This window comes from Coptis chinensis, chromosome 9 (assembly GCF_015680905.1).
Source record: "Coptis chinensis isolate HL-2020 chromosome 9, ASM1568090v1, whole genome shotgun sequence".
NCBI classification, from domain to species: domain Eukaryota; kingdom Viridiplantae; phylum Streptophyta; class Magnoliopsida; order Ranunculales; family Ranunculaceae; genus Coptis; species Coptis chinensis.
In genome coordinates this window covers 6,636,470-6,780,648 of record NC_141464.1, presented here as the reverse complement: position 1 = coordinate 6,780,648, position 144,179 = coordinate 6,636,470, and the positions used below count along the sequence as shown (strand labels likewise).

Here is a 144,179-nt window from a genome sequence, read left to right as displayed (position 1 = left end):
CAACCCTTGCTCCTTTATCTCGCTAAAGTGACACATTTCTACACATAAATGACTACAATGCCTGAAATACATAAAAGCATGTAATCAACATTAACTCCTATTTATTACTCGCATAATTGGTCTAAAAGTATTATTGTTAAGGGGTTAAAACTACAGTTTTAGGCTCTTATCAGCGGCTACTCAGATCGAGCTGAAGGAAAAGGTCAACCTAGGAACTGAGGATGACCCCAAGTTCCTTTATGTAGGAGCTAACCTTGATCCTACTCTCAAGGCACAACTTGTAAGTTTTTTATCATTAAATAAAGATGGTTTTTCTTGGTCGTACATCAATGTGCCTGGAATTCCCAATATTGCATGCCATAAATTAAATGTTAACCCAAATGCTAAACCAGTTCCCTAACGACCTCGAAAGTTATCCCTTAGGTTCCAAAAAGCAATCAATGAAGAAGTAAAAAATCTCAAAAAAGTTGGCTTCATTAGGAAGGTCGAGTACCCTGAATGGATTGCTAACATTGTAGCAGTCCCAAAAAAGAATGGCACAGTTCGTTTTTGCGTAAACTTTACCAACCTAAATCTAGAAACTCCTAAGGATATCTTTCCCTTACCAAGAATCGATCGACTCGTGGACCAGACCTGTGGTCACGAGCTCTTGTCATTCATGGATGCCTACAATGGCTACAACCAAATTCCATTAGCAGAAGAAGACCAAGAGAAAACCTCATTTGTAACAGAGCAAGGAATTTACTGCTACAACATCCTCCCATTCGGCCTCAAGAATGCTGGAGCGACTTACCAGCGACTCATCACTGATATGTTCCAAGACATGTTAGGTGACACCATGGAAGTCTACATAGATGACATGGTCGTCAAAAGTAAGAAAGCTGGAGATCACTTAGATCATCTCACACAAGCGTTCTCCAGACTTCGGCAAACTCAGATGAAACTTAACCCTGAGAAATGCCTCTTTAGAGTGTCCTCTGGGAAATTTCTGGGTTATCAAGCTTCACAACGTGGAATAGAAGCAAACCCAGACCAGATTCGAGCATTCTTAGACATGCCCAACCCAAAAACAAAGAAGCAGATATAGAAGTTGTCAGGAATGGTAGCAGCTCTAAACCGATTCATATCGAAAGCATCAGACAAATGCTGACCTTTCCTACAAATTCTCAAGAAGGGTGAACAATTCTCATGGAACGAGCAATGCCACCAAGCATTCTCTACTCTCAAGGACTATTTGACAACACCACTTGTGCTAGCAAAACCGATTGATGGTGAAATGATGGGGATGTACTTGGCTGTTTCTGACTTCGCTATCAGTTCAGTTCTCTTCAAAGAGGAATAGAACGTAAAGAAACCGATCTACTTCACAAGCAAGACATTGTTGCCAGCCGAGAAGAACTACTCCCATATTGAAAAGGCAGTACTGGCACTACTTTATTTAGCGAGAAAGTTCAGGCCTTAGTTCCAAGCACACCCAATCAAAGTGCTTACCAGCCTACCACTAAAGAAGATATTTCTCAAAGCTAACAAGACGACTCGCATGGCAGTATAGGCAGAAGAGCTCGGTGAACACCACACTGAGTTCACCCCCAAAACCTCTCAGAAGGGTCAGGTCGTTGCTGATTTCCTAGCAGATTTCCCAGTTGACGACCTGAAATGGGAACCTAAAGTAGACACCCCGACCTCAAAGCAATATTATGCATTGGTATGGTCACTCTTCGTAGATGGCGCCAGTAATCCAGGTGGCAGCGGAGTTGGGGTAGTCCTAGTGTCACCCGATGGCTCTATGGTGGAAAAGTCAGTTCACATCGATTTTGTGACCTCCAATAATGAAGCGGAGTATGAAGCCCTGATCATGGGACTTCGCATGGCATTAGAGCTCAATGCCCAGGAGCTCAAGGTCTTTAGCGATTCACAATCGGTCGTTCGCCAGGTCACCCATGAGTATACTACCAATGAAGGTAACCTTTCTAAATACCTTCAAGTTGTAAATCAATTGTTGCCTTCTTTCAAAAAAGTCAACATACACCATTTCCTACTGGAAGAGAATCGCCATGCTGACAGCTTGGCATACCTTGCGACCCAAACAACAAACTTTGACCCTATGAAACTACTTATCGAAGTAGTTGATCGACCTGCTTACCAAAATGAGCACATCCTAGAAGTTACCGACCTATGCCCACTCTCTGACACTCAGATGAGTCAAACATGGATGCAACCTATCATATATTATATCCATTTTCGAGAAAAGCACCAACAAATTGAACCAAGGCCGCATGATTCAATATCAATCAGGTTGCTATTGCCTTGTAAACGACAAACTTTTTAGAAAATCTGCCGGAGGACCCCATCTGAGGTGTATAAGCCCAGAACAGGGTCAGATGATTTTAGCAGAAATTCACGAGGGAGAATGTGGCAATCACGCAGGAGGTCGCTCTTTGGCTCACAAAGTGATCTCACAAGGCTACTTCTGGCCAAGAATGCAGATCGATGCAAAAAAGTATGTACTCAAATGCATCAAGTGCCAAACATTTGGCCACAATATCATCCAGCCAGCTCGAGAACTCATCAACATTGCCAGCCCTTGGCCATTTCACATGTGGGGCTTGGATATCATGGGTCCATTCATTCCACAGAAAAGCACAGACTTTCGATTCTTCCTAGCTGCAATAGACTACTTCACCTAATGGGTATAAGCGATTCCCTTGGCTCATGTCAAAGAATCTAATGTCAGAAGCTTCATTTGGAACAACATCATTACTAGATTTGGCCTCCCCCACACATTGGTGATGGATAATGGCTCCCAATTCATGGGAAAGACAGTCAAAGAATTCTTGGCCAAGTGGAAGATCGTTCATACATTCTCTACTCCCCAGTATGCTCAAAGCAATGATCAAGCAGAAGCCAGTAACAAAACAATTCAAGAGAACCTGAAAAAGAAGATCGAAAAGAACAAAAGCCAGTGACCAATGCAACTATAAAACATTCTATGGACTCATAGAACGACAGCTCATTCTAGCACAAACGAGTCACCATTCTCACTATGTTACGGTATTGAGGCCATCATCCCTACTAAACTGACTATTACAACAGCCCGATCTGAGATTGTCGAATCTGGTCAGAACGATTCCATTCTTGCACGAGAGGTCGACTTACTTGAATAACAACTTGACCTAGCAGCCATTCAAGTAGCATCCTACCACCAAACTCTGAGGAAGACATACAACAAGCGAGTTAACCCTCGAAGTTTTCAACATGGCGACCTAGTCTTGAAAAAGACTAAGGATGACTTGAAATTGGCACCAACATGGGAAGGCCCTTATATAGTGGAACGAGTCGTTGGTAATGGAGCATATTGGATTGAAACCTAAGATGGACAGACACTTCCACGTCCTTGGAATACTTTCTTGTTAAAGAAATTTTATCAATAAACGAGTCCATTTTCATGAGTTCTTACTCTTAGTAGTGTACATATAGCTTTTATTTTGCATCTCTCAATGTTATCAAGTATACGCACAGCTTGCTCTCAAAGAGCACAACGCTCACTCGAACTAAAACACTCTACAGGGCTTAAACATTCTCCACATCAAAACGCTCACTCGAGCTAAGGGCTACATAGCTCACAAGCTACTTAGCCTTAACACTGCTCATTAGTTGGAGACCTATATTTCTAGGGTCAACTAAGTGCATAACACTCTCTAAGAGCAAAACATTCAAACGAACTTAAACGCTCTCCAAAACTCAAACGTTCTGAATGACTAAACGCTCACTCGAGCTCAGGGCTACATAGCTCACACACCTCTCACTAGTTCAAAACCTACATTACTAGAATTAACTTAGTGAAGATTGCTCTCTAAGAGCAACACTCTTACTTAAGCTACAATGCTCACTCGAGCTCAAGAGCTTCATAGCTCCAACACTTCTCACTAGTTGATAACATTGAACTCTGGGATCAACTTAGTGCAGAACATTCTCTGGAACAATCAAAATCCTTTCCTGAGCAGTACGCTCAAATGAGCTCAAACGCTTCATAGCATCCTATGTCTTCCTAGACAACAGGATATAAATTTCTAGGTCAAATTCCTACGAAAATATATGCAACAAGCATTTAGATGAAAGTAAACATCATGCGTTCCATAACGTGCAGAACAAACGAACTGCCTGAACACACTCAGGAAACTAGTTCTTCAAAATAACCGAATGGCCACTTATGTGGACACCAGTTCGCTACGTTGTCAATAACACGAACTACCCAGGTTTCCCCAGGGTATCAACTTTTAATGTATCTGAGCCATGCCGTAACTATTTCAAAAGCCAATTGCCCAGGCAAGCACAGGAAACCAGTTCTATTATTTTACAACCACTTAGAATTCTGAAATTATAGAAACATTAAAAAAAAAACCTCACCAAGGAAGAAGAAATGCATAAGCAATGGTCAAGCACCAAGAGTAATAAGCTTATCATCAGCAGGCACGATAGCTCAATCAGCAGGAACAGTACTGGTAGACGGAGCGTTACTAGCATCTCTAGGTACGACAACCACACTTGTACCTAGAGCCCCACGTTAACGCTCTTCTTTCAATTGAAAGTACGTCTCCTCCAGCAACGCATAATCTTGGCATACTCGGTCATATGCCCGCTGAGCCTGTTGTGCAACCAACTTGCATTGCTTGGCATACTCAGTTACTGCTCCCAGTCTTTCTTGCAAGTCAACCATCGAACTGACCAGCAACGACCTCTCAGATACAGCGTCCTGATGCAGTTTCCTAAAATTCTCTAGTTCCTTCTTCTCAGCCTCTCGAGTGAGCTGCAAGCTCAACAGGACCTTCTTTATCTTGCCCACATAATTTGCCATAACTTGGGCCGTGTGCTTAAACTTATGATACCTAACAAGAAACTAGAAATAGAAACATCAATGTTACTCTCGCCAATAAGACAGAAAGGGACCAGAAAATATTAAAATCTTACCAAACAGCAAGCCATATCCATGGTCTCCAAAGTCTTGTCCAAATCTCGGCCGTCCAGCTTTTCCTTGTCACCTTCCAAGACAATCCCTTCCAGGATAATCCCTTCCAAGAGACAATTAGCTATGGGTGCTGACCCGAAGCTGCAGTCAGATCATTTCACTACACGCTTCTTCCCCATCTTCCTAGTATGGACAAAGTCGCTTCCCAGGTTGCCACCCCACCTCCTTAGAGCTTTCTCCTGCAACAACTTTTCCCTTACCTGCCACAGCACGGTCATGAGCGCCCAGGTTGACCCCACCCCTAGAACTCGGGCACCTGAACACCACACCTCCAGGCTGGGCTTTGCGCGAACGAAAAAGTAGAGCGACCCACGCTTTAGATCGCCAGGGTCCCTCATGTCGGTTTATCGGCGCCTTCGTTTACCCATATCGCACGAATGGTGTGGTAAGAATTCAATCTCCTCCAAGACGAGTGGAGAGGTCTCCCTCACCCCTCCCATTGGAGGGACCAAATATTCAAATCATCACCATCTGCCCTAGACATTCTACACTCCAGGGACAACCCAACAATCAGCAAGGAACAAAAACAACAAGCATACAAAACCTACATATCAAAAAAGAAAAAAAGGAGAAAGGAAAAGAAGTTGGAAAATAACCTGAAGCGCTCCAGAACTTTGGCAAGAACTTGGGAAAATAGCTTGAGGGAAATAATGAACCACTACCCCTAAACCTCTCACGAAAAGTTTTTAGAGTAAATCGTTTCACTTCCCAAGATATACCATTAATACATCGAAACCCTAACCAACGTGCCACATAACCCGCCACCTTTTCAAATTCCACAACACAAGGCGGTTACTATTCCTGCTCACAAATGTTTCGCCTCCTCACATGTGCCAAACACAAGCTAAAGTCCTCTCTCAGTAGAACGCTCTTTATGAGCAAGACGCTCATGCGAGCTCACTGGCTACATAGCCTCAACACTTCTCACTAGTGGAAATCTACAACGCTAAGACCAACTCAGGGTAGAATGCTCTCTATGAATAGGACACTCACTCGAGCCCACAGGCTACATAGCCTTACCACTTCTCACTAGTCGAAATCTACAACGCTAGACGCGACTCAGTGAAGAACGCTCTCTAAGAGTAGGACGCTCAGTCAAGCTCACAGGCTATATAGCCTGGACACTTCTTACCAGTTGGAGCATACAACGCTAGACAAGTCCAACAACATCAGGCAAGGCAAGCCCAGGAAACCAGCTCTATTGTATCATAACAACCATGACCAATAAGACAAACAACAAACAAGGGAACATTCTCTCACAGTTGACAAGATTCAAGAAACAGTCGGCAAATCCTTAAAGGCTAAGACAAACTCAAGGGAACATTCCTCCACATCAGCTCCATTCAGAAATCCTTAAATTTGAGGTAACATCAGCCATAACAACAGGACCTTCAAATATAGGAAGAACGGTACTAGCATCTCTAGGTGCATCTGACAATGTTGCACCTAGAGCCCCATGTTCTGGTTCTTCCTGTAAGGCAAGGTACTTCTGCTCCAGCTCATTGTACTCCTTGTCCAGCTCGGTCGCCTCTCTGAACAGAGTCTCATAGTATAGGCATCCTTTGCCGCTTTGGCCACAGCTGTTGCCTTCTCCACGTACCCAGTGTACAGCTCGTCATTTGCCTGCTCCAGCGCCCTTGCTATGATCATTTTCTCTAAAGTGACCTGATCGTGTTGCTTCTTTAGTTTGTCATAACTAGTTTGAAGAGAAACTTGAATAGAACGCACGTTCTCTAGTTCTTCCTTCATCTTCTACTGATCGCCCTTTTCAGCATTAGCGATCACGGCCAGCTTTTTCAACTTTTGATACCCGGCCGGATAGTACATTCAAAATAGTAGTACGTCTACAATCAATAAATCATCCTACTCTTACACATCAAAAAGCGAAGTTATACAAGTACGTACCAAGCAATATCCAAGGTCCATGGCCCTCACGTTCGCAGCAAGGTCGCCCATAGCTTCCAAGTTCCGCCGATCTCCATCAAGAATGATGCTATCCAGCAAGCAACTCGCGATTGGAGCAAAATGGAAGCTACAGTCATACCTCATCATGTACTGGGTTTCTCCAGTATCAGAATTAATATAGGTGACATCCGTCTCAAGCGCGCCACCTTTCCCTTTACCAAAACCAGTCTTGACACTACCCTTGCTAGAAGACTTTTCTCGTTGTAGCAGGAGGAACAACAGTCATAACAGCAGTACCCATCTCCTTCTCGAGTGGATTTAGGTTATCATCCCCCAAATCGACCCTATGGAACGACCTCACCCGAGAGCTCGAACCACCCTCGGAGCGCCCTACTTTTTTCCCTACATAACTGTGACCAGACTCCACCCTCATTATGCCCTCCAGATAAGCTGCCTTAGCCACCCTATCGTCGTCAGCAACAACTTTTCTTTTTAACAAACTTCCAGGTTCACAAACTATAACTCTTAGTTCATCTACATCCACCAGAGCGGACGCTCGCCTCTTGGTTTGGTCTCGGGGAGTAGGATCAGAACTAGAATGGTGACCCTTCTCTCCACTAAGCTTGGGCACCCCACCATCACCCCCTGATAACCCATAAAAACTAAACTAGATTACTCTAACCTAGTTCTTACGGTATCAATTATTTATTTTCTACTCTCACATATAGATTTATACAATATATAAAGTACAGAATCGTTCCACTCTTAATCTATCTAGACTTAAACGAATTCAATTAATCAAACATAAGGAACCAATGGTGAGAACAATGAGAGTAGTGTTGTGATTTATTTAAACTAAACCTAATTATAAATTAAACTAATTTAATTAAGTAATTAAAAGGTGAATTTATTGAATTGGAAGAACATAGAGGGGGGAAATTCCACCATGCAATTCGATTGGTTATTAATTAGTCATTGAATCGAATATTGATCCCTAGTGAATACCAAGTCCTCTCGAATCAAGGTTCCACTAGCATGAGAGTTTAGTTCCACCACAAATCTTTTTGATGGTGGCTCTAAACTCTAGTTCATCATTATGAGGTTTATCTCTAAACACTCATAATAATAAACTTGAAATTCTATTATAAATAACAGCTATTCTAACAAGCAATCATCCTCACATGGCTTCTTTAACCTCCTATAATGGAGTTTTTAGCCTAGTTTCATTGGATGAATAATATCAAAACAATAAGATGAAGACATTAAATTAAAGAGACAAGAATTGAATATTAAACTAAGGGTTTTTATTGAAGGATTTAATGGAGGCTACAAACTAAATTATTCTAACCTAAACTAAACTACAAAAGGAGAGAGAAAGAGAACCCTAAATTATTCTAAACTAAAGAAGGAGTAGCTAATCTTTGTTTTAGCCTTAACCCTCTTTATATAGGAGAGGGTTAGGTTACAATTTTGTTCATGGGCTTTTAGGCTAGGTTATGGACCCATAAATCAAGTCCATAATCCAATTGGGTAAATCTAAGATTTCCAATTCTAGTTGTGTTACTGTAGCACGCAATTTCACCAATGTATACTACTCTGATCAAGTCAAGGCCTGGACCATTAAAAAGAGCTTTCTGAGCCGGTCATTTTGATATAAAATGGGCCTAATTCCGAGGCCTGAGTTCAAAGATATGGCCTTTTGAAGTTCTGTTGACTTTTCTTCAACTTTCTAATCCGGTTTGACTTTCACTTAACAACTTTGACTTGGGCTTTTTAAGGGCTTTTTCTCCATGAAACTTGGGCTTTCTTCATAGAACTTTCATAGCAATCACTTTAGCTCCTTTTAGCACCAACTTAGTAACGAATTGATATTTATTCAACTCTGAAGCCTTAAATACACAACAGCACGATAACAGTACTAACTCTTACTTATTAATCACATAATTGGTCTAAAGCAATATTGTTAAAGGGGTTAAAACTATAGTTTTGGGCTCTTATCAAACCACCTCAAACAACATTTTACTTGTCCTCAAGCAAATATGAGAAATTAGAATAAGTGACCAAAAATGGAGTTCTAACTAATCTTGTTTCGCCGAGTGCGATTGCATTGACCATATGCAACAAGACCTTAAACCACTAGGAATTCCATAGTGGACAAGTTATAGCCTCGTGAGAGTTTTCTAGTGAAGGTACTCATAAACTTCATCTATACTACAACGACTAAGAAATAAAATTATTGTTTCCTTATTTATGTCTCAATGATCTATACATCTCACTAGTATTTAAACAAGAATGATCATTCTAAAACTTAAACTAATACATGCATAATAATCAAATCATCTTAAGATAAACAACTATACAATGAACTATGATATGAAATGCAATGGTAGGTCAATTTCTGAAAACTTTTGGATAAGCGTGCCTAAGTAGGTTCTCACAAGGAATATGTCAAAACATATAACACTGATTTTTCCACTCAAGTTTGTTAACTCCAAGCAATGCAGTGGGCACACGTTTCCACACAATCTCAATGACAATCCAAGGAAACCGAGATCAATCAAACACATCTACCACTTACTATCACACCAACCTATTCCTAATTGAGTTAGAGGTCTTTATTAGGTGATACAGGGCGCAGGTATTGGTTAAAGAAGGAAGGAAATGGATATTCAAAAAAGACAAGTCTGAGAAAATAGGGTCTTCATATTATGCAACTAGAGAAAACCTTGTTATTTTGCTTCTACACTTTGTTTCCATCCTTAGCCTTTTTATTTTGGCTTTTTGACTCTTTTTATTCTATTTTTGGAGTTTTTATTTTATTTCTATTTTTCTTTTTCTTTTCTTTTCTTTTCTTTTTCTTTTCTTTGAATGTAAACATCTTTTCTTTTTTTCTTTTTCCTCAAGCAACTAACTAATTTTTGTTTACACAGGTTTTTCTCTTTTTTTTCTTCATTCATCCTATTTCTCATACTTATCCAGATAGGTAGGCTAATTTTATTTTTTATTTTGTTTTATTGGGTAAAGGATTTGTGGTTTGTGAACATGCTAATAAAAGGCTCAGTGGGGCGACTAGCGGATAATAAATTTCATATAGGTGTGAATTTCTGGCTATATCGATCCAAAGAGGGCCTAAATTCTCACTTAGGATATGGTGTGGTGATTAAGCAAGTGGATGTGTTATTTCTCTACTCAGAATTGACTTCTCCCTAGTGTCATCACTCAGATATTTCACTCTTATGAGACTTTTAGGCTAGATGCTCACAGGATATTTATTAAGTACTCTAACCTAGGTCTCAGAAAAATATTGCCAAGTACAATCAAAGATGCTCATGCAAGATGTTCGTGAAAAGATGTAATGACTATTACCTACGTATTAATCTATGTTTCAAAAATTAAATCCTAATTCAAGTACTCACGGAGATTTCTAGACTAATATCATCATGGAGAAGGAACAATACCATTATCACTAAATGCCTAGTATAAACAATATTTATGATTTTTAATTTTTTATATAAAGAAAAGTGCATAATTTACATCCTAAAAGTGCCTATTTTTGCAAATGTTTCTATCCCACCCCAAACAATCAATGCTTTTGTCCTCAAAGTGTAAAGAGATAAGGAAAGAATTTACCATAGAAACGTGGCAAAAAATTGGCAAGACTGTAAATAGAAATATTGTAAAGAAGATATGATAACATGAAGCACAATTAAGCCATGTTACATACTAACTAACACAAACTCTACTGGAGTAAACATGACAGGTAAAGGGTGGCAAAAAGATTTGAAATGAAATACTAAAATACGCCACCCCCAAACAAAATTTGAAACTCTTTTGAAGTTTGAAACATTTTGTGGCCTATACTCCATTAAGGTGGTATTTTTAAAAAATTATATGGGTCTTTTTAAAGTCAGATTCCCTAGACTTAATGTAGGGTCGTTTTAAGTCAGATTCCCCTAGACTGTGCACACCCCCAAACAAACAAGAACTGGGGTGACATAAAATGGATGATGCGTGGTCAACTATAAACTAATAGTTGAAAGAGTTGGGTGTCTAGCTATAAAAACATGATACTAAATGCACCCCCAAACAGAATGAAGTTGTATAACTAGAAGCAATTATATAGAAGAATGAAAGAAAACTTATGCAACCCATCAAAGAACATATGCAAACCATCATGTTATAGCTGTTTTAAAGAGTTTGAATGACCCAAAAAATAAATTAGTGATATTTTAAGTGAGAAAAGAATGAAGTATGGATTTTGATGTCTTTCATGAGGCTTAGATGAGGGAAAATAAGACAACCTAGGTTTATCACTACACTCGGTCAAAGCTTGGCTCTCAACTATAGGAATGGTGTACTCATGGGATTATGTTCTAGGAAAACACTCTTCACCGTGAGGTTGAAAAAATTATCGAGGGTCTCTGAGGCAATAGGCTCAAGTGCAAATTCGAGGTTCTTCTTAAATGGTGGGTGAATGGATGGCTTAGTTATGCTAGATGGTTGGATTGTATGAGGTGGTAACTCAGGTGGATGGTGGTCAGTTGATGGTTCATCAGTTGGTGGATCCTCACATGCTTTTAAGAAATCATAGAATTCTTCATCTAGCTTAGCTGAATCTATAAAGTTGTGGTTCATGGCTTTATCTGTAAGAATTTTATCTTTTTTCCATTGTTATTTCCTCACCGCCAAACTAAATTTAGATTCACATTGCTCTAAAGATGTTACTTCCTTTAATTCCTGCACATTACCTTGTTCATGCCTTATATTAGAATTGTTGATTTCTATTTCCTCACTCTTGTCCTCTAAAACAATATAAGTTTCCTCAATGACATCATGGTCATCCGAAACAAGTCCTACAGAGTCGTCTTCAAGAATTTCCTCTTCCAGGTTGTGTGTGTAGTTAATATAATGGTTAATGGGAGGGTCATGGGAAAGTAATGGTTCATGAAATTCATGGCAGGTCTTAACTAGGTTGAATGGTTTGGTTATGGGAATAGGTTGTTCTACTTGTGTGTCGATCTCTGGCAAGGTTGAAAGTTTTGTGTTAGGTGAGGGGATCATGGAAATCATTTTGGCTAGATTCTGAAGCATAGTTTGGGTTTCTGCATTTTGTTCTCTAAACGTTTTTCCATTGTTGGCTATTTGTTGGGAAATTTGGTCTGGGAAGGGTGGCAAGCTAGATGGGTGGGTGATTTCTGGCATGGTGGAAAGGTCTGGCGTAGGTGATGTTAGCATCAATCTTGTCCGTTCTAGGTTCTTAAGTATTATTTTGTTTTGGGCCATTATTTTATCAAATGTTGTTAGTGGAGGGGAAGCTTGGTGGTGTGGTTCTGGTTGGTACGGTGTTTAATAGGCATAGTTATTGGCGTTTGAGTAACTCTGGTTGATTTTGTACTGTGCTGGGTTAGGTTGACTCCATGTATAGTTTGGATGACTAGAAAACTCTTGATTGTATTGGTTACTATGAAAATTTGAAAATTGAGGCTCATAATTATTATTATATTCTATAGTAGGTCCAAACTCTTAGTATGATGGGCAACGAGAAGCCCAATGGTAAGGACTACCGCAGCATGAACATGGTGAATGGTTTACATAATAATCATATGATTGTTCGTCTACATATTGATATGCCATATTGGTTTTAAAAATATATTCTAGGACAATTAATATGCAAACAAAACTCTAACTATAAATTTCTAGATATGCATGTGCGTTGACGTTTACGAAAAAAAAGCCTGATTATACTAGAATTAAACTCCTCTAAGGAAAGAAACGAGGAGGAAAAAAAGGAGTACTGAATGCCTCATTGCTACGCATTTGAATAGCGCCTTGTATACACGAAGTTCGTGTAATTAACAAGTTAGAAAGATTGAATAACTTGAAGCAATGGAAATTTGGACTAACCTGTAAAAATTGGGTGGGTAAGTAAGAGGGTGCTGGTGGTCGCTTTTTAGAAATGGCCTTGGTAGGGCAAGTTGTACTCAAGAGGAACTTGAGTTATAGTGTTTTGGGCGTGGGGAGCACTCAAACTTTGCCTTGTATGGCTGGTCGACTCCCTTCCTAGCTCGAAGTTCTGTTGTTTTAAAGACGAAGTTAGCTCAAACTTTGCCTTGTTAGGGCATGGGTCGCACTCTCCAAAAATTTGAAATTTTTACAGTAGGTTGCTAAGACGTCCAGTAAGTAGCCTTGTAAAATTTCAAAACAATGGGAGCTATGAAAGTTCTTCTACTACCCTGCAAAGTTTGCAAAACAGTTTTCGGACACAATACAAACAACTGAATGGTTAACCAACCAAAACAGAGCAAAAAATCGCCAAAATGTACTAGAGACTCCTGACAGATCATGGGTATTCCTGTAAAAGTTTAGAGCAATCGGAGTTCTACAAACTCTCCTTATCAGCTATTGTTCCAGAAATTAAGTGTTTGCAAAACTGCAGAAACACACTGGAAACACTCCACTAGTTAGGAGGTCAAAAAAAAATAAAAAACTCGTCAAATGTTTAATGAAAACTCCTGACTTAGGATAGATACTCCTATAAAAAGTTTAGAATTTTTGGAACTTCCTAAGTAACCTTACTCGTCTGTTTTTTAAGAACTTACGGTTTGAAAACTGAAATGCAGCAATGTAAAAATCGTATTTGTTCACAAGGTAAAACAATTAGGAAGATTCTGAAAATATACCAGAAAATCAATAGCACCTTAAATATTATACCTGAAAATTTTCAGAATTTTCGGAAATTTAAAAATACCTTTACCGCAGTATTATTCGCTGTGATTTCGCAGACACAAGGGAGGGTGGGCGCGTTCTGTGCTTAAAACAGCGAACAGTAACGAAAATATGAGAAAAAATAAAGAAAAATGAAAAGGGTGGGTGGGTAGAGAATGGGGGATTGCCCGTTGAATTCAAGAAATTGAATTCTTGTCTTGAACGAGACTAAGATGGCTGCCATTTGATAACCCATAAAAACTAAACTAGATTACTCTAACCTAGTTCTTACAGTATCAATTATTTATTTCCTACTCTCACATATAGATTTATACAATATATAAAGTACGGAATTATTCCACTCTTAATCTATCTAGACTTAAACGAATTTAATTAATCAAACACAAGGAACCAATGGTGACAACAATGAGAGTAGTGTTGTAATTTATTTAAACTAAAACTAATTATAAATTAAACTAATTTAATTAAGAAATTAAAAGGTGAATTTAATGAATTGGAAGAACATAGAAGGGGGAAATTCCACCATGCAATTCGATTGGCTATTAGTTAGTCATCGAATCGAATATTGATCCTTAGTGAATACCAAGTCCTCTCGAATCAAGATTCCACTAGCATGAGATTTTAGCTCCACCACAAATCTCTTTGATGGTGGCTCTAAACTCTAGTTCATTATTATGAGGTTTATCTCTAAACCTCATAATAATAAACTTGAAATTCTATTCTAAATAACAACTATTCTAACAAGCAATCATCCTCACATGACTTTTTTAACCTCTTCTAATGGAGTTTTTAGCCTAGTTTCATTGGATGAACAATATCAAAACAATAAGATGAAGACATTAAATTAAAGAGACAAGAATTGAATATTAAACTAAGGGTTTTTATTGAAGGATTTAATGGAGTCTACAAACTAAATTATTCTAATCTAAATTTAACTACAAAATGAGAGAGAAAGAGAACCCTAAATTATTCTAAACTAAAGAAGGAGTAGCTAATCTTTGTTTTAGCCTTAACCCTCTTTATATAGGAGAGGGTTAGGTTATTATTTTGTGCATGGGCTTTTAGGCTAGGTTATGGACCTATAAATCAAGTCCATAACCCAATTGGGTAAATCCAAGACTTCCAATTCTGGTCATATTACTGTAGCACGTGATTTCACTAACTTATACTACTCTGATCGAGTCAAGGCCTAGACAATTAGAAAGATCTTTCTAAGCTGGTCATTTTGATATAAAATGGGCCTAGTTCCGAGGCCTGAGTCCAAAGATATGGCCTTTGAAGTTTTGTTGATTTTTCTTCAGCTTTCTAATCCGGTTTGACTTTCACTTAACAACTTTGACTTGGGCTTTTTAAGGGCTTTTTCTCCATGAAACTTGGGCTTTCTTTATAGAACTTTCATAGCAATCACTTTAGCTCCTTTTAGTGCCTACTTAGTAACGAATTGACATTTATTCAACTTCGAAGCCTGAAATACACAAAAGCACGATAACAGTACTAACTCTTACTTATTAATCACATAATTGGTCTAAAGCAATATTGTTAAAGGGGTTAAAACTACAGTTTTGGGCTCTTATCACCCCGAGAGGTCCCAAAGACCTCCCACAGGCCTCGGCGCCCCCACTCCAACTCTTATTCCTAGCCTCCCCGGTCGAGCGCCACTATCTTCCCTTTCCAAGACCTAACTTGCTAGAAGACTCACTATTGACTTAACCACGAGCCCTTTTCTTTTGACTCTTCCGCTTGAGCCTTATCGCACGACCTCCCCTTTCCACAAAGAAAGTAGCTACCTCAGGCAGTTTCTCTTGCTTCTTAGCTTGGCTAAGCTTAGCGAACCTCTCAATCACTCCCCATTCAGTACGACTAGCAATAGCAACCTCTACAAAACAACCAGTTCCAAGGCCAGTTCAAAACAAACAAATATTGCCCAATATACAACAAAGGACACAAAAACATACCAGAAAAATTGCAAACCCTATTATGAACTGCAAACCCACTAGCGCAGTAATTCCCAATTAACAACAACAGCCTTCTCTCCCAAGGCTCGTTAGTCACACCGTCTAGAACGCTCGAGTTCCCCGTTAGCGTCTGCAAACTAAAATTATTAGCACGAGATCGCTTCACAGTGAAGTGCTCAATAATATCAGCAACCTCAACATGGTACCCCCAATCTCTCATTCAACAGGTCGAATACTCTCAAAAAACGTCAAGTGTTGCCAACGAATTGGCAAGGCGCTTTCTTACAAAAGTTCAAAAAATTACAGATAAGGGGCGAGAATAGTATCCTCATGCCAGCTCGCAATTTTCCCTCACAAACTACCACCCCATATCCTCGTGGTCAACGCCATCCCCTATTTCATGTATCTCTAGGTCGCTAACATCTATACCACAAGCATCCCTCAAATCTCCAAAACTTTCTAAAGCACGCTTATCTACATTTCTAGGAAACAACCCACTAAAAGAAGAACCCTCACAACGTCCAGAGCTACTCTCCAAAGCAACTACAGATTTAGATCTTACATAGTCTTCTTCACTATCAAACCCTACCGACCCTACTATAACCTCCTCCGATTGTGTATCATCGGAGTCAGACATGGTGTGAAGACAAAAAAGGAAAGAACCTAAGAAGCAAAGTCTAACTATCAAACGAGAAAAAGAAAAATGGAGGAGATTGAACTAACCTGAGCACTCAACGGTCTCAAAAATCTGAAGGAAATGAGGCAAAACAATAACTCTCCAGTTCCTCAAAATGTCTTATACACGCTGCCTGTTCAGTTCCCAATGCAAGCCATCATTGCACTGAACCCTACACCGACACTATAGGAACCGTTATTTCAGAATGACTATTTTTACAAACCACGAACACAACGCGCAGCGGAATTAATGGGTGTCCACGATTTGTGATTGGAAAACATACCTTTGAATCCGATTTAGATAACTCTGAGAATCTAAGCTTTATCAAATCCGAAATCAACCATTTGATCTTCTGTTGTATTCCTTTAGAACAGATTGGACGTTGTGTGGGCAACGATCTACCAATCCCCTTCTTTCTTTCAAGATTAGAAACGAATTCAGATCTACTTTTCTTGCCTCTTTTTCAGAACAAATGAATAGTGAATTTCGGCCAGAGAGAAATAGTATTCTATTTATAGGCTACAACAGGGACCATGAGGAGAAATTAGGGTTGGGCTTCCTGACGGGCTTAGGCTTCCCATGTTCGCCCCGAACACACGGCCCAAGTCCGTCAACAAATGGCTTATTTAACTAAAGGTCATTGTTGCACTACCGCCCTAATCCAAAATTACGTGTCAGCATTTATGGGCTCCATATTATATGCTCGTTGATGTCCCCGTGTTTAAGATATTGAATGTCCGTTGATTAAGTCAAGTTACTGACAACTACATTAATCAACTTCTTATGTCCTTGAGTAGTACCACTCAACCTCATTGTCATGTCAGAATAAATCCACCTGCAGGGTTTACATGACAATCTTTTTGAGCTCCTCAAGGGGACATTATCAACCCGACTTCTTGCGGGACACAGATTCCTTCTATAATCAACAACACAGCTTACATACAATGTCATTACCCAATCCATCGAGTTTGTTGATTCACCAATGAATCTCACTCATTGATGATTTAAAGTAATGTATAATGCACGTAAATGCCCGTTATTATATCCGGATTAGGAGGACAAGCATCCATAATAACAGAGGCGTTTGTTATCTTATTTAGTCAGTATAAGGAGAAACAACCTCACTTGCTCCTATTCAATACACACAAAGTGTACTAGTGTAATCCTATAGTCAAGATAGACTAATACCAGATTATATTACAACTGTACCAATGGTTTGTCCAAATCCATCTAGGTTGTGAACGATTACTTATACTTTATAAAGTACTGATGATATGATCTTATGTGTGTCCACACCATATCATCTACAACATAAAGTATTAGACACATGCATATAACTAATAACATATATAATATGCATAACATTTGCCCATATGATTCTCATTCAAAATATAAAGAATTAGAGTTAATACAAAAGTAATGCTTTTAGTATATAACCCTATCCTCGTGGGGTGTACGCATTACTTAAAGCGTCAACGTCATCCCCTATTTCATGTATCTCTAGGTCACTAACATCTATACCATAAGCATCCCTCAAATCTCCAAAACTTTCCAAAGCACGCTTATCTACATTTCTAGAAAGCAACCCACTAAAAGAAGAACCCTCACAACGTCTAGAGCTACTCTCCAAAACAACTACAAATTTATATCTTACATAGTCTTCTTCACTATCAAACCCTACCGACCCTACTATAACCTCCTCCAATTGTGTATCATCAGAGTCAGACATGGTGTGAAGACAAAAAAGGAAAGAACCTAACAAGCAAAGTCTAACTATCAAATGAGAAAAAGAAAAACGGAGGAGATTGAACTAACCTGAGCACTCGATCAACGATCTCAAAAATCTAAAGGAAATGAGGCAAAACAATAACTCTCCAGTTCCCCAAAACGTCTTATACACGCTGCCCGTTCAGTTCCCAATGCAGGCCATCATTGCACTGAACCCTACACCGACACGTCTCCTTATGTCTTGTCTTTTCGACTTCCACAAAACAAGGCGGTTATCATTCCACACATATGCTACACACGTGCAAACGTTCTCTCTCAATAGATTGTTAAAATGTACTAAACAACCTACTGAGATGGGGTTGTGTGAGGGAGTAATATTCACATCCAATGAATACAACACACGTGTCCAACACATACAGAACTAACAACAGCTAGACCTTATACCCTCATCCTCAGAGCTCGCTTCATAGTGACTCGACTCAGGCAAGCAACCTATTCAACTTGCGCCGAGAGTGATGTCACCACCAACCGATCTCTAGCACTCGACCTGCGAGCTCGTGTCAAAATGACTCGAGTCAAGTAGACGATCTCACCAAGAAGCAACCTCCATAGCGCTCGCTCCTCTCGCTCTACAACTGCTTATAACGTAAGTCTTTATTACAATCATCAAGACCGAAGCTTCAGGCATGCAGCTCATTGACCAGTCATAACTTGCCATCATGGCTCATAAATGACCTGAAGATCTAGATCTGACTTGAAGCAGGAGAGCATGAGGTGCGGGCATCTTACCTATATAAAGAGGATGAGGAACTACGTCTGACCTAATTCAAGTTCCCCCCCCAGAGAGAGAACTTGATTCGTAGGCAGTTCCTCCATACGAACTCGGTCAAACCTAATCAACCAATCCATCTCCCCTAAATTGCCTACTCTAGTAAGGTTAGACGAAACATAACCGTTACAATTAGCATGTTAAAGATGTAGGATTAAAGTAATCCCAACAATTGGTATTAGAGCGGGTCATGCTATAATCTATTTTTGATTTGCTTTTAATAGAATAATCAAATCTGATTTTTTTTATTATACAAATATATATTATATAAGGTAATTTTATATCTGTATGTTCTAATTAATAAAGGTGTTTTTTTTAAAGAATTGATACATACTATAAAAGAAAAGAGGGTGACATATATCACATACTGAATAGTGCATGCAATATTAGTAATATATGATTGTTTCCGCTGGGTATTATAATTTTCATGCGATTTAGTTACGTGATAAAACTTTATTTTTATTATTGTTGAAGTTGTACTGTAGTTGGAATCTAGAGGATCAAAAGTCTGATTTCGATTGAAGTGCCAATTTACTTGTTGATGTAAAGCATATCATATGCACTAAAGGACAAAACTACTATTCACTAAGAGACAGATACCATTGTTTCATATAGTTAGTTTTGGGCCGTCAGTAATAGTAAACTATATGCCTAGTCTTGTTTTGTCCTATTATAACACATGAAAACTTTTCACTAAATACATGGATGATGCATAAAGACTTGACATGTGGCATGCAATGTTTCTTTTCTAGCACATGCATACACAATTAAAACCTTTTATTAGTCAAGGAATAAAGCAATAGTAAGTAATTACGTTTGTGTTTGTGAGGGAGAATTGACATGTAATAGTACTGACAAAGACCTCGTTTAAACTTTAAGCAAAAAGTTTCCATGCAATGGTTCACATGCATACAAAGTGTACTAATTCTTAGTAAAGGAAAAAACATAAGGACAGAAACAATGATTATTAGTTAGTAGACTATTTGGTCAACACACTTTTATCTACTAACACATGCAGGAGATGCTTGTAAGGCTTCTAAAGATTTGTACAGTAAACATAACTAACATTTTTTTTTTGTTATTGAGATAACTAAATATGCTTTTATCAATATATTAACGGTAAAGTAACAGTTGAAATTCATGTGCTATGGTATACTACTATTATCAATTTTAAGGTACACATATTGCATGCTAATTAATATGATATTTCAGCTAGATGCATACATGACCCATACCAGAGGATTTCAACATGTATATGATACTGGCGGTTAGCTAATCCACTATTGATATATTTACACTTATTTATTGTAAGCATGAGATACATGGTCCATTAAATAGGTAGTATATCATTGCTAATTAGTGACATATACATAATGTTACATTCATATTAGGAGTTGTTGATATATGTTGATCATTAATTGTTAATACCCTCGGTTTATATAAAGCAAGTGGTAAAGGAATTTAATTTACAAATTGAATCACTTACTACACCGTTATCAATTCAATATGAATTATATTTTTAGATGTGATTTATATGATCCCTACGGATAAATTAATTGCATGCTAAAATATTTTTGTCTATTGTCTATTCTTAAGAAGAAAAATTCATATATGGCTAGTGAGAGTGTTTTCCCTTACGGATTCATTATCTCGCGGTTACATTAGTGAATTATGATGATGGTACACTTGGCTGAAATATAGTTGACAGCCCTACGGTTTGTGCAAATATGTTTTAGTATCAAAAAGAATAATAATGGAAATCATATTACATGTATGTAAAATTGATGGGTCTAGTAGAACTCGCCTGATTAAGTTGAATAATGTTGATGCCCTACGGATAAGAGATTATTAATAAGTATTAGGTTTCTATTGCTTATATTTGTCTTATTGATACAATATGGAGGGTGTTGTATTTTTATTATATAAGCGGGTAATTGGTTTATTAAATTCCCAAAACCAATATTAAATGCATTATAATAATTTTTATGTATATGTAAATGTTCCAGATATGTCTCAATCCCTTAGCATCTGTCTTGACTGCTGAAAGTTGGGCTAAAACAAAGGGTAATTGTTACCATTGTGAAAAGTCTGGTCATTGGAAGCAGAACTATAGGGAGTATCTATTTTTTTGAAATAAATAGATAAAGAATGTATGCAATCATTTATTCTTGAAACCAATTTGTTGGTTTTTCCTTCTGACACCTAGTGTGTGGACTCAGGGGCCACTAACCACGTTTGTAATATGTTACACGGGTTTCAGGAAAAAAAGAAGAAGATTGAATGAAGGAGAGGTGTACTTAACACTAGGTACAGAGGAAAAGGTTATCGCAGTATCGGTAGTAGTTTATTATTTAGCATTAGGTGAGAAAGTGTTGGTTTTAGAAGACTGTTACTATGTTCCAGAGACAAGGAGAAATTTTGTTTCTATTTCTGCATTTAATAAGTCAGGATATTCCATTTTGTTTGATTCAAAAGTTGTAATCATACTAAATGGAAAGTTTATTGACTCTGGTACTTTAGTAAATGGTCTCTATATACTTTCTCTTATGCTAAAAATAAATGATACTGTTATTGGTAATTCATAAAAGGTCTTGCCTCAAAAAAGGAAGTCAACTTCTTTTAATCCAATGTACTTATGACATTTAAGACTTGGTCATATCAATCTAAACAGGATTGATAGGTTGGTGAAAGATGGAGTTTTAAGTTCACTCTCTTTAGAACCTTTCCCACCTTGCGAGTCTTGCTTAGAAAGAAAGATGACTAAGAAATCCTTTAAAGCTAAAGGGTCAAGAGCCATAGAGTTATTGGAGTTAGTACATACCGATGTATGTGGACCCATTAATGTGAGAGCAAGAGGTAACTTTGAATATTTTCTCACTTTTACTGATGACTATTCAAGGTATGGTTATGTGTATTTGATGCACAAAAAATCTAAATCTTTTGAAAAGTTCAAATAATTCAAAGCAGAAGTTGAAAAGCAAACTGGTAAACCAATTAAAACACTTCGATCGGATCGAGGTGGCCGGTGAATACCTCTCAGATGAGTTCAAAGAGTACTTAATGCAAAATGGGATTTTGTCTCAATTAAGTGCACCACGAACTCCACAACATAATGGGGTTGTTTAAAGAAGGAATGGAACCTTATTGGATATGGTTCGGTCCATGATAAGTTATTCCACTCTACCTATATCTTTTTGGGGATACGCCTTAAAACAACGATATATATTTTGAACTTGGTTCCTTTTAAATCAGTTCCTATAACTCTTAGGGAGTTATGGTCAGGGCGACAACCTAGTTTACACCACATACATGTATGGGGTTGTCCTGCGTATGTACTAAAAGGAAAAATTGACGAGTTAGAATCAAGAACTGAAGTATGTCTGTTTATTAGGTATCCAAAAGAAACTCGAGGTGGTTTATTTTATAATCCAAGAGAACAAACAGTGTTTGTGAGTACAAATGTTAAGTATCTCAAGGAAGATTATATTGTGAAACGAAAACCTCGTAGTGCAATGGTCATTGAAGAAATGACGGCATATATTCCTAGTCATGTTCAATCTGAATTAACTCCTAGTTTATAAGAAAACCTTCTAAATGAAGTTTCAAGCATTAATTACCTGAACCTAATCCAGTATTTCGTTGTAGTGGGAGGACAATTAGACCTCCAGGAAAGTTAACTCTATTAAGGGAAACTTTCTCTGTTACATCAGATGACAAGGATGTAGATCCCATAAACTACGAAGAAGCAATTTCTGACATTGATTTGAGAAAATGGCTTGAATCAATGGAATAAGAAAGGAAGTCTTTTTAATTCCAACAGTGTATGAGAACTTGTTGATCCACTGCCAAATATTAAGCCTATTAAGAATAAATGGTTATTCAAAAGGAAAAGAGGAGCTGATAGAAAGGTAGAGACTTTTAAAGCCAGCCTAGTGGAGAAAATGTTTACTTAAAAAGAGGGTATCGATTATGAGAAAACTTTTTTCGCCAAGAGCTATGACAAGTCCATTAGAGTCTTTCTAGTGATTGCTGCACATTATGATTATATGATTTGGCAAATGGATGAAAAGACCGTGTTTTAAAACCTGGAGGCTTTACAGTTCCTTGATAAGTGCTCAAAAAGTGCAATTTAACCCTCGATTATGCCTCTTATTTAGCCATCTTAGTGGACTAATAGTGTTTGTAAGTTATGTTTTATGATTCCACAGGTGAAAAAGAGAGTTTTGTGGAATATTAGAGAAAAAGGGGTAAAACAGAGCAATTCGAAGTATTAAGGATCACATGGGAAGCCCGTGGACAATCATGGAGAAGGCCAAGGAATTGAAGCTATTAAAGATGTGACTTGGACCTATTTTAAAGCCTATTTGGAAGCCCAAGGCCAAAGGATTCGTTGCTTGGACCAAAGCCCGCAAAAGAGGATAGAAGGATAGAGCAAAAGAGGGAAAATAGACTTCTGCGTCTGAGACGCATGGATCGCGTGTCCAGACGCATTGCTCGCGTCTGAGACGCATGGATCGTGCATCCAGTCGCATGAAACGACACTCTAGCTACTTCCTTCTCAGTTTTGGAGACGAAGTTGGACTCTGAAATAAGTTGATTTGTATTAGAAAACAAATGGCGGTTTGGAATGCTTCTAGAGCTCATTGTAACCCCTATAAATAGAGGACCTAAGTGCCTCATGTAATTTGCCAATTCGCTTATACTCTTGTCTCTAGAACTTGAGGCAGAGAGAGATTAATAATAAAATATTTGGTTTTAACAAGCTGAGTCTTAATAAGATAATCTTTCTAGTCTTATGTTCTTCAACTCTTTTTCTTCTCGTTCTTCGTGTTCTTTCTTCTTTATGGAAGGCTAATCTTCTCCTTCAAGGGAGGAGATGAAGCTGGTGCTTAGGGTTCGTTGATTCTTTTGGTTCATGGTATTCTCCAATCAGGTTAGTTCTTTATGTTTTTAGTTATTAGTTCCATTGCCCAGACCAGGGGATGAAAGTATAGATTAAGGTTTTTATTTATTACAATCGAATATCATGCTAGTTTAGGGGTTTTATTGCAATTGAATATTTGCTAGTGACATGCTTTTATTTATTGCAATTGAATATAATGCTAGAATAGGGTTTTATTTATTGTAATTGAATATTATACTATTATTCTCTACTTTTCTTCTAGTTGTGTATTGTTTTAGAGTAAGGGAAGTATTCCTTGTGTTTGCCTTAGATAGTGATTCATTGAATAGCTACCCAAGCCACATAAAAGGAAAGAAGATACTAGTAACATGAACATAGGAACAACCTTAATTAGAGTAATTCGTTAACGATGTTTCATCCAAGAGGGCATCGGCACTCGCTCGATTGCCTAATTGTAGTCTACTTGTGAGAACTACCATGAAGTAGAAGGTCATAGATCAAAAGTATTGGTGGATTCTAATCTCTTGAATTCCCTCTCTTATAAATTCTCAATAGTTTAGTTAGTTTAGTTTAGTTTAGTATTAGAATCTACAATATCTATAATCATAGTTTTTAATCCCTCAAACCGCCTTTCCAATCCTGTCCTTTATATAAACATACACTTAAAAGTGGAACGATACCCTACTCATCCTTTACTCATTGAGGGATAATTAGGTTTTGATACGCTTCTATTTTGTTCAAACGACCATCATATATCTACATCATCCATATACCATCTCATACACAAAAAGAAGCTTGTAAAATGGCGCCGCTGTCGGTTTAAGTTGTTTATGTTTAACGTTTTCTTTTAAGATTAGAATTTTGGATCTTGAGGTAATTTTAGCCTCATCATCCATCCTTTTTAGAAATAGAGAAGCTTAAAGGACATCTCGAAGACAAGATCTACCATCCAGGTTAGTCGAATCTTCATTGTTTTTATTTCATTCTTAGTATAGTTGCATTATAGTTTAGTTTTATTGCTTTCTAGTATAATTACATTTAGGACTTTTTCAACAATTGAAGTTGTAAGCCAACACAGCGAAACATCAAACTCTAGTGTATCTTGCCTTAATCTTGATAAATAGACTATCGTCTGTGGGCCGTGGTACTTAAGCAATCCAAGTGATTCACCATAACCCTAGAAGAGACAGCTTTAGACAACGGGCGAGATACTAGCTGCAAAGCCCAACCCAGTTGAAGGAAAGTAGTTTTGCATATTAGTAATTTAAAATAGTTGCATATTAGTTTAATTGCATTTAAGCATAGTGATAACCATAAAAAGATAGTCTTACTCACAAATAAAGCGATGAAACTCTAAACGCAAGTAAAACTATAAACTGAACTGTTACTAGATTTATCAAAGATATTTGTTTTCTACTCTCGAATCTATTGACGTAGAGTTGGAATAGAAGATTCGTTTCACTCCTAGTCCTTTAACATTCATGTTTTCTACAATTGACGAGTCTATCCAAAGTCTAATGAGAGTAATGGTGGAATTTATACTACGATGTGAATTCAAATAACAAGATACAAATAACGGAATGACAGAATGCTAAGAGTTGAATCTAGATAAAGAATTAGGGAAATTTGATTCCACCTTGATTACCAACTTAATAAACTAGCATAGATTTTTTGTAAACCAATTATTACGTTCTTACGGTAAGAATTGGTTGTTCTAATCCCTAATTATACATGACATTTCTACCAATTCATAACTAGCATGTGAGGTCGTCCACCCATTCTCATGGCGAATCAACGACCTTCTAGAGTGGAATAGATTCTTACAACGATTTGATAATACACAATCAAGTTTTCATCAAGGCTTCATCAAACCCCTCTAATGGAGGTTTAGCCTTGATTCATCAAACTATCATTTCCCATTGAATTAAAACTAGACATAATATAAAGATTTGAACTTTACTAATTTTAACTAACAATACTTCAAATCTAATTAATAACTATGAATTGAATAACAACAAGAATTGAAATTAGATCTACAAATTTAAATGACAAAAATTGAAATGATCAAGAACTACTATTTATTTATCTAATCAATGAAGAACAATCATTCCAATAACTAATCTAAAACAATGTATGAAACTAATTAATCAACTAATTGAAATTCCAAAAACTAGATCTACAAACTATTTTAATGGCTACTTTCAATTCTAAGCTATCTAACTATATCTTTCTTAAGAGCTAACTCTTGTTTTATGTAAAGAAGGAGACAAGATCCACAATTTCGTGCATGGGCTGAGGTCTCATGTTTTGGGCCGGAAAATCGAGCCCAAAGCCCAATTTCTTCAGTCCACAGAGCCTGTTACAGCTGGCTTTAACTTCAGTAGACATTTCATCCATTTCTGCTCTGCTTATTGGGTCAAGGCTTAGACCATTGGAAAACTCTTTCCGAGCCGGTCGTTTTGACGTAAGGTAGGCCCAAATCCGAGGTCTGAGTCCAAAGATATGGTCTTCGGAAGTTCTGCTGACTTGTGCATTGTTTCTGCCCGTGTTGACTTTTCAGCTTTTGACTGGGCTTCATAAAAGCTTTGTCTCCTTGAATCTTGGCCTTTATCACAGAACTCCTTAGCAACCAACCCTTTGCTCCTTTATATCGCCAAAGTGGCATATTTCTACACATAATTGAGTTATTTGCTCGAAATACATAAAAGCACGTAATTAGCATTAACTCTTATTTATTACTCGTATAATTGGTCTAAAAGTAGTATTATTAAGGGGTTAAAACTACAGTTTTAGGCTCTTATCAAACCACCCCCAAACAACATTTTGATTGTCCTCAAGCAAATATGAGAAATTAGCATAAGTGACCAAAAATGGAGTTCTAACTAATCTCGTTTCGCCGAGTGCGATTGCATTGACCATATGCAACAAGGCCTTAAACCACTAGGAATTCCCTAGTGGATGAGTTATAGCTTCGTGAGAGTTTTCCAGTGAAGGTACTCACAAACTTCATCTATACTACAACGACTCAGAAATAAAAATATTGTTTCCTTATCTATGTCTCAATTATCTATACATCTTACTTAGCAAATGTATACAGAATAATCAAGTCAAAACCTAAGCTAATATATGCATAATAATCTATCATCTACGAATAAACATATTTACAATGAGTAATACTATGAGATGAACTAGCAGGTCCTTTTTTGAAAACTCGTAATAGCGTCCTTAAGTAGGTCCTCACATAAATGTCAAGACAAAAACCACTCTGATTTTTCCGCTCAAGTTTTGCTACTCCAGTGTGCAGTGGGCACACTTTACCTTACAGACTCAATGACACACAAGGAAGCCGGAGTCGATCAAACACATCTGCCACTTACTATCATACTATCCTATTCCTAATTGACCTAGAGGTCTTTATTAGGTGTTGCGGGGATTAGGAGATGGTTTAAGAAGGAAGGAAATGGATATTCAAAGAGAACAAGTCTGAGATAATAGAGTCTTCATATTATGTAACTAGAGAAAACCTTATTCTTTACTTTTGCTTCTACACTTTGTTTCCATCCTTAGCCATATTTTTTTTCTTTTTCTTTGGATTTTGACTCCTTGATTCTATTTTTGGAGGTCTAACTCTTTATTTCCTTTTATTTCCTTTTATTTTATTTTATTTTATTTTTTATTTTATTTGGATGGAAACTTACTTTTCTCTTCTGAAGCGACTAACGAATTCTTGATTTCAAAGGTTCTTCTCTTTTCTATTCTTTATCTCTATTCTCAAACTTATTCAAAGAATTGGGTAGGTTAATGTTTTTTATTTTGATTTGTTTTATAACAGGGTAAAGGATTTGTGGTTTATGAAAGGCTAAAAAAAGGCTCAGAGGGGCGACTAGCGGAAAATAATTCATAGGTTTGAATTTTTGGCTATATCGATCCAAAGAGGGCCTAAATTCTCGCTTAGGATATGGTATAGTAATCAAGCAAGTGGACGTGCGATTTCTCTATCCGGGTTTTACTTCTCCCTTGTGTCATTTCTCAAATGTTCACTCATATAAGACTTTAGGCTATATTCTCACAGGATTTGTAGAATAAGTACTCTAGCCTAGATTTCAGAAACTTACTACAAACAATCATAGATACTCATGTAACATATTTATAGATAGACGCAAGGATTATTACCTACATATTAGCATAAGTTTCTAAAAACTATTCTAATGCAAAAGCTACGTGAGACTTCTAGATTATTGAGAGCATAGAGAAAGAAAACAATACCAATATTCCTAAGTGTATAGCATACTTTTTATTTATATTTTTTTTAAAATTTTTGAATTTTTTTAGCTAGAAAACAAATGCATATTATACATATCTATATCCTAACAGATGCCTTAATTGCACGTGTTTCTATCTCCCCCCCGCCCCCAAACAAGAAGCATGCTTTGTCCTCAAAGTAATTTAAATAAAGAGGGTAGGAAAATACCATTTGAAACGCGTGAAATTCCAGAACATCTACAAAATAAGGTTATAACATACTAATATAGAAAAGAAAACTAACGCAACTCTATAGGAGTTCCACCCGTAATGGGGTTAATGAGAAACAAATTTGCTTGGGACATAAGCAGACACTAACTGACATAAAAACTTACCTGCACTCCCGTTTACACATTGTCCTCCTCATTTTCCTCTTTCAAAGAGATGAGGTTCCTCGCGAAGATCGCCATGCCATGATAACTTGCCAAGCCCGCCGCGGTGTCGTCAACTTGTGCTAACCTCGTCTAGTGTTACTATATGTCCGATGGGGTGTAAGGACCAACCAAATGAGGTTGCACCTGCCATCCCGCCAAGTCATTACTTTTCGAAATGAGCGAACCACCCAATTGGTGGGTCTCATGACTTCAACCCTTTTCCAATCTGTGAACCGGGTACATAATGCGGTAGACAACCGAAAGCATGATACGGCAAACCAAAATAGGCATAAGAAGATACTTATGTCGCATGCTTTGGGCTCTCTTAAGACTAGCCACTAATACTCGGGGAATGTCATATCGGTGACGTTCCTCAGCTAAAGCAAGGAAAACGTCACCAACGGTACTATTTGCAGAAGTAAACTGCCACTCCCCTAGAATATTCATCAGGATGAATAACATGGTGGTGCCTACATTTAGGGACAGGCTACCGAGGGCTATGTTGTAACGCCCTTGGTCCATTATACGAAATACCCCTCCCCCGTAATACTCATGGAAATATGTATAGTTATAGAGGTATGAATTATCGGTCATATATCCCCACGTGTGAATAGGATCAGGTATTGGTATTCCCGAAACTAATGCTACCACATACTTATTGAATTCTAGGGGTGTGTCATCAACCGTGACGGAGAATTCTTGTTCTCCATCCTGGTTACAATAGAACTTAACATTATTGTAGAAAAATTCAGTAAGCTTAGGTGAATACGAATCGTCTTCACTTACCAGAAGATGCCTCCATCCGAACTGCATGATCCTCTCGCGGAACCAATGTCCATAAGACTCGCTCCCCAACAAGTGTTTGAAAGACTGCTCCGGTATTACTATAGGAGAAGTCATCACAAAACTACTCTCTAGAACAACTGCAACTATCCTGGAACAACCTTCGGAAAACTGGAAATTTTTGGTGCCCACACGGGTCAAGGCGCAGGTACGCTCAAGGTATGCCTGGGATGGGCGCGGGTGCGCTCTGTTGAATTTTGAATTCCAGGCACTTGGGTGCAAGGTGCGCTCACTTTTAGCATGGGATGGGCGCGGGGTGCGCTCAAGAGGAAAACTGGAATTCCAGTGTTTTTGGCGCGGGTCGCACTCAGGTTTGGGTTGGAGAGGGCGCAGGTCGCGCTCAGGGTAGAATTTCTGTCAGAAGGTGCCTAAAGCGTTAGGTCCTTCCCTCGCGAAAAGCGCCCGAGGTGCTGATGGTGCTAAAATGGATAAAAAGATGGGAATCGTGGGAGTGAAAGGTGAGAGATGAAAGTGAGGTGTAGTGTGGGTTGTGAGTGTAGAATGAATGAAGTTTTTATAGGTTTTAAGTTGCTAAAACGGATCGGGAAGTTACCAAACAGTTTTAAGGAAATTGCCGGAAACAAAACATTTCCAAAATCGAAAACGGAAACAACCCATATTCTTTATTCCAAAACAAACCTAATATCTTTTAGGTTGAATTTAGGTTAGATAGATTTCATCCTATCACAATATCTATTCATAGTGATGCCCGTATCGGCAATATTCTCACCCTTTACTCCAACACAACTACTAAAATGGAGGATCCTATAACAAATCATGCTAGAATAAATAATACTACCCCCAAACAATTCGGGAAGGTGGAATTAACGATAAATAATGCACAATTTGAAAAGAACCAAAGTATATTAAAATTGAAATTCAAATACAATTAACTACCGAATTTAAATTTAACTACTGAATTTAAACAACTTAATATCCGAACTAAGAAAAACAATAAAAACAACTAAATAACATCGAAACCACATATTTTTTGAAAACCTAGCCACGTGATGAAGATGGATCCTGATATGGAGATTGGGCCTAGGATGAAGAAGGGCCTGAGCCATCCGTTCTTTGGCGACGACGCTCATACCTCTCAGACTCATCTGAAACAGAACCCTCCAAGGGTGGCATGCGTCGTAGAGTCTTTACTCGGAACAAACGCTGTGCTTCCATCTTAGCCTTTATTACTGTATACTGGGCCTGGTGACGCTGGTGGATAGTCTCCATGTTAGACAAGATATCTTCCTGACCCTTTTCGAGCAATTCTAAACTCGTTTGAAGGTTCGTTTGTTTATTTCGAACTATAATTTGCCTATCTCGTATATCTTCACAAATAGCGTAAATGCAACGTACACTAGTGTGCAACAATGACATGCATTCTGAATCAGACGTACACCTCTCCAAGGCATCTTCATCTAAACATGTCATGTCCTCCATTTCCTCATCCAAATCCACCACCCTATCCTTCGGCAATATCCAAGTCTTTTGGATACACTCCTTATAACTGGTTTCATTTGCATGCAATTTCAACATCCTACGCTCAGTTTTTGGTTTATTCCCCCAAGACAACATTATCTTCGTAATTAAAACAGGAAATGGTGCGATACACTTCCCAACTCCTCTAATCATATTTAGCAAAAACTTGAGGATACATAATTCATACCTCTTCTCTTGCAATATCTAGAGAACGTGCAGACATGTGAACCCGATGTCGCTCACTTTCTCCTTTCCAATGACGTTCTTACCAATCCACTGAGCTACAGGCAGTTGGTTGGTTCGCAGAGATGACTGTCGAGCACACTGAGAAGTCGTATTATATTGACCCTCCAGGAGGGTGTCGTTCATCAATGCAGGAACTCTAGTATACTGGGATTCCTGCACGGTGGCTTCTAGGTGGCGTCCAGGCGTAATGCCTAAAATTTCAGCCAACTTCTCTCTCGATAATTCTCTCCTAGTCCCAGCCACTTTCATGAAATTTTTTTGACCATCCAACTCTCTCTTATTAAAGAACTGTTCGACCAAATCGAAGTGGTAGAAATCATCTGTCGAGTACCACAACCGATTCCAACCCCTGCTAATCATCTCATCACCATAAAACGGCGTGAAGCGGTCGGTCATAAACGCTTGTTCCGGCAACAACCTTCGTCTTTGAGCCATTGATATCTTAGAACGATTTGGGGTTTAAAAGGACTGTGGGAATGGAGTGTGAGACTCCCTTACTAACAAAATAGTAGTGGCACCGTAAAGTCTTGGCAGTTTGAGTTTCTTTGGGTTTTGGGTGATTTCTAGTGGTGGAAATTTTTGGGATTGGTGGAAGAGTGTTTTGGAGAAGATTTGAAATTGGAATTGTATTGTGGGCGTGGGTGTATTGAGGTTTATTTTTTATTTTTATTTTTGGTTAGGTTTTTGAATTTGGAAATGGCAGAATTGGAAAGAAATCGTGATTCTGTTTGATTTGGAGGAAGGAGACGCACGCGTATGCGTTGGGCCCAAGCCCAAAATGATTTTTCGATTTTTGTTGATTTTTAGTGCAACTTCAAACTAAAATTCCCGCTTCGTTACCGGTCCGATTTATGCGAATGAGATATGGAAATGATCAGGAGATAATTTCGAATCTAATGATCTATAAAATACTCTATTCTGACCATGCATGACATATAGGAAGATGGAAAACACCTCGAAGTAAGTGCATGATGTAAGTTATGCGAACGAATGAAATCTAACTTAATAGAAAATGTCAACCCAAATCCAAATAAGATTAAACGGTCTAAACAACATAAATAGAAAGTTTGACCATCAATGAAAGAAACCCGAACACCTCATCCCCAAACAAATTTTAGACAACAGAGTTTAGAAAATTTGTTTTAACAATGGGTCTTTTAAAGTCAGATTCCCGAGACCTTTAACAATTAATTGGATATATTAATATATATACCATGCAATTTTCCATATATTAACAACCTAAAAAGTTGTGGGTCTTTCCATAAATAATTACCATGGAATGCACCCCCAAACAGAATCAAGCACCAAGATTCTTTACGACGCAACTTATTGAAATGAAAGCGAATGTAACCGCGCATGTACCTTATTTTTCGCCTTTAAACGAGAGGGTTTCCAACTGAATGATCGTGAGAAAATGGATGTTTGTGGAAGATATGGTGGATATGGAGGAATTTTAGATGTAAGGAATGGAAGAAATGAGAATGTAGGTTTGGCACAAAACTCATTCATGGTGTAGGTCGGAACTGTCTCAATTCTAAAAATGAAGGTGTCAAGTACCTTTTCCTTGGGAATTATTTCTGTATTAAGAGGATTTATAAAATCATTAAGTACAGAAGATACAAAAGGGTCAAGCGCAAACTCTAGGTTCCTTTGAAAGGGTGGAAGGTGGGGAATATTAGTGAGGGAAGATGAATAAGTGTCAGCTAGAGCTCTCAGGTCTAGATCATTAAAAGCCTTGAGATATGCCAGACATTCCTCAATAGGTAGGTCAAAAGAATCACTGGGATAGAGGGTGAAAAATTCATCTTCCGTCATAGCGTCAAGGGATAAAGGGATGTTGGCAGGGTGGGACTCGCGAGGTGGCAGGGAAGAGTTGCAAAAGAGTTGAAGGAAATCTTCCTCAATTTCCTCTACTTCCAAGGAGTATTTGTTGAAGTTGGAACTTCCAAAGGAAAGGAATTTGTGCATTTGGTCATTCGGAAACGTGATTTTGAAATAATCATCAGCTAAGCTCTCGATCAAGCTAACCTCTCCATCAATATTTGTATAAGGCAACTGTTTGATCGTCTTAAAAACGTTAACCGCAACGGAAAGATGGCCTAAAGATAAGGACATCGAACCATCGCGGCAGTTTATAAGTGCGTTGGCAGTTGCCAAGAAAGGGCGTCCTAAAATGATTGGAACAGAATCGTTAGCGACTTCTATATTGAGGATAACAAAATCCGCAGGATAGTAGAAATCCTGGACCTTAACCAGCACGTCATTGTTGTAGGTTGCATTTCATGTAGACCTATTTGTTTATATAAATAATAAGGGAGTAAATTAACACTCGCCCCGAGGTCTAATAAGGCAGTGGCCGTGTGAGTATCCCCTAAGGTGCATTGTACAGTAGGACGACCAGGGTCCTTGTACTTAACTATTCCATTGTGTTCTGTTAAAGTTGGAAACTATTCCGTTAAAAAGGCATCTTTAGGAATCTTTGTCTTACGCCTAGTAGTGCACAACTCTTTAAGAAACTTAGCATGGTGAGGTAACTTTTAATCGCTTCAAGGAAAGGTAAGTTTATCGTTAGATTTTTAAAAACTTCCCTAATCTCGTCAAAATTTGTATCCTTGTTTAACATAGCTAATTTATGAGGAAACGATGGTTTCTCTCTATATTTAGCGTATGAGTCAACTGGATGTCTAACCTTTGCTTTCTGTTTCTTAGGTTGTGGTTTAATTGGTGCCTCTACAGGGGTAGGATTTTCAGTCTCTGTTTCGGTATCTAGTATAATATCTAGTGTAGGGACTACTGGTGGGGTAACTATAGACATAGTTACTTTGTTATCCACTACTCTACCTGAACGAAGAGTGGTGATGGAATTTATCTCCCCTACGTTTGCATTTTCGTTACTCGTATTACCGTTTACCTCAAAGGTTGTGTTTGGTGTTTTCAGATTAGGTATCGCTTGTCCTGGAAACACACCTTTGGGTTGCACTTTCTCTTGAGCTAACTGTTGTAAGGAAAGTTGGATGGCTTGTAAAATCTGTTGTTGAGATTGCATAAAGGTATCAAAACGATCCGGTTATGGAGTAGTATTTGCTACTGGTTGTGTAACAGGAACTATGTCACGTTGATTATTAATGGGTGGATTTTGGTAGTTATTATTTATCGGAATGATACCTCTATTAGCATTATAATTATTATTGTTATAATTATTATAATTACCCTGGCCTTGTCCTTGCCTTGGTGGACCTTGGTTGTAATTGTTTCTTTGCCTAACATTTGGGTTAAACAACCTTGGAGGTTGTTGATTATTCTGCCAATCGAAGTTGGGGTTTTGTCGCCAAGCTGCATTAGGTTCTCTATTAATGGAACAAACGTTATCTTGTTGTGATTGTTGTTGCTCATAAGCAAAAGGACAATAGGAGTCAGGATGCTCTGGACTCAAACAGAAGTTACATGGATTGGAGTTGACATTCATGACGGGGATAGGCGTTTGTTGAACAGAAATAGCCTATACCTTTTTAGTTAGAGATTTGATTAAATTTTTAAGTTCCGGATCGGGTTTCATCTCAAACATACCGGCGGCCTTTATTGTTGTAGAAAAACTAGCGTTGTGAGAGATATCATTACTACCCCCTAGTTATTATTACACTTAGTCTGTTCTTCTAAAATTTATAAGTCTCTAAGGCTCCTTTACTTAAGAAACTACCCCCATTCATTATGTCAAGGACTTCTTTATGGTGGTGTAGGAGTCCCTTGAAAAAGGCACGAACTAACGTGTCTTTCACGAGGTTATGATGTGGACACTCTATAAGTAGATCGGTGAAACGATTCCAAGCCTCTGGAAATGATTCATGAGAATTCTGTCGAAAGAAATGAATCATGGAAAGCATTTCATCGGTCTTCAGTGGTGGGTAAAAATGTTCCATGAATAGTTGAACAAGTTTAGCCCACGAGTCCACAGAATTAGGTGCTTGGGCAGTTAACCAAGACGCAGCTTTATCGGCTAAGGTGAAGGGAAATACCCTCAGTTTAATTTGTTCAGCACCTACCGTAGGATGGTGGAATGTAGTAAGGACTTGGTCAATCCTACGCATGTGCTGATAGGGCTTTTCATGGTCTAACCCATGAAAAACGGGTAACAAATTAAATATATTTGGGGGGATTCGGAAATCCCTCACTGGGTCTGATAGAACGATGCAAGATTTAGGGCTATCATTCAAGGCTTTGTAAAAGTCAGAGAGATGAGACTCTCTTTCTTCAGCCATTACTTCAGGTGGTGTGTGTGGTATGCTAGCTAGAGGTGTAGTGAGTGGTATACTAGAAAGACTTGTTTGTTGCCGTTGTTGGTTAATTACGTTAGGTGTTTTTCTTCGACCTGACCTTAATCTCATGCAAGGCTAGGACCAATCTTAGTGAAACACAACAACACTCCAAACAATCCTGATATGCTAGTATGAACCTCTAACAGAAGATGCGAGGTGTGGAAGAAAAGAGTACACGAAAAGCCTCCTTGCTTCACTTATGAATAGCATCTTGCTTTACGCTGCTTTCGGTGTATATAACAAGTTAGAACACGAAAATCTTGAAGAAATGGAAGTTTGAATCAAACCCGTAGAAATTGGCATTTCAAAGAGAGGGCTTAATCACGCCGAGAATAGGTTTAGGGTCGCAGTCGCCAGTCAAACCGAGTTCCAGGCGTGTGGGCGCGGGTTGCGCTCAAAGTTAGCCTTGGGAGGGTGTAGGTCGCGTTCAGGCTTGAAGTAGAATTCAGCGTGTGGGGCAGGTGTGCGCCCAATTTGGCTTGCCTGTATGCAGTCGCTTTCGGGCTTGAAGTGGAATTCCGTGAGTGGGCACAAGGTTCGCTCCAATTTGGTTTGCCTGTATGCAGTCGCTCCGAGTAATTTTTCGAGGAAAATTTCAGTGCTGAAACGGACAACCACAGTGAGAATCAAACAAGGGTGGGTAGGTTATGGGACTTTGAAAAACTATCAATTCTAAAGAAAACAATACTAAAGAGTACTAAGATGGCAGCGGCGCCATTTGATAACCATAAAAAGATAGTCTTACTCACAAATAAAGCGATGAAACTCTAAACACAAGTAAAACTATAAACTGAATTGTTACTAGATTTATCAAAGATATTTGTTTTCTACTCTCGAATCTATTGACGTAGAGTTGGAATAGAAGATTCGTTCCACTCCTAGTCTTTTAGCATTCAAGTTTTCTACAATTGACGAGTCTATCCAAAGTCTAATGAGAGTAATGGTGGAATTTATACTACGATGTGAATTCAAATAACAAGATACAAGTAACGGAATGACGGAATGCTAAGAGTTGAATCTAGATAAAGTATTAGGGGAATTTGATTCTACCTTGATTACCAACTTAATAAACTAGCATAGATTTGTTGTAATCCAATTCTTACCGTAAGTACGTTCTTACGGTAAGAATTGGTCGTTCTAATCCCTAATTATACATGGCATTCTAGCATGTGAGGTCATCCACCCATTCTCATCATGGCGAATCAACGACCTTCTAGAGTGGAATTGATTCTTACAACGATTCTATACTACACAATCAAGTTTTCATCAATGCTTCATCAAACCCCTCTAATGGAGGTTTAGCCTTGATTCATCAAACTATCATTTCCCATTGAATTAAAACTAGACATAATATAAAGATTTGAACTTTACTAATTTTAACTAACAATAGTTCAAATCTAATTAATAACTATGAATTGAATAACAACAAGAATTGAAATTAGATCTACAAATTTAAATGACAAAAATCGAAATGATCGAGAACTGCTATTTTATTTATCTAATCAATGAAGAACAATCATTCCAATAACTAATCTAAAACAATGTATGAAACTAATTAATCAACTAATTGAAATTCCAAAAACTAGATCTACAAGCTATTTTAATGGCTACTTTCTATTCTAAGCTATCTAACTATATCTTTCTTAAGTGCTAACTCTTGTTTTATGTAAAGAAGGAGACTAGATCCACAATTTCATGCATGGGATAAGGTCTCATGTTTTGGGCCGGAAAATCGAGCCAAAAGCCCAATTTCTTCAGTCTACAGAGCCCGTTTCAGCTGGCTTTGACTTTAGTAGAATTTTCGTCCACTTTTGCTCCTCTGATTGGGTCAAGGCTTGGATCATTGGAAACTCTTTCCGAGCCGGTCGTTTTGACATAAGGTAGGCCCAAATCTGAAGCCTGAGTCCAAATATATAGTCTTCGAAGTTCTCACGACTTGTGCTTGTTTGTTTACTGTGTTGACTTTTCAGCTTTTGACCGGGCTTCATAAAGGCTTTGTCTTCTTGAATCTTGGCCTTTATCACCGAACTCCTTAGCAACCAACCCTTTGCTCCTTTATATTGCCAAAGTGACACATTTCTGCACATAATTGAGTTCCATGCTTAAAATACATAAAAGCACGTAATTAGCATTAACTCTTATTTATTACTCGCATAATTGGTCTAAAAGTAGTATTATTAAGGGGTTAAAACTACAGTTTTGGGCTCTTATCACATAGTAGGATAGTTTTTCATCATCTTCACATAGCAAGAATACTAGACGAGATTGATACAATGGCCGCACGCAATGATGGAGGTGTTATGGAACCGAATAATGATGAAGCTATCCCACCCATGCAAGCACAACAGAAGAAGAAGCTGAGTTATTTCTATTCGCCAATCATTGGAGACCCACCCAGCAGTATTGTTTTTTCAAAGACAGAATCTAACCAGTTCGAACTTAGAGCATCAGTAATCTTTATGCTTCTAAAGTTCAATGGTTCGAATAATGTTGACCATATGTTCACATGAACAAATTTTTATCGATCCACCTCGAACTTTCAAGAACCAAAATATCAAAGATGAAAGTATCAAGTTGATTCTTTTTCCGCTCTCACTCGAAGGTAAAGCCTCTGAATGATTAACTGCACAGCCGATCAATTCAATAGACAACTGGGAGAAGTTGAGAACAAAGTTTACTAACATGTTCTACCCACCCTAGAAGACAGATGCCATGCAGAAAGCCATCGGCAATTTCAAAGGGAAGGTGACTGAAGAATATCATCAAAGCTGGGAGTAATTCAACAATCTGCTAGTCTCGTGTCCACATCATGGATATGACAAGAGCACATTGGCTCATTTTTTCTATTGAGGACTCTCGATGATGAACAAGCAGATGATATAGTCAATGCACAAAGGCAAGTTTATGATAAGAGCCCAAAATTGTAGTTTTAACCCTGTAACAGTCATACTGTTAGACCAATTATGTGAGTAATAATTAAGAGTTAATACCGACACGTGTTTTATGCATTTAGGGCTTCAAAGTCCATTATATGCAGAAATGTACCACTTTAGCGAGATAACGGAGAAAAAGGTTGCTAAGGAGTTCTGTGATTAAAGGTCAAGATTCAAGAAGACAAAGCCTTTCTAAAGCCCGGTCAAAAGTGAAAAGTCGACTTGGCGTAAAAAAGACTCAAAGTCGTGCAGAACTTCCGAAGGCCGTATCTTTGGACTCAGACCTCGAAATTGGCCCTACCTTATGTCCAAACGACCGGCTTGGAAAGAGCTTTCCAATGGTCTAAGCCTTGACCCAATCAGAGGAGTAGAAGTGGACGAAAAGTCTATTGAAGCCAACTGTAGCTGAAGAGGCCTTTTTGGACTGAAAGAATTGGGTTTTGGGCCTGATTCTCTGGCCCAAAACATGGCTCCAAGCCCATGCACGATTTTTGGATCTAAAAACATATAAAAGCAAAAGCTTAGCTCTTTGTTAATGGTAGCTAGTTAGACCTAAAACAATAGATAATTCTAGATCTAGTTTTCATTAATTAAATTAAGTTTAGTTTAAATTCAATTCTTGTTTTAGATTAAACTCTTAGAATCATTTTTCTTAATTAGTTTGATAAATAAAATAGCTATTTGTCAATTTCGATTTTGTCATTTCAAATTATAGATCTAGTTTTAATTCTTGTTGATTATCATTTTTGAGTTGTTAAATTAGATTGAAGTATTGTTAGTTAAATTAGTCAAGTTAGAATTTTGATATGATGTTTAGTTATAATAATATGGGAAATGATGGTTTGATGAATCAAGGCTAAACCTTCATTAGAGGGATTGATGAAGCCTTGATGAAAGCTTAGTTGTATAAGTGTAGAATTGTTGTAGAGTCTATTCCATTCTAGAATGTCGTGTTTCGCCATGAGAATGGGTAAACGACCTCACATGCTAGTTATAATTGGTAGAAATGCCATGTTAATTAGGGATTAGAACGAGCAATCCATTACAGTAAAAACGTAAGGATTGGATTACAACAGTCTATGCTAGGTGATTAAGTTGGATTCGAGGTGGAATCAATTCCCCTTTAATTCTTTATCTAGATTCACATTCAGTATTCAGTATCATTTCGTTATTCGTAACTTGTTAATTTCATTCACCTCGTAGTATAGAATTCCCCTCGTAAACCTCTTATTAGACTTAAGACCGATTGATTAAACTATGAAATCATTCCATGGTAGAGAACTAGGAGTGGAACGAATTTGTTACTCCACTCTATTTCGATAGAATTGAGAGTAGAAAACTTGATAAATATAGACTCGTAATAAGCTTTAGTTTACTTACATTTTGAGTTTCATCGTTCATTTCGTAGGTAAATTATCTATCATTTTATCATTTATCAAATGGCGCCGCTGCCATCTTAGTTTCACTTTAGCATTGTTTTCATAGTATAATTAGTCATTTTTAAGTCCCATTAAACCCACCCACCCTTGTTTGATTTATAATTGCGGGTTGTCCGTTTCAACCGTTGAAAAGTTCCACGAAAAATTAAATTGAGCACCGCTTCAAACGGGCGCACTGGCTTCAAACGCTGGAACCTTGAGCGCGACCCACCCTAAAAACATCAGAACTTGAAGTTACACGGAGCATCATGCTTCAAAGCGAAGCGCACCCGCCCTAAGCTAAATTTTTCGGATTTCTAAAAGGTTTGTTTGAACTTCGATTTTTTAAGTTTTTCAGTGTTCTAACTTGTTATTTACATCGAACACAGCGTAAACAAGACGCTTATCCATAAGCCCGAAGCAAGGATGCTATCGGGTATTCCTTTCTTCCATACCTCGTGATCTCCGTTAGAGGTTTATACTAATATATCAAGATTGTTTGGAGTGTTGTCGGTTTAGACTTAGACTTGCATGAGATTAAGGTCCGGTGGGGAGAAAACACCGAACGTAATTAACCATCAACGCCAACAAACAAATCTATCGAGTATACCAATCACTACACCTCTAGCTATTATCCCACCAACCACGACGACATAATGGTGAAGAAAGAGAGACTCCTCTCTCCAACTTTTACAAAGCCTTGCCCGATAGCCCTAAATCTTGCATCGTTCTAGCTTGAGACCGTTGGGGATTTTCGAATTCCCCAAACATATTTAATTTGTTACCCGTTTTCCATGGTTTAGACCATGAAAACCTTACCAACACACGCGTAGGGATTGAACAAGTCCTTACAACATTCCATCATCCTACGGTTGGTGCGGAACAAATTAAACCGAGGGTATTTCCCTTCACCTTAGCCGATAAGGCAAAGATCTTGGTTAGCGCCCAAACGCCTTAATTCGTGGACTCGTGGGCTAAACTTGTTCAGTTGTTTATGGAACATTTTACCCACCCCTAAAGACGGATGAGATGCTTTCCAAGATTCATTTTTCTTCGACAAAATCCTCATGAATCATTTTTTGAGGCTTGGAATCGCTTTTCCCGACCGCTTATAGAGTGTCCACACCATAACCTAGCAAAAGACACGTTAGTTCGTGCCTTTTTCAAAGGACTTCAACATCACCATAAAGAAGTCCTTGACATAATGAATGGGGGTAGTTTCCTAAGTAAAGGAGCCTCGGAGGCTTACAAATTTTTAGAAGAGAAAACTAAACGCAATAACAATTAGGGGTAGTGATGATATCCCCTTTCTCGCTAGTTCTTCTTCAACAATTAAGGCCGCCGGTATGTTTGAGATGAAACCCGATCCAGAACTTAAAAATTTAATCGAATCTCTAACTAAAAAGGTTGAGGCTATTTCTGTTCAACAAAAGTCTATCCCCGTCATGAATGTAAACTCCAACCCATGTAATTTCTGTTTGAGTCCTGAGCACCCTGACTCCTATTGTCCTCTCGCCTATGAACAACAACAATTAGAGCAAGATAATGTTTGCTCCATTAATAGCTATCCTATTCCTAATGCCTCATGGAGACAACATCCCAACTTTAGTTGGCGAAACAATCAACAAGTTACACCTCCAGGGTTTAATAACCAAAATATTAGGCAAGCAAACAACTATAACCAAGCTCCACCTAGGCAAGGACAAGGACAAGGTCAGGGAAATTATAATAATTATAACAACCAAGCGCAACCACGACAAGGTCTAGCACAAGGTCAAGGTAATTATAATAGTTATAATACCAATAGAGGTATCGTTAGGTTAACAATAGTAACTATCACAACCCACCCATAAATAATCAACGTGAGATAGTTCCAGTCGCACCACCTATGACTACTACACCTACACAACCGGATCGTATCGACGCCTTTATACAGGTTACCCAACAACTTTTCCAAACAATGACTCAATCAAACCAACAGATCTTACAATCCATAAATCAGGGCATACAACAATTAGCCCAAGAGAAAACCCAACCAAAAGGCGTGTTTCCAGGACAAGCGATAACAAACCCTAAAACAGCAAACACAGCCTTTGAGGTAAACGGTAATACTAGTACGGAAACTACAATCGTAGGTGACCTTAATGCCATCACCACTCTCCGCTCTGGAAGAGTGGTTGATAACAAAGTAACTATGCCTATAGTTACCCCATCAGTACTCCCTACACCGGATATCGAACTAGATACCGAAATAGAAACTGAACAGTTCCCAACTTTATCCGAAAATAATGGAATTGTTAAGTACAAGGACCACGGGTCATAAAGCCCTACAATAAAATGCACCTTAGGAGATTCCCAAAATCTAACGATAAACCTTCCACCGCTCTATTAGACACGGGGGCGAGTGTTAACTTACTCCCGTATTATTTGTATAAACAAATAGGTCTACAGGAAATGCAACCTACAAAAATAACATTGCAATTAGCGGACAGATCAATTAAGTATCCTAAGGGTGTAGTGGAAAACGTGCTTGTTAAGGTTCAGGATTTCTACTATCCTGCAGATTTTGTTATCCTCAATACATAAGTCGCTAATGACTCTGTACCGATCATCTTAGGGCGCCTCTTCTTGGCAACTACCAACGCGCTTATAAATTGCCGCGATGGTAAGATGTCCTTATCTTTTGGCCATCTTACTGTTGAGGTAAATGTTTTTAAAATGATGAAACAGTTACCAGATTCGTCTATAGACGAGGAGATTAGCATGATCGAGAGTTTAGCTCAAGATTATTTTAACAACACGTTTTTCGAAAACAATATGTACAAATTCCTTTCTTCCGAATTTCAGATTTTGTAAATGACTCCTACTTAGAGGAAGTCAACACCATCCTTGAGTCCACACTAATTGTAGACCCCCCGGTTGCTCCATATATCGAGTATGAAGACTTGCTACCTAAGCAAGTATTCATTATGCAAAATGAGGACCCCCGATTTAAACATCTATTGATTTTCCATCCACCCGGCTGCTTAAACCTCTTCCCCGAGTTAAAATATATTCAACTTGATCCGGATGGTAGTCATCCGTAATTATATCTTCTCGTTATCTAAGAATGAAGAGACATATTTAATCCGGGTGATTAGGGAACATCGGTCTGCGATTGGTTGGTCCCTAGCCGACATTAAGGGAATTGACCCTAATGTTTGCACTCATCGTATCCATTTGGAGGATAACGCAAAGACTTCTCGCGAACCTTAGCGTCACTTGAACCCTGCCATGAAAGAGGTGGTTAGGGAAGAAGTCTTACGATTGCTTGATGCGGGTATCATATACCCAATCTCTGATAGCGAATGGGTAAGCCCCATTCATGTAGTTCCTAAGAAATCGGGAGTTACCATGGTACGTAACGGAAAGGATGACTATGTTGTCACACAAGGTCCTATGAAATGGAGGATTTGTATTGATTACAGATGTTTAAATGCTATGACACGAAAGGATCACTTTCCTTTACCTTTTATAGATCAAATGCTCGAACGCCTCGCTGGTTATGCTTTTTATTGTTTTCTGGATGGCTACTCAGGCTATTTTCAGATTATTATTGATATTGATGACCAAGAAAAGACTACCTTCACATGTCCCTTTGGAACGTATGCCTATAAATGAATGCCTTTTGGCCTTTGTAATGCTCCCCGGTACCTTCCAATTGGTGTATGCTTCATATATTTAGTGACATGGTAGAGCTTTTTATGGAAGTTTTCATGGATGATTTTTCTATCTATGGAGATTCCTTCACGCACATTTGTCTAACCCGTCTAAGGTTTTGACACGGTGTGAAGAAAAGAGCCTCGCTTTTAAACCGGGAAAAGTGTCATTCCATGGTGAAAAAGGGCATAGTACTAGGTCACATTGTATCTAGTGATGGCATCAAGCAGATAAGGCCAAACTAGGTAAGATAGCGACTTTACCTAAACCACGGATCGTCTGCGGATATTAGAGCCTTTCTAGGCCATGCAGGTTTTATAGGCGTTTTTTATTAAAGATTTCTAAAATAGCTAGGCCTTTAACTAATCTGCTTTTAAAAGATGCAATCTTTGATTTTAATTTTAACCGTAAGCAGACTTTTGAAACTTTAAAAGTCGCTCTAACCTCTCGCACCAATTATATACCTCCTCCGATTGGTCTAAACCTTTCGAACTCATGTGTGATGCTAGTGACTATGCAGCTTGGTGCAGCCTTTGGGACAAAACTAGATAATAAGTCCACTGTTATTTATTATGCTAGTAAAACCCTAAACGATGCTCAACGGAATTATTCAACTACCGAAAAAGAATTCTTAGCCGTTATTTATGCTTTAGATAAGTTTCGTTCTTATTTGGTTGGTTCTAAAACTTTAGTTTACACCGACCATGCAGTTCTTCTTAAGTACCTTCTTGCAAAGAAGGATGCTAAGCAGAGATTAATCCGATGGATCCTTCTCCCGCAAGAGTTCACATTAGAAATAAAGGACAAAAGAGGGGTCAAAAAACGAGTTGCCGCACCACTTATCTAGACTTACAAACGCACGATAATAGTGATTCCGAAGTCCATACCGGACTCTTTTCCCCGATGAGCATCTCAGATATGCTATTTTTTCAAAGACCATGGTATGCCGACATTGTAAATTATTTAGTGGCTGATGTTATGCCTTATAATTGGTCAAGAAATGAACGTAGAAGTTCTGGCCGAGTTAAGTTATACTACTGGGATGAGCCCTACCTTTTTAAGTATTGTGCGGATCAGATTATTCGTCGTTGTATTCCCTAGTGGGAATATAATGAAGTTCTACCGTTCTGCCGCAAAGTGTGTGGTGGCCATTTTAGTGGGATGAAAACAACCGCTAAAGTTCTTCAATGTGGATTTTATTGGCCTACCCTTTTTAAGGATGCCCAAGTGCATTGCAAGACGTGTATTCGTTGCCAACAACTTGGGTGAATCACGAAGTGTAATATGATGCCATTAAATCCAATCTTGATAGTAGAAATTTTTGACGTTTGGGGCATTGATTTCATGGGTCCCTTCCCTGTTTCCCACGATTTCATTTATATTCTAGTTGTCATGGACTACGTGTCTAAATGGATAGAGGCCCTAGCTTGTCATAGCAATGACCATAAGACCGTTGTATTTTTTATTAAAGAATATATTTTCTGTCGGTTTGGCATTCCTAAAGCCATCATTAGTGATGGTGGAACACATTTTTGCAACAGAGTTGTTGCATCCCTAGTGAAAAAGTATGGAGTTACACACAAAGTAGCAACTCCTTATCATCCACAAACTAGCGGACAAGTAGAAGTTTCTAATAGGGAAATCAAAAAGATTTTAGAAACAATCAAAACCCCGATAGGAAAGATCGGGTCAAAGCATCTATCGGATGCCTTATGGGCGATAGAACTGCTTTCAAAACTCCTATAGGTATGTCTCCCTTTAGACTTGTATTTGGGAAACCATGTCATTTTGCCGTTGAATTAGAGCACCGTGCTCGTGGGCTATAAAAAGCCTTAACTTCAATATTGATGAGGCAGGTGTCAAATGCAAGTTGCAATTGAATGAGCTTGAAGAAATGTGAGCGATTCTTACGATCTCGTGAAGGATTATAAAGCTAACATGAAACGTGTTCATGATAAGCAAATCTTGCGCAAAGAGTTTGTAGTCGGTCAAAAGGTCTTGCTTTACAACTCCCGTCTACATATTTTCCCAGGGAAACTAAAAACCCGTTGGTCTGGTCCTTTTCTGGTTACGGAAGTCACCCCTTACGGGGCAATCACCTTGGTAAATCCCAATGACAACAGTACCTTTCAAGTTAATGGTCAACGGTTAAAACATTTTCACGAACTTTTGTCCCCTGATGTAGAGGAAGTCCTTTTACAGGACCCTGTCTATGAGGATTGACCTTTGTCATTTGGTGTACTTCCTTTCACTTCCATATAGTGGTAAGTGCACCATTCAGGTAACCGAGCCCTCCCTATGGAGTGTGTGGCTGTAAGTACTGGATCCTAAGTCCACGGTTAACATAATTCACGTTTTCCACTTTTGCATGTTTTCTCGGTTTTTGAGTCATGTTCCTTTATGGGGTGAATTATGTATTTATTGTTTTTCGTTTTTCTTATAATAAACTAATAAAAAAAATTAAAAAATTCTAAATCGTAGAAATAGCAATCCAACAAGTCTTGGGAATCTGACTTTAAACGACCCACGTTAGAACAAATTTTGTGTTTAGAAATTTGTTTGGGGGTGGGCAGTCGGTCTTTCCATCCGGATTGCTCGAACTTTCTATTTGTGTTGCTTAGGCCCAATAGTTTTAGTTCAATTGGGTTGACGTAATCTAAAACTTAGATTTCCTTCGTTCGCATAACTTACGTCACACACGCACTTTGAGGCATTTTTCCACCTTCTTATACGTCACCCATAGTTGGAATTGAGTGTTTTATGGATCATTAGATTGGAAATTCTCTACTGATCATTTCCATAACTCATTCACCAAAATCGGGCCAGTAACGAAGCGGCAAATTGAATTTGAAATTGCGTAAAAAATCAGAAAATTTCGGAATTCAAATTGGGCTTGGGCCCCAAACCATCGCCAAGACGGCGGCAAACCTGCACCCCCTCTTTTCCACTTAACAGATCGCGCTTAACCCACCACCGCCATTAACAAAGTTTTAAAACCTAAAAAAAAAAAAAAAAAAAAAAAAAAAAAAAAAAACCTAACTACACCCACTACCTAACCATTTTAATCAAACCGAAATCTTCTCCAAACTATTACCACCAACAACCCCAACAATTTTAAAACTCCGAAAAACAGCCACCAATTCAAGCTTTAACCGCCATCCGTACCCACCATCGCCACCACCGCGGTCTTTGGTTGTTTTAACATCAAACTCGCCTCCCCACCGCCTACAAACCATTGGTTGTTTCAAAACTTCAATGGCGCTACGACGAAGAATTTTGCCGGAGCACGCGTTTGCTGCCGACAACTTCGCGCCATTTTCGACGCGGAAATGGTTAGGAGGGATTGGAACAGACTGTGGTACTCGACTGGGGAGTTCTATCACTATGATTTGGTAGAACAGTTTTATAAGAAGCGAGAATTGGAAGGGGATAGGATTTTCATTAAGGTAGCAGGAACGAGGAGGGAAGTAACGAGACAGTTGTTGGCTGAGCTGTTAGGAATTACACCTGAAAGCAACCTAAAAACGACCATTCGGGGAATCCCCAAGATACCGGAGTTCCCGCTTTGATGAAATATACCGCCGTGGAGGGTGAATACAATCCGAAATCTCATTCGTCCTTAATCAACCTCGAGAACCAATCAACGGGTCAGAGCTCGGTGGATTGGTAGGAACGCCCTCTGAAAAGACAAAGTCGGCGATATCGGTCCGCAATGTCCGTGACGTTCTCCGGATTTTACAAACAAATAAGTATAATTTCTGCATCCTCGATTTAATTTTTAATGTGATTAGAGGATTGGGAAAGAGCTTGGCGCCTCTTCCCATTGATCACTAAGATCATGCTCTCCTTTAGAGTCGCCGCAAAATCTGCTCCTATTAAGATCAAATTGCATTCTAATGCAAGTATCTATAATGGATTGCATCCAAGAGACTTGGCCGTTTGTCCGGAAGGAAAGGTGGTTGAGTCGGAGGATGAAAGGGAGGATATGACATGCCCGGATGACGATGCATTAGATAGTTGTAGTTCTAATTTAGAACGATGCAAGTGTTGCAAAACCGGCTTTGCGTTCGCGTTTATGGTATTTGTGAAGATATCCGAGATAGACATATTATAGTTTGAAATAAGCAAACGAACCTTCAGACGAGACTTGAAATGCTCGAAAGGGTTCAGGACGATATCTTGTCTAACATGGAGACTATCCACCAAAGATCACCAAGCCCCAAGATGCGACTCTTTCGGATCTAGAGATGGAAGCGCTTGTTCCGAATAGAGATGCTACGACGCATACCACCCGTGGAGGATTCTCGTTTCACCGAAGTCCGAGAGGCATGTCGTCGCCGCCGGGCGACAGATGGCTCAAGCTATTCTCCATCCCGGGACCAATCTCCATCGTGGTCCATCTTCATCACATAACTAGGTGTTCACCATCAGTTTGTGTTCGCTGTTATTTCATGGTTTTTTATTAGTTGGATTTTAATTCAGTTGTTAAATTTAAATATTAATATGTTTGTTTTATGTTGTTTGGATTTAAATTTTAGTTTTAATATAATTGGTTATTTTCGAGTTCTGCTTGTTTTTATCATTAATCCCACCTTCCCGACTTGTTTGGGGGTGGTAATATTTATACCGAGCATAATTCGTTATATGATCATCTGCTGTAAAGTTGTCTTGGAGGAAAGGTTGAGAATTTGGCTGATATCGGCATATCTATGATTATGTGTGGTGGTAGCATGAAATCTAGGAGAGTTTAGAAGTTACTATTCTAAAATCAGTATAAAAGATACCAGGATTTTTAGAAAATCAAGAAGATGGTTTGTTTCCGTTTTCGGGTTTGGAATTTTTCTATTTTCGGAAATTGCCTTAAAACAATTTGGTAACTTGCCGATTCGTTTTGGAAGCTTAGACCCTATTTAAACTCCCTTCATTCTACACTAACAAACCACACTACACCCCACCATCATCCCCCACCTTTCACTCCAAGCTTTTCCTTCTTTTTCCTCTAAACTTCTGCTTCAGCACTTACGAGCGCACCTGCGCCTCAATAGAGCGCACCTGCGCCCTGTACACTTCCAGAAATTTTACTCAGAGTGCGACCCGCGCCCAAGTTGAGCACGACTAGCGCCCAAACACTGTAACTCCAAAAACCCACGAGCGATCGGCGCTTAAAGCGAAGCAGACGCGCCGCGCCCCATCTGTGAACACGGAAAATTCCAATTTTCTGAGGGTCATTCCAGGATTTTGAACCGTTCAAAGAGTCGTTGAGATGACATCTCCTATAGTCATATCTGAACAGTCTTCGAAGACGTGTTGGGAACCGGAGACCATGGACATTGGTTCCGGCTACGAGGATCCCGCGATTAGGATGGCGCCATCTAGTGGTAAGTGATGACGATTCATATTCACCACAACTTCATCGCTTTTATTTCTACGACCACGTTAAATTCTATTGTAATCGGGATGGAGAACAAGAATTCTCCGTCGTGAGTCGATGACACGACACTAGAATTCAATAAAAATGTGGTCGCTTTAGTTTGAGAATTACCAATACCGATCCCTGTTCACACATGGGCATATATGACCGATAATGCATACCTTTATAATTATACATATTTCCATGAGTATTGGGGGGAGGGTATTTCGAGTAATAGACCGAGGGCGATATAGCATTGCCCCTTGGTAGCCTTTCCCTAAACGTAGGCACCACCATGTTATTCATCCCGATGAATATTTTTGGGGAATGGCGTTCATTTCTCGCAAACAAGATCGGCTGGTGACATTTTCCTCACTTTAGCCGAGGGACGTTTGCCGATATGACATTCCCCGAAGTTTTAGTCGCTAGTCTTAAGAGAGCCCAAAGCATGAGGCGAAGTATCTTCTTATGCCTGTTTTGGTAAGCCGCGATCATGCGTAGTTGTTTACCTGTATTCCGTGCAGAATTCATAGATTGAAAAAGGGTTGAAGTCATGAGACCCACCAATTGGGTGGTTCGCTCATTATTTAATAATGACTTGGCGGGATGGCAGTGCAAGCCTCATTTGGTCGCCCATTACATCCCATCGGACATAATAACACTTAAAAGTTAGCATTAGTAGATGATAAATGGCGGCAAGCTTGGCAAGTTATAATGGTGGCGGGCATCGCGAAGGAACCTCATCTCTTTAATGAGGAGGAGGATGCTTAAGCGGGAGATAAGGTAAGTTTTTAGTTTTGTTATTGTCGGCTTAAATCCCAAGCAATTTAATTCTGTTAACCCCATAATGGGTGGAACTCTTATAGAGTTGCATCAGTATTTTTATTTTCCCTATATTAGTATGTTCTAACCTTGTTTTGCAGATGTTCCAGAATTTCACGCGTTTCCATGGTATTTTCTACCCTCTTTATTTAAATGCTTTGAGGACAAAGCATGCTTCTGTTTTTGCATGCATAGAAACACGTGTAATTAAGGCATCTGCTAGGATATAGATATGTATAACATGCATTTGTTTTCAAGTTAAAAATTTTAAAAATATAAATAAATAAGTTTATGCTATACACTTAGGAATATTGGTATTGTTTTCTTTCTCTATGCTTTTAACAATCTAGAAGTCTCACGTAGCTTTTGCATCAGAATAATTGTTAGAAACTTAGGTTAATATGTAGGTAATAATCTTTGCATCTATCTATAAATATATTACATGAGTATCTATGATTGTTAGCGATAAGTTTTCGAAATCTAGGCTAGAGTACTTATTCTACAAAATCGTGAGAATATAGCCTAAAAAAGCCTTATATGAGCTTAAATATTTGAGAAATGACATAAGGGAGAAGTAAAATCCGGATAGAGAAATCACACGTCCACTTGCTTGATCACTATGCCATATCCTAAGCGAGAATTTTGGCCCTCTTTGGATCGATATAGCCGTAAATTCAAACCTATCAATTATTTTTCCGCTTAGTCGCCTCTCCGAGCCTTTCTTTAGCCTTTCATAACCCACAAATCCTTTACCCCGTTACAAAAACAAAACAAAATAAAAAAATCAACCTACCCAATCTAGAATAAGTCCGAGAATAGAATGAGGAAGAAAGAAGAAGAGAAAACCGTGTAAACAAAAGTTAGTTAATTGCTTTGAGAAAATAAAGAAAAGAAGTTTCCATCCAAGAAAAGAAAAAATAAAAATAGAAATAAAATAAAAAAAAAAAAAAAAAATAGAATAAAAGGAGTCAAAAGCCAAAGAAAAAAAAAAAACATGGCTAAGGATGGAAACAAAGTGTAGAAGCAAAAAGTAAATAACAAGGTTTCTCTAAGTTACATAATATGAAGACTCTACTATCTCGGACTTGTCCTTTTGAATATCCATTTCCTTCCTCTTCTAAACCATCTCCTAATCCCATGAACACCTAATAAATACCTCTAGCTCAATTAGGAATAGGTTAGTGTGATAGTAAGTGGCAGATGTGTTTGATCGACTCGGCTTCCTTGTTGTCATTGAGATTGTAAGGTAAAAAGTGTGCCCACTGCTCGGGAGTAGTAAATAAACTTTGAGCAGAAAAATCAGAGTGGTTTTGTCTTGACATTTATGTGAGGACCTACTTAAGGACACTATTCGAAGTTTTCAGAAACGAACCGCTAGGCATTTCATAGTATTACTCATAGTATATATATTTGTATCATAGATGATTGATTATTATGCATATATTAGTTTAGGTTTTGACTTGGTTATTCTTATTCAAATGCTAGTGAGATGTATAGATAGTTGAGACATGAATGAGGAAACAATAGTTTTATTTTTAGTCGTTGTGTAGTATAGATGAAGTTTGTGAGTACCTTTCTTCGAAAACTCTCACGAGGGTTATAACTTCGTCCACTAGAGAATTCCTAGTGGTTTAAGGCCTTGTTGCATATGGTCAATGCAATCAAGACTCAAATAAACGAGAGTAGATAGAACTCCATTTTTGGTCACTTATTCTAATTTCTCATCTTTGCTTGGGGACAAGCAAAATGCTGTTTGGGGGTGGTTTGATAAGAGCCCAAAACTGTAGTTTTAACCCTGTAACAGTCATAATGTTAGACCAATTATGTGAGTAATAATTAAGAGTTAATACTGATTACGTGTTTTTATGCATTTCAGGCTTCAAAGTCCATTATGTCAAAATACATAAAAGTATGAAGCCTGAAAGGCTTTGTCTTCTTGAATCTTGAATCTTCTTGAATCTTGGCCTTTAATGGACTTTGAAGCCTGAAATACATAAAAACACGTAATCAGTATTAACTCTTACTTATTACTCACATAATTGGTCTAAAAGTATGATCGCTAAGTGGGTTAAAACTACAGTTTTTGGGCTCTTATCAACCACCCCCAAACAGCATTTTGCTTGTCCTCAAGCAAATATGAGAAATTAGCATAAGTGACCAAAAATGGAGTTCTATCTCGCCTCATTGAAAAGGCATTGCATTGACCATATGCAACAATTTATTTTAAACCACTAGGAATTCCCTAGTGGACGAAGTTATAGCCTCGGAGAGTTTTCTAGTGAAGGTACTCACAAACTTCATCTATACTACAACGACTAAGAAATAAAACTATTGTTTTCTCCTTCATGTCTCAACTATCTATACATCTCACTATCAAATACATAAGAATAACCCAGTCATAACCCTAAGCTAATATATGCATAATAATCAATCATCTAAAATAAACATATAATAATGAGTAATACTATGAAATGTAATAGCAGGTTCCGTTTTTGAAAAACTCGAATAGCTGGCCCTTAAGTAGGTCCTCATATAAATGTCAAGACAAAACCACTCTGATTTTTCCACTCAAGTTTTCATTTGCTCCAAGCAGTAAAGCAAGCACACTTTACCTTACAATCTCAATGACAACAAGGAAGCCGGAGTCGATCAAACACATCTGCCACTTTACTATCACACTAACCTATTCCTAATCGAGCTAGAGGTCTTTATTAGGTATCAAGGGGATTAGAGATGGTTTAAGAAGGAAGGAAATGGATATTCAAAAAAGACAAGTCCGAGATAATAGAGTCTTCATATTATGTAACTTAGAGAAAACTTTGTTATTTCCTTTTGCTTCTATACTTTGTTTCCATCCTTAGCCATATTTTTCTTTTTTCTTTTCTTTGGCTTTTGACCCCTTTTTATTCTATTTTTTGGAGTTTTATTTATTTTATTTATATTATTTTTTTTTTTTTTTGGATGGAAACTTTTTCTTTTTCCTCAAGCAACTAACTAATTTTTGTTTACAATGGTTTTTTCTTTTTCTTTCTTCACTCATTCTATTCTCGACTTATTCTAAATGGGTAGGTTGATTTTATTTTTTTTTTTTTTATTTTGTTTTTGTTTTTTTGTAATGTGGTAAAGGAATTGTGGTTTATGGAAGGCTAAAGAAAGGCTCGTGAGGGGCTTAATTAGTTTTGAAAATAATTCATAGGTTTGAATTTCTCGGCTATATCGATCCAAAGAGGGCCTAAATTCTTTAGGATATGGCATAGTGATCAAGCAAGTGGACGCGGTGATTTCTCTATCCGGATTTTACTTCTCCCTTGTGTCATTTCTCAAATGTTTCGCCATATAAGGCTTTTAGGCTATATTCTCACAGATTTGTAGAATAAGTACTCTAGCCTAGATTTTAAACTTATGCTAACTAACAATCATAGATACTCATGTAATAAATTTATAGATAGATGCAAAGATTATTACCTACATATTAACCTAAGTTTCTAACAATTATTCCGATGCAAAAGCTATGTGAGACTTCTAAATTGTTAAGAGCATAGAGAAAGAAAACAATACCAATATTCCTAAGTGTATAGCATACTTTTTATTTATATTTTGAATTTTTTGAAATTTTAACTAGAAAACAAGTGCATATTATACATATCTATATCCTAACAGATGTCTTAATTACACGTGTTTCTATGCCCCCCCAAACAAGAAGCATGCTTTGTCCTCAAAGCATTTAAATAAAAGGGTAGGAAAAATACCATCAAGCCGCGGAAATTCGTGAACATCCGCAAAACAAGGTTAAAACATACAAAATATAGTAAAAAAAAACCGACGCGAACTCTATAAGAGTTCCACCCATTATGGGGTTAATGTAATGAAATTGTTTTGGGACATAAGCGCATTAACTAACTTAACTAAAACTTACCCGCATCCCAAAGATTTACTCGCCATCCTCCTCTTCTATATATGAGGTTCTTTCGCGATCCCCGCCATGCCATAACAACTTGCCACGCCTTCCGCCGCGGTATCATCAACTAGTGCTAACCTCTAGTGTTACTTGGTCCGATGGGGTGTGTGGGCAACCAAATGTGGTTGCAGACCGCCATCCCGCCAAGTCATGGCTCGAATGATCTTACCACACGATTGGTGGGTCTCATGGTTTCGAACCTTTTCCAAACTGCGGTAATCGCGGTACAGAATATGGGTAAGCAAGCGCCGCGATAATGTGTGGCAAACCAAGACAGGCATAAGAAGGTACTTATGCCTCAAGGTATGGCCTCGCTTCGAGTAGCAACTAAAACTCGGGAATGTCATACCGACGACGCCCCTCCTAAAGCAAGGAAAACGCCACCACCGGTATTATCGCGTATAAATTGCCGTTCTCTAGAATGTTCATCATGATGAACAACATGGTTGTGCCTACATTCACCGATAGGCTACTCAGTATGATGTTATATTGGTCTTGGTCCATGATATTTAAACACCCTCCCCCATAATACTCATGGAAATAGGCATATTCATATAGGTATGAGTTATCCGTCATATATCCCCACGCGTGTGCATAGGGTCGTAATGGCAACCCCAAAACCAAAGCTATCAATTGCTTATGAATTCCATAGTCGCGCCATCAATAGCAAGGGAAAATTTTTGTTCTCCTTCTTGGGTACAAAAAAGTAATATTATTATAGAAGAATTCAGTTAGCTTAGGTGAAAAAGAATCGCCATCACTCACCGTAAGATGCCGCTTATCCTAATCGCACGATCCGGCGCGGAACGATGCTCCATAGGTATCGGTTCCCATCAAGTCTTCAAATGACTGCTCAGAATCACTATAGGAGGTGTCATCTCAAAACTACTCAGAGAACAGCTGCGAAAACCTGGAAGAAACCTCAGAAAATCGGAATTTCCGCGGTTTACGGAGGAGGCTGGCGCTGGCCAGATAGGCGAAGTCGTCGCCGTAGGTTTTGGTTTTGGAATTACAGTGTTTGAGCGCTGGTCGCGTCGCTTCGCTTGCTGGTGGCGCTTTTTCGAGGTTTTTCGATTTATTGTTGTAGGGCGAAGTAGGCTCTGCTTGGCGCTTGCCGCCTCGCCTCGACAAAAAAATTTATGGAAGTGTATAGGTGTATATAGGCGAGGCGCCAGAAGTGCGTAAACGTTGTTTACAAGAAAAAAGCGAGAAAAAGCTTGGAGTGAAAGGTGAGAGATGATTGTGGGGTGTAGTATGGGTTGTGAGTGTAGATTGATGGAAGTTTAAATAGGTTCCGGTTTCCAAAACGAATCGGCAAGTTGCCAAATTGTTTTAAGGCAATTTCCGGAAATAGAAAACCGCTAAAACCCAAAACGGAAACTAACCATAGTTTTGATTTCCTAACAACCCCGGTATCTTTTAAACTTGGTTTAGAATAGTAACTTCTAAACTCTACTACATATCATGCTACCACTACAAAAAATCATAGATATGCCGATATCGCCTAATTTTCAACTTTGACTCCAAGACAACCTTATTTAAAGATGATCAAAATAAATTATATTAAAATAATATGAAATCCAAGCAATCTAAAACAAACAACTTAATATTCAAATCTAACTACTGAAATAAAATTCCACTAACAAAACAATAAAAACAATGAAATAACAGACACAACCGATGGTGAACACCTAGGCGTGTGAAGAAGATGGTCCCCGAGATGGAGACGGTTCTCAGGGTGAAGAATGGCTTGAGCCATCCGCCTCAAGGGCGACGACGCCATGCCCTCGTGACTCACCGAGATGACTCATCCACGAAAGTGGCATGCGTCAGAGCATCTCTATCCTGAACAAGCTACTGCGGCTTCCATCTCGCCTTTGAGTATCGCGATAACCGGGCTTGGTGATTCCGTGGATAATCTCCAAGTTAGACAAGATATCTTCCCCGACCCCTTTCGAAAGCATTTCAACTCGCCCGAAAGTTCGCTTTGCTTATTTCAAGTACAATTTGTCTATGTCGGATATCTTCACAGATACGATAACCGTGATCGCAAAACCAGTTTAAAAGATTATCATTTGTTCTAAATTAGAAGTATGACTATCGAAATTATCCTCAACCAACCATGTCATATCTTCCCTTCATTATCCGACTCAACTTCATTCTCTCGCAGACAACGCCAAGTCTCTTGGATGCATTCCTTATAAATACTTGCATTAGAATGCAATTTGATCTTAATAGGAGCAGATTTTTAGCTTACGAAAGCTCTAAATGAGAGCATAATCTTAGTGATCAATACGGGAAGAGGCCATGCTCTTTTCCCACTCCTCTAATCACATTCAAAATTAAATCGAGGATGCAGAAATTACACTCATTCGCTTGCAAAATCCAGAGAACGCGCATTAATCAAGTCCGATGTCGCCGACTTTGTCTTTCCCGAGGATCGCGTTCCTTACCAATCCACCGAAGCTCTGACCCAGTTGATTGGTTCTCGTGGTCGCCCCGGGCTTAACGAATGAGATATCGATTGTATTCACCCTCTATGACCAGATCTTTCATCAAAGCAGAACTCCAAAGATATCGATTCCTGAATGGTCGATCTAGGTTGGTTACAGCGTGATTCCTAATAGTTCACCAACAACCGCCTCGTTATTTCCTCCTCGCTCCTCGCTATCCTAATGAAAATCCTATTTCCTCCAATTCTCGTTTCTTATAAAACTGTTCTACCAAATCATAGTGATAGAACTCATCTATCGAATACCACAGTCTGTTCCAATCCTCTTAATCATATTGGGCCGTGAAAATGGTGCGAAATGGTCGGCCTCAAACGCTGCGTTCAAAGAACATTCTTCGTCAGAAGCGCCATTGAAGTTTCTTAGATAACTAATGGTTTTGTAGATGGTGGGGGAGGCGAAGTTTGATAAAACAACGAAACAATGGTGGTGGCGGTGGGTGGTTACGGTGGCAGGTTTGAAAACTTGAATTGGTGGGTGTTTTTCTTGGTGGAAACGGTTGGAGATTGTGTTGGTGTTTCACAAAAGGGCGGGTGGTCTTTCTATTTTGATGTATTCTATTTTTATTTTTATTTATTTATTTTTTATTTTTGGTTGCTAGGGTTTAATTTGAATTAGTGAAAGGCGGTTTGAGAAGATGAAGTCGCGATTCTGTTTTGAGGGGGCGCTGGCTGGCCACAGAGGTGAGTGCGAAGTTGGCCCAAAGCCCAATTCGATTTTTCGACTTTCGCCGATTTTAGCTTAACTTCAAACTAAATTTCCCTTCATTATCGGTCCGATTTTTATGAATGAGATATGGAAATGATCAGGAGAGAATTTCCAATCCAATGATCCATAAACTACTCTATTCCGACCGTGGGTGACATATAAGATAGTGGAAAACGCCTCGAAGTGCGTGCATGACGAAGTTATGCTTAACGAATGAACACTAAATTAGATGACGCCAACCCCAATGAACTATACTAATGGACCTAAGCAACACAAAATAGAAAGTTCGAGCAATCCGATGGAAAGACTGATTGATTGACCCCCAAACAAATTTTTAAACACAAAATTTGTTTTAACATGGGTCGCTTTTAAAGTCGATTCCCAAGACTTGTTGATTGTTAGTTTCCGGGTTTAGATATATATCTATATCTAAAAATGAAAACAATTATTATTATTATTATTATTATTTATTTATTTTTTTTATTTTTTTTTTTTTTCAATAAGCAAATAAAGACATAATTCACACCATAGAGAAACATGACTCAAAAAAATCCAGAAAACATGCAAGAGTGGAAAACGGAACTATGTGAACCGTGGACTTAGGATCCGTACTTACAGCCACACACTCCATAGGGAGGGCCCGTTACTTTAATGGTGCACTTACCATTAAATGGAAGTGAAAGGAAGTACACCAATGACAAGGGTCATTCCTCATATATGGTCCGTGAAAAGGACTTCCTCTATATCGGGACGTGGTTCGTGAAAATGTTTTAATCGTTGACCGCTAACTTGAAAGGTATTGTTGTCCCTTGGATTTACCAAGGTAATTGCCCCGTAAGTGGGTGACTTCAAGAACCGAAAAAGGACCGCACTAACGGGTTTTAGTTTCCCCGGGAAAATATGTAGACGGAGTTGTAAAGCAAAACCTTTTGTCCGACCACAAACTCTTTTTGCAAGAAGATATGTTTATCATGAACACGCTTCATGTTAGCTTTATAATCCTTTCGAGATCGTAAGAATCGCCACGGATTTCTTCAAGCTCATTTAATTGTAACTCAAGCGCTTGACACTTCATCAATATTGAAGTTAAGGCTTTTTATAGCCCACGAGCACGGTGCTCTAATTCAACGGGCAAATGACATGGTTTCCCAAATACAAGTCTAAAGGAGACATACCTATAGGAGTTTTGAAAGCAGTTCTATATGCCCATAAGGCATCCCGATAGACGCCACGACCAGTCTTTCCTATCGTCGGGTTTACCGTTGTTTCTAAAATCTTTTGATTTCCTATTAGAAACTTCTACTTGTCCGCTAGTTTGTGGATGATAAGGAGTTGCTACTTTGTGTGTAACTCCATACTTTTTCACTAGGGATGCAACAACTCGTTAAAAATGTGTTCCACCATCACTAATGATGGCTTTAGGAATGCCAAACCGACAGAAAAATATATTCTTTAATAAAAATACAACGGTCTTATGGTCATTGCTACGCAAGCTAGGGCCTCTATCCATTTAGACACGAGTCCACGGCAACTAGAATATAAATATAACCGTGGGAAACAGGGAAAGGGCCCATGAAATCAATACCCCAAACATCAAAAATTTCTACTATCAAGATTGGATTTAATGGCATCATATTACGCCAGGATTCGCCCAAGTTGTTGGCAAACTAATACACGCCTTGCAATGCACTTGGGCATCCTAAAAAGGGTAGGCCAATAAAATCCACATTGAAGAACTTTAGCGCTGTTTTCATTCCACTAAAATGGCCACCACATTCTTTGTCATGGCGTAACGATATAACTTCATTATATTCCCACCGGGAATGCAACGATTTAATAACTGATCCGCACAATACTTAAAAAGGTAGGGCTCATCCCAAGAGTATATATCTTGACTCGCCAAGAACTTCTTTACGCTCATTTCTTGACCAATTATAAGGCATAACATCAGCCGCTAAATAATTTACAATGTCCGCGATACCATGGTGATAAAAAAAAATAGCATAAAGATGCTCATCAGAAAAGAGTCCGGTATGGACTCGTAATCACTACTATCGCCATTTGTAAGTCTAGATAAGTGGTCGGCAACTACGCTGACCCCTCTTTGTCCTTTTATTTCTAATGTGAACTCTTGCAGGAGAAGAATCCATCGGATTAATCTCGCTTAGCATCCTTCTTTGCAAGAAGGTACCTATGGTCGCGATGGTCCGTGTAAACTAAAGTTTTAGAACCAACCAAATAAGGACTAAACTTATCTAAAGCATAAAAATGACACTAAGAATTCTTTTTCAGTAGTTGTATAATTCCGTTGAGCCGCTTAATGTTTTACTAGCATAATAAATAACAGTGGACTTATTATCTAGTTTCGTCCCCAAGACAAAGACTAAACCGCGATAGTCACTAGCATCACACATGAGTTCGAAAAGGTTTAGACCAATCAGAGGTCAGATAATAGGTGCAGGGGTTGGGCGGCTTTTAAGGTTTCAAAAGCCCGTTTACAGTTAAAATTAAAATCAAAGATTGCATCCTTCAAAAGCAGGTTAGTTAAAGGCCTAGCTATTTTCGAAAAAATCTTTAATGAAACGCCTATAAAACCCTCAAGATGGCCTAGAAAGGCTCTAATCTCACCGGACAGTCCGGGTGGTTTAGGTAGGGTCGCTATCTTATCTAGTTTGGCTTTATCTACTTCGATGCCATCACTAGATACAATATGACCTAGTACTATGCCCTTTTTGACCATGAAATGACACTTTTCCCAATTTAAAACGAGGCTCTTTTCTTCACACCGTCAAGACCTTTAGAAAGGTTAGACAAGCATTTCAGTAAAGGAGTCTCCATAGATAGAAAAAATCATCCATGAACACTTCCATAAAGCCGCCTACCATGTCACTAAATATATGAAGCATACATCACTGGAAGGTACTGGGGGCATTACAAAGGCCAAAAGGCATTCAATTATAGGCATATGTTCCGGAAGGGACATGTGAAGGTTGTCTTTTCTTGGTCATCAATATCAATAATAATCTGAAAATAGCCGAGTAGCCATCCGTAAAACAATAAAAGGCATGACCAGCCTAGACGCTCTAGCATCCGATCTATAAATGGTAAGGGAAAGTGATCCTTTCGTGTCATAGCATTTAAACGCCTCAGAATCAATACAGATTCTCCATTTCGTAGGACCTCGAGTGACAACATAGTCACCCCTTCCCGCTACGCACCATGGTAACTCCCGATTTCTTAGGAACTACATGAATGGGACTTACCCATTCGCTATCGAGATTGGGTATATAATACCCGCGATCGAAAGTAATCGCAAGACTTTTTCCCTAACCACCTCTTTCATGGCGTGGTTCAAGCGACGCTGAGGTTTCATGCGAGAAGTCTTCTTCGCTATCCTCCAAATGGATAATGATGAGTGCAAACATTAGGTCAATTCCTTTAATGTCGGCTAGGGACCAACCAATCGCAGACCGATGTTCCCTAATCACCCTTATTAAACATGTCTCTTCATCCTTAGTTAACAGAGAAGATATAATTATCGGTGACTACCATCCGGATCAAGTTGAATATATTTTAACTCCCGGGAAGAGGTTTAAGACCGGTGTGGACGGAATGTCCGTTGATGTTTCATAAGTGTCCTTATCTTATGAATGAAGACTTGCTTAGGTAGCAAGTCTTCGTGAATCGCGATATGGAGCAACCGACGGGTCTACAATTGGTGTGGACTCCGGGATGGTGTTGACTTCCTCTAAGTAGGAGTCATTTACAAAATCTGAAGTTCCAAAAGAAAGGAATTTGTACATATTGTTTTCGTGAAACGTGTTGTTAAAATAATCTTGAGCTAAACTCTCGATCATGCTAACCTCCCCATCTACGCATAACCGGGTAATCTGCTTTCATCATTTTAAAACATTTACCTCGACGTAAAGATGGCCAAAAGATAAGGACATCTTTCCATCGCGACAATTTATAAGCGCATTGGCGCTTGCAAGAAGAAGGGCGCCCTAAGATGATCGGTACAGAGTCATTAGCGACTTCAGATCGAGGATAACAAAATCAGCAGGATAGTAGAAATCCTCGAACCTTAACAAGCACGTTTTCCACTACACCTTTAGGATACTTAATTGACTCGTCCGCTAATTGCAACGTTATTTTGTAGGTTGCATTTCCTCGTAGACTCCATTTGTTTATACAAGTAATACGGGAGTAAGTTAACACGCCCCCGTGTCTAAATAAGGCGGTTGTCGGTGGGAATCTCCTAAGGTGCATTTTACAAGAGGGATCTACCGTGGTCCTTGTACTTAACAATTCCATTATTTTCGGATAAAGTTGGGAACCGCTCAGTTAAAAAGGCGCCTTTAGGTATGTTGGTCTTACGCCTAGTAGTGCACAACTCTTTAAGAAACTTAGTGGTTAGGTAGCTTTTAATAGCTTCGAAAAGGAAGGTTTATCGTTAGATTCTTGAAAACGCTCCTAATTTTCTTCAAAGTTTGTATCCCCGGGTTAGCATGGCTAATTTTTGAGGAACGGTGGTTTCGCTTCTATATTTCGCGATATGGCTCTACTTGTCGCGGTAACCTTGGCTTTCGGTTTCTTTGTTGTGATTTAACCGGGTACCTCTACCGTGGTAGGCTCCTCGTTTCTATTATGTATCTAGTTCGATATATGGTGTAGGAGTAATCGATGGGGTAACTATAGGCGAAGTTACTTTGTTATCAACCACTCTTCCGTAACGGAGAGTGGTGATGGCATTTAGGTCACCTACGCATTGTAGTTTCCGCATTAGAATTACCGATTTACCTCAAAGGTCGTGGTTTGCCGTTTTTAGGGTTTGGTATCGCTTGTCCCGAAACACACCTTTGGTCATTTTCGCTTGGGCTAACCGTTGTATGCCCCGATTTATGGATTGTAAAATCTGTTGGTTTGATTGAGTCATTGTCCGAAAAGTTGTTGGGTAACTTGTATAAAGCGCCGATAACGATCCGGTTGTGTAGGTGTAGTAGTCACGTGGTGCGACCGAACTATCTCGTTGATTATTTATGGGTGGTGGTTGTGGATAGTTATTATTATTAACCGAACGATACCTTTATTGGTATTATAATTATTATAATTATTCCGACCTTTGTGCTTGACCTTGTCGGTCAAGCGCTTTGGTTGTTATAATTATTATAATTCCCTTGACCTTGTCCTTGCCTAGGTGGAGCTTGGTTATAATTGTTTGTTTGCCTAACGCTTTGATTATTGTACTCCGGAGGTGTTACTTGTTGATTATTTCTCCAACTGAAGTTGGGATGTTGTCTCCAAGGGCGTTAGGAATAGGATAGTTATTAATAGAGTAAACATTATCTTGTTCTCGTGGTTGTTGTTCATAAGCTAGAGGACAATAATCGCCGTGGTGCTCGGACTCAAACAGAAATTACATGGGTTGGAGTTTACATTCATGACGGGATAGGCTTTTGTTGAGCGTAAATAGCCTCTACTTTTTAGTTAGAGATTCGATTAAATTTTAAGTTTCGATCGGTTTTTTCTCAAACATACGGCGCCTTGATCATTGAAGAAGAACTAGCCGAGCGGGGATATCATCACTACCCCCAATTATTATTCCGCTTTAGTTTGGTCTTCTAAAAATTTGTAAGCCTCCGAGGCTCCTTTACTTAGGAAACTACCCCCATTCATTATGTCAAGGACTTCTTTATGGTGGTGTAGAAGACCTTTGAAAAAAGGCAATTTAACTAACGGTCTTTCGCTAAGTTATGATGTGGACACTCTATAAGGAGATCGGTGAAACGATTCCATGCCTCGTAAAATGATTCATGAGGATTCTCGGAAAAAAAATGAATCTTGGAAAGCATCTCATCCGCCTTTAGGGGTGGGTAAAATGTTCCATAAACAAACGAACAAGTTTAGCCCACGAGTCCACGTAATTAGGCTTTGGGCAGTTAACCAAGACGCGCTTTATCGGGCTAATGTGAAAGGGAATACCCTCGGCTTTAATTTGTTCCGCGACCTACCATAGGATGATGGAATGTTGTAAGGACTTGTTCAATCCTACGATGTAGCCGATAAGGTTTTTCATGGTCTAACCCATGAAAAAACATGGGGGTAACAAATTAAATATGTTTGGGGATTCAAAATCCCCCACCGGGTCCGCTAGAACGATGCAAGATTTAGGGCTATCGCCAAGGCTTTGTAAAAGTCGGAGAGAGGAGTCTCTTTCTTCCCCATTATGTCGTGTGGTGTGTGAAATAGTAGCTAGAGGTGTGTGTGGTATACTAGATAGACTTGTTTGTTGCCGGTAATTACGCTTTGTTGTTTTTGTTCGACCTGCACCTTTAATCTCATGCAAGACTAAGTTGAGCTTAACTAAACATGCAACACTCCAAACAATTCGATATACTAGTAGAAAACCTCTAACCGAAAATGCGAGGTATGGAAGAAAGGAATACCCGATAGCGCCCTTGTTTCGCTTTATGAATAGCGCCTTGTTTACGCTTGTTCAGTGTATAGAAGAGGTTAGAACACTGAAAAATATGAAAGATCAAAGTTTGAATCAAAACCGCCGAACGAAAAAATTTAACATAGAGGCGCCGGTCAAGGCCAGATATATGCTGGTCGCCTCGAAAGTAATTTTCAAATTACAGTGTTTTAGCGCTGGTCGCGCCCACATGGGGCTGGTCGTGTAAATAAATTAATTCGAGTTGTTTGAGCTGGTCGCTTTTGGTTGGCTGGCGCTGGCGCTGGTAGATGAAATTCCAAGAACTTAGCTGGGTCGCGCTTCTCCTCGGCTGGCGCCCCGTATTTTCTCGAATTTGTCAAAGCTTAAATGGGCAACCACAAGATGAAACAACCAAGGGTGGGTGGGTTTAATGGGACTTAAAATGACTACTTCTACTATGAAAACAATGCTAAAGTGCAACTAAGATGGCAGCGGCGCCATTTGATAACTGAAAAAATGAATAGTTTACCTACGAAATGAACGACAATTCAATCCGTAAGTAAACTAAAACTTTATTTTACGAAGTCTCAATTATCTCTTATGTTTATCAAAGCTTCTACTCGATTTAATTGCACTAAGTGGAGTAGGAAGTTCGCTCCACTCCTAGTTCCCTAGCATGGATTGTTTTCTAAGTCTAAGAAATCAGTCTTAAGTCTAATGAGAGCTTTACTTAAATGTTATGCTAACAAGACGCTTAATTTAAATAACAAGATATAATAAATAACAAGATAAAATATAAACTAAAGTTAATCTACTTAAAGCTACGGAAATACGCATTGTTTGAATCTAGATAAAGAAATATAGGGGAATTGAATCCACCTCGATTCCAACTTAATAACCTAGTATAGATTGTCGTATCTCGATTCTTACGTTTTCACGGCAAGAACTTCGAGTTCTAATCCCTAGTGTTCATGGCATTCCTACCGGATACTAACTAGCATGTGAGGTCGTCCACCCATTCTCATGGCGAAACACGACCTTCTAGAGTGGAATAGATTCTACAACCAATTCTATACTAACCCCTAAGTTTTCATCAAGGCTTCATCAACCACTCTAATGGAGGTTTTAGCCTTGAGTCATCAAAACATCATTTCCCATATTATTATAACTAAACATAATATCAAGATTCGAATTTTACTTAATCTAACAATAATGAATCTAATTTAATGGCTGGAATGAAATAAGAACAAGAATTGAAATTAGATATAGAATGGAAATAACCAAATTCGAAATTGACAAACTAACTATTTTATTTATCTAATCAATCAAGAACAATGATTCAAGAATTTAATCTAAAACAGGAATTGAAATGGAACTAAAACTTAATTAATTAATAAAACTAGATCTAGAATTCTATATCTTAATTTAGGTCTAACTAGCTACCATTAACAAAGAGCTAAGCTTTTGTTTTTTATACATCCAGATCCAAAAATCGTGCATGGGCTTGGAGCCATGTTTTGGGCCGAGAATCAGCCCAAAACCCAATTCTTTCAGTCCAAAAAGGCCTCTTCAGCTGCAGTTGGCTTCAGCAGACTTTTCGTCCACTTCTACTCCTCTGATTGGGTCAAGGCTTGGTCCATTGGAAAGCTCTTTCCGAGCCGGTCGTTTTGACATAAGGTAGGCCCAATTCCAAGGTCTGAGTCCAAAGATATGGTCTTCGGAAGTTCTGCTATCTTTGTACACTGTTTCTGCCTGCGTGGACTTTGACTTTTCATCTTTTGACCAGGCTTTACAAAGGCTTCGTCTTCTTGAATCTTGGCCTTTAATCACCGAACTCCTTAGTAACCAACCATTGCTCCTTTATCTCATCAAAGTGGCACATTCCTGCACATAATTGACTTTGAAGCCTGAAATACATAAAAACACATAATCAGTATTAACTCTTACTTATTACTCACATAATTGGTATAAAAGTATGACTGCTAAGGGGTTAAAACTACAGTTTTGGGCTCTTATCACCAACTTAGAAGTAGTCAATAAGACTAAGCTTTTCTTGGAAAAGCACTTTGACATGAAAGATTTGGGTATTGCCGATGTTATTCTTGGTATAAAAATCATTAATAGGTCAGATGGTATTACTTTGACCTAATCTCATTATGTGGATAATGTGCTTAGAAAGTTTAGTCAAGTTGACTATATACCTGCCAAAACACCATATGATTATAGTAAACACTTGAGAAAGCTAGAATACTGGACCTAGTGTATCTCCTTTAGAATATTCTAGAGTAATAGGTAGTCTCATGTATCTTATGAACTGTACTAGACCAGATATTGCTTACGCGGTAAACAGACTAAGCATATACACAATTAATCCCAGCTCTGAGCATTGGGAAGCTCTTATTAGAGTTTTGAGGTATCAGAAATATACTTCAGATTTTGGTGTTCATTATGGCAGATATCCAGCTGTACTAGAGGGGTATAGTGATGCTAACTGGATTGCTGATTCTATGGAATCAAAGTCCACGAGTGGGTATGTATTTACTTTAGCAGGAGGTGCAGTGTCTTGGAAATCTACCAAGCAAACCTGCATTGCTCGTTCCACTATGGAATCTGAGTTTATAGCTTTAGATAAAGCTATCTAAAGCTTGTAAGGAGGTAGAGTGGCTCAGGAACTTCTTATTGGATATCCCTATTTGGCCTAAGCCTGTTTCACCTGTTTCTATTCACTGTGATAGGCAAGCAGCTATTATGAGGGCCCAAAATAATTCCTATAATGGAAAGTCTCGACATATATGTCGTAGACATAACACTGTACGATAGATGTTATGAGATGGGATCATAGCTATTGACTTTAGGTCAAAAGATAACATAGCTAATCCGCTAACTAAAGGCCTGGCTAGAGAGCTTGTCTTTAGTACATCGAGGGGGATGGGGTTAAAGTCTATTAAAGATGGAAACCTATTTGTTAAAATCACCGATAACTGTCACCCAACCTTAGTGAATGGAGATCCCATAAACAAGGTTCAATGGGAAAATAAGTTATTTGAGTGATTTGTGGGGGTACTACAACCTAGAGTGAAAACTCTGTACCCATCCCTATGATGTAGTAGTACCTTCTGTATCTTCTTAAGGATGAGTTTTAACTCTTAATGTTTTCTATAGCTGGGATCCAGTGGGGTGGTAGTGATACAGTACACTCCTGATAAAAGCACCTATATAAGTGAGGAAGTGGAGCCGCTTCCTATGGGAACTGGATAGGCTAGTCCCTAGTAGCACTTATGAAACCTGGGAAGCTCATGGCCGTTACGAGCACAACCGAGGAACTCTATGATGATTTTTGAAAGTTATGTGAGTTAACTGTTGACTCGGTTTACACAAAAGTTGGACAGTTCAAGACTTAGTTCACTGGTCAACAAATAAACCCGATAGACTAACATTAAGCGAAGGTTCAAGTCTTATGACACCTTCAGCCCATTCATAACTTCTAATGAACTCCAGCATATATTATTTTATAATTTCATACATGTGGGGGATTGTTATAAAAACCTTACTTAGTTTTTATATAGGGTTAACTAATATTACCCCCACCCCCACCCCACACTAGATGAGCCAATTAGGATTTCCCCCTTACTATATGGGGAAATTAGGGTCTCCCAACTACTTGAAAATAAACGACTAAAAGGATAAAGATTAGCTGTCATATTAATTCATTCGATAAAGATATGTTTAATTATTCAGTTTTCATTAATATATAATTAAATTATGGATGGTTTTTGAGAATTAATGCATATTTTTTTATATATAATTTTTTGATAAATAAAATCGTGAAATACTAAATATTTTGCATACAAATTGTTTGTGAATCCAATCCGAAACTTATCTGAAATTGACCCGCTGGTTTAGTGGGTCATCCGTTGAGTAACCCGTTATATAGACGGGTTGGATTTGGGTTTGACAAACTCAACACGATTAGTAATTGGGTCAGGAATATGACACGACATGAACCCTACCCAACACGACCCATTGCCACCCCTACTTGTGGGGTGAAGGGGAGAAGACCCTAATTTCCCCATATAGTGGGTGTCGGGGGGAATCCTAATTGGCTCATCTAGTGGGGGTAATACTAGTTAACCCTTAAAATAAAACAAGTACAAGGTCCATGGTTTCGTTTACAGGCCCCATAGCATTCAACAACAACCGCCACCAAATAGATTCTCATTTGACATTTATTTTTGCTCACTTTGTACATAAATTTAGCTTCAGAGGATACCATATATCATCATATATGTATAAAAAAGTCAAAAAATCTATCACTACCTACCATTTTTTGTTCAACCATTGTTAGCAAGGGAGAGAGAAAGCAAAGCGTTTCGCGTTTCAGGCTTGATGTGGACTGATAAAACCATGCTGGAATGTCAGTGATTAATCAGAATTTGCATCATATATATGTAACTGATTGTTCTAATGTTCTTCTGTGCACTATTTTCCAAAATGATATTTCAGTCAAATCGGTCATCCTGATCATTGTTAGTTAATTCCCAGTCATTCCGACGTACTGCCTATCCATTTAGACATGGCTGATGGCTCGTTCTTACTAAAGTTCCCATAAACACCTGTAATGAAATCCAATCCTTTTAAAACACTTGCTGAAGTGAATTTTAGAATTTATAACATGTAAAACGAAGAATGTCTACTTGAGAACATATAAAATGGATATACTTGTACTTTTTTATCAGCAATACATGATTTACAGCAGCATCTTTCAAGTTCTAATTTCTAAAGACACATAGAACTCTGTATGTAGGCATGACCACAATGTGGAGAGGACTTGAACTTGCAACTTCTCAGAAGGGAAAATACCTAACTATCGTCTGCCATACGCAAATACTCGCTTCTATAAGGATTTGAACCTTCAACAACCACTTAAAAAGGGGAAAATCGAAAATGAAAGAAAAGCTACCATTCTAGGTTTCTAGTTCATGAAAAAGGTTCAAAGCTAAAGAAGGAGAAAAAATTCATTAATCAAGGTGATTGATGCTTAGGACCATTTGTCAATTGATTAGTAGGTAAGAAAGGCTGCAAATGACAAATTGTTTGAGTGACAAACACTAAAATAGGGGCCTTAGCCTCTAACCTAGGCTTTCCTTTTTCAAAACTTCGATGATGGTTTAGATGTGGAAAGGGTTGTTTGAGTCTTTATTATACCATGGTAATATACAAGTCAATTTGAAGTTCCAGTGTTAGTCTTTACGATAACATATGGAATTTTCATTTTGATTTCGCGAAGAGGGATGCTGAGGGGAAAGCCATTTAATATGTTGCAGTGATGCCACTCGTGGCTGGTAGCACTGTCAGGCATTACAGAAATAAAATGGTTTCGGTTAGTGACTCTAGATTTTTGCCTGTTATAACTTTTGATCTTTTATTTCAGAATATCTATAGCTTCAGAATCATCGCCTTTAGATTGACATTTTAATATTTGGTTGCTGAAAACGTGTGCGAATTGGCATTTTGAGACAGGATACACAGATACTGGGGCAACTCTTTTGAGGGTTACATACTCTGTTTCCTCTGTAACTCTGTTTTCAAGATGCGCTATTGTGTCTGTTGATTAGAAATTAATGGAACATTCTTTTTTTTTGGTTGATAAGTGAATTAGACAGATAAACTCTGTTTGCCTATGATGTTCAATAATATCAAGTAGTGCCCATTACTGCAACAGGAGAACTACAATGAACATACTTGAAAATTACCTAATGTTGAAGTAAATTTGATTTTGCAATACAAACGCATAAACCAAAATGAACAGACAATAACTACTGCTACTTTATCAAAAGAAGATTTATACTTCTAGAATAGCTTCATGACATAGTAACAACTTTATTAACTCAACTGGTTGTATACATAGTTTCTAATAGGATCTTTCATTATTTCAACACTTCCATTATTTTCCTTTAATCTAACATGTATTCATAAAATCTGGAAAAGGGAAAAAAAACGTGTGCCTCCTGCAAAATATTTCAGTGAGAATACAAAAACACAATGAGAATGCACGTATATAATATCAGTTAAACAACAAGTTCACAACACCTGATGGCTCCAGAAAGATGCAATTCTTTTTCTATGAAATCAATTGTATTAGGGAACTCACCTTAGAAGTCAACTTTTCATTTCCAACATTATTGTTGTCAAATTGAGGACCCTAATCCTCATCACGCAGTTTCATTTCAATTTCAAGTACTCACAAAATTATTTTTGTTAAAGAAAGAGTCATTTTTATTCTTAATTTTATTTATTTCCTTAAACCCTGTAAGTAATTAAATAATAAAGGCTTGGTTCTCCAGTTCTCCCACTGGCCCAACTAACCACCATTCACAATCTATTAATAAAATCAGCTTTCCTTAATTGGCTCAAGTATCTATCAGACTTGTGGGACTTGTATCTCAAAAACCACCAGCATTTTGGACCTCTTAAAGCTATTTAGCTTAGTTCAAAATAAAAGAGAGCTTAAACTAGTTTAATGCATAAATAAGGTGTCATTAGTGAGAGAGGAGCCTTTTAAAATAAAGCTCGTAGTCTTAATATGATAAGATATATGCTTCTGAATTCTAACTATAAGAATAACCCACTTCAAATTAGTGAGAGAAAGAGTTGGTGTTCATTTTGTCTTCGTACTTTTTAGATGGGTAGAAGCCCTTGTTGCTCTAAGGAGGGCATGAAGAGAGGAGCTTGGACTGCTCATGAAGACCAAGCTCTTAGTGAGTACATCAGAATCCATGGTCAAGGGAGATGGAGAGAACTTCCCAAGAAAGCAGGTGAGATAGTTTGTTAGTAACAAAAATGTTCATTTGAGCAGGTCCTTTAAGCTTATATTTATAAGCCACTGTTTTGTATAATCTCCATGCAGGTCTCAAGAGATGTGGCAAGAGTTGTAGACTTCGTTGGTTGAATTATCTAAGACCTGATATTAAGAGGGGGAACATTACTCATGATGAAGAAGAACTCATTGTCAAGCTTCACAGACTCTTGGGAAACAGGTCTTCCCCATCGTCTCTATGAAAGCTAATTAATATATTCTGTATAGACTATTGTTCCTATACTGAAGCACAGTTCGATCAGCTAAATTATATAGAAGAAATTTTTCAAAGTTTGCTTGCCTGCTTAACAAAATAAAATGTTTTATATATTTCAATGAGCAGTAACTAATTAACCAAGTGCACTTTTTCTTAGATGGTCTTTGATAGCTGGAAGGCTTCCAGGGAGAACCGACAATGAAATAAAGAACTATTGGAATACCAATTTATCAAAAAGAGTTGAAGGTTCCTCAACACCGACTTCTTCACAGAAGAATTCAGACCAACCTAGGAAGAAGAAATACATGGGCCATTCTACAAATGAGGCAGTAACATCGCAGGTTCAAGCAGTACAAGTGGTACGGACAAAGGCATACAGGTGCACCAAGGTGTTCCTCAACCCACATATAGCAAAAGTTTCTAGTGATCTTAGCATGAACCAAGGCACAGAGCTGAAGCAACAAGTGGAACTAAAATCCTATAAGGGATTGCTGCCATGCAGCTCAGATGAAGAAGAGTATAGGTCAAGTTTTATGATGGACCTCAATATGGGGATTATGGCCTATCTGATCTTCTAGGTTCTGACTTCTCTCAGCAGTTGTGTTATTTTGATAAAGAGGCAAGGCAATTTGATGATAACAACAACAGCAGTAGCAATGACTTGTCACTATCTTCAGATCAGACTACGTTGTTTCATGGTGGAATGTTGGTGGATGATTGGAGAGAAAGTGAATGTATTCAACACAATGAAACTTCTCCTGATCTTCGATCAATTACTTGTTTTCTTGATTCGGAAGAGGGTTGGCTCGGCGAATAGTTTGTGGAAACAATGAAAATGTGCATGAATTTTCTTATAAGAATCGTTAAGATGAGATGGTAATTTCTTCTCTAGTTTCTTTGACGAGCTTTGAAAGCTGTTAATCTTATTTCCAGATTACTTCGATTTAATTAGGTCCGGCCTCTTTAATTTTGCGCTATTGATGTAAAAACTGGTCGGTATTCATAAATCAAGCCATCAAGGTTTTGGAACCAAGAATCTGTACTCCTTTTTGTAGATATTTTCACTACGTATGAGCAGTTGAGCACCACCCTCGAGAATTATTTTAATGAGAAATACTGCACAAGGACAGCACCTGAAACTTTGAGTGAAAACTTACTTCATAAAAGCTATTGAAGGTACGGTGGTGAGAATTTCCTTGTATGCCTTCAATATTATGAAGACTGTTCAGAATGTCCCAGGGCATGTCCTCGTGCCAAACAAACAGCTGTAATTTTTGGTACTATGGAATGTGTATGTTATGTACTTTGTAGGGGGTGGGTGATGCAATCAACCAATTCTTTGTTTAAAAAAACTTCTTGGTACCATCAGGTGAACCATAAGAACAAATCATACCAAAAGCTAGCTGCCTATGGTCCTCTCGCAATCTACTTTATAGGTACCTTATTAGATCTTCCTGCATGGACATCAACTCGATCAAACGCAATAGTTTTGAGAACGACAGCAATACAAATATAGTTACATGGTTTGGTAACATGGGTTCCATAGCATTGAAGTTAGTAAAGGAAATTTCTACTGTGACTTTCAATATTGGAGTCACTTGCTTTCTTAGAAAGGATGCTATTGACACTCGTATTTTGTGTTCAGCCTTTTCTAGTAAGAAAATTTGAAAACACATGGAGGGGACCATGGCATTCGGTTTGTAAGAAAATTTTAGTTGAGCTAGTTTGGCAAAAGATAGATGTGATCCATAAGCCACCGAACGCATTGGGCTTTTTTCTAGCGGGCTAACAAATGGGCCTATAATGAGAAAAGCCACCGAAAGCAAGAAAGCCCGCAAGATTCAAATTGGACACAACGAGTCCGCTCTAATATTAAAGGCAGAAACCCTAAGTTATCCCTCACTTAAAAAAAACATTCAATCGGTCCAGGTGTTTGTTTGCTAACCGTTACAGGTAATATTTCAGGAGCTCTCACTATTTTTTTTGTTTGTTTCTAGCTCACTTCTAGATCTATTCATGCTAACAGAAACTTGAGATTTAGGATTTTAGAGAAAACTTTGATATGTAAAGCTGTTTATAATAATATATTAAACAACAAAAGTTTGAAGGGCTTAGCTAGATACAATGAGGTGAGAAATTGATATTTTATATATATATATATATATATCCTTATAATGAGTTGGGTTATTTCTACAGTGTGCTCGGGGCAATTTGGGTTCCAGACTACTTTCACCTTTCAACCTTTGGATCTTCCGGGTAAGTTGGCTCAAAACTATATAACGCATAATAAAAGTTGTTTTATGCAATTACTTTTTCAAATAACAATATGGAGCACAAAAAAATTGAGCACATATTCGAAGAATTGGTGAAAGAAGTTGGGAGTCCTGAAATTGGAAGTACTGTGGAGTTTCAGCTTCCTGATTGGTTGAAGAAACAGAATCCAATGCCTTATGCTTTCATAAGGCGCAACGTTTATCTTACTAAAAGGATTAGAAAACGTGATGAGGATGACGGAATATTCTGTTCTTGCAGCCCATCAACGGAATCTGTTGTTTGTGGTAGAGACTGCCAGTGTGGGATGCTGCTGTCCAGCTGTTCACCGAATTGTGGATGCGGGAGTGGCTGTCTCAACAAACCGTTTCATCAAAGGCCTATGAAGAAGATGAAGTTGGTAAAGACGGAGAAGTGTGGCTCGGGATTAGTAACTGAAGAAGATATAAATAGGGGAGAATTTGTTATAGAGTATGTTGGAGAAGTTATTGATGACAAAACTTGTGAGGAAAGGCTTTGGGAAATGAAACGCCGTGGGGAGACTAATTTTTACTTATGTGAAATTAATCGAGATATGGTGATTGATGCCACATACAAGGGAAATAAGTCGAGATACATTAATCATAGTTGTTGGCCTAATACCGAGATGCAAAAGTGGAGAATTGATGGTGAAACCAGAATTGGCATATTTGCTACTCATGACATAAGGAAAGGCGCAAGCATCTGACATATGACTATCAGTTTGTTCAATTTGGTGCTGATCAGGATTGTCACTGTGGTGCATCAGGCTGCAGACAGAAGCTGGGGGCAAAACCAAGCAAGCCTAAATTGTCTTCACCAGCTGCATTAAAACTCGTTGTCTGTGAAATGGCCGCATCTTCTCCTAAACTGAGAGCAATTCTACCTGGGCATATCTATTACCCAAATAAAGGTCTGCACACAGGAAGATCAAAACATGGTCTTCATGAGAGTAAAGCGTGTGCCCGTAATTGTATTGGTAAAGTCATACTACTAATGCGCACTTCGGGTAAGAGGTATCTGGGGGTCATAACACGGTTTGACGAATTTTCTAGGACGCACACAATTATGTATGAAGATGGGGGTTCTGAAGTTCTTGACATGTCAAAAGAAAATTGGGAATGGGTACCTCAAGGACCAAGTTCGGCCAGAACCTTATTTGAGGGTGAGCACCTTTCTTATTCATTATTATTATTAGTTTTCTTTTTCATTACTTCTATTTCTGACATAATTTTCTTTCACATTAAAACTCTGTCATATGTAACATGAAGGTCTTTTCTTTGATGTTGATTACGAGTGGAATGTGCAATATATGCACCTCTTTTAAAAAACTTCAGACAGGTTCTAATCCCCTCTTGTTCTTTTGTCAATCAATTTCATCCCAATTATAGTTCACATCAAGTTAGAATGTACAATATATGGATCTCAATTAGCAAGGAGCTACTAGACCACTCAAACGTGAACGCCTCATGTTACATGAGTGTTCCAACCACATAGAAAATCACTAGACATCACCTCCTTAAAAGTCAGATAAGCAGAAGCTCAATCACATACTTCTATGACCAGGGGCGGAACAAGAATTTTATGAGTGGGAGGGGGTGGGGGTGCTGTGAAGTTAAAGAAACTAGCCCTGATAAAGAAACCAAGTATATATGAGTATATACATAGTATATTTTTTTTAATGGAAACTTTGTGGGGGGGAGGGGAATTCTATGCTTTAGGGCCGTCCCTGTGTATGACCTCCTCCACAATCTTGAACCTAATGTATATGAGGGTGGTCCACATTATGGATCGAAATTGAAACTGGTGTCCACCTACATTAGGTGGGGAATAAGGCGGGGAGTCCGAATGGCGAATTCATTTGGGAATTCAACCAACAAATAGTTGGGGAAGCACACTCCATACTGCAACCCGTGGATTTGTCTCCGAGTATATATGTTTTTCCTTATGCTTCAACTGGTTTTCCTAAATTTTATCCTTGCTACCTAGTTTCTCTTTTTGTTTTTATTTTTATTTTCTCGTAAGCTCAGAACCCTGTCTCCTGTCTCTTGTAACCTTTTGTGCAAATTGTTTCCCCTTTTTCTATTGAAATATAATAAGTTATCATTTATGATGCAAGATGGAAGTTTGCACATACTACTTGTTGGGTAATTTAAGATGTGTATAAATGAAGGCATGCAACATATGCATACTGGAGTGAGCTACACACTTACCTGGCTTATCCTACTCAAGTTGACTTGCGTTGGTTTGGCCACGTGAATGGTTTTCTCCTTATGAATTTTTGCCTGCCTGCATGATCTTTCTCTGTTGAGATATAAACCTTTTAATTGAGCCTCTTATGCTATCAAAGCATATAGTCAGTTTGTCTCATGAAGGTTCTCCTATTTGATGCAGTTTGGTGTCACCATATGTAATTTTTGTAAGCATAGCATACTTGCTGGCATCTAATCTCTAGGTTGAAGTTTAGTTATAATTAGGGCGTCTCGGAACGTGAAATTAAGTAATTTCCTTACTGAATTAAGAATTTAGGAAGACAATATTTGGTAGCAATATGCATCTCTCTGTTTATCAATGAACATGTCACAAAAGACTCCTACTGAAAGTTCTTTATCGACTTTTTGAGAAACATTAATATCAAGGTCTTGGGTAATTGCAGATAAAAGCAGCACAATATGTTGTGAGAGCAGTCAGAAAGTATCAGTATTGCTGGAAAGGTAAGTTGGTAAAGTACAAAGATGATCTTCAAAGAGCATTTGGCTTTACCGTGAGCTTAATGAATTTAAGTCTTTGAGCATCAGCGCCTGTTGTGGGGCTTGTTGGCCGAGCAAGGAAGTCCTTCTTGGGGTCAGGATTGGTGATATGATCAAGCAAGAGAGGAGGACGCAAGGTTGTGATAGTAGCTGCAGAGAAGCAATCTATTACAGCTGAATAGATGAAGAAAAGCTACTTGAATGGACGAAGATAAAAAAAAAATATACAAAAAATGTGTCGTGAAGGGGGGAAAGTCTCTCATTCAATTATTCATGTAAACTCTTCCAGCATAATAAATTTTTAATTGGTTTTTCGATTCTTAGAATGTTTGTGTTACTGAAGCACTAGGGCTTGTTATATGAAGTTATGAACTCTCTGACAATGTTTATTAGATAGGCGTGGTCCACTGATTTGTTCGACACAATTAGTACAACACTGCAACTGCACCAACTTTGACACAATCCGGATCTCTCGTACATTCCAAACCCGACCCGACTCGACCAACTTTTATGCCAGCACGCAAAACCTTTGAAACCAAATTGAAGTCGTCGCTAAAACTTTGGTTTCTTCTGATAAAAAAATGGCTACCGATTCTCCGAGTTCTTCCCGTAAAGGTAATAATAAAAAGTCATCTCTTTTGCGATCTCAACTATAAATAAACTTGTTTTTGTTTTATTGTAGTGGTTGTTCATCTAAGGGCAACTGGAGATGCTCCAATACTTAAACAAGCCAAGTTTAAGGTATTAATATATGTATTCTTCCTTATATGATTTCAATTTGTGACACGTGGAATTAGGAGGATTTAATTCTACTTTTACTTTCCAGATATCTGGAACTGACAAATTTGCCAAAGTAATTGATTTTCTGCGAAGACAACTTCACAGAGACACATTGGTATTTATTTTCTGTTACGTTTTTTCATACTTATTCAGTGTAGGTACGATGATTATTTATTTAACTTTGTTATGGTTTTATTTACAGTTTGTGTACGTAAACAGTGCCTTTTCACCAAACCCTGATGAATTAGTTATCGATTTATACAATGTAAGTTTTTGTTTTTCGCATTTCGTATAAATACTTGTGATGTTTCTTTATTGATAATTTATCCTTTAAGTTTCCTATTATATAGATGCAAACAATTTAGACAACGGAGGATCAACTCCCTCTATTAATTAGGATACAATCTCATTTTTACATTGACTGTCAATTTAAGGACTTCTTTTGCGGTTATTCTGCATGAATTGGTGACTGGGATATACCCAGATTCTTATAGCATCTTCTATTTTACACCTACAGAATTTTGGGATTGATGGGAAGCTGGTGGTGAACTACGCTTGCTCAATGGCGTGGGGTTGATTTCCATTTCGGTAGCTGTACAGTATCTTTCTTACGATATACCCGGTAAGTATTAATTTGTTACTTTACAACTGTTGTGATTAACTAGGTTTTCTCTCTATTAGTTAATTACTATTGTCATGAAATAGTTGCAATGAATTTGCATTGGCATGTTACTAGTCCTTAGTTTCTTACTAGTCCTGTCGAGAGGTCAAGAACACTTAGAACGGTATGATTGGTGGAGGGTTTATTACAAGGATATAACAGAGTGCTGATGCCTTATAGTTCTATGTTATAAATTAAAGATGAGGAAAAAGAAAGGGGGGTCTCCAAAAAAGGGATTTTCTCAAAAAGAAACTGTTAAATAAATTAAAACATCGAAGAATACCATTACTAACCCATTTTACCTGCTGAAATGTTTAGATAGAAACACGGGGTATTAGAGGCTTGTTTTAGTGGATGCTTGTGGCCAATAGTAGACCGTCCTTGTATGACTTGAATTTTAGCTCAATCAGTTGAAAGCTTATATACTAAAGGCCTGCCTAGTAAAAACACCAGAAATGCCTACCTGATGGGTCTCCACTCTCCAAAGCAATGTAGAAAATTTAGCATTAGTGGTTTTCGGATAGCCTAGAATATAGATTGATTTTGATGGGTCTCCAAAGCAATAGAGAAAATTGAGCATTACTGGTTTTCGGGTATCTAGAATAGAAAATTGATTTGAGCTCAAATGCTAGATCTTTCCAATAGTTTTTAAAACCCTAGACTGGTCTGGGTGGAGTTTTCATACAGTATTGGAGGTATCCTTGGGAGCAACCCCTTTCAAAAGTTGCATCTTGCATGTATGACTAGAAGTTGTCCGTGACTTTGTCATGATTCTTTTGACAGAAAATTAAAGCATATAGTTGCATGCCGAAGTCCCATTTTTTATAATTTTATTAATGTATTATGCATTATGTATCCCCGATTCCCCGTGTTTTCGACTAAACCAACTTTTTGTTGGGTGTCATGGAAAAAGTTCTTAATAAAATTTTAGAAACCAATTGGAGTCTTAACAAAAATATTTTAGTGCATTATATTGGAGTGTGCATGAACTTCCACTACACGTACGTGAAAAGAGTAGTTGCAGCTAGACAATGTCCTAACTTCACCTTCTTAGCTTGGACTATATGCCAGACATCAAAGTATCAAACTGTTACTCCAAGCATGTAATGACCAATGAGTTATAGCATGTCAATTTACCTTGCAAAGTTCCAAACAACTCTGATGCACTGATATTGATATTCTAATATGTTATTCATCTTTATCTCCTTTGTTTCAAACGACTATGATGGTTATAAAAGTTCATTGATATTGAGAAGGAAAGGACTCTCGCGTTCTTATGTGAAGTCTTAAATTCAGAATAGATTTTATTTCCTTAATAGTTGGTACTTAGTTCAATTACCGGGCCCGTTAATTATGGATTTGTTTCCTATTTAAACTCCGATTGTGGGGGTCCATATTATATGACCCAAATATCTGTACAATGTTTTTCTGTAGATGGGTACTACTGGCAGTACTGGGCATTACATACCGAGAGTTGCGTAGTGCAACTCTTTTGTGGGTTTGCTTTTTTTGTTTTTTATTCTAACATTTCCCAATGAATGTTTATTTTTGAGTAAATATGGTTCTCCATATGGTTTTCTCCATTCTTTTCTTTGAATATAATTATATACATCGTAGTTGGTTATAACTTTTCTGTTTTATTTCCCATTGGAGTTTACTTCTTTATCTTGCAAAAGACTGATCATTGATGCTCTTTTTGCTACCAGAATGATGTACATTGGATCTCTATGAAGCAGAATGTCTGGGAAACTTGAAGTGAAATTTATTACTGCGTTAGTCCTTCTGTGTATGTATGACTAGCGCATGAGAATACAATGAAAATAGATTAAAGTAGACTAGCACATGAGAATACTCAATTCATTGAAGAATAATTATTATATGTTGATTCATTGTCTGAAAATTGGATATACCATTATGTTTATCATTTTCTGACAAGGATTGGTTCATGTGCAATGTCGTTAAGTACTGAAGAAACTTCATAATCTTTATCGTGTAATGTTTTGATGATATCACTTTTTAAAAGGAGCGGGGTTTGTGATTTTATTTTTCTCGGTAAGTTTTAGGTCTGGTGGGTTACTGGAAATATGTGTAAGCACCCAACAAATCAACAATCGGCCACAAGGGCTACTACAGTGGTACATCTCCACTGAAGTACAACTCAAACACGCTGACCACTTTGGACTGGTCGGTTGTTGGCATGTTGTACCGGCTAGTTTCAAATTGTAAAGTTAGTTTGGGGTCCACCTTGTTTATGTGATTGCAAAAGTTGCGCTGGGATTGGATTATTAGGAGAATTAACCAGGAATGCTTGTTAGATTGAGTCCTGGACTCGGAAGATGGGCACTGTGAAAGCACTGTGATGAAGTGTGATCTCTTGGGTTTTCCTTGGAAAGTTTTTGACCTTTAAGGTAGAGTAACTTTACAGTTTGGATGCCACAAACTCTCAAAATCCATCAAGGTAAATCAACTTTCATCTCTTACAGCAAAACATAGGTCTGAATGTAAATCAATTTTCATCTCTTACAGCAAAACATAGGTCTGAATGTATATTACCCGAATATGACGATGTGAAAAGATCATTTTATTTTGCTGATGGAAATCTTTTTCAGAATACGTAATATAATGAATGCCATGGTTTCAGTGGTTAATTGTTCTCCGAAAAATAGTGAATCTTTCAGTAATAATATTTAGGAAAGAAAGAAAAAATATGAAAAATAGTGATTCTTTCAGTAATAATTTGTAGAAAAGAAAGAAAGAAAAAAATATGCATACACAGTACACACAGACAGACGACCAATATGTGAGGTATGTTTCTTATTGATCTGAGAGGATTTTTGTGGACAAGTTTGGTGAACAAAGAATAATTTAGTCCGCGTCACTTCGTCAGTATGTGAACACAAGTTTCTGGTCAGGAAGAGCAGGACAAAAAAGTGGAAGGGTTAACTAGTATTACCCATGAACCAATCAGATCCCTCTACCCACCAGATAGAAAAATTAGGATCTCTCCCATTACACTATTACACACAAAAGTCGACTGTGTTTTTTTGTATGTATTTGGAGGAAAGATTCTAATTTCCCATCTAGTGGGGGAAATCTTAATTGGTTCATCTAGAAGGAATAACACTAACTAACCCAAAGTCCAAAGTGAAACGTGTGACTTCATCATAGGATGAAGTGAACTAATTGATCTTTCCCGAGTGAACCATCAAACAATTAGATAATTTAACTAATGCTCGTGCTGAAACGTTGATGGGGATGTTCAACTAAAGATAATTTAATTGTTCTTTCTTTCGTCTAACTTTCGAATGATGTGGATCTAATTGTTCTTTATTTTTATGATAAGTTTGTTTTAATTTTAAATGAAATCAGTAACTCGAGTGCTGATGGTGGTTCCAGACTTTACCAACTAAACTAGTTTTTACCAACTAAACTAGTTGGCACCTGCTATGTTAAACATTATCGAATTAGTTTTACTCATAAAATTTTCGGCACTTTGTTATCCACTAATCCACCATGCACGTCAGATCAGATCAGATTATAGCTCAAATTTTAACGTAATTTAAATCACAATAGCACTCTCAAATTTAAGAGTAGTTTAAGTTACAATTTCACTCACTCCAGCAAAACCATAGATTGTGATTTAGAATGGAATCTCAGAATTTCATTAAATATTTCAGCTTTTGAAGAAATGGAAACAATAATCTAAGAGTTGGAAAATGCAATCGGAATATTTCGGAATTTCAGACTGAATCTCTGGATTTAAAGTTCTCAGAATTCCGGTACTTCTCAACAAGGCCCAAAATATCACCGATATATCCGATATATTACCGGTATATCTTGGTAAATTGGTACACCGATATCGATATTTCCGACATATATCCACCGAATATTGAACCCTTTTTTTCGATATATATCGGAATTTTCCGATATGAAACTTTATATCACCGATATAATCGATATTTCCGATATATATTGATTGACTTTTTGACCAATTTTTAATATTGAAATTTCCGAAATTTATGATATATCTGATATATATCGGCGAGATATCCGATATATATGTGCACAAGTTATGAATCTGTTGGAACTGCACCTGGATTTGTTGCATTGCGCCCAATGTATAGTTACACCAACACTCTTCGAATTGGGATCATGTTAGAATTTCCAACACAAAAATATGAGTGACATGTTCGACAATTTCTCAACGGTGGGTATAACTCTATATACACTGGGTAGGATTATTGAAGTAGTTAGGATTCAAGAATCGGGTATGGAAGTTGACCAGCCACGTCACTCGTTTATGTATTGATGACTTAATGTAACTTATTTATCTTATTTTGTAATTTGAGACTTTGAGTACATTAGAATATTAGATTATGACATTGTGGTTAATTATTTGTCAATATTTTTTTATGGTTTTCTTGATAAATAAATGTTGCTATTATGTCCACCGATATATCCGATATTTATGATATTTTAGATAGTTTGGACTAGTCACAAAAAAAACGGATATATCCGATATATCCAATATATATCGGTTTTTGGGTACACCGATATATTAACCGATATCGATATTTTGGGCCTTGCTTCTGAAATCCACTCTGGGTCAAGCACAAATAGTTTCGGAATATATGCAGAATTTACATGAAATGCACCAAGTGTAGACTTCTACTACCTAATCTCTGAATCTTATCGGCTGAAAAACATTAACTCTGATTATAGAGGCCAAGGCATGCGTGGGGAGCAAGGCTTTTTGGCAGGCTTGACCCGTAGACTCATTGACGATCTCAGCTGAGATTGACGAGTCAAGCCCGGATTGACAATGACATTTAGATTTTGCAAGACATCACAAGCTTGGAATGGGACAGTATGTTCCTGTGATTCCAGAGACAGCATCACAAATTTTCTGTTCTGTTACTAACTTACTATACAAAACGTTTATGGCATCAAATTCACCACTGGGAGATAAGGTTGATCTGCCACGGCTTATTTGTGCCAGACCACCATAAATGTTTTGTATGGTAAGGTTGATATACTGTCGAGAAAACAAAGATTGGAGAGTTCTCCCTCCCGGCTGGAGTTCAACTAATGACATCGACACTGTATATTCATCATGACCGTGAAGTCTGGGGAGAAGATGTAGAAGAATTTAAACCAGAGAGGTTTTCAGAAGGAATTGCAAAGGCTTCGAAAGATCACGTGGCATTCCTTCCATTTGGATGGGGACCAAGGATCTGTCTAGGCCAGAACTTTGCCATGATGGAAGCAAAGATGGCTTTGGCTATGATTCTGCAACACATTTCATTTGAGCTTTCACCCTCATATGCCCATGTCCTTACGCTGTTATCACTCTTCAACCTCAACATGGAGCTCAAGTTATTCTACATGCGCTATAAGGTGTCACTTGAGAGTTGAGATAGCTTTACTGTAAATTATATATCTTAGGAAAGTGTATAATTTTTCTATGATCAGAATAATGTGATTTTGAATCACATAAAAACGCTTGTCCAATATGTTACTAAGATTTCACACTAAAGAGTTTTGATGTTTTTGGATCTTAATATTGCTTGGAGTGAATTGGCTAGCTCACATTACCAGGGGCTGATCCAGGATTGCCACTCAAGGGGGTTGCTACAATTAACATACACTACAAATATTTTTTTTGGAGTGAATTATACACTATTAAAACTAGTCTTTTTTTTTCAACATCGCCCCTGGATCCACCCGTGCACATTACGCGGGGGGGGGGGGTAAATTTCACAATATATGACAGCATTTCAAGATACCCAAAGTCGAATAAAATTTAAGTTTGTGCCTGCTCTGCAACGACATGTTGTACTACGGTCTATGGTTAGCCAGAGTGTTTGGATAATTGGATGGCACCAAATGTCTGGGGAATCCTTGGCAGAAAGAAAAGTTGAAAAGATAAAATGAAAAGTCCAACATTCATTTGTGATCTTGTGTTGCGGAATTTTGGATCGTTGACACATTTACTATTGTATGGTCCATACTTAACCATGGTAGTATGGTCCATACCCTTTACAATTATATGAGAGGTATCTTTACGTGAACGGATCTTAAACTTGTAAAACCTCTGGCTGATGATACCAGCATCAATGAATACTTGTAAAACCTTTGGCCGATAATACCAGCATCAATAAATACTTGTAAAACCTTTGGCTGATAATACCAGCATCAATGAATTACTGATCGCCATTTGAAAAAGGCTTGCCAATTCAATCAAAAAAAAAAATTGATAATATTCATCATGGGCCAAATGTCACTAGCAAGTAGCGAGCACAAGTTATATCATGGGGCAGAATGACGCAACTTTTGGTTTGTGGTTAATGCTCCCACAGCAGCATGCCAGCGTATCCTTTTCATATTGCTTTGAAGACATCGTCATCAACAAAAATATGCTGATGTTATATATTTTTTTTTCTTGTCTAGGATATCAAGAAACAGCGACAATTCAATCCAACAAGAAACCAAATGGGAATAAAGAGAGGCACTTGAAAATACAAATACCCTGCCTTGCATCTTGGTTTTTCAGCTCGTTTAGTTGAGCTTACAGACACAATGGAAGGTCTCATGCCCATCACTTTGTTCATCTCTTGCCTATTATCGTTTTTGTTTGCTGTGAAAGTATTTCATTCACTTTGGTGGAAACCCAAAAGCTTAGAAAAGCATTTGAAGCAACAAGGGATCAAAGGTACTCCTTACAAATTTTTATATGGTGACCTGAAAGAGTTAGCAGGGTGCTTCAGAGAAGCATGGTCCAAACCCATCAATCTTACTCATCATATCGTGCCACGCGTCATCCCTTTCATCAACAGAACAGTGAAGATCTATGGTATGTATTGTGAGAGACTTTACTTATAAGTTCTTCAGTAACATATACTTCTGCGTGTATTTCCTTCTTTAGTTATTTACAAATTTTTCTTCCTTGGTGTTTTGCTAGTTTTGATAAGAAATGGTGAGAAAAACTCAAAACCAAGAGCTGCATAGAGACTATTCTTATGAAATAGGAATCACTTTAGGAATCTTAAATCGTAACATGGCCCGAGTTATCTTTATCAACTTCATTAGTTTTAGGATGAACTTATTTTTTTTTTTTTTTTTTCTGTATCATCACCATCATGTATAGATGTAAGTCTCCCAATGCTTTTCTACATCACCTTAGCTGCTATTTCTTTGTTGTTTAATTGCTCAATATGGATCGGAGAGAAGAAAATAATGAACCTTAAAGAGCTCACGCCACTCGTTAACAATAACTAGGAACCAAAACGAATGCCATTCTCTCAGTTGCCCTCACTGTACCGATACTTGAGAAACTATCTGATATGTTTCTCATTGTATGTTGTTTTATAAGATCCCTTGTGGCACTTTGATTTCGAGAACCTCATTATACTTATACAGTTATACAGCACTGATGTTGGAATATTGGTAATGCAGGAAAAATGTCTTTCTTCTGGATTGGAACAAAGCCTACTCTCATCATCTTAGATCCAGAACTGTTGAAGGAAGTCCTATCAGACAAGCATGGTCGCATTCAAAAACCACCGAGGAACCCACATATAAAACTTCTATCGAATGGACTTTCGTCATTGCAAGGAGAGAAATGGGTGAAACAGAGGAAATTAATTAGTCCTGCTTTCCACCAAGAAAAACTGAAGGTTTTCACTCTCTCTTTTTCACGGAATATTAAAGGTTCTCTGATTATCATTGTATACTAATTTCAAACATCTTTTCTAGTGCATGCCAATAATTTTGACTAACAATATAGATAATTTAAGCTAAAACTCACAGGTCAGGTCATATTTCACCTATGACTTATAGCCGATGCTATGGTTCAATTTGCACTAGGTTGTGAGGGACAGTTTCAACTTATACTGGCGATCTTTAAAATCACAGTGCTATGCGTTGGAATTGATTTAAGCAATCTTGCGTAGATTATGCTCCTAAACGTAGGCCAATCCGCCAATATAGTGGTTAGGTTAGGCAGGTACATATAAACGCAGAAACAACAAGAGAAAATTTTCTTTTGGGCATCCAATAACTGCTTCAAATGGCAACGAGTAAGGATTGGAAGAGGTTAAATTTGGCGACCAATATTACTGATCTCTTATACTTGTTGATTTCGTTATTGTAGGGTATGACTCCTGCATTTTTGACTAGTTGCATTGAATTGATTGAAAAATGGAAGAAGAAAACTTATTCCCAAGGATATTGTGAACTGGATGCGTGGCATGATATTCAAGACTTCACCGCTGATGTTATCTCACGAACAGCCTTCGGAAGTAACTTTGAAGAAGGAAAGAAGATTTTTGAACTTCAAAAAGAGCAGAGTATACTAGTCATGCAGGCAGTTCAATCCGTATACATTCCAGGTTTCAGGTGCATTGCAATTTTTCTTCTAATTTGAGCATGTTCTTTACTTCTTTTAGGTTCTTCTAATTTATTCAGGTTCCCCTAACAATCAAAGTCAACAACTGGTCCAATAGCATACCAACAGCATCACTATTCAATTTAACATCTTACAGATTTATTCCAACGAAAAAAAACAAGAGAAGAATGAATCTGGATAAAGAGATCATAGTAAACTTAAGAGATCTGATCCGGAGAAAAACTCTTGCATTGGAAAGTGGAAAGTCGAGCGTTGATGACTTATTAGGCATGCTTTTGCAATATAGTAGAGAAAGTTCTCAAGCAGATATGAATAATCTTAAAACTACCGGGATGTCAATTGATCAGGTGATAGAAGAATGCAAGCTGTTCTATTTTGCCGGCCAAGAAACAAGTTCAAACTTGCTAACATGGACTATGATTGTCTTAGCTATGCACCCAAGCTGGCAAGAAAAGGCGAGGGAGGAGGTGCTACAAATTTGTGGGAAAAACATGCCCAGTTACGAATATCTAAACCATTTAAAGATTGTGAGTACATCTCTTTCAAAACTTTTTATCTATAACGGTTTTATTAGAATCCTAGATTCTGATATGAGAAAACGTCAAACCTTAATCAATTTTTTGGCATCATAGATTGATAGTGATACTTATGGCTTTGTTCTGCTTGCAAGAAATGGTGGGAAACTCGGAATATATCTTTAAGTAATCAGACATATAGACAGTGAGATTTAACTTCAAGAAACTATTTGGTAATGGTGTAAAATGATATATAAACTCAAAACTATATGAACATGAAATTTCAGAACCTACTCAGCACCTATGGCTTAGCAGGCATATGTTCGTCAAGAAATAGATTTTTTTTTTGCTAAAAGGGTGATTGATTAATTAAAAGAATAAAGATTACAAGATGAAAAAATAAGAAAGATATGAAGAATTCAAGTAGGGTATCCTCATCTGTGTACCCTGCTCAATACATTAAATCTTAGTTGATGAACCTAAAGTAGGTAGTATAATGATTCTCCAGATTTCTCATGAATGGAGGTCGAACATCCCACCATACCTTTTGTCCCATGAGTAGTGCTGCTCCATGTCTGGCACAACTATCAGCTCCAGAGTTAGTTTCCCGCCAAGTAGCAGTGACGTTTAGTCATGTAGCTTGTTCCTGTAATACTTGCCAAGTTGCCTTGACTCTCTAATGTAACCCGTCTGGAATGCTTTAACCACCGAGGAAAAATCTGATTCTATCCAAATGTGTTTCCACCCGAGCTCTAGTGCTTTCTTGACTCCCTCGACAATGGCATATGTTTCAGCCATGTAGTTAGTTGTATTTCCTAGTCCACCAGCTGCTGCTCCAAGAAAGTCACCTTTATGATTTCTGTAAACTACTCCCCAACCAGAGTTGCCTCGATTCCCCCTTGAACTACCATCAACATTCATCTTAAGTATACCCAAAGGAGGAAGGTTCCAATAACATTTGAATATCTTTGGAGACTTTCGAAGTTTATGTTGTAGGTTGAAGAAGTGTAGAATCTTCAAATCTTGCACTGAATTGTTCATATGACCCGAGGACTTATGATATGCTCTGATTATTGCTCGTCGAATCAAGAAACAAATCTTGCTGAAACTGGATGCTTTATTGTCATATGAACTAGATATGCTATGCTCTGATTGTCGAGAAATAGATATGCTCACTACTTCACTAGCTACATCTGTTTTGACTATGGTACCAAATTCAATTGCAGGTTACCATGATTCTATATGAAGTTTTAAGGCTGTATCCACCATTGGTACAACAAATTCGGTATACTTGCAAGACAACAAAGCTTGGAGATATCACCCTCCCAGCCGGGGTTCAACTCATCCTACCGATACTACTTATTCATCATGATCGTGAATTCTGGGGAGACAATGCAGAAGATTTTAGACCCGAGAGATTCTCAGAAGGAATATCCAAAGCGTCGAAGGATCAGAAGGTAGCATTCTTTCCATTTGGATGGGGACCAAGGATCTGCATAGGCCAGAACTTTGCCATGATAGAAGCTAAGATGGCGTTGGCTATGATTTTGCAACACTTCTCATTTCAGCTTTCACCCTCATATGCCCATGCTCCAAACACCATTATCACTCTTCAACCACAGCATGGAGCTCAAATTATTTTACACGCGCAATGAAGCGTGCACAAGTGATCACGTACATATATAGTATAATTCTGTTTAGATGAATAGAATAAATTTGTAATTCACAGCCAGTCACAGAACAACAGCTTGTCACACTTGATGATCTAATGGATTATGGATGCTCATCAGATTTCAGAATTAACAGTCAATCTGCATGTAATTATGTTTTGCTTGGCATATGTTATTGTTTACAATACAGCACAAGGTAAACATTACTTAATTAAATATTAACAACTACAGTCAATAGGGCTAACCAATGGGCTATCTTACAAAAAACATGAACGATTTTGGCAGTCTTCAGAATTGCTTATCTGATCGATCTCTATTGTTTTCTAATACCAACTTACTTTTTGGTAGTTCTTTAATTTTGTTAACGCATGGTGTTAGGGCCTAAAGTAGTCTTTATTGGCAAATCTAAAAGACTTCAAATTGATCTTACTTTTTACTTTTGTAGTTAGTTTATAGTGACAGTGACCAAAAACATAAGCTTTTCAAAGTGATTTTTTGCAAAGTGATCCAAATTAGCATCTTTAGGTGAGATACTATCCTAGCATCAAACACCAAATTTTCAATAATTTGGTGTTTTTTCATCTTCAGGAGAGACACATATTGATGAAAACACCAAAAAAATACCAAACCAAACACCAAATCAGCCAAAATTTGGTGTTTGCTTTGGTGCTGTATCAAATCTCTCTCGCAAAACCGCGCAGTTTTTCGAACACGGCATGGGCTTGGGCTAGACAGTGGGCTTCTATGGCACAGTTTTGCGAATACCGCATGGGCTTGAGCTTCTATGGCACGGTTTTGCGAATACCGCATGGGATTGGGCTTCTATGGCACGGTTTTGCGAATACCGCATGGGCTTGGGCTTCAATGGCGCAGTTCATCCAAAACCGCGTACGTGATATGAATAAAAATTATAGAAATTAGGAACTGTGCAATTGTATCTAATAAGAATGATCCAAAATGATAAAAATTATCCAAAACCTATGATTATTTATCTAATAAGAATGAATTGTGCAATTGTTTGAGAATAAAAATGATACTAGGAATGAATTATAATCCGGTCATGTTACATATTACATAAAATTTATTTAGCTCTCTTCTTCTTACTTTACCACTCGATGACTTTCCTCTTTCTATTTGGATGTTCCGAAGCTGCTCCTCTAACTTCCTAACCTGAGAACCAAGATCTCTCTGTCTGCACGAAGGTTAACTACCTCAGCCTGAAGTTCCTCATATCCCTGATGTTGTTGTGTGTACACTGTTTGAATATCCCTCATACGCTTTTCGAGTCTCGTCATACGCACGTTGGGATTGCTGATATGTTTGAGAATATACCTCCTCTCTTTCTTGGCGATAATAATACACGGCAGTCCTCATCCCATCAAACATACAAACCTTGTTCTCATATATTTCCCAAACCTCGCCTTTTGAAAATCCAAGAAAATACACGGTGAGAGTACATATTATATATATAATGAAGAAGATAAATAAAACAACTAAACTCACCATGATATCTCGATCAATCTGGCTCTAACTCATAGAAACAAGCATCGTGCACCTCGGGGAATGGAAACATAAGTAGCCTCCCCATCAGTCCACACACACGGCAAACATCGAGGATTAATGGCGTGCACGGGGGATTGGATGATATGCATTCATAGGTTGTGGGTTGTAAACAGGCTGTGGCGGATAAAGAATACGTAGCTCACGTCTCATCCCTTCTAGGCCCACAAACTCGAATTGCTTGCCCGACAAACAGGGGGCAACAATAGACCCATAGAAACACGGTTCCACCATCTATAATATTGATCAGCAATCTGCTCAACAACAAAAGAAGACGCATTTGGCCAAGGACCACTACTGGCATGAACTTCATGAACTTGAGTTTTACTCCACGACTTAGCATCACTAACATCTAGTATGGGAGCACATGGAACTCCATAACGTCCAGTCAACTGTTTCCAACATCCGCCGCCCAAAGATTACCAAACCTTACGATCCGTCGCGGCAAAATAACTCTCGTGGACGTTACAAAACACAAGCATGCTGCACAACGTACTGGATCGTCAAAGGCAATAGACAAACGCCAAGGTCTCCACTCAATAGATGGCAATGATCTAATATCAATCTGAGCATGAGCCATACACACATTATTTCCAATCTGCCCCCTGTTACGAGTCAAGTGAGGCATTGACCAATGCAACTTCCAAATCTAGGGCGAGTATCAGCAATTATATCTATGTTAGGACAAAGACAACGGAAGTACTCATAAAACCAAATCTCCAAAAGTCCTTTGAATCCTGCAATCTGAGGACTTTTACTTCCAAATGTCTATGAAGATTTGTCTAACGCCACTATCAATGTGGCATATACTGAGCTACCAAGGTCATAATCTCTCATATTATGCAACTCAAAAACATAAGCATAATATCCAAGTTGTACCGTAGAATGACCATTTGGAAACAAAACATGCCCAATAAAAAACATCAAAAAAAACCTTAACATACACATCAGCACCCTCACTACCAGGTAGAACAGTCAAAACTAACTCCGCTCGTGTATTAGGATCCAAGATAGGTTCCATGTATGCAGTCTTAATATAAGATAGCTTAATACCAGAAGAATCATAAGCATTCGCATCCAAGCGAGGAAAAATCATAAGCAAACTACCAATATTCTCATAATTTGTATTAAAAGATATCGGTTGGCCTATACCGATACTCAACCCAGAAATCATGGTGAAGTCTAGTGGTGTGAACCCCAACTCCGCACAAGGAAAATAAAATGTATGAGTTGTATTCCACCATCTTTCTACTAAAGCTATGACCACTGCCCAATCAGCCTTCTCATAATCTACATCAACCAAAACACCCAAAGGTGTACACAAAATACTATCTCTAATATGTACAAACTCATCCAAACTCTTAAGAACCTTTCACTACTCTCTAACACCAAGTAAAGCCGATCTAACTCGGTAGTCAATAACTTGCTGATATTATGAAAAAAAAATGCATATAAGATAAATAATTAATTAATTGGTCCAACTCAACTAATTAATGCATAATATTCAAAATATTTAATCAAAACTAATTAATTACCTGAGAATTAGCCACTACACTTGACACGTGTTTTGTATCACGTGTAGAAGACACAACTTGCATATCAAGTGTTTCATCGGGATTAAATTGTCAATCGAAGTCGTTCAATTGATACTCAAGTACATAGGAATGTCTATCAGTCGGCGCGACATCCTCGGCTTCTTCTCCCCCACCGTCTTGTACTTCCTTGGGTTCTTCTAGCTCTACATCATCGCCAATGTCATTTGTGTACTACCAATACTCATCGTTATTATCGTCGAAAAGTTGAAAATGATCCATATAAAATTTCAAGAGTTTAGGTAGGTTTTTGTTTTTTTTAATTTTTACTAAGGAGAGGGTTTATGAATTGAGAGAAAAGTTAAAAATGAATGAACCGCGCGGTTTTGGTCATGTTTATAAAGACATAGCACGTGGTGTTTCAAACACCACGCGGTTTCTGGAAAACCACATGGGTTTGGGCTTCAGTTACGTGGTTTTGAGAAAGCCGTGTAGGCTATATGGCGCTGTTTATCCAAAACCGCGTCATTTGATGTCAACTATTTGATATCGCTCCTCAAGTTGGTTGGTATTTTTTTTGTTTGGTTCAAAAATTTAGTGTTTTCTTGGTTTCTCTCCTAAAGATACTCTTAAACATATACCAACTCTGGTCTTTCTTTTCCTCTTTCAGTCTTTCATCTGGTACGTATAAAGGCTTACCACAATACCACAAATTGTGTGCATAAGAGCAAGCAGTTGCGTTAAACGCCAAGATTAATAAGTGAGCCAATTTTCGTTTTTGGCTCTCTAGTACACTATATAGACGTTCTGTTTCGGCCTACATTTTATTTATCACAGAATTTTCAAGAAGAAAATTCAAATTTCCAGGTAATTGCTGGATCCATTCTCCGTAACTAGTGTTGGACGCTCTCAAACATATTCTTACTTGCTTCAATATGTTGCGAATTTTTCCTGGTGCCATAATTAAACATCCATTGGTATCTGATTTGCATCTGCACCTCTACTATGAATTCGCTCATATTCGATTGATTGCCTCCTCGCAATATACTTTCCAGCCAACGTCAAACAAAGGCTCGATGTGAGAATCATGATTGCAGCTAGTATCAAACTAAATTGTAAGTTGGCCAGTGCTCTAGCTCTCAGAAAATCGTCATTCGTCCCACAAGTAACTGCTCCATGCATGTCGTTCCCACCCTCCACGAAACTAACCATACAACCCTTAGGAACAAATCTCGGGACCCATAGTATGAATCCCATGTTCAAAAACCAACACCCCTGGAATAGGACAGAGACCGAAAGGACTATAGCTGCTGATACACTGCTAGGGAAGCTGATCATTGCGAGAGCTGATACAAATGAGACTACCACTATAAGCTGCAAGAGCCAGTGGTAGTGACCTTCAAGACCAACATGATCTGTAGAGTGAAAATGTAGTAAAAATAACTCTTGGCTAAAGACTGACGCTGCAAGGAGTCCAATGAACCACATAAAAACCTCTGGTATGTGTGTTAATTCGACGACAAGTGCGATTCCTGCATAGATGGCAAGGTGAAGAAACATGGTTGCATGCTCTAAACTATCCAGCATGAACGAAAACTCAAAGTGATAGAAGTCCAAAACTTGGGAAGTTATGGAAAATATGGAGAAGCAGAAGATAAGTATAAGTTCCAAGTATTTGAATTTGAAAGAGAAATCATTGAAGGGGTACCAAAACCTTGAATGAAAATTAGCTTTTCCTTTGAGATAGTAAGCTTTGATGGTGTTGAAGGTATGCCATAGACCTAAGAGAATGAGAGCGCAACCAGGGACCATGTGTCCTACAAATGTGCCCATAATATTTGATATTTCAAAACCTTCAAGTTTGAGTCCCTTCAACACTAAATAAGATCTAGGTTACATATATATAACTCATGCAAATGATGAAATCTCAAATGTGCTTTCTCTTCGCAACTTTGATCTGTTTCATATAAATTATTTTCAAGTACAAACAACAAAATACTTAGTAGTGCTTGTTGACAGCGTTTCCACAAAATATGTTTATTGCATTGTTGACTAAGTTTTCCATGAATGTCTATTATGGCGAATGAAGGGACACATAATCTATAGTGTCCCTGTAGAATGACAATAGACCAATATGGATGATCACATAGTTTCATCTTTGGGTGAATATTAACTAGTTGGTCATTCTGTTTAAATTCCTTTATAGAGTTACATTTAACTCGAGAACTTTTCTTGCTATCTTAGCTTGTACCAAAAAACTCACCCTGGGCACATGTAATCTTTCTGAAAGTTTTTCATAGAACCCGAACAAATTGTGCAGCTGCAATGTTAAAAGCATTTCGAAAATTTGGCTTGCTTTTGATCTGGGATGTGGACGAAAGTCACTAAACCAGGAGTGAATTTTTGCTCCCAGCGTTCGTGCCTCCAAGAGCTCCAAGCGAATTACAAGCCACACACGTATCACCAGTTCCAAAAAAAAGGGGAAGTTAAGATTATCAAAATTTCAGTTTTACTGATTTGTCCTTCTTAAAAAAAAAGGAAAACAAAATCAAAAGACGAAAACGGGGCGATGGAATACAAAAAAGAATTTGAACAAAAAGATAAAAAGATCGAACCTCTTCATCTTTTTCCCATACATATTTCCCAGTTCTCTTCTCCAATCCAAAAACGAACACTTCTCTCTCATAAAAAATACTTCCTATGCATGAGTATTATTTAGGTGAAACAAACATATACCCAAAGTTTGTCAAGGTTTAAAGTTAGTATTTGAATGAGAAACAATGATCCTACTTTGTTGCAGATTTCCTATTGAATTTCCAAGAAGTAATAACATCATTTTTCAAAAGGTTAGGTTGTTCCTTAGTTGTTTGACATAGTAACAATGCATATTTGATTATCAAAGATGATGTAGGATCAACCAAATCCTACCCCCGATAAGAGATAGCCCACAAGTAATGAATACATGTACGTTTCTTTATTTCGTATTTTTTTTCCTTTTTAGTTAGGAGGAGGGACAAACATGTAAATTCAGAACTTTTGAGAATCTTCTGCGAGCTGTAGCTTCCTTTTTTTGTGGAACTAGTGATACGTGTGTGGCTATTAATTCGCTTGGAGCCCTTGGAGGCAAGAACGCTGGGAGCAAAAAATCACTCCTAAACCAGTACAACCGTGGGGACGAACTGATGGAAATGTTACAAAAGGGCCGGACCTATGAAGGGTCTAAAGCCCATATACTACCAAGGCCTTAAGGGGGCACAGCCGAACAAATTCAGTCTCCAAGCAGAGGTTTCTTGTCTTTGTCCGGGGCAGATCTACGGGTTGTTGGCCGACCGGGCTAAACCCCCCAAAAAAAAAAAAAAAATATATATATATATATATATATATATATATATATATATATATATATATATATATATATAGTATGAACACCATTTACAAATCGATACTACATTGAGTCCTAGAGTGAATTTCGTGGAAACCGTTGAGAACCGTAGTGATAACTAATCAAGCTACCGTGACTAGTTCAAATTTGGTGTACATGTTATCTATTTAGCAATTTGGAGAACCCGATTTCGATACCCCATCGCTGATTCTTTGGCGAGGGATTAATGCAATACATGAAGGGCACACAAGGTATACTCCTAATGCTGGTACTTTTGAGTTACGTAAAGCGATATGTCATAAACTTGAAGAAGAGAATGGTATTAGTTATACACCTAATCAGATTTTAGTTAGTAATGGTGCTAAACAAAGTGTACTTCAAGGATTGCTTGATGTTTGTTCGTCGGGTGATGAGGTTAGAATTCCTGGTCCGTTTTATGTTAGTTATTCTGAAATGGCTAGAATGGCTGAAGCAAATCTGGTGATTGTAGAACATCTTTGAATAATAACTTTTGTTGGATCCTAAAGTTTTAGAATCAAAACTTAATGAGAATTCGAGGGTACTTATTCTATGTTCGCCTTCGAATCCAACTGGATCTGTTTATCCTAGAAAACTTATGGAGGAGATTGCTAAAATAGTCGCGAAACATCCTAGGCTATTAGTGTTATCGGATGAGATTTATGAACATATCGTTTATGCACCAGCTACTCATATTAGCTTTTTGCTTCTTTGCTTGGAATGTGGGAGAGAACATTGATTGTTAATGGGTTTTCGAAGGCGTTTGCAATGACTGGTTGGAACTTGGGTACCTAGCTGATCCAACACATTTTGTTCAAGCTTGTGGGAAGATTCAAAATCAAGTTACTTCAGGTGCTAGTAGTATTTCACAAAAAGCTGGAGTTGCTGCTTTAGGACTTGGATATGATGGAGGTGAAACTGTTGGTTTTGGCAGGGTATGCATTATATTAAACCACACATTTCTTAATAATTGTATCTGACAGGTAGGCATAGGTAGGGGCAGATGGGGAGGGGGTGGGGCACTCAACTTTTCCGTCGAAAAAAAAGAAATACTAGTTATAATAGTGTATAATTCATCCCAAAAACAAAATTTGTAGTGTATATTAGTTTTAGCAGCCCCCTTTGAGTGGCAATCCTGGATCCGCCCCTGATTGTGTTGTCGTAGTGTTCGACTTCAATCGTCTCCATTCATAATGAAGGTCCTTCAGCCGCTAATTTTTTTGATATTTCATGCGTGGGAGCTGGGATGTCCAAATGGGTACCCGACCCGGCCCGAACCTGATTTTTCGAGTTTTAAACGAGTATCAGGTTATTCAAGCCCAAACCGGTTCTCACTGGGTCGGGTTCAGAGTTAGGTATTTTATTGAGAAGTGTGACCAAACCCTATCTAATCTTATATTTCGGGTACCCATCGGGCTTGGGTTTGGATTTACGGTAGGATAAAATCCGGTATAAATGAAAAAAAAAGATGACAATAAAAAAGGTATTTATTCTAGACGGACCCCATATTGTGTTGGGGCAGACCCAAAAACAAAATAATTATTACAAGTGTGTCATTAGTTAAAAGTTGTTTTGTGTTGGGCACCTCCCAAACCAGCGTGAATTTCACTTGTTGCAAACTTGCAACCTTTTTTCTTCTCTTCTCTTCTATTCTCTTCTCTTCTCTATCATAAACCTTAAACCATGAAAAATATATCCTAACACTAACATTAAACACTATGGCTGAATATGCATGTGACTAGGGCTAAATATGCATGTAATGCGATTGGTGAATGAGAAAATTCAAACACCCTAGGCTTAAACGACCCGGCTAGGTTGTTCATTGTGCAAACCAAACGGTCTGGCCACACCGTCTAGACTGAGTCCAAAACGATGTGGTCATGTCGTTTGGGATTTGGACTTAGAAAAAAACTTACCGGTGTGGTCACATCGTTTGGACTAAGTCCCAAACTACCCACACCGGTCAAGAGGCCAAAAAATAGAACTTTATGTTTTTTCAAAGTTCAAATCTCAAACAACATGGCCACATCGTTTTGGACTCAGTCTAGACGGTGTGACCAGACCGTTTGGTTTGCACCACGAACGACCTAGCCGGGTAGTTTAAGCCTAGGGTGTTCGAATTTTCTCATTCACCAATCAGATACATACATACATATTCTAGTCACATATGCATATATTCAAGTGTGTTTAATGTTAGTGTTATTATATATTTTTCATGGTTTAAGATTTAGGATGGTGGAAAAGAAGAGAAGAGAAGAGAAGGGCTGAAAAGGTTGCAAGTTTGCAACAAGTGAAATTCACGTTGGTTTGGAAGGTGCCCAACACAAAACAACTTTTTGGGACCAATGGCACACTTGTAATAATTATTTTTGTTGTTGCGGTCTGCCCAACACAATATGGGGTCCGGCAGTAACAGGACCCTAAAAAAAGGGTGATATTGGACACACCTATAAAAACGCTCCCGTACCCCAACTTTAAAATGAATAAATAAACGGGTTTTAAACACATTTAGTTTCCTAAATTACTCTTCTTTTTATTAGGCGTACCCAAAATATTTATTGACTAAAACAAGTCATTTATTAAATATAACTCGTAGGACCATACTAATTAAACCCTATACTCCAAGTGATTCGCTTGTAGAAGAAAAAGACCACGGTTTTAAAAAGACCATGGGGGTTTTTTTTTTCTTCAATAACCTCTTCTTTTATCTACCAATATTCCGTGTCAGAGATTACGAGGTCTGCATCTTGCTACAAACTGTTATGCAATAAGAAACACTTATTTCCAACCCAGATACTGCTCAGCAGGTAAAGCAGTATGCGCGTGTCCCATTTTTCTGGAATGGCGAGTTTGCAGAAGCAATTGTAAATATGGGGAAGGTGGATGTTCTGACTGGTACTGCAGGGGAGATACGCTTGAATTGTAGGGTTCCTAACTGATGGCCAAATGAGCAACTTAAGTGCTGCACTTAGTATGTATGCTTGCTGTTTTTCGTTATTAATCAGAAAAAATAAAACGTGTTGCCCTAAGGCACCATTGCCGGTTTTCTTCGTTTTTTTAGGCCACAACTATATTTCATTAATCAGATAAAGTACCACCCATTGGCAACTGGGATTAATAAGGCCCCTGTGCATAAATATGGCCAGTGATCACCTCGAGATTTCAAGCATTACGTTCTGAGATCAACACCAGTTTGGCATCCTCGCCAACTCAGATCTACGGTAATCAGTTTTCATTTGATTAATTCCAAGCAAGAACCACTAAGCCTATTCAGCTAAAATTTGTTTTTAAGCCTATCCAGCTAAAATTTGTTTTCAACTACTTAAACAAAGTAATAAAAACATTAAAGAAACATTTACAACTATTCAGGTATCAAGTAGTCCAATCGCCAGACGTCCCAACAAAAGAATGGGCTCAGTACACAGACTACAAATTTGGATGCCAAATGAACTTGGCATCACGAAACTCTCACTGATTTTCTTGTAAAGTAGAAAGCTACCCTTTTTTATTTTCAATGCAAATATGAACTTTGCACTTTAGACAGTAAAGAATTTCCGCTCATGCCTAGGAGGAACTTCGTTCACTTTGACAAGTGGCAATAGTAGAAGAATGGCATTTACAAGCACAAAAGTTTGTTTTCAGCTGAAGCACTCTAAGAACTCCTTCAAATATTTGTCCCTTTTAAAGAACCTTCACTTTGAGGGACTTCCTAGGGAGGCATAAGAAGAGCATTTGGGGATACAGGGGCACATAGAAACTGTACTGGAATAGTGGAATGAACCAAGTTACATGAAACATGTACTTTTGTAAGGATGCCTTGCAAACACGAAAAAATCAAACTCATTCAACTCTTTTTCTGCATATGGAAACGCACTGGTCTGCTGATGTTTATTCGTTATATTTTTATTTGATGGCCACAAACGCGCAAAATTATCATGTAAACAGCTAAGTTACCTCCAAGTCAAACCCTGCAATATAGAAATGAAGCTGCAGCAATCAGCTACAGGATATTTGATGTATCTTTGTAGTGAATGATCATGTATTTCTGTAACTTCTCATATTGTTTATTCCACCGTTCCCTGTCTACAACTAATATTGGCTTCTTGTCAACCAGTGATTTGATATATTGGCTTCATAATTCAAACACCAATATTATTTTTGTTTAACACTTGAACCCCACAAATCTAACCAACTGTCCTTTCTACCTCAAACACGCACTTGCTTGGATCTAATCTCCATTAATCAAGCTAACATTATCCACATCATATCCCATAATACGTTCTTCTTTTATGTCACTAAATCCATAAGTTCACTCAATGAGCTGCACTAAAAACTAAACTCTGTTAGATTTATTGATTATAAATAGCAGTAGTGGGTGTAAAAGATTAAAGAACAAAGACTCGTAAGCAAAATGACTTCGAATAGGATATCCATGAGACTGGAATCTCTAGTTATGGTCTTATTACATACAAGTGGTCAGTTGGAAGCTCAACTACAGTTTGGTTTCTAAGTAGGAACATGTGGGCTTGCTACAGACTACAAACTGCTTACAAGAAGACTGAAGCCAGTAACATTGGTAAGCGATGTGGCAAACAAGATTAACTTCACCACACCATATTTGTGTTTGCAAGGCTCGAAAGATTTGATTTTTTGATTTTTTAAATCTCGGTAGAAGATAGAGTAGGGAAGACGAAGAAGAATGCGAAAAGAAACTGTCACAAAAAAAACGAGTCCAAAAAACGAAAGACCTGTTATTATTATTATTGTTTTAAATCTTTTTGCCGAAATATCCCAAATTAATTTGGGTACATTATTGGATGTCAGTTATTGGGTATGGCAAAAATTTAAGATAGTTATAGGGTACGGGAGTGTTTCTATGGATATGTCCAAGATCACTCTAAAAAAACTCATTTAAAATATATATCTACATTTTATTCTTTCTTTAGCTATTCACCAATCTTTCAAACAAACTAAAACTTCTAATAAACTTAGAAGTAACTATCACTTTATCTTGGACATAATTTTTTTTTTCATATGTTCTAAAAATCGATGGACTCAAAACAAAATATAGACATATAACACATATTAGATCACATGCAATTGCTAAAAAAATTGAAAGTCCCAACATAAATTTTTCCATAATCCAATACATTAAATAACTCATCATTCTAAACATGAATGAGATCATTATCCAAATATTTCTCTAACTCATTCTTTTTCATGGAATTAATAGTAGGCAATTGAAATCGGATTTGGAGTTCGGATTCGGGTTCGAGTTCAGTTTCCGGCTTATTAAATATTTTAACGGGTTTAGAGCTAAATTATCGGATAGGTCTCAGGTCGGTTCGGGTTTAGAGTGTAACCAAACTCTACCTTATGTATTTTGGTTTCTGTTCGGGTTCAGATTTTGTAGTCAGGGTTGGTGCGGGGTGTTTTTTTTTTGGTGTCGGGCAAGATGCACATCCCTACGTGGGACGCAAGGCTTTTGGAAAAGACAGGTTTGTCTCACTCAGAAAATGAGCAAAGAAAGTTTAGAAAACGTGGTCCTTACATTAGAAAACAGTTGTGGTGAATTAGTGGACAGAAACATTTCAAAAAAAGTTCTATAAACGATCTCCATCTGAGCTTCAGTCTATCATAACTGCTACTAAGGTCCCTGCTTTTGGTTCGAACTAAAATGGGAAATGTGATGCTAATCACTGTGATTGTTTCTTCCTTGTTGCTAGTCTGGTGTGCTGCGAAGGTGTTTCATTCACTTAGGTGGAAACCCAAAAGCGTAGAGAAGCATTTGAAGCAACAAGGGATCAAAGGTACTCCTTACAAGTTCTTGCATGGGGACCTGAAAGAGTACTCAAGTATGTTTATAGAAACATGGTCCAAGCCCTTGAACTTAACGCATTGTATCGTGCCATATGTCATCCCTTTCTTCAACAAAATATTACAAACTCATGGTATGTTATGTTCTTCTGTTCTTCTTAGATAGCTTTAGGAATTGAGATTTTGAAAGTTCATACTATTACGATATGCTTTCTCAATTCTCATTATATATCAGTTGCGTTTGATACTTTGATACTTGAAACACAGGGAAGATCACTCTCTTTTGGCTAGGAACGACTCCTACTATTGTTAGAAAAATGATTTGCTCAAATCCATTTAAATATGAATGAGTTACCCCACTTAAGATGAAATGGGTTTTTTCTTGAAACAGTACGTAATGTGAGAAAAACCTTTTCAAAATGATGCATTTGTTTGAAACAAGTCATTATTATGCCGAAAAGGTCGCGACCTTCGAAATGTGCAGACTGGTTTGAAACAATGGATCATGCCGAAAAGGTGCAACCTTTCAAAAATAGGCACTGGTTCAAACGATCTTATATGCTTAAATGGTGTGTCCTTTCGAAACATGTGACTTTTCAAAGAGTTCTTACTTTTCCCAAGAGTCACCGTCTTGTTTGAAAAGGCACCACTCACCTATAAATAGTGGATGAATTTGGAGAGAAAAATAAAACCGGATCACACGAGAGTTCGATCTTTCTTTTCCCTACGTTCTTGCAATAAATACTATGTTGTTGTTCATTTGAGTCTATAAAATTGAAGTCTTTAGCTTTTCTATGAAGGAAATCCGTTCTATCTTGGGAGATAGTTTCCCATCAACCTTCAAGCACCGTGAGAGGGAAAATGCATCTTAAGAACATAGTGTATCTACACTAGGCTCGGATTTAATTAAAAGTACAAGACACTTACAAGACAAAAGGTTTGTATAGTTTGGTAATTGGTAAAAGTAAAAGACAATTAAGTTGTATATTCCTAACACTCGATCATTAAGGATCTAGAACTAGTGAAGGATATCCTATCAGAAAAGTTTGGTAAAGTTCAAAACCACCAAAGAACCCACATATTAAGCTTTTACTATGGGACTCTCAACTATGGAAGGAGAGAAATGGTTCAAACACAGAAAAATAGTTACCCCTGCATTTCATATTGAAAAACTGAAGGTTTGTTCCGTCCATCCATATCTACTCATTTTAATGCAGACTTTTGAATATCTCCGTCCTCCTGATACTAACTGCAAGATTGCATAAAAGAACAGACTAATCAGATAAACTTCCCCCATTATTCAAGAAAGAAGTAAACTAGGTATAAGGATGGAATAATCTGGTTAGGTCATATATACTTGTTAAAACATACCACCACACGAGTTACATTTCTATAGGGACTTTCTCAAGCTGCAACGTAGTGCTACTGCCCAAAGACACTGACACTCAAGATATACAGATTGAGTGGTAATACAGAGAATTAGTAAAGATACAATGAGCGCTCCTGTTCAAAGAAAACCGGTAAATCTCTGTGACAATTTAAGTAGTTCAAGATGTAACCTTGTCAATGAATGCAATCATCTATTATCGAGAGAAACTAAGTTTGCCTTCTGGGCAACAATCCTTTAAAGATAATAAGTTCAAGAGTACAACTTAATACCACATTGTATTTCATATTTTCTAAGCTAAAGAATGTTTCATTTGTAGACTAAGAGCTGCAACTTTGCAGACAAAAATATAACCAACACTATGATTGAAATTTCCGCACCTCTAGGTTTCATATCATCTAATCATGAATTTCTCGACGACAGGGGATGATGCCTGCATTCTCGACCAGTTGTAGCAAGTTGATTGAGAAATGGAAGAAGATGGTTAGTCCTCAAGGATCTCACGAATTAGATGTATGGCCAGATATCCAAACCTTCAGCTCTGATGTAATCTCACGGACTGCCTTTGGAAGTAACTACGAAGAAGGCAAGAGGATCTTTGAACTTCAAAAGGAGCAAGCTGTACTAGTCCTTGAAGCTTTTAAATCTGTTTACATACCAGGTTTTAGGTACATTCTCAATTCTCTTGGAATTATGGCTACTTCATTTCCCCAAGCTCAAATGCTTGCTCACACAAGCTCTCACACATGTTGACCACACAAACATTCAATTTTTTTTCTAATTAGAAAACCATTACATGACAGATTAATACAGTTTCTAACCATTTCAACCTTTTCTTTTGTAGATTTATCCCCACAAAGAAAAACAGGAGAAGAACGAATCTGGACAAAGAGATCAAGGCAAAACTAAGAAGTCTGATTGAAAGGAAAGTACAGGCAATAAGAAATGGGGATACAGGCAATGATGACTTGATAGGCATGCTTTTGCAGTCTAGTAATCAGTACTCCATAGAAGCAACTAATCCAAAAGTTAATGGGATGACAATTGATGAGGTGATAGAGGAATGCAAGTTGTTCTACTTCGCTGGCCAAGAAACAAGTTCAACCTGGCTAACATGGACAATGATTGTCTTAGCAATGCATCCAAGCTGGCAAGAGAAGGCGAGGGAAGAGGTTTTACAAGTATGCGGGAAAGACATGCCCAAATTCGAAAATCTAAACCATTTAAAGATTGTGAGTATTTCTCCTTCAATATGCAATTTATAGGGATATCACTAGCCTATTTGATGACTTGTAATAGAAAAGAACTTGAGATGAGAAAGTTAACACAATAAGGTGTCGTCATATACTCATATACGGCACTACACTACTACTAATTAGTCGTTTTTTGGTCTTTTAAAAGTATAAAAATGTTTTATTCGCACGCCATTGTGACTGACATACCAACTTCCACTGCAGGTTACAATGATTCTACATGAAGTCCTAAGGCTATATCCCTCTGTGATCCATCAGTTTCGATACACATCCACGAAAATAAAAATTGGAGAATTCTCCCTCCCAGCTGGGGTCCATCTCATTCTCCCAACACTTCTTATTAATCATGATCATGAAGTATGGGGCGATGATGCAGATGAATTCAGACCAGTGAGATTCTCAGAAGGAATTGCAAAGGCATCAAAGGATCATGTAGCATACTTTCCATTTGGATGGGGACCAAGGATCTGCGTAGGGCAGAACTTTGCTATGATAGAAGCAAAGATGGCACTGGCTATGATTCTGCAACACTTTGCATTTCAGCTCTCACCCTCATATGCCCATGCCCCTTATACCGTCATCACTCTTCAGCCACAACACGGAGCTCAAATCATACTACACCGTCTGTAACGAGTATCCCAAGATTGTCGTAGCAACACAACAATATTATGCAAGTGTAATGTGATTTAAATCACAGAGTTATACGTGGTCAATCAGTTGATTTGTTTTAAGTTGTTCAGTTATTTATAATAAAGATTAAAGAAGACATAAGTATGTCACAGCACAGAATATGGGAGCCTGCTACCCCTTTACTCAAGAAAATAACTGTGTTCCTATCAGGGCCGAAAATATCGGTTGACAAATCGATTTTTTGCTGATATTTATCGTTTTTTCAGTCTACTGACTTAAAAACATTCGAAATATCGGCACCAAAAATTAAGTTAATTTTAAACCGATATATATCAATAAAACTGATATAAAGATATATATCGGTAATATATTCTGACATATTCTGATATATTCAATATATATCGTTTGACTTAGTTGGACAGTTTGACTTTTGACCGATTTTGTTGACTATTGACCGATATATTCCGATATATACATCGTTATATATCGGTGATATTTCCGATATATTATGATTTTTCGATTTTTTTGAATATTATCAACAAAATGGGCAAAAACGATATATCGATCCGATTTTTCAATTTTTCCAATATGTATCGGTTTTGGGAGGGTCCAAAATATCTTCAAATCCCGAAAATTTCGGCCTTGGTTCCTATATCTATTCACATCCAAAAACAACATGGTGACTGATAGCTTTATTGTTTATCAGCTCCAGAAACTTAAACAAAACATATGTCATATACACATTACCCTTAACTAGTAAACGGGCACGTGCGTTGCACGTGCTAGGAAAGAAAAATTGGGGAAAAGAATAAACGCATGTAAATTAGAATAGTAAATTAAAAAGTTCAATAAGGAAAAAACCACTTCAATGCGTTAGTTGTATTCTTTGTTTGATTCGATTTTTGATGCTCTACCATCAGCTATTAATTTTTTTGTTGGTTTAAATAAGTAGGTAGCTTGGACAGAGAAAAAAAATTGTAGCTAGTTTAAAAAAACAATTTTTATTTATTTATTATTTAGAAACGATCACATTTGGAAATAATTAAAAAAATGCATTGGACACTGTTAATATTTGGAGTGAATATGTGGTGTGAATTGAATGTGTAAATAATAGCTTTCCAGAAGATGGTTATGTGGCAAGATTACAATTTAAAAGCTTTCAATATAATGTGGATCTTATTTCATGTGTATAGAGATTGAATGATTCAAATGATATGGTGTTGTTTTTTTTCAATCCATCTGTATGGAGGCGACAAAAGGAAGAAATTATGGATGCTAGCTAGTTGCATCGCTGAATTTTTACATTGGTTATTAGTCCACATTCTAAAAATGCTATTAGCACCCCCAACTCCACATGCAGAACTTTGGCAAGTTTTGGGCTTCAACTTGATTAACATAATGCAATGGAATGTTGGTTCTTTGAGAGTCAAATTAAGTGTAATGATTGAGTAGTTAGCAGCAGGTGCAGAGTGCATGGTAAAGGAGGCATTATAAGCGTGATCCATTGTGCATAATAACTATGATATGCCTAGATGATTATAGAAACATTTTGTCAAGCGGCAACATTTTGATTATAGAAACATCCATAATACAGACTGGTGTAGTGGGAAAAATGGTAGTGATCTTCGTAAAAAAAAAAAAATTGTTGGATTGGTATTAAAAACTCTAATATTGCTTCAACGAAAGATGAGACATGCCATGATTGGTAATTTCAGGTATGCACATGCAGTCGGGGGCATAACTTCCTACTAATCATCATAACAAATTAATCCAAAAGTTTGTAACACCCAAATTAAAGCTTAACTACAAATACCAGCTAATAAGTTGACTAAAGAAATGGAGATATACCGGTGGAAAGATTTCATGGGTTCAATGAGAGTAACGAGATTGCCATATCCCTTGATGAGTTGATCAACCTGGTGCAGGGTAATCACGCCCTTAAACTTTGCCATCAAGACGTGTTTCACCAATCCAGTTGCTTCCACCATTTCTATCTCATTGTTATCTCCAAGAAATGAGAAATGGGGCCTTAGCTAGCTACCTCCTTTCCTTGTTATCTCTCTAAACTCAAAGCAGCCCGGTTTGAAATTGAAACTTGAAGTTCAAACATACGAAAAAGTCTTGAATGCTTATCTGCGTTTCAACAACCTTTGAATCAATTAAGAACTCAAAAAAAGTTAATTGGCTTCTAAATCATTCATTTAGTTGGTTAATTTAATCTTGAACTTTCCGGAAAAAAAAAAAAAAGCTTCAAGATATCGACTTTCTTTCTGGATAGATTAGCATTGAGTGCTAACTGGCGGGAGGAGGTTACACAGAGAGTACAGATATATGAAGTGTAAATTCAAGAAAAAGCACGAGGTAATTATTATTTCAGATTGATAACAAAAGACATAATATCCATTGTTCTGGCTCCCCTTGAGTGTCTAGAGAAACCCTGTAAGGAAAATAAATAGAAACTAAAAGTTGATGCAACTGAAAAGCTTTAGAACCATTTCCAAAAACAGACATGAAAAACAATTCTCATATATAAGGAGGCCATTTACACAGAGGTTGAACTGCGAGTACCATGTAATACAAATGCAACAAACCAAGCCAATACACTTTTTGGAACTTCAATTTCTATCAGCCTTCTTGTATTCTCATTTTACAAAGAACTGAGAGTTTGGGCCTAGTGATCAAGAAATTAAACTGTGGAAGAACTATTCGCAGTCTGAAATAGCCTAGGAGGTATCAAAAAATATAGATACAAACAAAACCAGGTACAACCCTCCATTTTTTTCGTTCTCTTGATTCAGTCACTCTGGTTTACTATGCAAACCAATAGTATTTTTGAACGAAAAATTCAGACAACGATGAAAGCTGACTGTAATGTAGATGAGAAACGGGATGCAATAGTCTGAGAGGCAAAAGCTTGAATCTGTTTCTTCGCATCTACAGGAAGAGAAGACGTAGTTGAGAATATCAAATCAAGGAATACAAAAATAACAATCCGAGAAGATGAGAAGTAGAATAACTAAAGACAGAATGGTTACATAGTTACATTCTAAGAAAATAAAAAGGACGATAAGCTTATAAACCATTCAAATGTAATTTAGTAAAAAAACATACTTTACTAACACAATAACCAACAAAGTCCGATTATTTTTTCTCTTCATGATATTGTGAATTTGTTACTTTTAAGAACACTTATCATCGATCCTCCCGACCGCCCGATCTTTTAAAAAGTTCACTTTTAAAGAAATTGGAAAATAAGCTTAAAAGACGATGTATTAGTACTCTAAAGAGATAGAACAATTCTTTTGTGAGCTAACGCGACGTGCTCTCACAGTAAATATTTACTGTCCCAAGACCACATCACAAAGTAGCTTGCTAACAAATTCGAATGAAGACATACCTCTTTTTACCTCCATCTAGTAACATTCATTGAATCCCACAGAATCTACAATTATCCAACTCATGAATCCCAGTAATGATAGCAAGGTGATGCAACATCAACTATGAGTTACCCCGTATCCTTTTCTGAGTGAATGGCCATGGCCGCTCCTCGAAATCTGTCTCATATAAGCATAACTTCACTAAGAGCATAGATCAAGCTCTTTCTTGACTGTCAGATATTGCTTTGAAGGCCCTTATCTTCATCAAGATAAAAAGAAACACTTGTGATCCTTCACAATGTTGACTAATGCTGCCTAGACAGAGTCACTATTAGCCAGAGTTGTTTCATTCCCAAAATCTAGAGACAGTGTCTGCAATGTCATCCATAACCTGTATTTTAATATAGGAAATTAAATTACAAAAAGTTACAATGTAATAGATTGGATATAACAACTTTTGATCCATTAAAAACCATAGATCAACATACTTAGCCCTTGTTAAAGCAACATTAGTACGCTGGAAATTGGATAAAAAGTCGGTGTCTCCACCACTGTTTGATCTAACAGTAGAGATTATAATGATGTCTTGCTCACCACCTTGAAATCCGTCTACATACTTCACCCTTACATCAAAGTCCTCAATGTTCTGGTACATCTTTCCAAATTTCTCTTGAATTGCAGCAACCTAAGCGGCATAGGGAGATATTATAACGATGCTAATCTTTTGCTTGGATACTTCCCATACTGTAAAAAAAAAAAACAACAATGTATGAAGTCATTAATATCAAAACAACAGGTGAATAACGCATGTATACACGTGGAGAATAATTTAGTACCCTCCTTCGGTCCTAACTCCAACAATGAGCAAAACAGGGAGGGCAAATGGTAAGTATAATGTGTAATTAAAATTTTCTTTTGAACCATACAAAAGCAAGATATCTTATAGGGGAAAAAACAGAGGGGCTGGGTTAGAACATATAATACCTTTAAAAAGACTTCGCACAATTGTGAATACAACAACTACTTCTACTATGTTTTTCCTCCTATGACCAACATCATCAACTTCTTCTCTTCCAAGATAGGAAGATAATGCTTTTCATAGCTCCGACTTTTAACATTTGGAGCATCCAAGACCTTCTCTTGATAGAACTTCGAATTTGGGAAACAACTTATTTTAGGATGCATTCGGTAATGCATATCAAGAAGGTGCTTTGAACATTCCATTGAGCTCAATCTCTCAAATAAACTTCTCAATTCATTCTAACAAACAAATGAAAGAAAAATAAAAAAAATAAAAAAATAACTTACATGACTGGATTGGTGATGCCATAGTTGTCAACCAGAAAGGCCTGAGAAGAGAAGGCAAACAGAGAGAGAACACCAATTTGGAACTCAAGTTAGAAATTCATAATTGGCATTTCTTAAAAGAATGTATATGTATATATAATGTAATTCGCTGAAGAACCAGTATGTACTGAGTACCAAACAAAATTAAAACACATTAATATAAGACAAACTTGCAAATCGTAGTGCCTGTGTAATTTTACTAAACAAAAAGCCACATACTAAAGACAAATTTTATACAATCCAAATTTCAATCCAAATACAAAATGTTCTAAAAACAAAAAGCCACACCAGTGTTTTGTCACCTTAGATTATGAACTTAACCCTAGGACAACCAAAGCCCTTGAATCACCTTAGATTAAGTTCTATTCTCACCAGCAAACTTTTAAAATGATATCCACCAAAGCTTGTGTGTATTGTTAGTGTCCAGTGGATCATCTGGTTAAGGCCCTCGTGGTTGTATCAGAAGGTCCTAGGTTTGATTCCCACTTACATTTTTTTTGGGGTGGGGGGTCATTTCTTTACACCTAGTTGCTTGTAAGCAACATCCTTTATTATAAAGAGGTTTTAAAGTTTTTTGATATTCAAGTCAGTGACAGTTTTCTTATGCTCTTACATTTTGTCATATTTCTTGGTGGTTTAACATTGTCTTTTCTCACCTTTAAAAATTGGTTATCTGAACTTATGATTTTTCTGTTCAGTTTAATTAACAAACAGCTTACACAATGCTATATCAAAAAGGTATTTAATGTTTCTAGATGGACTCCATCCAGTGGAGCCAATGAGCCATACCTGAGCCTATACTTCCATTTGATTTTTAGTCATCTTAGCAATTGTTTCCTTCAATAGATTCTGTCAAATCCAAGAGGCCGAAAAACAAAGCATTAAACAATATGCTTTATTAACAGGGACCTATTACCGAGTTGGTTCTCTTGGTATCTAATCTCTTCTGGAAACCTTCAAGAAATTGAAACAAACACAGTTATTATTAAAATAAAACATGATTACCTCTTCTAAGACCGAAGATTCCTTATCATTCTCTAATTGTTTGATTATATCATCTAAGCTGGCCTGCAATTAAAAGGGAAAATGTATTTTATTCTAAGAATTCAGATTCTACTTAGTAAGTTTGTATAGACATTCATACATCGAAAAGCATTTATACATGGAGTAAAAGCATCTTTATTTACCTCCTCCAGATCTTTTCTTTTCAGAATCGGTTAAAACAACCTAGAGATTGGCCGGTTAATCGAGAAAATAATTAGCATATAACTTGAAAAAGTAAATAAACATGAAAAGTGTCCCTGCGACATGTACCATTCCGTCGGAGTGATATGTGTGTGGCATTGCAATTCGATCACGTGCATTATCTTCCGAGACAGAAGCCCTGACAACACCACTATGACCGTGAGGCCCATTAACTTTTCCCCCAGACGCACCTATAATGAGACCCAATAATAGTGGGCAATAAACAAAAAAACGAAGAATTATCAAGTTTTCCCACAGAGTGGAGAGAAGAAATTTTTTCATGCATACCGAAGAGCGAACGTATTTTCGCAGACGAGGAGCACACAGTGATTTGATGCGCGCTTGAATGTTGCAGTCTACACAACAACAAACCAAAAAATAAAATTTAAAACACTGAAGCAAAGCGGAGAGTTTAGCACTTTCTGGTGACAACTTTAAAATTAAGAAACTGAAATTAAAATTAAGAATTCCCATAGAATTCGGTTTGAAGTGAAAAGAAGAATTAAGAGGGAAAAAAGTATAAACACTGAGAAAATTGCATACTAACCTTTAAAATGATTGGCTATTGGTTCAATAGAAATCATTCTGATGGAGAGCAAGTTAGGAATTATCAAATTTGTAGTTTCGATTTTAAAGTTAATTTGGGTATTGGTCAGGAACGAAGAACACGAGTGGGTTTCTTTTTTTTAATTGAGAAACCCCCGAAACGGTGTCTCTGTCTCTGTTTGCTGAATAAGTTGACCTTCATAGTTTGGGAAGAATTGAAGAAACTGGATGGAAATTGTTATTTTAGTATTTGGGAATATAGGAGCGGAGAAGACGAGCGAAACAGTTTTTCTTTTTTTTAATTGGAACGGCTCTCGTTTTTACTAAGAAGTTGAGTTTTATAGTCCAGGAAAATGATGTAAATTACCGATTTACCCTTTCAATGAAGAACAAAAGGAAAGTGGCTGTCTAACTTTCCGATACCCATCCCATCAAAAACTTTGGTGTAAAACCGAAAATACGGAACTAATTGGGAAATCTGGTATCCGCTTTATATATAAGATATCTTTGCGCAGACACCACGGTTGACCAACAACCAAGACAGTTCATTCATCTAAAAGCCAGACACGGGCGAGACACGAGACCGAGACTAATAAAAGAACCTAGACTTTGGAATTGATACTCAAACAATATCACTAATAACCAAGGTTTACATAGAAACATATGGTTAAGATCACCTACACGGCTTCTTTTTTTGGGAAAACAATATTCATTTAAGAGTTGTCCCCACTTTGGTAAGACAAAAATATAAGATTCATCCAAGACGCAAGATAGCGTTAGCAACCAGTTCTAACTTAAAAGCAAGTATAACTAGTACCATAAGAAGAGGAATAACCTTGGTAATCTGAAGCCATTCTATAATTCAATCTTCTAATTTCTCACATTCGATTGTAATAGATGAGTCATGACCGTTGCGTACTGAACCACAGTGTGTTGTGGAGTGTAGTGGTCTGCAAGACCATACCCTGCAAAGTTTGGTTCGATATGCATCAAACGACCAGGCAATGACCTCTTTGAGACAATTTCTTGCCACATATCAAGAAACTCTTCCATTATTACTCTAGATTTTTCTACTGAAGAAATCGGAAGATATTCCATCTGCCAAAAGAGAGTAGAAGGAATTAACTATATGTGTCATGTATTCGTATTTAAGTATGAAGAGATCCATAGCCTCAAATCTAGGCATTGCAAGTTATATTCAAACTAGACGGCAGTTTCCCAAATAATGTATCATGCATTGAGTTATTAGTCGCAATGCAGTTTTCTGAAACCTATATAGAGTTGTGTATGATTTAATAGTTTGCATTTCATACAGTATACTAACTAGGAAGAGATAACGTAATGTGCTAAGCATTACCTCCAAAACGATGCCCCTCAAACTATCTGCATTAGTTGCAACAACTTTCCCAATCCTCCATTGGAAATCACCAAGTTGATATTGTATCCCCTACACACAAGAAACCTTATAAGGATACAAGACAAGAGCACGACGAGAAGAAGTTTGTTGGGGAAGAGAGACAACCTCAAAATTAACGGAAATGCGAGATCTATAAGACTGTAACTTTTCCATGATCATTTGAACCAATGTATCAGCTTCAAGTACAATCCGCTGACTACGAATAATAAAGTAGTATTTACTTAGTTGTTCTTGTAGTGAAATTCCCATTAAATCCCGTGGAAACTCTGGAGGATTAGCTACTGACTAATCTAATAACAATAACAATAAGAAGAATCGTAAATTCATAATTTAGAAGATTGGGTTGGGTATGAAAAAAAAATGTATACCTCTAGTATTGGCTTTGTAGTAGTTAAGAGTAGTTTTCTATCTGCCACCTTTAGAACCGTTAATAGTTTCAACGCATTGAGATATTTCAGTTAATATTTGAGTGTTCACTGTTGCTCCTACATTTGCTTGCCAATAAAGAACTCTTTCAGACAATAAACTAGTATAATGCATTGCAGTGGGGCGTGAGTGTAGTATATCATTTATTTGGCTCTCTTTTTTTATAATAATAATATATTATATTTATTTATTTATTTCCGCGACTTGATTAATTCTTTGATAATTAGACAGATAAATTAAGAAAAATAGACTATATCATTGTCTAGTTTATTGCAAGTGTAACAATATTGAATGAATATTCTTGCTACGGTTATTTTATTACGTACTTGAACCAACAGTCGTGTATTAACATGTGTAAAGCTTTCGCACGTACACAGAATTATATATCAATGCTTTCATGTGTGGTAAATGTGAAGAATTATACCTTTATCCCAACAATGAAAGAAGCTAGTATTTGCTGAAATTTCCCCTGTTAAGTAGTCATGCATTACAATGGGCACCCCAATGGAACCCTTTTATGTTTGGAGCTAAGTCACATAATATCCTATCAACATACATTTAATTTTAAAGCAGTATTACATTCTCCAAATGGATAAGAATGAAATTTTCAACAAAATCTTCTCTATATTTGCAACATTAAATTATAGAACCTGTCATTCCAAAGAAATATGTTTTTGTCTTTCGTTATTTGAATAACCAAAAATACATATATACAACACCATCAGAAAACTAAAGTAACATCCCGAAGGTTTTAAAACACTATACATATAAGAAGTTACATAGTTATTAAATTTAGAAGTAAATATTACATTCTCAACGTAGAAAAATCACAACACATATTTTACGAATAAAAATTTCGACAAAGTCTCCTTTGTATTTTCAATATTAAATCATAAAAAACCTGTCATATCTAGAAATCATTAAACCTGTCATATGTCCAGAAGAACCAAAGTAACAACATCCCAAAGGTTCTAAACTACTATACATATAACAAGTTGCACAATTATTTACTTTATAAACTGCTCAACTCAACTCAAAAGACAGATAGGGGGGTTAGCAAAAGTCCAAACAACTATAATATAAAATGTAGTAGCTGAAGTGACAAAATCCATCTGCAGCAACCATAAAAAAATGTCCTCCTATACATTACTTATGGAAGAACCTACATAAATCCAAACAACAAAATTAAGCATGATAACGACATTAGATATTCATTTATGAGAAATATAAAACATCTTGATGAAGTGAATTTGCAAACAATATAAATAGAAATAAAGGTAGAAAGATGAATACTACATACCGAGATAAAAACAATTAATTAACATTTCAACGATCAGATTTTCCTAGAACATCAAATGGTTGAAGCAGACAAGTGCAACAAACGATTCTCCTATTGCAATCGGCCTCTAAGACCAATACATTTTCCAATCTTTTGAAGTCTTTCCAAAGAGAACATAGGGCTAAATGCTAGATCACACAACTTTCTTGTGCGAGACAAAGCAACAAAAGTCAAACCGAGGCTTTCCCTTTTACCAATATCTACCACACCGATCAAGAGTGAGGCCTTGACTCTTGTGAATTGTTATCATTTCAACAAAGTACAAGGGGAACCTGAATCTTGTTGGCATGAAGCATTACCCGACTTCTAATTTGATGTTTGTGAAGTAATAGGTATTGTATTAGAATCTGGACGAAACCTAGCACCATGATAGTGGTCGAAGTCAACCATAACAGCAAGAGGTATATCTTCCGGTGATTTGCAGCCATTTTCAGAACAATATCTACAACAGTGCCCATTGCACTATTAACCCGATCCATTTGTGGTGGCAATGTTTGAGCGAAGCATAACACTTGCACCAAGTGATAGACCATGAGAACTTTCTCCAAGCCTTTTTGCATCATCTGAAGAAGCCTTGGTAGCGGTCTCACAATTATTTAGTGATACAATTCGAGCAATTGGTTTACCAAGCTCAATAAGTCGGGTGAGATTGTAATCATGTGTAGGTTGTTTGGTAGGAAAAAGACATAAAAGCATCTTTGAAGGTGTTAACCTCATCCATATTTAGTGAGGAAATATCCCGAAGTTAGAAATAATTGCCAATCATTGATGGTTGAAGTTCCATTATCGAAGTCACGAGCGTTGTTTCGAAATGATGCTTGGTCATCCCCCGCTTGTCGAAATATATGTGATAACCGAACACATTTATCGAAACTAGAATACACAATTCCACCATGTTGTTTTTTAATAGACCCACCTTGGACATATAATGCACTGTCACATACAGGAGGTAATTGATGCATATCACTAACGAGGATAATAGATACATCACCAAATGGCTCGTTCTTTGCGAAAATATCTCGACAACGCCGGTCAATATTTGCAAGCATACTTCTTCCGACCATGTTGTACTCATCGATAATGATAAGTTTGATGTCTTTAAAGTCTTCTTGCATACGTCGACATTGATCACCTTCAATCTTTTTGGAAGTTTCTTTCACACATTTTTGTTCCACAGTGAAAGAGAGTTCATGATGGATGGTTGCACCTCCAATATTAAAAGCGGCAACTCCAGTAGGAGCCATGACACGTACTGCTTTGTTTGATCTGAAAATTGCAGTAACTGAATACACAATTGCATTTATGAGTGTGGACTTGCCTGTGCCTGCTCCCCACAAACAATGAACCGAATACATGCTCCAGCTTGTAGTGCTCTAACAACCATTTCATGAGCCCGTCTTTGTTCATTAGATAAATCATGATCTGGTACAACGGTTTGAGGTTCATGATTTAGGTCATTGCCACCATGCAGAGCATGAACAAATTTTCTATCAATTTCTATATTTGGATATCGATGTAAACCTTTAGCCCAATTGTGTGAAATGTCCAAGTCTCTCCTTCCTAATTCCACAATTTCCCCGAGGGGACAAACATGGGCCCCATTGCTGCTTTGCCATCATCCACTCATCCCGTAGTAAGTCTTCGCATTACCAAGCTCTACCTCAATACCATCTTCAAGCTCTTCATCTATCGGTTTTGGAAGAATAATCCCATGAGTGATTTTTCAAACCCAAGTCATAGTATCTTTCGGACCACAAGGTAAATTCTCCCCGAGCTTCTTCCAAGAGTTCGATAATGGTGATGAATTAAGACTTGTTGGCGACAAAATGATTCCCATTTTTCAGTGTTTGGTAGGATGACACCGTCTAGCTCGGAACCAAATGCACAACTACGTCTACTTTCGAGAAGTGTGCCAAACCTATTGCTTGAAGTAATGTCTCTTTGCCATATTCGAGGGAAGTATTTTCATAGCAAGAAGGTCGTTGGAGATATCTTCCTACAAAGGTTGGATCTATCTATTCCAACAATTTTATCCTCGTCGGCCACTCTTCGACCGGTACAATTGATGCTAGCATGCTCTTTTCGCTAACATTTAAGAGTACAAACTTTCTGGATGATCGGGTCAATGGATACCCCATTAGCAAGTGACATACTTCTTGGGCGAAATATCTCTTTTAGAGACACTTTTCATAAGTAGCATTGAAAGCAGATCTTGCATTTTTGATTCGATGAAAATCTTCAACAATATCTTGAAAAGTATCTCTAAAACTTTTGAAGCTGGTTCAGATTTAGCGGCGTATTTAGCAATGTAATTGACAATAGATTGCACTGAAAGTACAGGCGACCAATCAATGTTTGCACGCCAGGTCTGCAAATTCTTTCGATTGTGGGAACAGACTAGTTCATCATTCCGGCTGCCGAGGAAACGATACATGTTACTATTGGGGGGATCTTCTACAATATTCGACGACCAATTACATCAAATGGGTATCTAAAGCGACATAACATTTGTTTGGTTGCTTTGTGTAAAAGCATAAACAATGACTTCCACATATAGAGTGTCGCATGACCCAATTGACCAAACGAAACATAGTCATCTTCGTTTGTATCAAGTTGTAAATCGAAAGTGGCAAAGCGTGCACAAGGATGGTCTTGAAGATTTCTAGACATGCTTGGAGTGCGGGTTCACAAAGGCATACAAGTCTATCAAAATAATCAATGACATTAGATCTATCGATAGCACTTGTAGCAATCTTAGTAACATCCGGAGCATCGATAGCCAAAGAAATTCATGAACATGACCACTACCACGATTTTGCCACTCAAACCGGTACCAATGATCAACCAGGAGAACTCGGCTCGTAAGTAATCCCAAAAAGAATTCCACTCTTGCCCTCGAAAGAACCGACAACATTTGGGTTATCATTAATTAACTGCGGCGTCCCCTTCTTTTATCTAAAGGAGACATCCTTTCAAGATCATTAGAAGGATCTAAAATATGAAACGATTCGGCCATTGCATGTCGGCCAGTCACCGAAGTGTGAAGAAGATAGTTGGTGCACCTAATTGTTTAACCATGGCAAAACTCTTTCAATCTTGTATACCAATAAGACCGGGTACCATGAATGTTGTTAGCAAAGTAAGAGACACGATTAGTTAATTGCTTATCGTCGGATGAAACCATATTTCGAATATCCTCAATTGACAACTCAGCATCCCCTGGATTCTTCCTCACAAAAACATCACCTAAAGAAAGTGCCTGCCACCTTGAAAGAGAGTTCCAAGCAAAGTAGGGGAATCTTGTATCTTTAGCAAAACGGCCATCATGATATTTCATCAAAAACTGGAAGTATGGCAATGGATTGACTTTCCGCTGGCGAGCTTGTCGTAGATCAGCATCACCGTAAGGAAACAAATTAAGTTGGAAATGCCATAGCAATATATCCTGGGGTTGAAAACTCATCAATGATGTGAGTTGTTAAAGGCATATGAACATTAGTTTGATCTACACTTGGTACCATAAATGCCCTCTGGAGACGTGCTTGTTGATTGGGTTGTGCCGCAATAGAAATATATAGTTCCAACAGCATGAAACTCATCAATGTGCAAACCCGGTTAAGCAAGTCCGTCATCGTCATCGGCTTGGGCTAGGTATGGCAGAAACTTCGTTGACGATATCTTCCACAGGTCGGGACATATGTGGTAGGTCATCAGGTTGTCCATCTACAGGTAGTCCTTCGATAGTTCCATCGTCAATAATTATATCATTATAGTACCGAAAATAAGTTTTCAACCAAACCAAGGCTTTGCGTACAAATTATCGCCGAACACGGAATTCCTTACTTGCATGTGGCCCCCCTCTATTAATGACAAGAATTGCAGACAAATCAGTGGGATTGAATGGAAGAACAGTGGCAATCAGATTGACATATTGGGAAAAATTCATTACGTTACCACTATACTTGTATTGTTGACCCCTAACACGATGCACAAACATCATGGGGTGCACCCTGGCAATGAGAATCTTTCTAGATCGGACAAATGAGATAGTTCTAGAGGTACAATGCCGGATCCATTGAATTGTTAACAGGAACATGCGGCGTCGGTGTTGGCCGGTTATCCAACTTGCAAGAGGTTAAAATACCGCAGATCAATTCTTGTTATCACGAGGTTCTCACTTAGTACAAACATATTCCAAGAAAATATACAAAGAAAAGCAAATACCTGCGAGAAATCTTTAGATCGGAAATTTTTTTGCATAGAGGACAACCCGACCAATGAAATATCATTGCAGGATTTTCTAAATACTTAAGTCCACTATGTAGTATGGAGGACAATATAGTAGCATTGAAGATAAGATAAAAGAGTGAAGATAAGATAAGGGGTATAAAATATATTTACGACCCGAGTTATAAAATTTTGGCGAGAGAACAACAAATTCTAAGAACATTCAACTAGTATAATGCATGGCGATGGGGAGTGGCGGGGGAGAGAGTTGGGTGAAAGAGAAAAGTTTGGGTGAAAAAAAATGAAGTTGAGGAATGACGAAACCAACCAACTTGGTTTTGTCCACATACACTTACGCCAAGATCGTTAGCTCACCACTCGACAAGCATGAAAAATGTCATAACTAAAAGCAAAATGAAAGAGAGATGAACCTACTCTAAGCCTATGATGGTTGGCAATGAAATTTCTAGTGGAGGAGTTGTCGACAATGGGAATTGGTGACAACGTTACATTTTCTTTTTGGGTTTGGGTGCTTGATCCTCCTCGTGTTAGTGTAAGGCATGTTTAAAATGGCGGTTTAGAACATTGATAGTTAGGGTTTAATGATAATTGTAATCTCCATGAAGTCATTGCTACATATGATATCCCAAACTTTATAAAAATGTTATAAAGAATGTTTGAAAAACAAAGTTTGTGCAAAAGCGTGATTAAAAACATTTGTCGAGATTAAGATGTGTATTGGACTCTGCGGGTTGCTCGTTCCATTGCCAATTAACTAAATTAATGCAAGTTCAAACAAGTGCCAAAATTAGCTATAAAAAGCGGGATTCATAGTACACTGCAGAGCATCATAAACATATACTCGACTTGTGTTTACAAGAGAAAAAAAAAATCTCTTTGCATTTCTTGTATGGCAGAATATCCTTGCTAGTTTAAGCGGATCACGAATTCTTATTACAATTAAGATAGCTTGTTCTAGAACCCATCAGTCCCTCGTTCACTTTGTGTTTTAAAGGCAGCTGGTGTTCTTTTGTCACAACACATTGATAAAGCTCACCCGACTGAAGCTCGATCGTCTTTGGTTCCTACCTTAAACCCGACAAAGCACTTACCATATTCTTGCATTTTAATGCAATTTACAGAGCACTTAGCAAAAACTAGTTAATACCATTTCTCGACATATTCTAATACATTCTGCAATTTATGACGGTATATACACATACACAAAATAGATATTAAAGCCAAAAACCACAGCCGATTACAAGGATAGTTACGAAAGGTCTAAATCCATAACATTTTTGGAACCGCTTTTATACCACTTCCGCGATCCTTGGTTCGATTATAGTTGCCCAATCCCAAGCTTCTATCCATGCAAATGACTCCCACCCTGGAGCAAGTGGCGGAATAGGACTATCATCTTCAAGCACGAGTTTCACAAAATGTGTGCCTCCTCCAATGTGGCCTATTACCGATATCTGGACACGAGTTGGATCAGGAGCAGTCCACAAAGGAAAGTATGACATACATTCTTTCTCTCTCAATGGACAAGGACACCGAAAAGTATTAGCGGCTAAAAATCCCATTGAAGGAAGTTCAAACCATTCTTTGGGGTTCATCGTATATGGAACTGTACATCGTAGATTTGTCTTGATCGCTTCTTTTCGTTCTTCTCCACCCATCATTGAAGTATAATCTGCCTCATGGGAAATCAACTCACAACATAAAAGCCCTCACGGTAATCCATGCATCACCTCCATTAGACCCTAAGCATCGTGCAATCGGCTAAATCCACAATGTCCATTCGGTTCAACATCTTGCCAATCCACAATGAAGTCTCAGTATCAATGGATTTAAGTCCGTAGCCCCATCATCCCATTTAGACCCAATTTGAATAAATCGACAAACACTTGAATATGAGTTCTTCTTGGTTTTCTTTTGCATGGTACCAACTTCTTGACTTTACTATTCTTGCTTTCTTGAGTTACAATTTGTTCCTCAACTTGTTTGTGCATACTTTCGAAAGCTGAAGGCTCTCTCTTTGTGTCCCTTTTATCTTTACAAGTCTTCACACCAATTTTTATTCGGTGGCCTACCCCTCACATTGGTGTTGACCGGGGCTCTGCGCTGAAAGTTGCCTTTGGATCACCTAGTTCTACACACTTTTTCAGCATCAAAACCTTTTGTTCATCTAAAATGGCTGAAACTTCTTCCGAATGCGTAAAGCTTCGGTGAATATCAAAGGACCCATTAGGAAGATCAATCGAGTGCTACTAAAGCCGTCTCCACCTAGGGTGTATCAAAGATAAGGGGATGCTTCCCCTACCAATTAGAACAATTTCACATAACTTATGCGTACAAGGAAGCCCATGCATACTCTTGTAAACCTAACGACAACGAATTTCATCTGTCTCCACTCTAACGGACCTTATTAGCTCTTTTGCTATCAAATCCAATGCATCTCTAGAAATGTACCCTCTAAGTTGCACATATGTGTTTTTGTTTGTAACGATGATCCCAAGAGATTCAAGCTCCTATTAAAAGAACTTTCAATTTCTCACTTGGTTTGTCGGAGATTATTAATCAAATTAAAGTTTGGCCGAAGTTACCATTATTGCTAGAAACGCCAAATGCCTCTTCAAAGAGGAATGCATACTTTCAATTGATTCTTGCTTTCGAAGTACCAAAATGCATATGGAGATCTATCAAGCCGAGACAAACCTTTCTTTGTGCTTGAAAGCCATTTGGTCTTCTATGTATTCCACTGACACCATAATGATCTCCGTACTCAAGTTTAAAACAACGTGGGTGTTCAAGTACTTCAACTTGATGCAATTTATTATCAACATTTTGAACATAAACATAAATTGTTCATACTCAAAAATTTCTCAAATGTTTTTTGGCTTTGTCTCGATGTTCCTCGATGTGTTGCGACCTATAAGATGCTTCCTAATAGTATGATTATGAGTTCCACACATAACACTCGGTATCCATCCACCTTCGTTGTTTAAGTAATTCCCTTTCAACACAAATGAATGGCGACCCACATTTTTTGGAATAAACTTGTCGTTTGTAGAGAGACAATCGAGGTGTAATTTGAGTATTACTCATAAGTTAATATTTCATATAGTACAGAGTACGTGACCTACTACCCGGTATTGCATTGTAAAAAGCATGGATATATGTTATAAAAAATGTCATATAGGCTATAGTATGCAATTAATAGTTCTATAAACAAAAAGTATATCAAACTTTATGGGTGGTCCAATGGTTTAATTCAATAAGTGTTTTACGTTTGGTAGTATGTCATAAGCGCTACAATCACTAATATGACTATACTCATAAATGTCATACTCGAATGTTATTTCACTTTTTATAAGATATGTCAATAAGAGTTTTATATGTTGGGTCTAATCACAGATAGATATGACACTATATATGTCATAACTCGAATATTATGTTACTATAATATATGATATTATAATATATGCTAGTAAGAGTTTTATATGATATATATGACACTATATATGTCATACTCTAATGTTATGTCACTTTTTATAACATAATTCAATGATATGTTATGTCTCTTTTTACAATAAATGTGAATTAGAGATTTATACATTCGGTAGTTGAATCACATATATATGACACTATATATATCATACTCAAATATTATGTCACTATTTATTATATATGCTAATAAGAGTTTTATGCTTTTGGTAGTATTATTAGCGCTAGAATCGCTGATAGATATGACACTATATATGTCATACTTTCGAATGTTATGTCACTTTTATAATATATTAGTTTGGTAGTATATCATAAGAATCACAAATAAATATAACACTATATTGGTCATACTAGAATGTTTTGTTAACATATGACATATTCCTCCTCTGCAAAAGCTCCCATCCTTACATTATGTTCATCCGATTGTGGTATGAACAAAGAATGTTCATAGCTCATGACTATGAACAATCATTGTTCATAGATTGTTCATAGTCGGTTGTGGTATGAACACTCATTGTTCATAGCTCAACACTCATTGTTCATAGCATTGAGTGTTTATAGCTCTGAGAACTATGAACAATCATTGTTCATAGTCGAATTGTGGTATGAACAAAGAATATTCATAGCTCGTGACTATGAACATTGATTGTTAAGTGAAATGCGTCAATATGGACTATGAATGTCTTCATTGTGGATGTGAACCTTAACAACTTCAAACAATGGCATCTTGAAGACATTAAGTCTTGCGTGCAATCCATGACACTTTGCCAAATGAATTGATTGGGGATGTGCAAAAACAAATCTCTACATTCACATTCTTTGGATTATCCCTATGAAACTCTGTGTACCCAAATTCTTCTAAATTTCTTAGAAATTCTTGCATTTGGTTTCTTCCACTCAACCGAACCAACTGATTCTTGTGGCGATAATTGTATAAAGTGCTTTTGTTTGACAAATTATTGTCATCTCTCTGTTTCAAGAGGGTAAAATTTCACGCAGCGGTTTAACACCACTCAAAGACAAATCTTGAACAATCAATTTTTTTCTTGACTTTTTAACCTTCCGGCCCGAATGCGACCTATAAGATGCTCCCCAATAGTATAATTATGAGTTCCACACATAACACTTTCGGTATCCATCCACCTTTCGTTTAGCTTTCCCTTTCAATACAAATGGAATGACCACATTTCTTGAACTAGATTGCCTATATTCTTTGGTTTTGTTCAATATTTTTTAAGCTTTACGGATGGTCTAAATTTTCCACTCCTTTACGCAACTCAAGAAAACTCTAGTCTTCACCCAAGTCCCGAATTATCGGACCTTGATATCACAACCACAACTCAACAAATCATACCAACTGTCCGAACACCATCGGATCAACGAGTGGCGATCTTGAACCTAAGTAAACCCTTTGATCTTAGATAATATTGACAAAAATTGTTTTGCTAAGTTATTGATAAAATAAATAAAAATACAAGCTTTCAAATTACATTATTACCTCAATTGTTGTAAATGATTCGGTCATATCGGGATAGCTAATTTCAACATTGTTGTAAAGTTCATCATCGAATAATAATTTGATTGCAGGTAGTGTTAAAGCTGACTCCATGTCACTTTTAACACTAATCAAAGTTATCATTTTGATTTTGGCGGAGAATTTATCTTGAACGTTGCTTCCAAAGACATGAGTCCATTCTTAAAATGAAAATTTGGTGGGAATAACAACAATTTTGTGGGTGACTCAAGACTAACCTAAGAGAACAACAGAGGGAGGGGGAGAAATTTCAGAGAGCATGAGTGGTAGGAGTGTTCGTGGAGAGTAAAAGCACGGTGAAGAGCTCGTTTGAATTACAATGGGGTGTGGAGAGAGTTATTTAAGGTTATAATGATCATATTAACAAAAAAAATGGGGTGTGGAGAGAGTTGAGAGTTATTTAAGGTTATAATGGTCATATTAACAAAAAATGGGGTGTGGAGAGAGCAACACCGTTTTTTTGAATAAATTTGTGGGTGTGTAGAGACAATCGAGGTGTGACGAGTATTACTCATAAGTTAATATTTCATAGAGTACAGAGTACGTGACCTACTACCCGGTATTGCATTGTAAAAAGCATGGATATATGTTATAAAAAATGTCATATAGGATGTAGTATATCATACTTTATGGTATATCGTACTCATGTTCTATAAACAGAAAGTATATCATACTTTATGGATGGTACAATAAAACAATTGTTTAAGATGATAGTATGTCAATAAGAGTTTTATACGTTTGGTAGTAGTATGTCATAAGCGCTACAATCACTGATATATATGACTATATGTCATACTCAAATGTTATTCACTTTTTATAAGCTAGGTCAATAAGAGTTTTATACGTTGGGTCTCATAAGCATAGCAATCACAATTAGATATATGTCATACTCGATTATTATGTTACTTTTTATAATATATGCTAGTATGAGTTTTATACAGTTGGTAGTATGTCATAAGTTCTACAATCACTGATATATATGATACTATATGTCATACTCAAATGTTATGTGAATCGCTGATAGATATGACACTATATATGTCATACTCGAATGTTATGTCAGTTTTTATAATATATTCGTTTGGTAGTATATCATAAGAATCACAGATAGATATAACACTATATTTGTCATACTAGAATGTTACGTTAACATATGACATATTCCTCTGCAAAGCCTCTCGACCTTCATTATGTTCATAGTCCAATTGTGGTATGAACAAATAATGTTCATAGGTCATGACTATGAACAATCATTGTTCATAGTCAATTGTGGTATGAACACTCATTGTTCATAGCTCAACACACTCATTGTTCATAGCATTGAGTGTTCATAGCTACCGAACTATGAACAATCATTGTTCATAGTCGAATTGTGGTATGAACAAAGAATATTCATAGCTCATGACTATGAACATTGATTGTTAAGTAAGCGTCGCATTATCTGAGAAACATACCGAAAGTAGAATTGTTCATAGTTCGGTAGCTATGAATAATGAGATAGATTTCATAGTCCCTTTCTCCCCATGCATTACAATCAAGAATTGGTTTCTTAATCTCATTACTGTAATTAGTACTAATCGGGCAAGTCCTCATCATAATGAGGAGGAACCAAAGAAGTATATTCACAATAATTTTAGATCTTCCGACCTCCTAGGAGTTATGTCATATAATTTTAGATACTCACTGATAGATATGAGACTATATATGTCATACTCGAATGTTATGTCACTTTTTATAATATATGTCAATTAGAGTTTTATACGTTCGGTACCAACAATCACAGATAGATATGACACTATATATGTCTTACTCGAATGTTATCTCAAGTATGAGTTTTATACAGTTGATAGTATGTCATAAGTTCTACAATCATTGATATATATGATACTATATGTCATACTTAAATGTTATGTGAATCGCTGATAGATATGACACTATATATGTCATACTAGAATGTTATGTCAGTTTTTATAATATATTCGTTTGGTAGTATATCATAAGAATCACAGATAGATATAACACTATATTTGTCATACTAGAATGTTATGTTAACATATGACATATTCCTCTGCAAGCCCTCCAACCTTCTGTTATGTTCATAGTCCAATTGTGGTATGAACAAAGAATGTTCATAGCTCATGACTATGAACAATCATTGTTCATAGTCAATTGTGGTATGAACACTCATTGTTCATAGCATTGAGTGTTCATAACAATCACTGTTCATAGCTACCGAACTATGAACAATCATTGTTCATAGTCGAATTGTGGTATGAACAAAGAATATTCATAACTCATGACTATGAACATTGATTGTTCGTAGTACGTACAGTATACAGAAACATACCGGAAAGTAGAATTGTTCATAGTTCGGTAGCTATGAATAATGAGATGTTCATAGTCCCTTTCTCCCCACACATTACAATCAAGAATTGGTTTCTTAATCTCATTACTGTAATTAGTACTAATCAGGCAAGTCCTCATCATACGAGGAGGGACCAGCAGGTATATTCACAATAATTTTAGATCTTCCGACCTCCTAGGAGTTATGTCATATAATTTTAGATACTCACTGATAGATATGACACTATATATGTCATACTCGAATGTTATGTCACTTTTTATAATATATATACGTTTGGTAGTATACTACAATCACAGATAGATATGACACTATATTTGTCATACCATAATGTTATGTTACTGTTTATGGCATATTCCTTTGTTCGGCGCTGTAAGAACGAACAGATCCATTTATGAACTGACATATGTCTGCTGATGGTCTTGTCTCATGGTGAGGGACAACCCCAACATCCCAAGGAGAAACAACATAATATACAAACAATGCTTGTCAATATAGCGTATAGAATATTGCTCTATTTTATTGATTAAACCAAAGAAAATAAGAAAATAACACCATAGATACCGCTACAAAATAATTTAGAAGCCAATCTTGAAATCTTCACCATTGTGCGATATTACAAAAATCTTGTTAGAAGATTAGCAACAACTGCTCTAAAGCTTAGTAGCATTGTACTCCTCTTTCCTAACGTCAACCATCCGTAATACGGAAAAAGACTCTCCCGTCGTCACTATAAAACTTTCCAACATTGAATTTCTCCGAAACCTTCCTCCCAACCTCATCCACGGGAAACGCTATAAGTTCAACAGGAGAAAAATAGTCACTCTAATGGTACAATCTAAGTTTAGTTTACTCCCTACTAGAAAAATTACGTCGGTAAAAATTATGTCATACCTTCCAAATCAGGACACCTACACTTTGTGTGCTCTGTAGATCGACACTTGCTACATTGCTTAGTCTTTCGAGATCCTCCTGATTCATTACCAACTTCCACTACGCCCACCAAACAAGCAACATTACTTTGAACCCCATGAAAATAACAAACAAGAAACATTTTCTTGCGTTTATAAAAAGAAGATAACGCGCAAAATTATCACTTACATCCAGTATCTCTATTTTACCCGTCATCATCCTCACTCACATCGGCAACTCCTGCGAAAGACGCCGACATAGTTAAAGCTTTTAGCACTGGACCGTAAAATAGTGCACCACAAGAAAGATATTGATTTAATACAAATCAAAATCAACAAACTTTTGTAACTATTTAATGTTAACAGACAAGTGAAATATGGCAACGGTATAAGAAACTTACCCCCATCGTTTGGATGCAAAAGTGGACATGTGGGCCTTGTGTGCCCGAAGATACCACAGTGGCCACACTTCTTTTTTCTTGTCTCATTCTAACCTTTCAATCTACTACGTTTATGCGGCCTACCCTTCGATTTTACGTGTGGTGGATCATTAACAAATGGACGATGGGCGGTTTTAGGTGGGGTGAAAGGCATCTCTACCTCGGCGGTGCCTTTAGAAGACGGAATGCCATCCATTGTACCACTTTCTGGTGGAATATAAGGCATTTCAAAGGGAACTTGTGGACTGCCTTCAGAAGCTCTAGAAAAAGATGATAACATGGATTTAAAAACTTCATCGCTTTTTGGTCGTTTTGAGAGGCCCACAAACATATCTTCTTGCATTTCTCTATAAGCTTACTGTGACGAATAATGGAAGCAACCTGCGAAGAAAAACTTGGATCGTTATTTGGAACGACATATTTCGCAACTCATGTCCATCTCTTTAAAAACAGCTCACGGGGTATTTCCACGAAGGTCCTCGTGTTTGTAAACTGAAATGATATGTCTACATGGAAATCCAAACGACTAAAATAGCCCACATGAACATCTAGCATCCTGCTCTAAAAGGTTGTATTCCACACTCGTCTTTTTGCTGTTCGGATGATCTACCGATGGTGTATATACGAATATTGTCACCCACATCACGCTTATCTTCTACAAATTGTACCTCAATTCCTCCCAGAATTGCTTCATAAAAGCAAGAAAAGCAGCTCGAGTATAGATGGATTACGCGCCTTGCATATTTTCAATCAAGTGGCTACCAATGAAAGGCTTCGTTGCGTTGCCCCTTTACCTCTTCTTCGTGCTGCTCGGTGACGGATATTTGCAACTGCCAATTCCATTTTCCCAAATAGCTCAAACAACCGCATCCCGGCTTAACATGATGTCTTATAACATAGTTAATAGACTTCATGGCGTTGGTTGCTTCTGCAACCGCCAAAGAACTCATCCATGAAGATACGATTCGCGCCCATTTCGCCTATTTCTTCTGTACCTTCATCGCCCATGTGTTATGACTAACTTCGTATTTTTCCACTAGCTGTCTCCACCTTTCTCCGAACTCTCCCCGAGAACATTTCATAAACATAATATAGTCAACTCATTTGCAAATCCGGGGATTTTGACATTGGTGATGCAATTTTTCAATACGTGCCAAGACGCGCCCGGTGTTCGAATCTGGAAGAATAGATTTCAAAGCTTTACTTAATCGGCTGCGTCACCATCGGTAATGATCGATTTAGGGTGTTCACCACATTCGTCAATAAATGATTTCAATACCCACTTATAAGTGTCGCCGCACTCACTTATGATCGAGAGCAAAACCAAAACTATAGTGCGTAGGTGGTTGTTGATTCCAAAGAAACACAACGATCGGCATCCGGTAATCGATTGCTCCCTCGCATACGTTGAATCAAACAACAACACATCACCAAAGCTACACGATAATCCAAAGTGGGAGGTGGAATCCGCCCAAAATAGCCCACCAACCCACTCGCATTTAACTCATAGTTGTAATGAAATAAATGATCTAACTTCACCTTGTCCTCTAAGTTGGCAAGCGGTGTGTTGGCGTCGCCATCAATACAACGAACTTCTCCTCTCTTTTCCCATTTTGTTATACAAGTCTTTTTTCAAAACCAACATTAAGGAAACCTCCAAATATATGTGCATAGTGACCCATCACTTGGCATTTACTTAACACCGACATCATTTAGGCATCGTAGCAAATTCCAACGCTTCTCGACTCACATTTCTATGTGACCGAAGAAACATTGAACTTCGGATACCGCACAAGTGGATGTGTGTGTTCCCCATAAACTCTTTCACGGTCAAAACTTTGCTTCGGAATAAAAACAACAACAATGCAGGGCTTTACAATTGAACCTAGTAGCCCGTCGGGTGTTCTTTTGGGTGTCATCGATTGAGTTTATCCGCATGTCGTTGACCTTGGGATGAACACACAAATCTCCGCTTAATAACAACTCCATTTGGATGAATTCTATAAACATCCTTACGAACACCGAAGCCAACCGATTTGGCATACTCATTATAAATAGTATAGGCCTCGTCCCGAGGTCTTGAACCGCATAGATAAAAATGTTGCTTTGTCTTCTATATAAGCCCTATATGTATCGGACTCTTCAAAGATCGCTATCACTATCTTTTAATATTTTCATTCTCCATCGGGAAACAGTTGATTCCACATCCGAGAATCACTTTCATCATACCTAAAACTTTCAAACATAGACTTCTAAGAAACTCTTCGTCATCATCGAGCCTTATTTGATTAAATTAGAGGGCCTACTAAAAATAAATAAAACTTTTTTTTTAGTACAAACGACCTAAAATATGAAAAATTCTAATGTACCTTAAAGAGAAGAGGAAAGATTAAATCGACTTCAAAGATTGGATGATAAACTAACCTCAATGTTCGAACGTATTCAAGCCGTGTAGTGTTGTTGGGTCTTTGCCACTTTTTTGCTCTACTTCTTTGTAAACTTTAGAGAGTGAAAGAAATAAATGATTGACCATGAATTTAAGAAGAGGTGAAAGGGGTGAGAATATTTGGGCGCACAATCTAATTGAGAAGAATAGAAAATACGATAAATTGGGGATGAATGAAAATATGTGAAATGCCAACGCTACCCTTAAGTGGGCACTTTGGCTACCGGTTACGGGTTGGAAAATATGTGGTCAGAAATTGTGCGTAGCCATACATCACGCGCACTGAAGACATGCTCTTTTATTTATACCAAACCTAGAAACCAATAAGCCAATAGAAAACAAAAAAACTAATGGACTCCTACACGACCGGGCTTGGACTCGACTAAGGGCGCACGCCCTCACCATCAGCACCACACTAATGTTCTACATCACATGAAGCAGCTTTGCAGGTAATTCATACCAACTCTTAAATAGGTAGACAGAGCTAGTCCGCAATTCTCTAATAACAAGGGATGATAGCCATTTAGGTAGCATTGGCACAAATAGAGTACCAGCTCCCACGTCTCACAAGAGCGTCAAGCTGGAGAACAAGTGAAGGGTATGGGTGAGAAACAGATTGAGGTGGGCAAGCGTATTTTGAGAACTCAAGTAAGTGGTTCTTTAATTATGATCTAAAAGATAGTTAAAAGATGCTCTCAATATAAGGTTTGTATGATTCAGAGTTACCATTGGTGGTTAAAAATAGTGATAGCATATTACTATATTATTTCTTACTTTTCAAATTGCTGATTATCGTGCTACATCTTTGATGGCCTTTTGAAGAGAAATGTATTATTTTTAATTCCCACCAAGCGAAAAGGTCATCTTACTGGTTTGAGAAATTTATATCTTAAATGCTATTTATTGTAAATTTTTTGCAATCATGACTTTTACTCTGTGGTTAACTGTAGTCTGTAGATATACTCGTGAACCTTTCTTTTGGTGAACCTTTTTTTCTTTGTTGTTACAATTGTCATTTATTATTATTATTATTATTATTATTTGTAAACCGTGCACCACTCGTCCATTGAGATTTGAAACTTTTTGTCCTGACAGATCGGCGTTCTGAAAAAGGAGTTGGAATCTGTTCGAAAACATCGAAGGCAGTATTGCAACTGTCGAGTTTTTGTTCCAATACCTGTGGTGTCTTTGGTAAGTTTAAACACGTAATTGAGTATTTGAAAAGCATGATTTTTTGGAGGGCTAAGGTTATTAAACAGCCAATGCATTACAAACTGTTGCAGGTTGGGTACACAATTGCTGGAAAGAGTACACTCCTATATCGCTTGACTGGAGCTAACGTTCTTGCTGACGATCGACTGTTTGCAACACTTGATCCAACTACTATAAGGGTGCAGGTAAACAACCCTAAACTCATCTCTGTGTGTGCGATCTCTTTCTGGTAAAAAAATCACTGTTCAAAGGGTCCGCTTGGTTGGATGTAAAAGTTGGCAAATCTGGAAATTATTGTTTTAGAAAGTTTGTTTTGGAAACTTGTACAAGAGATTTTTTTTTTCAGTTTTCTGCATGCTTGGTTGAATTTTTTTGGAGGTTTTAGGGTTCTTCATAAATTTGAATTTAGAACCCTAACAGTGAAAACTAGAGAAGAGTGGGGGAGGAAGCTCGATATTGAAATCAAGTGAGAGGAAAAAGACAGAGAAAAAAAGCGGCAAGGGTTTTGGAAAGTTTTGTCGCCAGTTTCAAGTTGCAAAAATATCTTCACATTTTCATAGTTTTAGAAATATTTCCATAGGGCCCCACCCAATCACAACTCAACCAAGCATTAGGAATTTTGGAAACATGTGGAAAACTTTCTAAAACAAAGTTTTCTCATGTTTTCCGGCTAAACAAGCGGACCCAAAGAGACTTATGACACAAAGCTTTATCAGGAGTTAACTAGACTAGAAAAGAGATTGCATCTTTGCGCTTGGGACAATGGCGCAGCTAGTGACGTCTAACCTAGGCGCGTCAATTGCTGGTTGAAAATTATTTCCAAACCCCTTCCTAGGCCTTGCTGGACGCCACGGTCGTCGATAATTTCTGGATGTGCCTCCCTCTAAACAAGGGTAAAGCCCTAAAAGCAAAGAAAATAGAAAATAGAAAGACTAGAAAAGGGATCCACTGAAAGATCCTTTTTTCTTTTCTTTTATTGTGATCCTGGTTTTGTGGTTTGATTGGTTTTCTTGGGGTTCTAAATCGGTTAGCTGAACTCTAGGCACTCTTACTTGATAAATTATTAGTTGTATGTTGGGAGTTGAAAACGTTTGGTGTCTGATTAATTGTTAACCCTGCCTCCCCACCCCCGCCAACCACCACCTCAGACACCAAAAAAAATATGATTAGTGCATTGATGCAAGGTGGTTTATTAAGTAAAGTGCTATTTCAAGTTTTGCAGTGGCTCATTGCTGGAGCCTTGAGGGGTTCGTCCCTAGGGTACTGAGATCTATTCCCTCCAAAAGGAACTAATCTAATTATTAAAGATGGGGTTCCAATTTAAAACCAATTGGTGATAGGTGGAGAGGCCTCAAGACTTATATATTTTTATGGGTGGCTTAACATATCTCATGTGGGACAAAACATCTCAACGTGCCCCCCCACGTGTCACATTACTTTAGCCTAACATGTGGACAAAAACGTGGATTCGTGGCCTTCTCTTGTTTGGTCAACCTACGTATGTACTTTTCTTGTCCCACACATGATTCAATCAAGAATAACAATCGATATCCTAAACGTACTTTCCCTTCTTTTGGAACCAGTAACAATAGATTCTTTATTTCATTGGCTTTCTGCGCAGAGGAATTTCTTCTAACTGACACTGTTGGTTTCATCCAAAAGCTACCCATTACATTTGGTAAAGTCTTTTAACAGCTCCGATGTTCAAAGATTATCTTATTTTAATTATTTCCAAAATTTGCTAATCTTGTTTCGGGAATAAATATACTTAGAGAAAGAGATTCTAGTTATGAGTATAATCAACTCCTTTTGGGTGTCCTGGACCTGTTGGAATCTTCTTCCATCTTAAATTGTGCTTTTGCCATAGGTTGCAGCTTTCAGCCCATATTCTATTTCAAAAATTAGACAAATTTCACCCATTTTGGAGGAAATTTCTGAGTCATCACTTTTGGTTTCTACTTTCTGTGGTGGATATTAGGTCATTTTATTTAATATTTTTATTGGGAACCTTTTTGTTAATCAATATCATCATCCTCTTATTGTATAGGTTTTTCGTTCATTTCAGCCATATATTGTCCCAGCAACAGATAGATGATGTTGACAAAGTTTTGTCCGAACTAGATGTGGCAGCTATTCCACAGTTAATCGTCTAGAACAAGGTAGGGCTAGATGCTTTTATTGGTTATAAAGTTCTTGTCTTCTTTGGTATGTGTGTATATTTCCTTTCTTTCATGATACAACAATACACCATTAGTTCAATAATAGCCTTCTTATAAGTCATACAGTTCTATACTAGTGGATATGAAAAATGGTTTATGTTGCTGTTCGTGTGGCCATAAAAGTTGTTTGCCATATGCTCAGTGGGACGCTTAGATTGCGTAAAAGTGCGGCTCATCATTTGTTGGACCAACCAAGGACAATTCTCTGTTCTCAAAATAGTATGGAGAACTTTATAATTTACTAGTATACTGCATTGCAGTGGGGGCGTGAGCATAGTCTATTATTTATTTGCTTGAAAGGATTGTTGATTGCCATTCAAATGACTGAAGACTGAACCAAGACAAGTTCAAATAAGACCTAACATTAAGAATTTAAGATCAGATACATTTTCTCGGCCCCTAGCAACAGAAAGACGAGGATGCTACAAAAACATAGATAAATAAGCAAGTAAATCACCTCACTAGCTCAATCCTATATTCTATTGAGCAGATTTGAGTTGCTCATTAACAAGTTCATATCGCAGACATTAACATAAGTAGGTTCACACTAAAAACATCGCAGACCTCAATACTATATCCTAGTACAGTATTAGGCCAGGCTTCAACATGGGGGTCTACTTGTCCAACAATACTTCAAGCAAAAATCGACACACAACAGAAAAACATTCTTGATCAATACTTGTTTAACCAATATGTTCTATATAAATATAACGTCTCTTAATCTTACTAAGCAACTCTGTTGCATGGGTACGCCCTAATTTCCTCAGTCAGATCGCGTGCAGTCTGTCCTCATGGACACCTGGGCACGACACCCGGACACAAGCAAAACAGACCCTAATTCTCAGATCTCGCCGTGTCCAAATCGTCGTACCCGTGTCCAAACCAGACACTCCGTCCCGTACCCATGCAACACAGCTAAGCAATTATATGAGTGTGCATGCAACAAAAAAGAGTATGTACCTTCTTATGGAGTCTTCGGTTTCTAACTTTCGCGCTTTCTTTTTGAGTATTTGATCTAGCTTGTATCACTACCAGAGGCTAATATAAGACAAACCTACAAAAGTAAAAAGAAAGAAACCCAACATTCATTATCTTCAAATAGATGTATGAAGTAACAAGAGTAACATTTCAAAAAATCCAAGCTTGCTTGTGTAGCTCAGTGGATTAGAATGGGATTGGAATGGGATTGAGGTTTTCAGGTGCAGTAGTGAAAGGGATGTAGTAAGAGCCATACACTACTGGAATATTTAGACCTTTACAAGATGATCGAAATTGAACATATAAAGTTTTTGGTAATTTTCTTCGAGGCAATTTCTCAAACAAATATGTATCAAGACGAAAAAAGGCATGGACCGCAAGTAGAATGGTATTGAAAGTAGGTTATGCAGCGAGCTTAATTGCGATGGTGGTTTCAGTCATCAGGAACCGATTCAAAACTCCTCTCATGATTTAAGTTTTCTTTAATGGAGTGCAAGAAAGAAATTTGTTTTCAAGAAGTTGTTAACATACCTGACTGAAAACCCTCAATCTCTATCCGTCGATCGATTTTATCTTCTCCGTTAGTGGTAAAGTTTTGTGAAAAGTTAGGTGTGAGAAAGGTAGAAGAGGAGAAGCTTGATGAAGTGGGAGCTGGGCATGGGTGAGGAGAGAAGGAGAGAATTTGTGTGAGAAAGTGTTTTTGAGAAGCGGGGGGGAGGGGCACAGACAGACAACAGCCAAGAGTCATTTTATGCCTCTGAAAAAAAGCCAACTCAAGAACGTTCGCATACGCCCACAGTCCACTAATAAGAAAAACGTTTCTGTTCTTGTTAGACCATAGATGATCATTGGAATTGTATGTGTGGGACCAATTATTAACGAAGTAACATTGACACTTCATATTTGTAAAAAAAATCTGTGACGGTCACATATACACACACTACGACACGGACACGTTCTGCATAGGATTTTAAACTAGTGTTTCTTCTATATCCTAAAAGACTAAGAAAATAATCAATTAATATAGTTACAATTCCATGATATGCCCCTTTCATAGATAATTATTTGTAAGGAGGCACTTTGTAAGGTCTTCATCCCAAGAATTAGTGGTGTAGAATGGCTATTCCTCACAATCGCTCCTTGTGATGCTGCGGAACCATGGCAATTAGGATCTCAAGACGCAGCAACACCTCTGATGCAAGGAATAATGGACTTACATAACGATATCTTTTTCTTCCTCATTCTGATTTTAGGGACTAAAGAATAGTTATAGTTTTCTTTTTAAATTTTTAGTTGTGTCCCCGTGTCCTACTCATATAGGTCGCCGAGTCAGACACTTTGTATGTGTGTCGGCCACCGACACACGTATCCGTGTGTTAATGTGACCTGGATAATTAAAAAAACAGAAAAAACAATTAAGATCAAAATACTGGGGCTTAGCCTGTGGTTTAGATTATTGACATTCGTTGCGTCCATGTGTCTGTGTTAGTGCTAGATTATTAAAGCAATGATTACGAACATCAATGTGATGACAGATATGTAAGATAAAATCTTCTTGTGTTTTGTTGGCATGCCTCTAAAGCTGGTCATTTCTTCCTTGTCAGCTTAGGGGCTAAACTTGTGTATTTAGTTTCTTTGTTTGTGTTATTGGTTTGAGGGCTAGAGTTGTTAGCCATTTGCATGATTTGACTTGATGTTATTGGACCACTAATTATATCCAATACATATGTCTTTACGGGGAAAAACAATTCATACAGTTCTATCGTTTCAAATCACAGTTACAATTAAGGCATTGGATACTGTACTTTTAACAATTAGTACATGACTTACTTTGTCATTCTTCTGGCTAAAATCTCTCTGCAATATACTCTGTGGTACACTTGGATTCATTCCAAGTGCGGCTCACCATATGTTGGACCAACATTCTCAGCTATAAAATTAGTACTGTGAAGTTTATATTTTACGATGTCCACTTTTAAGCAAAACTTTTCTTTTCCTGCTAGATTATTGATGATCAATGAAATTATATATGTGGGTCCAATGATTACAATCATGAACACTGGGGTTTTAGCCTGTGGATTTTGATGGTTGACATTCGTTGCAGCCATGAGTTGTGGGGAGTGCAACTAGAAAATTAAAATGGCTTATCAGTAAAGCAGACATGATTTTAGATATAAGATCAAAATCTTCCTTCTTGTCTTTCGTGCATAATCAGTGCATGCCTCTAAAGCTGGTAAGCCTGCTCTCTCCAGTTTATACTTAGTTTCCAAAATTCCAAGTGAATATGGCAAATCGATCTCTGGTAACAGGAAGGGTTAACTAAGTTGGGACTAACTGCTTATCACAGGTTGATAAAGCTAGTGACCCTGATAAGCTAAAGGTCAAAGCAAACGAAAGAGAAGATGTCATATGTGTGTCTGCTCTGACTGGTGATGGGCTACAGGACTTTTGTGATTAAGTTCAAGTGAGGCTGAAGGTACAAAATAACAAATTATGACTTTTCTTCTTAGAAGATTATATTCTTTTTATTTTTTCCAACAAAAGAAATGTTTGTTGGTTTGTACTATAAAAAATGGCCTATCTGGAAGTTTAACACATTTGTGTATGACAGGATTCTATGGTATGGGTTGAAGGCTTGAAGCCCTTGTCCCATTTTACAAAGGGGAGCTCCTGAATACTATACATCAAGTTGGACTGGTGTAGGGAACTGTGAGTATTATCATTCCAGGATCCTGAAACTTATCATCTACTATGGATCACAATAGTTTAATTGTGATTTTTTTCATTCTTGAAGGCATTATGATATGATACAGACCTATGCACATTGCTGGTTATTATCTCTTATCATATTTTCCCTACCAATGACTGGAGATCATGAGAAAATTAGTGGGCATGTACTCCTAAGTATCTTTTTTTGAAAATTCTTAGTAATGTAACTGCAAATAATTATGGAAGTCAAGAAATTACTGAATTTTAAAAGAAACCTATGAAACAGAAGGTGGTGAAGAGTCATTTATTTTAAGAATTTCCTCAGTAGGGAATCAAGGGCTGTCCTCCCCATTTCCAATATTAATCTTCATAGTGATTCAGTGTTCCCAATATCTACAACCGTCAGACTTCTAGGTCTATTCCAAAGCTGATTAAAGAGAACAATGAGAAGAAAAGTCCCATATAAAGAAGATGGTGGTCTGTCCTTGGAAATCATGGGAAGAAGAACAAGATGCTGAGATCTGGTAGTCTGTGAAAATATTGAGTAGTTCCATGGATAATTTTCGTTGACCTTAGCCGAAAAGGAAAATAAAAAGGGTCATGTTAGGCTGTGTTTGGTATAAAGATCGTATCTTGATGTAAACAACAATTTCTCTTTTTGGTGAAGTATTGAGGTTCTTAACATTGAAGGCTTGCTATATTGCAAATCGGTGATGACAATTACTCTTGGCAGAGAAATGGGCCAGGAAGACCAGTGCTCTACAAAAAAGTCTAGGTGGCTGCATGGGAGTGCCTCGCTTAGGCCGCTTATGTAGGACATCTGGTTGACCGACTTGGCGGGCTGGGGGGTCAGAAAGAAAACCCAAAAAGGGCTAAAAAAACCAAAACCCTCAGAAAACGAAAATCTGAAAATCTTGAACCCCTAATCTCTAGAACACTTCGTCCATCATTCTTCAGGCTATATCAAAGACTGGGAAATTTATGAAAAGCAGAGCTCTCCTGAGAAAAGTATCCCTGATTGAAGGCGGGGTTGTGCGTGGGTGATCCTGTTATTTGGTGTTTGAAAACATTGTATTGGGTTGGTACAGAGATTGATTGTACTTGCCGTTCAAGCTATTGTTAGCTCAGTGCATGGTTTTGTTTTTATCTAGGTTACATACATGGACATGCCATATTTTGAAAAAAATCCGTGTCGGATATTTCATGTAATTTACCTCGAATTTTGATATTTTGCCGTGTCCGACAATTCGTATCCGTGTCCGATATGGCGTGTCAATGTAACCTAGGTTTTTATTATACTTTTGTTGGGTTTGGGTTGTGTGTGGTGGGGGGTGGGGTGGGCATTCAACTATTCAAAACTTTGCTTCCGGCACCAAACTGCAGAACATAGGATCAAATTTGCCCATCTATGCCAGGATTTCAGAGTGAGATTATACCTGGAAATGACCCTAGTATGATACGGTGATACCCGGTCCTTCTTTTAATAGTCTAAATCTTAACTTACTAGTATAAATTGGTCTACAATCTGTTACTTGTTACCATGTTCAGCTTAACTCTATTAAGTCTTGACAGTTTTTATTGTCTAATTACTTGTTATTATGTCGCTTGATGATATTGCTTATAAGTAACCTTTCTGATTAATTTTGTTGTTTCCAGGAGTACACTGAGAAGGGTACTTTTTTTTTTGAAGAGTTTGCTGGGGTTAAGGCAGACCCCCACCTATTTATTGCACATAGAGAAGCATTACATACCCTCCCTAAGAGTATGGTCATTAGAAGGAGGTACACATAACCTAAGGCATCAAACCTAAAACACTTGGGATTTCTCCCTACACTGGCATAAAACCACAATCAGCAACCCCATCAACCATAGCCTGAGGGACCATCTGCCTTCAATCCACAAGCCCCAATCAAAGACAAAAGGAGCATACAAAGACTACAACAGGCATGAAGCCCTCACACAAATGACATTACACATACCACAAGCAAGTATTCATAGGAATCATATCATTTGATCTCCTACTTTTTAGCCTTCAATTGCTTTACTATCTTAGGATGATCTTTCCTAAGATGAAGTTGCGTTTTCTAGTCACAGAAAAAACACCCACAAGCACAACACACATGTGAGTCCCATAGTGCCGTCCCAAAACTCTTTTGTATAATCTTCAAGATACCTCTTTTTGTTTTTGGTTAGTGACTTTACCTTCTTCATCATTGCGAGAGTAGGCTCAATTTCTCCCGAAGAACGTTCTTGGATTCTTTTGCCTCTTTTTGGCTTTACAGTTGACCAATCCTCTGAAGACGTTTCATGCCTCGACCTGTTTTTAGGCAAGTGGTCATTAAACATTTCTTTCTCATAATCTGATAGGTCATCCATATCATCTACCTCCTTATTTTCAGCAACTAACCCTTCGTACATCTTTCTTTCTCGGCTATTGGGTAGTTGGGGAAGAGAAGTAATCCTATTCCCTTTTTCTGCTTCCCTTACCTTCTTTGTACCTTTGACTGAGCTATTTACTACTGTCCATTCAGTACCCGTATTCACTGCATTCACCAGGCTTGCAGTGTCTGTACTTACAGTACCTTCAAGATTCTCCCTTACAGCATTGTTATTCCATACCACTATAGCCTGACTATTCTCTGTAGCTCTATCTTGTTCCTGAAAAACCCCCTGTCCCTCTTCAACCTCCAGATCTACTGGTGTTTTTCCGCTCGCAAGGTAACTTATGCCAATGAGGCAGCTGTGTGCATCATAACCACCAAGTTGCCTCGACAGTCAATGCATTGTAGCAAATAGGTGACACATGAACTTCATTCCATACTTCCATTTTCAGTTTGATCGATCATGGTCATCAGTCATCACCTGTGTAGAATACTTCCAAGTCTGGCCGAAGTTGGCTGTACCACTGTTCCTTGTGAAGGAGACCTTCGTGTAACATTGTAAAAATTCTGAACTGTATATATATAATAATGAATCATGAATGTCATAAAAAATATAAATTTTTGGGTAGCAGTTACTGTTATACATGATTGTACCAACCAGCTAAATACATAAATTTGTGTGTAAACTGCTTCCATTAGATTATCTCCTTTGTAAGGTCCATTTGTATGGCAACCATGGTGATACTAGTGCTGGGGATTGTGTTTGAAATGTTGCAACTTAAGCCCCTCTAGGGAATAGTAACTGAAATTAAAAACAAAGAATAGCTGATTGTGCCTTCAAATCAATCTTTTGGTGAAAGAAAGAATTTATGCTTTCAGGTGGTGCCAATGAATAACTTTGTTGAACAGGTAAAATATGCCAAGAAAAAGTATTGGTCTAGAACTTTAAAAGGCTGAGTTGGGCTTCCCAGCTCAGAATCTATGCTTTTACGGTTTACACTGTTTCATTCTGGTAATGTATGTTCACCGTTCCCCTGTTCTCATAGGGGGCTATTGGGAGAGAAAAAGACCCCTGGTGGTCCGAGGTGTCTCTGTACCTGCATCTGTTGCTTGTGATCTCACTCATCTGTTACTGGTTGGCGCATATCTTAATAAAATGTTACTTGTTCCGATCATCTCCCTTTGCTGACAAGATCTTATGTATCTGGTTCCTCAGATGCATCTTCTGCTCAGTAAGGTTTATCCACATTCCATAATAGGGGTTTTCTTTTTTCTTGTACGAATTCTTCTTTGGGACTTTTGTTTGTTTTTTTTAGCTGCCATATTTTCATTTAGGTTAACTTAAAATTTGCGAAGTAGTTTGAAACTAGTAGAGCGCTTGACCAAATTACATATCTTTCGATAGTAAAAAAAACTTGGGGCTTGCGTCAGTTTTTCATACATCAAATATCTCAAATCATCTATGAGTTTTTCAAGGATTCACCAGGGTCACTGGTCAAGAATATCTTTTGGTTTTTGTAAATAGTTACCTTTGATCGGTAGGAAGTAGCCAGTAGGGATAAAAAGGAGTGTAGAGCTGAATATACATTTTTTTTTTCATGAATTGACTGATCTTACCAATTTGAACAGAGTGGGGTAAGAAGAACAAAAATATTACTCAAGCATGTTTTCAAAAGAATACAAGGACAATCCGTTTCCTAATGGCGTTTCCTAATGTCTCAACAAATAAGGGCATCATACAATAATCACGAAAGGAGCGAAGAGATATGAGAAGAAATTTCATTAACTTACAAAAGGCACAAGCCAGATAATACGTACATACATTTACATAAAACAGATCACAATCAGAAAATTTTGCAATAACACAGATAAAGCCGCATGCCCATACTACACATGTGTTTAGCTTTAACACAATCAGGACAAGAGCTTCTATGCCTTTGGTATCTAGCTTATCATGGGGTTCGGTGTGAACCAGATTGCTGGTGGCATAATCATGAGAGTGTCACTGGGATAGAGGAGCTTCTCTATACTGGTATCTTCAAGATTAAATATGCCGTAATCATGACCTCCAAACCCTTGTTCCTTAAAATAACTCCAGAAATGGTCAGTGAAGTAGATACAATTGGGCTTGCACCCTGAGAAATCACTCGAAGATATAGATAAGGAACTGTTATATCCCACAAACAAGGAACTGTTATATCCCACAAACAGAGAGCGATTCCCAAGGTTAGGCGCCCCAAAATCTAACTTGAGAACCTTGAATCCAACTGTTTTATAAGGCCAACCCTCTTTAAGACTAGTGGTCTGATCTTCTTCAAGGACTATTTTTCTAAGAACCACAAGCAAGTCCCCAGATGTCTCAAGTATATACGAATAAGAACTAAGAGCATCCCTAGGTGGTGGTAGCATACTCTTCATATTTGAAAATGCGAATGAAGAAGTTAGTCGCAAATTTCGACCAACTTTAGATGGTCGCAAATTCGATTACTAAAAAACAATCCACGCGACATTAGCACTGTCGCGCGACAGTTGTAATGTCGCCTATGTATAATTTGAAAACAACCCATGCGACATTAGGAGTGGCGCGCAAGTGAAAAAAAACCCCTACGCGACATTATGAGTGGCGCGTGACAGTGCAACTGACGCGTGTAGTCAAAAAAGTTGTGGGGCGACATTTGCAATGGCGCGCGACATTACCAATGTCGCGCTGCATCCGCATCCAAATTGTCAAATTTGCAAACAAGAATGCGAACAAACAGGTGATGCGACCACGAATGCGTCCACCTATAGTTGGAATTCCAGAAAATTCCGACGCATTTCTTCAAATTTGAAGAATGCGACCACGAATGCGTCTACCTAGAGATGCTCTAAACTCTTTAAGGGAAGGATGCAGGCCAATTACTTCTTCGGCATCCTTCTCCTGCCTCCAAATCTTTAATAACAACAACATACCCATTATTATGTACAGCGTAAAAAACACCCTTGTAACACGTAACATCCCGAAAGAAACACATTCTTTTCTGATCTGGAGTTTCTGGAGTAGCCAGAGTCCATGTTTCTTGTTCACCACCAATTTTATAGTACGCCAGTTTACTATTCAATCCTTGAATAGTCATGACCACAGTACCACCACTAGCCGAAGGCGATGACAATGCCACTCTACTAACATACATATCACGATTAATGTTGGACTGAAAAGTGAAATTATTAGTACTACCAAATCGCTTTCCAACGTAATACAAAGAAACATTATTAGTACCTTCCTCTTTTTGTTCAAAAGTGTGGAGCATACTGGGGAATGTTGTAAGAGGTGGGAGATTGAGTAGTGATCTGGAAAGCGGGTTAAATAACTGAATCTCGGAATTGTGATGAACAGTCATCAACCAGCCACCAGGAAACGACCCACAAATTCTTCGGTCGGATATTTCGGGTAACTCAGCCTTGTAAGTGTTTCCATCACGCAGACTGAAGAAACCAAGACCAGCTTCATTGTTGAAAGCCAATGAGGTGGATTTGTTGTTGTTGAGGGGAACAATGAGCCATGGAAGATGATTTGGAAACTGAAGAGGGCCACAAACGGCCTTCCATGGTTTGCAGACGCATCCGAAGCGGATTAAATCAGGGAAACTCAACCGCTTCGAGATCAACTCAAACAACAGATGTTCGGGCAATTGAGACCAATTCTCTTCTTCCATCTCGTTTTTTTTTTTTTTTTTGCTCTACAATACACAATGATGATGATGATGAACCACCCAAGCCTCGTTGGGTATAAATAGGCGTGCGTTCGTTTGTGAAACAGAATCAGGCGGTTCATCGAAATAGAAACCGCCTCCAATTTCAAAAAAAAAACAACCGTCGGTACTTGAGCACCACGGTAGATCTCTCTCTCTCTCCAACGGCTGTTCAGGCACCATCTCTAACTTATGATGAATAAATAATACACGGAATATAATTTACATGGTTGCGTTACTAAAACAGAATTAGAAACTTATTACATTTTGAGATTTCATCCAAGTACAAACCGCGTCGAAAACCAAAATAGAAACCATTGAGTAAGTTACCGCGGAAGAGGAAACAAATAACCACTCTCTCTGTTCAAATTTCAAACTTAAAGCCGTTAAAGGTAGCAGTCGTGGTCAATGCCTCATTCTATTTGGTAGGGGCTAAGGTCTTGCCATGCGACCCTGTCTTGACCCTGTCTTGACTATTGACCAATGCCTCGTTCTATTTGGCTTTGTTGAACTTTTTATAAGATAACCTAAATTTGAAATACACGTACTAATTTACTACCATCATTTTCTCCTGTTCCACCAATACTACCGTCGACCTTTTTAAAACATGATATGTTTAGAGACAACGCATGTGTTTTCTTTCCTAGTCTGTCTGGATGAGCGACAATTGTTTTTCACTTTCATTCTAAATGGTTGGTCTATGGACTCGCTGCAGACTCTCGACTTAAATACTACAATCCCTTCAATAAGTAGTGATAAACACTTAAAATTGTATTATAAACCCCGTAGAGACACTACATATTGGTCCATTATGTATTTAATAAATGTAAATTAATTGTATTTTCGTGCTTTTATAGGTTTTAGCAATTAACGACAAATTTGTAGCAAAACCTGCGTTTTAGCATGAAAAAATTGTACGGAATAGTGTTTGAACAGAAGTCTTCTCTTTTTTCCCATTTGAAGCTCAAAAAGGCCAGACTAAAGCCCGTTGACTCAACACTAATCATTTTCAGTTCAAATCAAGATAACTTAACGATGCAGAAAAGTCATGGAACTTCTGACGATCATATCTTCTGATTCTAGACTCTGAATTAATTCGGCATGGAAACTATCAAAACGATCAGTGAGGCGAGCTCTACGTAAAAACATGAAGTTGTAAAAATCACTAAAGCCCACATGGGCCCACCATTGGTCAAAGCACGTAGGTCCATCACTTAGTGGTTTCCCCACTAAATAAGCACTAACAAAGTGGTGCACTAAAGGAGCATTAAATGAAGAAGTGGAGCACTAATCCATCATTGTAAAGGGAATGAAAAGAGCACTTAAGTTTTTGCATGTACTCATTCCATTCCATGGGGTTAGATGAGAATTGGGAAGTAAGGAGTTTTTAGTTTTTCTTTAGTTTTAGATTTTCTTGTAACTTGTTAATGGAGTCTTCTCCATAAGAAAATAAACATTTTTATCAACGTCTCTCTCAACCTATTTTCTTTCTACTTGTTTTTCTTATTTAGTTAATATATCCTAGGATCATGAGCTAAAACCCTCCCTTGTGGAGGGTTAATGATGCTCATGTGAAGAACAAGTTCGATTTCTAGTGGCGTGAGACATTCAATTAGAAAGAACAAGTTTTATTTTACATCCTGTCACAAAATGAAAGAGTACGACCATGTTTGGAGTCTGGAACTCAAGATAGAGTAGCGCGCGCGACCCAGGTGACATTGGAACTAGTCGCGTGCACTACTTCCTCATAGAATCAGTCCCAAATTTTGGACACCTGGTGTAGAGTAAGACTAGGGATTGAATGCATATTTTAGAGATGAAATATCATTTCAATTCCTCATGCTAACAAGGTGTTCTCAGAAAATGAGTTCATCGTGTTAGGGATCGAGACTCGAATCCGACTTTAGGTTTATCTATGAACCCAAGAAGGATTAGAGATGTAGTGGTGAAATCCCTAGAAATTGTATTTGATTATTGCACGAGTAGATTTAATCCTCCACATATTTCTCCCTTATATCTTCTCTCGTAATTTAGAATTAAATTGTTGTTTGTAAATTGTAATTGAATTAAGTGAAGTCTAGTGTAGTGTAGAGAAAAACTTCTTGAAAAAATCCTTCTCACCAAAAGAATTCCTAAGATAAATTTTAGCACCATTGTTTAAACAGGTTTTAGTCTTTAGGCATGGGACGAATCCTTGCTCAAGCTAAACAACATCAAATAATTCCGTGAGCAAGGTACTTGACTATGTGTGAATTTGACTAACATCGAAATAAACAAATATCAATTGACATAGTATGTATTCATAATATATACATGCCACACAATCTGCTCCCTAAGATTATATGTTGTAAATCAGTGTAACCTTCATATGACAAAGAAAGATCAAAATACTGATATTCGGCATCAATGGTAATATCCTACCTTTTTCCCATCCATTTCATTTATCTCTTTATACATTGAGGTCAATGCATGCATAAGTAGGGGGAGGGTGTACTTGACAAATGAATTTCGAAAATGAATTTTCAAAAAAAAGAAAAAAAAGCTTTTTTTTCTCTCTATATTATTAGCATGAGAAAGATGAATTTTAATGATAAGTTTGGGATATATATTCTACATCAATGAGTGTTGAGTTTGATGAATAGTTGATATTATTGATTTCATTACCACTTAGACTATTTATTAGGGTTTTTTAGACATTGGTCCTATTATTACTATGGAATTAAACTTTGGTCCAGAAATGCTGAAATATTAAGTTTTGGTCCTACTTCTGTTAATTGACTGTCAGTCAACTTAGTTGACTATGGTCATGTTGTTTGCTCTTTTGAAATGGCCAGAATGCCCTTGAGTGTGTGTCACACGTGCTTACAATTACGATTAAACTCTAATATCTAACTTACAGTAA

The 144,179-nt window shown here is 37.7% G+C and overlaps 9 protein-coding genes, 3 long non-coding RNA genes, 2 other non-coding genes and 2 pseudogenes across 17 annotated transcripts; 10 read left to right on the top strand and 6 right to left on the bottom strand.

The window, feature by feature from the left end:
* Positions 1-62,511: 62,511 nt before the first annotated feature.
* LOC147474599 (small nucleolar RNA R71) lies at positions 62,512-62,615 on the top strand. The gene has a single exon (XR_015209969.1). It is a non-coding gene; the product is annotated as a small nucleolar RNA R71 (small nucleolar RNA).
* A 2,884-nt stretch (positions 62,616-65,499) lies between these two features.
* On the top strand, positions 65,500-65,841 carry LOC147474598 (secreted RxLR effector protein 161 pseudogene; annotated as a pseudogene).
* Positions 65,842-69,742: 3,901 nt separating this feature from the next.
* On the top strand, positions 69,743-71,217 carry LOC147474597 (transcription factor MYB1-like). Its single transcript, XM_086582527.1, is given in 4 exon segments — positions 69,743-70,014; positions 70,107-70,236; positions 70,430-70,818; positions 70,821-71,217. Coding segments are annotated over 4 exon segments (921 nt in total). The 5' UTR covers positions 69,743-69,881; the 3' UTR covers positions 71,090-71,217.
* A 1,038-nt stretch (positions 71,218-72,255) lies between these two features.
* On the top strand, positions 72,256-75,637 carry LOC147474596 (histone-lysine N-methyltransferase ASHH3-like). The gene is given in 4 exon segments (XM_086583587.1): positions 72,256-72,401; positions 72,469-73,258; positions 73,261-73,726; positions 75,218-75,637. Coding segments are annotated over 3 exon segments (1,188 nt in total). The 5' UTR covers positions 72,256-72,401; positions 72,469-72,598; the 3' UTR covers positions 75,280-75,637.
* Positions 75,638-75,754: 117 nt separating this feature from the next.
* Positions 75,755-78,790, top strand: LOC147474595 (ubiquitin-like protein ATG12). Its single transcript, XM_086583588.1, has 6 exons — positions 75,755-75,926; positions 75,994-76,052; positions 76,138-76,206; positions 76,294-76,356; positions 76,609-76,713; positions 78,459-78,790. The coding sequence occupies exons 1-5, from the start codon at positions 75,893-75,895 to the stop codon at positions 76,666-76,668; spliced, it is 285 nt and encodes a 94-aa protein (XP_086439714.1). The 5' UTR covers positions 75,755-75,892; the 3' UTR covers positions 76,669-76,713; positions 78,459-78,790.
* Positions 78,791-83,173: 4,383 nt separating this feature from the next.
* On the top strand, positions 83,174-87,477 carry LOC147474594 (cytochrome P450 CYP72A219-like). Its single transcript, XM_086583772.1, has 5 exons — positions 83,174-83,605; positions 84,208-84,428; positions 84,905-85,149; positions 85,296-85,686; positions 86,901-87,477. The coding sequence occupies exons 1-5, from the start codon at positions 83,332-83,334 to the stop codon at positions 87,327-87,329; spliced, it is 1,560 nt and encodes a 519-aa protein (XP_086439898.1). The 5' UTR covers positions 83,174-83,331; the 3' UTR covers positions 87,330-87,477.
* Positions 87,478-91,171: 3,694 nt separating this feature from the next.
* Positions 91,172-92,331, bottom strand: LOC147474593 (uncharacterized). Its single transcript, XM_086584154.1, has one exon. It carries the CDS (start codon positions 92,267-92,269, stop codon positions 91,400-91,402), a length of 870 nt encoding a protein of 289 aa, XP_086440280.1. The 5' UTR covers positions 92,270-92,331; the 3' UTR covers positions 91,172-91,399.
* Positions 92,332-93,646: 1,315 nt separating this feature from the next.
* Positions 93,647-96,775, top strand: LOC147474592 (bifunctional aspartate aminotransferase and glutamate/aspartate-prephenate aminotransferase pseudogene; annotated as a pseudogene).
* A 1,452-nt stretch (positions 96,776-98,227) lies between these two features.
* Positions 98,228-103,082, top strand: LOC147474591 (cytochrome P450 CYP72A616-like). 4 transcript variants are annotated; one of them, XM_086584149.1, is made up of 4 exons: positions 98,228-98,412; positions 101,464-101,708; positions 101,885-102,272; positions 102,498-103,082. In XM_086584149.1, exons 2-4 carry the CDS (start codon positions 101,467-101,469, stop codon positions 102,921-102,923), a joined length of 1,056 nt encoding a protein of 351 aa, XP_086440275.1. In that variant the 5' UTR covers positions 98,228-98,412; positions 101,464-101,466; the 3' UTR covers positions 102,924-103,082. The 4 variants fall into 4 exon arrangements, with proteins under 4 accessions (XP_086440275.1, XP_086440274.1, XP_086440273.1 ...); XM_086584148.1 differs by having other exon boundaries at positions 98,228-99,646; XM_086584147.1 differs by lacking the exon at positions 98,228-98,412 and adding an exon at positions 99,563-99,787.
* Positions 100,780-111,141, bottom strand: LOC147474587 (mediator of RNA polymerase II transcription subunit 20a-like). The gene is made up of 4 exons (XM_086584150.1): positions 110,961-111,141; positions 110,796-110,885; positions 110,274-110,536; positions 100,780-100,902 (listed from the first exon to the last, which is right to left on the bottom strand). Exons 1-3 carry the CDS (start codon positions 111,102-111,104, stop codon positions 110,309-110,311), a joined length of 462 nt encoding a protein of 153 aa, XP_086440276.1. The 5' UTR covers positions 111,105-111,141; the 3' UTR covers positions 100,780-100,902; positions 110,274-110,308.
* LOC147474590 (uncharacterized) lies at positions 105,430-106,486 on the bottom strand. The gene is made up of 2 exons (XR_015209400.1): positions 106,321-106,486; positions 105,430-105,857 (listed from the first exon to the last, which is right to left on the bottom strand). It is a non-coding gene; the product is annotated as an uncharacterized LOC147474590 (long non-coding RNA).
* Positions 106,554-108,833, bottom strand: LOC147474589 (uncharacterized). The gene is made up of 5 exons (XR_015209399.1): positions 108,653-108,833; positions 108,437-108,496; positions 107,609-107,649; positions 106,789-107,044; positions 106,554-106,691 (listed from the first exon to the last, which is right to left on the bottom strand). It is a non-coding gene; the product is annotated as an uncharacterized LOC147474589 (long non-coding RNA).
* Positions 108,859-109,731, bottom strand: LOC147474588 (uncharacterized). Its single transcript, XR_015209398.1, has 4 exons — positions 109,440-109,731; positions 109,181-109,248; positions 108,962-109,083; positions 108,859-108,874 (listed from the first exon to the last, which is right to left on the bottom strand). It is a non-coding gene; the product is annotated as an uncharacterized LOC147474588 (long non-coding RNA).
* A 17,331-nt stretch (positions 111,142-128,472) lies between the features above and the next one.
* LOC147474585 (uncharacterized) lies at positions 128,473-138,249 on the top strand (the record flags this gene model as incomplete). Its single annotated transcript, XM_086585125.1, is given in 9 exon segments — positions 128,473-128,496; positions 128,575-128,615; positions 128,617-128,695; positions 129,143-129,238; positions 129,331-129,444; positions 131,307-131,418; positions 134,460-134,689; positions 134,804-134,932; positions 135,068-138,249. Coding segments are annotated over 6 exon segments (402 nt in total), but the record flags the coding sequence as incomplete, so codon positions are not given.
* Positions 130,004-130,155, top strand: LOC147474586 (U4 spliceosomal RNA). The gene has a single exon (XR_015209925.1). It is a non-coding gene; the product is annotated as a U4 spliceosomal RNA (small nuclear RNA).
* A 2,173-nt stretch (positions 138,250-140,422) lies between the features above and the next one.
* On the bottom strand, positions 140,423-141,241 carry LOC147474584 (F-box protein KIB4-like). Its single transcript, XM_086585124.1, has one exon. It carries the CDS (start codon positions 141,239-141,241, stop codon positions 140,423-140,425), a length of 819 nt encoding a protein of 272 aa, XP_086441250.1.
* Between the last annotated feature and the right edge of the window lie 2,938 nt (positions 141,242-144,179).

What these genes read in the sequence shown, in the direction of transcription:
- LOC147474595 (XM_086583588.1), top strand. Translation starts at nt 75,893, where the DNA reads ATGGCTACCGATTCTCCGAGTTCTTCCCGTAAAG. An exon ending in TCCGAGTTCTTCCCGTAAAG is followed by an intron (nt 75,927 to 75,993) that starts GTAATAATAAAA and finishes GTTTTATTGTAG; the next exon opens with TGGTTGTTCATCTAAGGGCA. An exon ending in TTAAACAAGCCAAGTTTAAG is followed by an intron (nt 76,053 to 76,137) that starts GTATTAATATAT and finishes TTTACTTTCCAG; the next exon opens with ATATCTGGAACTGACAAATT.
- LOC147474587 (XM_086584150.1), bottom strand. Translation starts at nt 111,104, where the DNA reads ATGGGAATTTCACTACAAGAACAACTAAGTAAATACTACTTTATTATT. An exon ending in GCATTTCCGTTAATTTTGAG is followed by an intron (nt 110,886 to 110,960) that starts GTTGTCTCTCTT and finishes TCTTGTGTGTAG; the next exon opens with GGGATACAATATCAACTTGG. An exon ending in TGAGGGGCATCGTTTTGGAG is followed by an intron (nt 110,537 to 110,795) that starts GTAATGCTTAGC and finishes CTCTTTTGGCAG; the next exon opens with ATGGAATATCTTCCGATTTC.
- LOC147474584 (XM_086585124.1), bottom strand. Translation starts at nt 141,241, where the DNA reads ATGGAAGAAGAGAATTGGTCTCAATTGCCCGAACATCTGTTGTTTGAG.
- LOC147474591 (XM_086584146.1), top strand. Translation starts at nt 100,748, where the DNA reads ATGGGACTCTCAACTATGGAAGGAGAGAAATGGTTCAAACACAGAAAA. An exon ending in TTCATATTGAAAAACTGAAG is followed by an intron (nt 100,832 to 101,463) that starts GTTTGTTCCGTC and finishes TCTCGACGACAG; the next exon opens with GGGATGATGCCTGCATTCTC. An exon ending in ATCTAAACCATTTAAAGATT is followed by an intron (nt 102,273 to 102,497) that starts GTGAGTATTTCT and finishes CTTCCACTGCAG; the next exon opens with GTTACAATGATTCTACATGA.
- LOC147474593 (XM_086584154.1), bottom strand. Translation starts at nt 92,269, where the DNA reads ATGGGCACATTTGTAGGACACATGGTCCCTGGTTGCGCTCTCATTCTC.
- LOC147474594 (XM_086583772.1), top strand. Translation starts at nt 83,332, where the DNA reads ATGGAAGGTCTCATGCCCATCACTTTGTTCATCTCTTGCCTATTATCG. An exon ending in CAGAACAGTGAAGATCTATG is followed by an intron (nt 83,606 to 84,207) that starts GTATGTATTGTG and finishes TTGGTAATGCAG; the next exon opens with GAAAAATGTCTTTCTTCTGG. An exon ending in GTATACATTCCAGGTTTCAG is followed by an intron (nt 85,150 to 85,295) that starts GTGCATTGCAAT and finishes AACATCTTACAG; the next exon opens with ATTTATTCCAACGAAAAAAA.